At 53.3% G+C, this 106,146-nt stretch overlaps 6 protein-coding genes and 1 long non-coding RNA gene across 18 annotated transcripts; 5 read left to right on the forward strand and 2 right to left on the reverse strand.

Annotated features, from left to right (window-relative positions):
- Positions 1–95: 95 nt before the first annotated feature.
- On the forward strand, positions 96–5,015 carry LOC102092047 (neuritin-like). Its single transcript, XM_005502708.3, has 3 exons — positions 96–269; positions 649–796; positions 3,986–5,015. Exons 1-3 carry the CDS (start codon positions 227–229, stop codon positions 4,209–4,211), a joined length of 417 nt encoding a protein of 138 aa, XP_005502765.1. The 5' UTR covers positions 96–226; the 3' UTR covers positions 4,212–5,015.
- A 3,258-nt stretch (positions 5,016–8,273) lies between these two features.
- On the reverse strand, positions 8,274–10,655 carry SYS1 (SYS1 golgi trafficking protein). The gene is made up of 3 exons (XM_065031940.1): positions 10,432–10,655; positions 9,692–9,759; positions 8,274–9,134 (listed from the first exon to the last, which is right to left on the reverse strand). The coding sequence occupies exons 1-3, from the start codon at positions 10,591–10,593 to the stop codon at positions 8,894–8,896; spliced, it is 471 nt and encodes a 156-aa protein (XP_064888012.1). The 5' UTR covers positions 10,594–10,655; the 3' UTR covers positions 8,274–8,893.
- A 6,517-nt stretch (positions 10,656–17,172) lies between these two features.
- Positions 17,173–34,095, forward strand: SDC4 (syndecan 4; the record flags this gene model as incomplete). The annotated part of the gene is given in 5 exon segments (NM_001282832.1): positions 17,173–17,208; positions 30,940–31,081; positions 32,019–32,071; positions 32,311–32,494; positions 33,741–34,095. Coding segments are annotated over 5 exon segments (567 nt in total), but the record flags the coding sequence as incomplete, so codon positions are not given.
- A 7,305-nt stretch (positions 34,096–41,400) lies between these two features.
- On the forward strand, positions 41,401–44,156 carry LOC135575567 (uncharacterized). 2 transcript variants are annotated; one of them, XR_010466551.1, is made up of 3 exons: positions 41,401–41,535; positions 43,427–43,525; positions 44,021–44,156. It is a non-coding gene; the product is annotated as an uncharacterized LOC135575567 (long non-coding RNA). The 2 variants fall into 2 exon arrangements; XR_010466552.1 differs by lacking the exon at positions 41,401–41,535 and adding an exon at positions 43,191–43,319.
- Positions 44,157–46,308: 2,152 nt separating this feature from the next.
- On the reverse strand, positions 46,309–65,327 carry RBPJL (recombination signal binding protein for immunoglobulin kappa J region like). Of its 2 annotated transcripts, none has more exons than XM_065031939.1 (12): positions 65,123–65,327; positions 57,694–57,742; positions 52,712–52,837; positions 51,035–51,105; positions 50,661–50,776; positions 49,643–49,817; positions 48,936–49,073; positions 48,216–48,325; positions 47,976–48,116; positions 47,443–47,598; positions 47,101–47,204; positions 46,309–46,783 (listed from the first exon to the last, which is right to left on the reverse strand). In XM_065031939.1, the coding sequence occupies exons 1-12, from the start codon at positions 65,184–65,186 to the stop codon at positions 46,510–46,512; spliced, it is 1,524 nt and encodes a 507-aa protein (XP_064888011.1). In that variant the 5' UTR covers positions 65,187–65,327; the 3' UTR covers positions 46,309–46,509. The 2 variants fall into 2 exon arrangements, with proteins under 2 accessions (XP_064888011.1, XP_064888010.1); XM_065031938.1 differs by having other exon boundaries at positions 49,643–49,820.
- On the forward strand, positions 57,569–75,594 carry MATN4 (matrilin 4). Its single transcript, XM_065031936.1, has 11 exons — positions 57,569–57,709; positions 67,770–67,886; positions 69,260–69,829; positions 71,327–71,449; positions 71,887–72,009; positions 72,111–72,233; positions 72,340–72,462; positions 72,902–73,315; positions 73,669–73,821; positions 74,505–74,609; positions 74,785–75,594. The coding sequence occupies exons 2-11, from the start codon at positions 67,811–67,813 to the stop codon at positions 74,841–74,843; spliced, it is 1,869 nt and encodes a 622-aa protein (XP_064888008.1). The 5' UTR covers positions 57,569–57,709; positions 67,770–67,810; the 3' UTR covers positions 74,844–75,594.
- A 15,482-nt stretch (positions 75,595–91,076) lies between these two features.
- KCNS1 (potassium voltage-gated channel modifier subfamily S member 1) lies at positions 91,077–104,714 on the forward strand. 10 transcript variants are annotated; one of them, XM_065031945.1, is made up of 5 exons: positions 91,077–92,010; positions 93,070–93,211; positions 93,331–93,434; positions 97,227–98,219; positions 102,152–104,714. In XM_065031945.1, exons 3-5 carry the CDS (start codon positions 93,360–93,362, stop codon positions 102,605–102,607), a joined length of 1,524 nt encoding a protein of 507 aa, XP_064888017.1. In that variant the 5' UTR covers positions 91,077–92,010; positions 93,070–93,211; positions 93,331–93,359; the 3' UTR covers positions 102,608–104,714. The 10 variants fall into 10 exon arrangements, with proteins under 10 accessions (XP_064888017.1, XP_064888018.1, XP_064888020.1 ...); XM_065031946.1 differs by having other exon boundaries at positions 91,078–91,280; positions 91,503–92,010; positions 93,070–93,434; XM_065031955.1 differs by lacking the exon at positions 91,077–92,010 and having other exon boundaries at positions 93,013–93,211.
- The last annotated feature ends 1,432 nt before the right edge of the window (positions 104,715–106,146 follow it).

The following is a 106,146-nucleotide window of genomic DNA, read 5'->3' on the forward strand; positions in this document are numbered from 1 at the left end:
TGCAGGATCCAGGAGCCGCAGGGCGCGATGGGGCCGGGTTGGGGGGACGTGGCGGCTGCGGGCGCTCGTTAGCGCGGCCCCGCCCCCTTCCTAATTAGCCCCGGTCAGAGCCGCTCATTAGCGGTTGCGGGGTCGGGTGTCCTCCCTGCGAGGGCAGGCGGGGAGCGCGGCCGGACATGGGGGTACGGGCAGCGGCAGCAGCAGGTGTGGCGGAGCCGGCGGCGGGATGGGGCAGCGCTGGTACCCGGCCGTGTTGCTCCTCACTCTGGGTAAGGCTGCCGGAGTGGGACTGAGGTGCTCGGCATGGGGCTTGGGGTGCCCGTGGTGGGGAGGGGCCGCTTCCCCGGTGGCCCCTTGGGTGGGTGTCCGGGCGGGGGGTGATGCGGGATCTCCTCCCTCCTCTCTGGATCGGTGCCCCGTGTCTCCCTGGTGTGTCCCGGCTGGAGGTACTCAGCTGGCCGTATCCCCCGCCTGTCCCTGCCGCCTGCCGGGCGACGACCACAACTCGTGAGCGGAAGAGGGAGCTCACCGTGCCCCGGTGGCACCGGCGCTGTGACAGCGCAGGGTACTCGGGTCACCCCGCGAATGAGGTGGGCTCTGTCCACCAAAGGTCGGGGTGCTCATACCGACCCCCTCGGTGGCTGGCAGGGCACCTGGCTGGGCTGCTGGCATCGGGCATCGCCTGTCACAACGTTTACCAAGACTTATCAGAATGCATCCTCAAGCTGGGGGAAAACATGGCCACGTACGAGGAGGCAGATGGCATTGAGCTACAGGGCTTGCACCGTGTCTGCGGGTGAGTACAGCCCCGTGCCAGGACCCCCTGCATGTCCCAGCCAGTGGGGCTGCTCCCTGAATTAGGGAGGGTTTGGGGCTTATCTGTTCTGCATGGCCAGTGTGTTTTTTGATGTTTCCCCTGTGCCGGGTGCTGCTCTCTGAACTCTTCTTCTGTTCTTTTGGATCCCACCAGTCTTGCTTCAATTTCAGACAGACATGGCGAGCTCCCTCCATCCATCTGCTGCTCGGCTCCAGCTAGAGTTTGCACCCCCAACCCTTAGCAACAGCTCTAGACCCCAGGACTCATCCCATAACCCCCTGGCTGCCCACAGTCGGGAGAAGGGGGGCTGATGGGTCCTGATCCCTTTTGTCCCCCAGGAGAGGCTGAGGGAGCAGCTTGCACCCGACCCGGAGTTGGATCCTGCTGACCAAACTGGACTTTTACCCTCCCTGCTGAGACCTTTCCTCTTTCTGGCTTGAATTTGCCCCACCGCTGTTTTTTGTGAGTTTGTAGTGAGTGCCCCAAGATGATGGTGTGGGAGGGACGCTAACTTTGTCGTAACTTTAGTAATAATAGTAGAAGAGTTGGGTAATGAGGGGTGCTGTTGGACAGCTTTGAGGAAAGCAAACGAGCAGAAGCGGCAAGGTATTGGGGGGCAAGTGAAGGGTGGAAATAAAATGTTTGCAGAGATAAATGGAGGCAGCTCTGTGTCCTCAGCAGTGAGTTGTGGGGAGTTAAAAAGAGTTATAAGGAAATGCAGACAGCAATTAAGGGAAAACCTGGGTGCCTTGGAGGAGTGGAAAGCTGCCAGGGAAGGCAAAGGGCCGAGTGCCCTGTGGGTCAGGTTTTCTGAGCTGCTGAAAACCACCCCATGGGCTGGGAGGGGAAGGCATTGCCCTTGGTGGTGTGGGGGAGGCTCTCAGACCTGCTTTTGGTGCCAGCACAGCTGGCTGACATCTGGTAGTCAGTGGAGGCAGGTTGGGCTCTGGTGAGCCAGGACAAGGAGCTGGTACCACTGCCAAGACAGGCGGAGGGTCCTCTGGCCTGCCGCAGCGCAAATAGGTAACTTTGGTTGTTGTCAGAAGCGGAAAACACTTCAACAAAACTACTTTGCTCAAAGAGAATGGAAAACTAACTACCCGCCATTAAAAAAAATATATGTATATATATATATTTTGTCCATGCATTCCCCTGCCAGCAGACATGCTGGCGAGAGGTTGGCTGTGACCTGCTCTTTCTCTTCTACTTTTTCCATAGGACAGCCTAGCTCAGCATGCAAATCCTCTCTGGGGTGTGGTGAAGGCTGGGTTGGAATGGGAATGGCTCTGCTTTAGGCTGTAATATTAATACATACTTTTTTTGAACATGCGGCTGCTTGGTGTTGGAAAACAACTGAGCACGCAGCCCAGCACGTGCTGTGGTTGACTGCCGGAGGACAGGCTCTGCTGCTGAAATTCACATCAAACCTGCGAGAGATTTTTTTTTCCCAGGCTCTGGGGCACAAACCATCACAGAACAGGTCCTGGGATCTTCCCTGCTGGACCCTGCAGGCACTGCTGGACCTCTAGCTGGGCTTGCTGTGGCTCAGAAAAAGTTGATTTCCTAGCTTCCTGCCAGGAAATACTTCTGGATTATTTGCATGTAATCCTCAGCCTTCTCTGCTGCTGTCCGCTTTCCTGGTGCGTTGGTCCGCTCTCCAGGAGAGCGGGTGAGGGATGGATGCAGAGCTGGGGCTGGTGGCATCGTGGCTCTGCGTGCGTGGTGCTGCTCTGGGGCTTGGTGCAGCCCGCCTGGCTGAGCAGATGGAGGCTGTGAAGGATGAAACACTGTGAATTGCCATCCAGGCTGAAAGCAGAACCAGGCAGGAGCTGTCATCCCCCTCTCATTTCCCCCAGCCTTACTTTGCCCAAAGACACAGGCCCGGTTTAACTCTCACCTAGCAGATCTGCCTCCTGCTGCTGCTGCAGCTTGGGAGTGAGCACAGGAGGTTACCTGGGTTGGCACCAGCTTTTCTCATTATCTTGGGACATTTATTCTGCCACAGTGATTCAGTTTAATGAACTCCCTCACAGCTGGTGTTCTGATATAAGCCCTGGTAGGAAAACCAAGTAAGTAGAGCACTCAGGTCCATGTGTCTGCACAAGGTGGTGTCTCCAGCATAGGGCACTTGGGAAAAACCGAGCAGCCCTTTTCCCATGTGCAGGGTCCCAGCTCAGCCGGGCTGCATCTTCTTCATGTCCTCTAGGCACTTCCCAGCTTGCTGGTGCGTGATGGCCTGGAGGTGGTGCCCAGCCCCAGCTGACATGGGGCAGCAAAGCTGAGCTGGAGGGGAGGGCAGGAGGGTGCTCGGGGTGCAGGTTGCTGGGTGCTGTGAGCTGGCAGAGGCTGGTCCCTGCCTTGCCCCAGTGCTGGGTGCCAGGACATTAATTGCTCCAAAGAAGCTGCAATATGGAATGCTTGTGTGAAGTTCTTTTCAGGTAAAGGAATTTTCTTTGAAAGAAGTCATGGGGGGGAAGGTTAGCAGCAAGCATGGTGGAGAGTCCTATCTGTCCCTTGGGGAAGGTTTTGTTTTGGAGAGAAGCCATTTTCAGAGGAGAGGATGGCCCACGGCATTTGCTGAGACTTTTGGGCTTCTGGTGTTTCATTTTGTGGGTTTGTGCCTACAAAATGGAGACCTCACCTGTGAATTCAGCTGCATCAGGATTTATGGACACACTAGTGTGCATGCAACAACCTGCTGGGCTGCGGGTGCCCTCCCCATTGCGGCAGCTACAGCAGCCTTGGGGGAGTCTAATGCCTCGCTGTCCTCAGATACTCAACAGCCAAAGAAAACTCAGGCAGGGATGCCCATTCTGTCCTCCAAGGTGGAGGGACACAGCCCAGCCTGGTACCTGCTGTTTGGTCCCCAGGCAGCTGGAGTCTCCTCTCCCTGCTCAGCTTGGCACCTGTGGGCAGAGCCACTTTAGTTCTTCACCAGAGGTAAGAAAGCAGCTTGAGGAGGGGGATGAAGCCTTGGCAGGCTGGATACCACTCTGGCTAAATGCAGTGTGGGGTCATTCCATCTGGCACTGGCCACAGTGTGCATTTGGAGTTTTAGCCGAGATGCTCTGGGAGATGAGGGAGGGGATGATAAAATACCATGGGTAGGCTCAGGGCAGCAAGGGACGGATGGGGGGACTGATGGGGTGGTGTCTCTCCTGACTGCAGGTACTGGGATGAGTTCCACACGTGTGCCCTGACAGCGCTCAGGGAGTGCCAGAAGGAAGCAGCGGCCGTCTGGGAGATGCTGAGAAGGGAATCTCGAAAACTCAAATTTCAAGGCAGCTTGTTTGACCTCTGCAGCCCCAGCATGGCCCAAAGCTTTGCCTGCACCCACGTTCCCAATGTTTCCATCCTCGGCATCCCCCTCATCATTACTTGGCTGAACTTATAAACTGCAGCTCTGTAAGTATCACAGCTAAGGTGGTGGCAGCATGTGTCGTGGCATCTTTCCGATTATTTTTACAAACCTTTGGGGGAATGCACTTTGTGGTGCTCAGCAAACACTTGGCTCCATCCTGCACCTATGAGATGTCGAAGAGCTTGGCACAGCTCCTGGGTTTTGCTGTTTCCCTGTAATTTGGGATGACACCTGTCCCCTCCTCCTTCAAGGCACTGACATGGATCTGGCTGACTGCAGAATTTGGGAACTTGTAGATATGGGGCAGAGGATATGGGGAAAAATGATAAATTGGTTGTGAACACTGAATACTTTTGCTTTCTTCTACGGGAAGGAAACCTGTTTACTTTGCTGACACTTTCCACCAGATCAACTCTCCAGATTTTTGATTTGGGTACTGAAAAGAAGATGGACATTTTTACCACAGATCTGTGAGGTGCAGGGGCTGGTGTATGTCCTGTCAAAGGCAGAAAGGAGTCCTTATCACCCTATCCTGGTCTTTTTCCTTTGAGGACATGGTGAAACCCCTGCTGAAGAATAATCACAAGTGCATGACTTCTCTTGTACACATCTGGATTCTTACGTAACCCCTGTGTAATGTGTAAAACCCTTTTCTAATGAAATAGAGGGCAAAAATATTTGGGGGGAGAGGGACTGTCAAGCTAGCAGGACAAAAGGATTTATAGCAACTCTTTGGCTTTAAAGCTCTCTCCAAATGTACCTGTAAGCAGCTCTGTGGCTGGCAGAGTGTAACTCCAGAGTATTAAAGTTTGTTGTAGAGTCTACAACATGGTAGAAGCTATTTGTCCTGCCTCCTGTTTGATAATAGTCTCATCTCCTTTGTGGCTCAAAGTGTTGTTCGTTTTGGAGCTTCAGTACAAACATGAAAGTATGTGCAATGGAGAGGTGCTTGCCCATGATTTCTGGCTGTGTTAGAGAGACACAGCAATTTTATCAAGCAGTACAGGGCAGTTCAGTGTTTTAAGAATGCTGATGAAGCCCTGTGCCCTGCCTGGCTGCACGGGGCCACGGGAGCTATAACCAGCTGGGTATTTTGCCAAACCTGAAAATGTGCTTTCCAGTGCTAGCAGGGGCTGTGGGGCTCTGCAAGCTCCAGAGATCCTACTGGATGCACTGGAGATGTGTGGGCAAGCTTCTCCTGCAGCAAAGGATCTTTTTACTGACGGTGGTGTTGGGCTTTTTAATGATGGGTTGTGTTGCTCTGCTTTGGCTTTCACATGTTCTTTCTTCTACTGTCCCTATCACTTGACACTCTGCTCCTGCAGCAGCAGGAGGGGACGAGTAAATTGAGGCAAATTCCACAAAATAAGTCAGAGGAGCAGCTGGTGTTCAGATGGCACACCAGTGCGAGGCACCTGGGCTTTGTACAGACACCAGAGCCGTCACTTCTGTACTTGGCATTGCAGACACAAAGCCTTGTGGCGAGTAAAGTGTGAACCTGGAGGGAACCGCTCCGCTGCTTTGGTTTTTCTTCTTCCGCTCCAACAGCAGCATTTGCTGTTTGATCCAGTTCCCCCCTCCCTGTTACCTCTTTTCCTGCCTGTGGTGCATAAATGGGGAAAGCTGAAGCAGGTGGGTCCTGTGTACAACCACGGCTGGAGTCTTTCTGCCTCCAAATCCTGTACCTGCTCTTTGTTTAGAACAGGTGTTTAATGCCTTTGGGAAAACAAATAAGCACAGCCCCCTCAACTTGACAACCCTTAGTTTCTCTCTGGATTTGGCAACTTCCTCTCTGTTAAAATTTTCTACTTTTAAAAGCTTTGGGGAAGGGGAATGTAAGTCTCAGCGGAGATCTCCAGGAAGTCTTCTTTTTGTGGAGATATGAATACAAATGGTTAGCTGATGCTGCCCGGTCTCTGAGAAGAGCAGGTGTTGGGGCATATCTTCCCTGGAAGCAAATCACCCAACTATTGCACACAAGAAACCAAAGATTCATTAAGAAATTAAGACCATCTGCCACTATTCTGGTATGGAACAGCGGATTTTATTTTTTAAGCCAAAGGTGCTCCTAAATCTGACTGGAAGCACGTAAGTGAAAATTAGGTCTCACAGCATGGGAGTGATGAGCTTCAGAGGCTCCCTCCTCAATCAGTGTTTCATTTTTAGCAGAACTTCCCCTATGACTAGGACAATTACAGCTGATTTAATTAAAAAATATACAGATTCAGTTCTCAAAGTCAGCAGACTTTCAGAAAGCATTTCTAATCCTTCAGCACAGTTCATGCTGATGCACTGCAGCTTGTTGGATGTCCCACAGATTGTGTTAAATCCACATTTGTCAAGGGTTCTTTCTGTTGCCTTGTTCTGAGGGTCTCCAGACACAGAACTGCACCCAGACTTTACCACCCCAAAGGAAGGCTGCTGAAGTGGTTACAGGTATCTCAGGTATTCAGAGCATAAGGAGGTAAGTGTTCCTCGATCCTAAGTTTTCATCCCTTTTCTTACAGGGGAACATAGGTAGCACCTTTTTAATATGGTCTCACTGCAGCTCTGGGATCAGCTGTCCACTCTCCTTTAAGAAATGGGACAATGTGGCTTTGTTTCTGCTCTCTCGTAGTCAGCTTAGTCTTCCAGCTCACACTTAAGACCACCCCTGAAGAACATGGGAGTTCACACTGTGCTTTGGTGTGGTATTAAGCCTTGAATTAAACCTGCAAATTTTCCCTGTGGGATGTTTTTTCTCAATAATAGCAACAAAAAGCAGAAGAGGACAAAATAACCCTGGAGGAGTCTTAAAATAGGAGTGACACCAAGCCAGGGTTTGTCAGCCCCAAGGCAGTGTATGCTGACCCCAGATCACAATCACAGCATGCCTGCTGCTCTCTTCTGAAGGAGATGCTGGCACCTACTGGATCATTAATTTATATCTAGGCTGAAGTAACTTCCTTATACACGAGGAACAAGCAGATTTTGAGGGATGAACCATCCTGCTGACTGCAGGGCAGAGTTGCAGGGGCAGCCCTAGGAAGCGACCTCAGGGTTGCCCTCCAGCAACCACTGGTTCCTGCCCAGAAAAAACTGGAGTGAACTCTTCCCTCTGAAAGAGCGCTGCTGTTCAAAACTGTGCTTAAAGGGGTTTGGGTCAGGAAGAGGTCCTGGCAAAACCTCAGAATATAAAAAGGTCTGTCTGAACAAACGTAACCGCCAATCCTCCTGTGGCAGAGCTGCCAAGTATGTAAAACATCAGGATGTTATCCTGCCTCGATGCATTGTACCTGAATATGAGAGCAGGAATTGAAATACAACTTCCCTGATAACAAAAGTAAAAAGAGCAGCTTTGAATTGTTTATCAACTTCTGCATCTCAAATCATCCCACAACTTTTTGACAAACTGAATTTACAAATAATTTTTTAAAATTAACACAAATATTAACATACAAGGGAAAGTTATTGCAGCAAGATGGTGCACAGGAGAAAAATCTGCCTTTAGAACTGGCTTTGCCCTTGTTTGGGATGGCACAAACGGGCTGTCCCTCAGCAGAAACCAGGCAGGACACAGGTTGCTTGCTTGGGCTGAGGGATCTGGAAGAACCACCTGCTTTTATCCTCTCAGCAGTCTGGTGGTGTCCCTGCCTGCCCACGGCCGATGTTTACTTGAAGTGCTTCTAAATAAAGGCACATCCTGTTGTTCCGAGACTCTACTTGTTGCTCAGAATAAACACCTCCTCTCCCAGACCAGATCTGGTTCTAGACTTCAGAAGGCCCAGACAAGCGTGCAGAGCAGTGTGGCTCCAGGACATCTTTGCAGGCTTCCCCGAAACAGCTCCAGCTTTGAGCTGAACACACAGAGAGCCTGGTTTGCTGAGACTCCTGAAGCAAGGATGACACTCGCTGTCTTCCCAAGTATTCACTGATGCCTTAATTTCACAGCAGAGGTATGAAATATTTATTGTAGGAAATTTTATGTGCCCCAGACAGCGGGCATCTTACAGCCCCGTGTTTTTCCCTGGCTGAATCCTTCTGTTGCCATAACACAGGCACTTGTGGTATTTCCTGAAGTGCTCAGCTTCCCTGGAGAACAATAACACGCTCAGAGCAACAGAATAGTTTTATTATTACAAAAGATTTCTTCAGCAAACTGCTGTCTGACATCTCAATGTATTAAACATGGAAAGAGCAAACAAACCCACCTAATGTTACAGGTTATTTAGTGTCTCAGCTGGTGATTCAGGTACGTACAACTATTTTCTTCCCATCCATTTACTCTCTTGACTTCCAACCAAAGCCCAAAACAAGTTACAGATGGGAAGCAGCAGCTCCCAGCCCCACTGCTCATTGTGCCAGCTCCCACCAGAGGATCTGACCACTGCATTACCCACACAGGGCACTCCCACCTTTCTTAAATTCCAGATGCTCCTCATGCATCGAGTTTTGCTACTTGGCTTTTAACAGTCTCAAGAGCGAAGAGTTTTTAAGAGCACACTCGCCGTACAGTCACATTAAATGCTTTGTGTTAACAAAATAAACATCTGCTCATCCCCCGTTGTTGGCTGATGCCAGAGGAGATGCTCACACTCATGCAGTCACCAAGGTCCAAAAACCAAACAAAAAGTCTGGACAGACCTGCTGTGCTTCTTCAATGATGATTCTCGGGCATTAGATGCGCTTGTGCTGAGAACAATGACGTAACGCAGCATGTTGTTGCCAGAGCGAGTCTATACATTGGATTTGGGGGCAGAATTGAGGGGGATTTCTCTGAGTTCTATCCTCATGCAGAGGTACTCCCCGATCGCAGCCATCAGGGCGGTGCACACGATGTGCACCAGCCACCACGTCAGGGTGGAGGGAAAGTGCGAGTTATAAATCCAGCAGCCCAGGAGGTGGAAGAAGTGAACGGTCACTGTGAAGTCCAGGCACTGCTTTCCCCGGCGGATGAAGTACAGCAAGCCCAGCGCACTGCAAAACACAGATTAATAAACAAACTCTGCTGTGACCACGGAAAAGGGGATTTAGCAAAAGCTACTAGTTGTTGCTGCTAATTATTTATCTGTTTTAAAACTTGTATATGTTTTAAAGATAGGTTGTTTCTGACCTTGCTCCCAACCACTGCAGCAAGGATTAAGCGCTTACAGCTTTTTCATCATCTGATGGCAGGGAAATGAGCTTTTAGTTTAAAAATTCCTGCCTGGATCTCTGCACAATCTCCCCCAGTAATCTTTGCCCAGTGGCAGGGTCAAAATACACTCTTGTTTATAGAGCAGTGTTTGCTGAGATCCGTTAATTCTAACTTCCAGTAAAATCTCTCAAAAAGCAAATCTCTTTCCTGGCTGAGAAACTGAGGCAGCGACAGGACACGACTGAACCAGGATTTAGCAGTTCCCTCAGCAAACACGCTCAACCAGGCACAAGGCTTTCAGATGTTTTGAGAGAGGCAGCAGGTCACGCTGAATTCTTTTAAAGTTTAATATTAAGACAGAATAAGATGCGGGTGTTCCAGCTAGTTGCTGACTTACCAGGTGAGCGCGTTGAGGACGAAAGCCATCATGGAGAGCCTCCCCGGTGGGGTTGAGAAGCCTAAAATCTACACAGGACTATTAGTAGCAAACCACGGCACAAATCACAGCCCACAGCACGTAGCCTGCTCCCGTGGCCCAGCCACATAGCCCTGCGCTGAGACCTGTGAGAGGAGCCTGGGCAGCTATGGCAGTCCTGCTAAGAGGCCTGTCCCTCTGCCTGGGGGTACCTATTGAAGGGGGACAGGTCTGTTTCTATACTGTAAACAGGGTGGGGGGCTGTCTCCATTCTGGGGCTATGGGGGGAGTTGTCTTTATACAGGGTGTACCTACACAGGGTGTCTGTTTCTACTCTAGGGGGGTGACGCCTATACAGCGAGGTGCTGCCTCAATACCGGGGGCACCCCCCATTCAAAGGGAGGGGTCTGCCTCCATACTGGAGCTCTGTATATCGGGGGGCAGCCCCCAGACTAGGGGAGATCTGCCTCTATACCGGTGTGCTATACGGGTGGGGGCTGTCCCTGACCCCCAGGAATACCTGCACAAGGAGTGGGCGCTGTCCCTGACCCCCAGGAATGCCTGCACAAGGAGTGGGGGCTGTCCCTGACCCCCAGGAATGCCTGCACAAGGAGTGGGGGCTGTCCCTGACGCCCAGGAATACCTGCACAAGGAGCAGGGCCTGTCCCCACAAGGGGACCCCCGAGCGAGGCCCCCCCGCCCCAGGGCCCTGTGCCCCTCACCTCGTCGCTGAACACCTGGTGGAGGGAGGGCCCGGTCGTGCCCAGCGTACCGAGGAGAGCGAGCCAGAGCCCGAGCGAGCTGTAGTACCCGGCCTGCAGCAGCACCATCTGCGCCACGATCAGCGCCGGGTCCCACACGTAGCTGCGGAACTGCGCCGCCATCGCCCGCCCGCCGCAGCGCGCCGGAAGCGGCCGGCGGGCCGCCGGCGCCACAGCGCCCCCTAGCGCGGCGGAGGGCGAGTCGCTGCCTCAGCGGGACCAAGCGGGGCTGACCCCTGACCTCCGGCATGGCGGCGGCACCGGGTCACCGGGCAGGGGTGCTGCTGCCTTCCCCGCTGCCGGGAGGTGAGGGCTCGGACCCGGGGAGCGGAGCCCGCCGGTTAATGCGGCCCGGCTCGGGGCAGAGCGGCCGTGGGGCCCGGCGGGTCTCGCCGGGAGCGCAGAGCGGGAGGAAAGCGGCCTCAGCACGATTTTGGTTTGTTATATGGGGGAAATTTATTGTTAAGGAATTACTGGAGAGGGTCCGGTGGAGAGACACAAAGATGACGAGGGATCTGGAGCTTGTTTCTCATGAGGAAAAGCTGGGAGAGCTGGGTCTGGAGAAGAGAAGCTGAGGGGGGGTCTGTTTATGCTGCTAAATATCTCCAGGGTGGGTGTCAGAGGATGGGCCAGACTCTTCAGTGGTGCCCAACGACAGGACGAGGGGCAGCGGGCACAGACTGACACACAGGAGTTTCCATCTGAACATGAGGAGAAACTTCTTTCCTGTGAGGTGCCAGAGCCTGGCCCAGGCTGCCCAGAGGGGCTGTGGAGTCTCCTCCTCTGGAGACATTCAGACCCGCCTGGACACGACCCCGTGTGATCTGCTCTGGTGACCCTGCTCTAGCAGGTGGGGTGATCTCCAGAGGTCCCTTCCAACCCCAGCCCTCCTGTGATTGTGTTGGCAGGTTTCAGCCTGGCACTGCCAGCCTGGGCATCCGCACCCAGCTCCTGCTCGTGCCGCCGTGCTTCGGGCTCTCCCCCTCTCCTGCACGGTGCCCGTCTGGGTTTGTGTCAAGGGATTCGATAATCTGGCTGAGCAGCCCTTGCTAAAATGACACAGATACTGAACATACAAGAAGTATTTGTCCTGGGATATTTCCTTTCATCTCTAGGCCAATTCCCATGGGCGCTTAGACTGTTGGTACCTGCTGACCAGCTGTGCTCATTTTAGCTAAAGGCCGTGGGGCATCAGGATGTTGTTTTGAGTCCTGGGATGCCCTGGCAGCTCCTTTCTGTTACAAGGCTGACCGTGTGTGCAGCTTGGCTTCTTTGGGGAGGTTTCTTCTGGTTCATGGGGGTTTCTTCTTTTTATGCCCCATGAGATGGGCAGGTGCCAGAGCCCCTCGTGCTCTGCTGTACCTGCTCTGTGATCTGCTCTCAACCGCCAGAGCTTGTTTCAGTGGCCTCAATGAGCTGTCCTGCTTGCTCGGCTTCAGATATGAGAGTGTCTGCTATCTGAATACTAAAATCCCCAAGGCTGTGTGGGACGATGGGGCATTTTGGAGATAAGCTTCCCAGGGCACGGACAGGGGAATTGCCACAGAGCTCTTGTCACCTGGAAAAAGAGATGAGGAGGGCAAAAGGGAAACCCACCTTTTATGGGAGGTGGTCGACTCACATCACTCGTGGGTGTGCAATATTTCTGGCAATGGGAACTCAGATTATGATCTCTGACATTCTCTCATGACGTTTTTTCCATGTCCCCATATGGGAAGTTCCCTGTGCAGCTTGGCTGCGTGATTTCCCTCCCTCGTTCTGTGGATGTCACTGTGCCGAGGCAGGTTTGACACATTTTCCTCCCTGTTCCTGGACTTGTCGCTCCTAGAAAGGATTGTGCAAGGCAGAGGCGGTGGCCGTGGGCCACCACTGCTGAGTTATGACTTGGGCTTTCAGAGAATTTCTCATTGCAGAAGCTTACCAGCCTCAGCCAGCGCAGGAACAAACACGGGAAAATCCCGCCTGTATCAGGGCTGCCCGCTGCCAGCACATTGCTGAGCATAAGCTGCAAAATTCAGTACTTCCTCTGTTAACTCTTGGTAGAAATTGGTTTCCTTTCTTGAAATCTGCTGCGCTTGGCGCTCTGAGACATGCAAGCCACCTCTTAGATAATTTTTACTCCCTCTTTCCTTTACAAGCTTTATAGGACTGACTTTCATTTGCCAGAAAAATTGTAGTCATAGCCGACTAAAGCTCCAGGCTAGTGTAAGGCAGGACCGTTGGTATAATTGCTGGGTGTCTTTCTACAGCCAAAGTCATCAGCAACAATATTTCTGGTTTATGCAGTAGTTCCTGGGATCACAAGTTAGGAGCTGGTGATTTGGGAGGCACCGACTCGAGTTCATTCCAGATTGGAGGCTCCTTCCTGCCCGGTCATTGCTGAAGGTGGGAGCTGGGGCTCCCTCCCACCTTGGGCTGCTCCCTCCCCAGATGGACACAGAGAAGTGCTGTGGCACAAAGACATTTGTGTTGCAAGTCAGCTGCCATGAATTCATTTCCTGGCTGACTTTGTGGTGGTGTGTTACACGGGCACGTCTGTTCGTCTGTGGTCCAAAATCCAGCTCTCCCTCCTCTCCAGGCTGCTCCAGCTTAGGGGACCATGTTCTTCTCCTGGAAGAGGGGGTGTTCTCGCCATGGGGAGCCTGGCCCCGCACCTCTGCTTTGTGGGAAAGAGTTAAAGTGGAGCTGGAAGGCAAATATTTTTGGGGAAATAAGCAACATTTTCAAGTTTCCTTTTCTTCCTCTTTAGTTCAAACAAAACGCAGCTGTGGCGGAAAGATACATTAAAGGGAAAAGGATGTTGAAACACAGAGATCACGCTTTCTAGGGAGCCATACTAGGTGCTGTTCACCTGGCTTCTGGTTAGACTGTCCTTTTTTAACCAGCTGACTGTTTTGTGTGTGACACCGCCGTGTCATGGAGATCACAGGTGGAAGAACTGGCGATTTGCCCAGGATAGAGCAGACGCCCTGAGAGTGTACCTGGATGACATGCAGCTGTCATGGTCACTTCTTTACCAGCAGTATGGGGTAAGAACGCCCTATTTAGCCAGGGATTCTTTCCATGGGAAATGGCTGTATAGGCTGGTATTGTTTTTCCTCCCTGGGAATCATTGCCTCAACCAGGAAGCTGTTTATTTAGGTGATCCATATTTTACCAGCTGGTGTACAAAGGGCAGTGCTATCTGAACTGACCCTTGCTGGGGTTCGTTTCCCTCTTGCAGGTAGGATTTGTGCCACACTGACCTTTGCTGAAGGGACAGTCAGGCTGAGGTTACACACTTCCAGAATAACTTGGCCTTAAGTAGCTCAAAATGTGAGAAGAGCGTTTTCATTTGCTCCCGTTCCTCTCCCCACACCGTGTGCAGGTGTGTTTTTCCAAAGAGCTCAGCGTACTGAGTGGACATGGGGAGTTTTTTAAAATTCTATTTAAGGTTTCTTTGTGCTTGAGAATCCTACTCTAGGCTTGTTTTAAAATCTACCTGTAGGGACTGTGCTGAGTGTGGCTGAAAAACTCTCTTCTTGGCCAGTGCGGTAGCATTTATAATCTAGAATTGTCTAAAGGGCTCTGCCTGTGGCCTTCTCAGGATTAACTCGACATTCCTTTACGTGTCATGTAAAAATGTGGTTTTTCCCTTACTCTCCCAATGAATTGTGTTTGGACGCTTCATTCCACTTCCAGCATGTTTGTGTTGTGTATTGGGAACTAGCAGGAGTTTATTTTCAACACAAGGGTTAGCTAAATGCTTACTGTTGAACACTGCGTTAGGAACAATGGTGGCCAGGCTGCCTTATTTCCCTGCCAACTGTAATTTTTAGATGGAGAAGGGAACTGGCACACCTTGAATGTTAAAATTCATCACCCAGAACAAATGTGTGGCTCAACGTGTGTTCTATTCTTCTGCCGCTTCTCTTATTTGTAGTGAGGTTTCAGGAAAGTACATTCCAGTTGTCCATTTTTTCTCACTGGGCCCATTTGTCCTGTCGCTCTCGGTGAGTGTCATATACCCACGATTTTTCTGCATTATTTCAGAGACAGGAGAATGCCAATGTTCTGAGAGGGGGCATTTGAAGGGCAAAGTGAAGCAGGCTATTTTATGTCATGGATTTACAGAACCATACTATGATTTTTGTGGCTGCATTTCCTCTCATGTGAATGCTTCTGAGATACAGTCGCAGAATGTGTGTGTGTCATGGAGGTGGATCTACACAATGCACTTTGAAAATGTCATTGGTAAAGTTACATTCGTTTGTTCTCAAGGCTGGAAAATACATTAAGATTGAGTTGAATTTCCTCTTGTGTTTCCAGAAGGCCAAGATTTCTACCAGTTTACGTGAAGGACTGTGCGTGCAGGTGTGACTTTGATGGACGATGTGCGTGGTCCCTGAGCCAGGTAGGCAAACTGGCTCCTCTCTGTTCTGTCGAGGCAGGACTTCTCTGGGAGGGAAAACAGTGTCCTGTGTCGTGCAGGGGACTTTTTGGCAGAGGGAGTGTGTGCTGGGGGTACGACAACCAGGAGGAGCACGGTGTATTGTGCTTGTTCAAAGAGGAAGTTCACAGAAGGTTCGCAGTGTTTATAGCCACAATACAGGCAGCTGGTTTTGAAAGCGTCTTTGTGTGGCTGCTTTACCTGGAAGGAGGTGTAGAGGGGTCATGGCCACACGCACACAAATACAGGTGCCGTTTAGAGGGTTGGGGAGGTGTGGAGTGCTGGCCACCTCCTGCTGTCCCCTGCCTGCCAGATTTTCTCATGGTATGGGCCAGTTTTTGCACATTTGACTCAGCCCATGTGCTCTTGTTCCTCTCCACCTTCTGCTGCCAGCTCTGCTGGGTGCCTGGAGCTGGAGACTCACTGGAGCTGGGCTCTCTGGCCACACCAGGAGCAGCTTTCATCAGCTCCATGATGAAGTGAGGGTAATGAGGAAGGGCAGCGACCCAGCCCACACTGCTGATCCCTCCCTCGTGTCCTTGGTGGCCTTGGATGCTGAGGTGAGCTGGGGGGTTGGTGATACATCCCTGTCCTGAGCACAGCGGGTCAGGTGCCACAGGAAACCCCATCACAGCCTCCTTCAGGCTGGTTCCTACCCTCACGTGGATATATGCTGTCTTTAAATCTTATTTTATTTTTTAAAACTCTGAGCAGTGCTCCTTGTCACTTCACATTATGCCAACTGGCTCCACAGCCAGTTCAGCACAGTGGTGCCAGGAGATTCTCCTGCCAGCGCTCATGTGTGCAGGCATGGTCCTACCAAACGTTGAGGAGACCTCATGGGCTCAGCTCACACCATCTGTACCTACTTATTCCCAAAGGAACAGGCAGTTGGGATGGCTGCTTCACCTTAGGGATGTTTTTGGTTTGAGGGTTAGCATGTGAAGGTAGGACAGGGGGAAAGCTACAAGTTCACTTGGGATGGCTTTGTAGTATTGGAGCGGGCTGAGAAACAGATCTCACAGAGTTTGCATCTGTACCTGGCGGGTGGGATCGTGGCACACATGCTTTGTAGCCTCTGCATAGCTTCCCCGTTAAGAAAATACTTTATTCTCTACAAACTAGATCCCAAGTGCAAACTAATACGAAGCAGGGACTGACACAGAGGGTGTACCAGTCTGGCAGTTCAGGTGCACCTCGGCTTGTTATGGGGCTGAAATGGATGCTTTCAGGCAAGCTCTCGTGGTCAGGCAAAGTTATTAGTGAGACAAGAAACAGTGAAATAGTTAAACTATGCTGTTGGGTTTTTTCCCTTCTTTATCTGTGTGGGTTTTTTGCACTTGCTGCTTACAGAGAAAAAAAGACGGAGCAGTTTCATTTTCCATCTCCAACAAGAACCCTGTGATGTAACACCCCACCGGATAACTGCAGCGATGACACGCTGCGAGTTGATCTCGGTTTTCTGTAAACGTAAGACTGTCACTTGTGGAATGCTGTGAAAATGGATACTGTGGGTCTGCTTTCCTATTTCCCTTCGCCCCCTTTCCCTTTTTCCCTTCCCCCTTTTCACCTTCCTTTTCCATTTATCCCCCCTTTCATTTTTCCTTCGTCCCCCTTTCCCTTTATCCCCCTTTCCGTTTATCTCCCCCTTTTCCTTTGTCTCTCCCTTTCCCCCCCTTCCCTTTCCATTTCTCTCCTTTCCCTTTCTATTTCTCCCTCCCCTTTCTACCTTCCTTTTCCTTTCAATTTCTCTCCTTTCCATTCCCCCCCCTTTCCCTTTCCATTTCTCCCTCTACTTTCCCTTTCTCCCCTCCCCCTTTCCTTTTCCCTTTCCCCCTCCCTTTCCCTCCTTTCCAACCCCTCAGGTCAGTGCCCGTGGCCCTGCAGAGCGGGTCCCGCACCGCACAGCCCGACCCGGCTGCCCCGGGTGTCACCGCGGGGCTGAAGTGCTTCGACCAGCCCACCCGTGTCCCCAGCCCCTGTGTCGGCCGCCCGGGGATGCGGCTGCCGGTGCGGGGCAGCTCGCAGCCCCCCGGGCATCCCGGAGCGGGCGGGGCCGCGGGCATTCCCGGGGGCGGGCGGCAACCACGCTCCGCCCCGCGGGGCTGCGCCGCTGCTATAAGCGCCGCGGCGGCGGCGGGGCCGGGCACATTTGCCTGCGCCAGCCGTGAGTTGCCCGGTCGGAGCCTCTTCGCCCAGCCCAGCACAGCCCAGCCCAGCCCGGTCCGGCCATGTCGCTGTCCCGCGTCCCGCCCGTGCTCCGCGCCGCCCTGCTGCTCGGCCTCCTCCTGCCCGCCGCCGCCGAGTCGGTGAGTCCCGGGGATGGGAGAGGGTCCCCTGCCTGCGTGCCCCGGTAGCAGGGAAGGGTGCTCCCGGGGCTGGGTGACCCGGCTGCTGCCCACTGTGCTGGACGTGCAGTTGTGGTGTGTCCCGCTTGCTAGTTACCTGAGAGCTAAAGCCACTGCTGCCTTCCCCGGGATCTGTCCCCCACTGTTTGTCCTTCTCCAGGGAAGGAGGGGACAAAATGGGTTAATGGGAATATGTCCATTCCTGTTCTTTCCTGCGGTTCCCCTGCCTGGCTTGTAGGCTGCTTCCTCTGTTTGATGGCAAAGCAGTGTTGTCCTGGCCCAGTGTGCCCCATGTGGACCGCTCACCCTGTCACTACCTGCCCCAGTGCTTGTGCCACCCCTCACATGTCCCCTTCCCACTAAGCATTTGTGAACTTGGTCTTTCTCTTTTGTAATCAGGAATTAGAGCCGTACAGGGTACAACGGTACATGATAGAAATGAACTGCTCTCCATTACAGCTTTGATCTTCAGCTGCTGGTCATAGACTTAATTTCTTGAATCCCTCATTTATATGAATGTGTGGTGGGTCAGGTGTGTGCAGTGCATTACAGTGCTTTCCAGCCTTACCTGGGTTTGGCTGTGCTGGTACCTGTTGTCTTTATGTGTATCAAACCTTCCTCACTTCCACATAGGACTGAAAACCGATGCACTACCACAGAGGGTTTAAGAGTCTCTTAAACATATAAGGAGGTGAAATAGTTTGGATGCATCAAGCTGGACATGTGTGGGATCTTGTGGCGAAGCAGAAATTTCAGGATTTTGCCTTCCCTGCTGTTTGTTTGTGTGTGTGTGTCCATCTTGCTGATAGCGCAGTCAGGGCAGATTCCTCTGCTAGTCTGAAAGAGCTGCTGAGATTAAGATAACTGCAGGAGATCAGGAGTTCTCAAAAGTAGGTTTAATCATCCACATTGCTTCCTTCTGGACTGAAGGCTGGGTGGGCAGATCAGAACTGATAAGGCTCTGCTGCTTGGTTGCTCTCAAATGGGGACACAGGCTTGGGGGTTGCTGCTTGTAGAGTAGGAAACTCCCACAGAGAGCATCTGTAGTAATTGTCAGCTACTCTCTGCTAAGATCGACCAGCCCAAATCCACTTTACTCTAATCTGGTGTCTTTATCCCTGCTATTAAGCATGTGAATCGCTCATTTGAGAACTGGCCCAAACTAGTAGGGCAAACCTTTGGGGCAGACAGCATCTGGTAGTTGCATTGACCATGTTTGGTATGAAATGCAACTTGGTGTCCCAGGGGAATTGAGTGGTCTGCAAGCATCGGATTTCTGCAAAGACAACAAATTTTGCACAGATGTATTCTGTAAATCCTTATGTAGAACTTGGACGAAGTATTTGTCCATATATTTTAAGCTACCTAAGATAGAGTGTATGCTTGAGAAGTAACACTGCCCTACTATAAAGCCTTATCCAAACAAATTGTTTGGGTTACAGGCTGCTGGGGAGGAGAGGAGGATGACACACTGTTTGGGAGAGTTCTGCTGGCGCTCCTCCCATATTATTTTTTTTTTAAATAGCACTGCCAAAACGTGCAGGGCTGCACAGCATGCGGCTCTTAGTTTTTTCTGTGCGGGCAGGGTGAAGACAGGTAGCTGTTTCTTAACAAGACAAGGATTGTATTTCTTGTGCTTATGTAAGAGCGTGGCTTTTGAGAGCGATTCGGTGCTTGAATATTTCCCCAAGCCTGTACAAACAGAAATGCCTTGGCTCCTTTCCCCTTGCGTGGCTTTCTGGTGTAGATGGGATTTCTCCACATGAAGCAATCTTGGATGTGTAAGAGGGTGGGGAATATTACCGAAGTGCCGAAGCGTGACGTCGGTGCTGAGGCTGTGGGTGGGTTGTGTTACGGCAGCTTGCTGTGAGAACATCACGTATTTCCCGTGGGGAGGTTGGAGCTGAAGCCTGACGTCTCCCGGTGCTCCTCAGCCCTCTCTGGTTGAGAGCTTCAGAAAGCAAAGGCTGTGCGGTCAGGGCGCTCCCCTTTGCTCGTGCCATGTGAGGATGTGGGTCTCGCAGAAGGTGCTTCAGGGGCCAGCAGCTGGGGATGGGCGGAAAGCCACCAGTGCCACCCAGACATGGGATCAGTGGAGCTAATGGAGGACATGAGGTCTGCCTTGCTTGGGCAGAGTAGCATCGTTGAGCAATCCCTGTACTTTTGTCATCTAAAAGTGCCCCTGGCAGCACGAGAGGGAAGCAAGGGACGTGCCCTGCAGCCCCGGTGTCTGCCTGCTGCAGGCTGGGGCTGCTCCCATGTCTGAGCCGCGGGAGGGCTCCGAGTGCCCTGAGCCCTGCAGGCCTGTCCCAGTGCTGATGGGCTCCAAGCTTGTTGCAGCTGCCCTACTTTCCTGCCTTGAAGTAGGCAGAAAAAGTCTCTGTACAGCACCATGTCGTGTGTGTGTGTGTCCAGCAGTGTGGACAAGCAGAAGTCCAACCCAAGACGCTGCTGGCAGGATTGATTACTCAAGGAGAGGGGGGGAGGCTTCATGCTGTTTGTGGGCTCTGTTTGCTGGTTTAAAGCAATCACGCTTGGAGGCCTCCTGATTGGCAAAGCTGCTGTCTTGTTGATGATAGCTGTGTTTGGAAAGTAGTACAGCATTATTAATGTTAAAACCGGTTTGGCTTGTCCTGCTGCCATTGATCCCCGAGGCCTGTTCTTTCTGCTCTTTGCCCAGTTTCTCATCTGTCCCTCCCAATCAAATCAAGACATTGCTATCTGCACATTTTACTTTTCTACCTTCCGACTTGGAAAACTCACGGGGCAGCTGAATGTGTAGAGTAAATCCTGGCTTTGCTTTGGCTTCCCTAAAACACAGAGCAGCAAAATGATGAAGTCTTAAGGTGATGTCCCTTAGTCCTCAAGGGAAGGAGCTCATGACTTCTGGTAGCTGAGCCTAGAGCTGGCTGTTGGGGTGAAACGCCTGTAATGTATAGAAAGAAATAGCTTCTCTAGAACCTTGTACCTTGTGGAACTGCATGCATAGCTCCGGGGGTGGGAGTTCAGGGGTCTTTCTGAAGCCCTGCACCTTGTCTGTACGAGAGGTGGAAATACCCTGGGGGTGGGAGCAGTCGCCCTCCTGTGCTTGGGGCACAGTCCTGGCAGCTCTCATGCTGGAGAGCACTTTCTCGTGGTTCAGAATTTTCCAAGCAGCTTACACAAGAGGCCAATTGGGACCTGAAATTGGGACTTTTAAGAGTCATGGTACAGAGACTCATTCACTCTAGGAAGTCAAGGCCAACACAATTGCTTCTTGCTGCCCCTGCTGTTGTTGTCTCCCAAATCCTTGGCACTTGAGGTCCCGCAAAGGCCTGTACGCAGTCCAACAACAGTGAAAATGTTTTTTCCTCTGTCTTCCCCTCTCCCCTCCAAGCTTCTGTTAATGGCTTTACTGTTGCCTTGAGTTGTCAGAATGGTTGGGGTGAGGCCATTTGCTGCTGTCAGATGCCTGAAGTGGAGCCTAGTGTGACCTTTCCCTGGTTTTCCTGTGGTGGGTTACTGCCTTCTTGGTATGCTCCTGTCCCACTTCCACCACAAGCTGGAAGCAGCGAACTTGACTTTCAGAGTGCTGCTGGAGGAGGGAGCCTGGCTGGCTGCTGGGCATACAGACCAGCACAGCTCCCGCAGCTGCTTTCCTCTTCCCTCCAGCTCCTGGTGCTGGTAAACGCGCCATTGAAAATGTGCTGGATGCTTGAATCCTCTTGGCTGGCTCTAAGTTAACACTAGGTTGTGTTCCACTTAGTGTGTGTTAAGTCGTTCACACTTAGATGATGGATTGATGGGCTTTGTCTTTAAAAGCTTTTTTTTTTCTTAATTTGGTGATAGTGGCCATACCAACAAGAGAAGCATGGTAATGTGGTTCTGCTGTCTGCAATGTAAGTGACTTAAATTGACTCCTAAGATAACTTGATTAAGTTATTGTGGCTTGCAGTCCCACAGAACTCCCCAGCTATCACTTTGGCTAGACAAAGAGGAGCATCCGTCCTTCAGAACACTTGCTTTTAACATTTGTCCTCTCCAGGCTGCTTTTAGATCTTTGCACCTTCATTCTCGCCCTCCCCTTCATACAGCTTGTTCCCTTATACCCTGTAACAGCAGCAGGGTTGTGCTGCTTTTGCAGCCTCAAACCAGCAGATAATGTCATTGAAGCAGTACAAAACCAGTGGGGACAAACCCTGTGCAGACCGGAGGATGTGTGGCTGTTTGAGTATCAGTGGAATGCAAACACTTCAGATTGAGGATTCAGATGATTTGCACTAGAATGAGACTCTTGTGATGAGACTGGACTTGGTGTTTCTGAATAGACAGGGCAGCGTAGCTAAAGAGTTTAACTTGTAATAAGCTTCTGCTCTGGGGGCTATAAAAGATCCTATGTTAATGAGCTGTTAGGGCTGCACTTCTAGATTTGGTCAGGCTATTTTTTGGTCTTTGAGCGTGCTCCTGAATGGTTGTCCAGGGGCTGCTGCTGCCTCTGCCCAGCTCTGCGTGTGTCACCGTCAGCCCCGGCCCACAGCAGTCACGCTCTGACTCAGGGTTTCTGGCACTTTCCTGGCCTCGCAGCTCCCAGGGATTCTGCTGTCACCCTCTGAGTAACGTCCCTGGCCCCTTACCCAAAGCGATGACTCAGACGTCCGACGTGCTGCAGCATAGAGGTGGTTCTCATGGGGTTAGAAAAGGGGTGGCAAGCAAAGCTAATGCTATTTGGCAGACGATCTGTGGTGCCCTGGACACTGGCTGCCTTCGCTGCTGCCTCTCATCTAATCTGCCTCAGGTTGTGGCTACGGTGGGCAAAAAGCTATAATCGGACTCTGACATATCATTGCAGCCTGTGGCTGAGCTGGCGTTGGCAAAGGCGTATCAGAAAACAGTCTTGTCTTGAGCAGCCACCAACTTGCTCTGGTAGCTCTGTGGTGATTGTGTTTTCAGGTAGATACAGCTGGAAATGAAAGCTGCACAGGGGAGAGAGGAAAGCGGCATTGTTATCTGCAATGAGTGAAAGCGTTCAAAGCGAGCTGAAGGAGCGGAAAGTCTCAAAAGATGGGGTTAAATACTTAATCCTGAGCCTGGAGAAAATGTCAGCGTAGGAGGGGAAAACACGCAAGATGTAGCTGCGTCCCTCTCAGTTTCTGAAGGCTGGCTGACATGAAAAATATACTTGTAAAATTTGCTGGAAATATACACTCTTGTCAGTTTTATCCTTAAATCCTTTGAGGCTGAGATGACTCTTATAAAATGCCAAGTGGCTCTTGTTAGACAAATTATTGGGATACTTAAAAATCAAAGTAGTTAATTAAAATCTCAAGAGAGACACTCCTTGAGGTGGGAAGGAGACTGGGAGACCCGTAGCACTGTTACCCAAGCGGACAGCATCACGGTAAGCAAAAACAAGGTTTCTTTTTGCTTAAGCAAATTGCATTTTGTCAGGGAAAGCAAAGCCCGCCATGGGAAGGCTTTTTCTCTTCTGATGCTGCTCTGCCTTAGCTGCTGAAGGGGAAAAGGTGTCTCCACCACAGTACAGCTGAAACTCTGCTGCTGTCTGCTGTAAAACTGGAATAGAGGGTGGTGGCCTTGCCCTGTTTACGGTGCTGCCTCCTGCCCTTCAGCTGCCTTTACAGTCCAACTATAGCAATAAAAATAAGTGCTAACATGCATTAGTGGCTGGGAAAGTGCCTGCCTGGACTCGCACCCAGATGGTATGGCCCAGTAGCCACAAGTCCAGGTGGCTGGAAGGAGGGTGCCTGGTGTGATGGGGTGCTGCTGTGCCCCCATGGGTGGGGGGATGGATCCTGGCTAGAGTGGTGCCAGGAGTGTGGCAGAAACTTCTTGTGTGGGCTGATGTCCCCCTTTAAAAACAGAGAAGCGGTCTCTCCCCCAGATGGAAATATAGTCCTTGCTGATGTCAGGAGCCTTTCCTTTGGAAGACTCTGTTCCTCCGTGAGATAAATATTTATTACAACTCCACAGTGTGCAGTGGAGCAGACTCTGGAGCCAGGATCTTGCAGGAGACTGTTTATGTGCGGGCTGTTCTTGGCGCTAATTTGAAATTTCCTGAGGCTGAGCGTAAGGAGCTGGTCCTGCACATTGGTTACTGAACAACTTGCTAGTCCAGCTGAGCGCAGGCTTTGCAAAGCCAGGGAAGGAGTGACCAAAACAAGAGCCTGGTCCCTCTGCTCCTGGCTGTGACAGTGAGGGTGCCGAGATGTTGTCAGGGAGGGCTGGGAAACTGCTGCCAGTGGCTCATCCCCGCCTTGCAGAGGGGAGGAAGCCTGGCTGGGACTCCAGAGCTCTCCAAGAGAGGAGAATGCTCCCAGGAGCGACAGGTTTCCCAAAGTACAGCTGCATTATTCCTAATAGCACACAGGCTGTGGCTGTTGCTCTCTGGGCCCAAGCCAAGGCAACCTCTGCGTAAGTCGGGAATGTCTCTATTAAAAAACAAAACACCCCTCCGCACCAAAACCCCAGTCTCTGCTGCTGGAGCTAACTAGGAAATTCCCTGCTGTTGAAATGTTTGTTTGTCTAAATGCTTACATGGATATCGCCTGATAGTGGAGTGGCATGGATACTCCCTCTCAAGTGCTTTCATGCTGATAACTTCCTCTGCTACAATTTTTTGCTGGTAGCTTTGCCAAATGAGCAAAACTCTAAATAGCATAACTGTGCTGGCAGAGCTCAGCTGCCTGGGCTAAGCCTAAATCTTTGGGCTACTACTTCTGATTAGATTAAAATGGATTGTGGGAGGGGAAGCGTTTGTAGGGTGCAGCATTGGGAATCCTGACTGTACAAACAAGCTGAGATTAGCTGCATGGTGAGGAAAGGCACCCTTTGAAGCTGGGTGTCTGGCTGGCTTGATTTTGCGAACACTCAGGCATGAGGTAGCAGAAAGATCCCAAAAATGCATGTCACGCGTTTCTTGCCAAGGGCAAATTCCGCTTTTGTGCGTGTCCAGGGAAATATTGGGGTGTAGCTGTATTCTAGGAAAGGGCAGTGAGGACAGGCCTCTCCCTGGTGTGTGGGGAAATGTGATAGATGAAATATCCCAACTATCAGCATGAGAAATCATCCTTGACGGAAAAGCTGCTTGCTGGGGCCTTTATATCCTCTTTTGTTTTCTTCCACAGACAAGGATGCAGTAGGAGCCTCCTGGTATAGAACAGGGTAACTCAGGGTGAGCTGTGAGCCAGAAAAACTTAATTCCTTTTTAACCCTGAATACATTTCTCCAACTTCTGAACTGAGCTCTGGGCAGTGAAGTGTGTGAAATACCTATGATCAGGTTTGTAAATACTATAAAAAGATATATAATCTCTTTGTGAACTAGGTGTGTATCACTGCCTGTGATCACGAGAGTCTTTCAGGGGCACGAAATGGCTCTGCTGTAATTGTTTTTCTCCTGAGTCACCTGAGAGCTCCTGCTTTCCCCTCCTGAATCTTATCTTTATTTGCTTCAGGGCAAGTGATTGACACACAGCCATCTGCAACTGCCTGCTGAGCGTTGTCTGCGGAGCTGGAGGGGGATGCAGTCATCTCCTTTCCCTCTTGGTCTCCGTAGGTCTCAGGAGCTGGGCACTGAGTGTTTAGGGCAACTATTTTGCCACCGTTGCAGTAAACAGATCCCAGCATGTGCCTGTTTGGCAAAGGGCTCGATCTTTATGGCTTTGCTCTTGGTTGATAATCAGGCAAGTGTAGTTAAACAAGAATTCATTCCTTTGTAATCTCTCCGACCTCCTGCTCGCTTCTATGGCGTGGCCTGGAAGGCACACACGTGCAGTGTGGTCTGGAGAGAGCAGGCTGTGTGTAAGCAAATGCACGTGAGTTAAAAGGTAGATGAGGTTTGACTTTGTAAGAGCAGGAAAGCCTATTTTCAGCAAGCAGAGCCCAGGAGGATTCATCCCTGCTGCAGAGAAGGCACTCGTGACAGCGAGTTGCTCTCCAGAGCTCGGGATTACGGTGTCATTGTCACGGGGATTATGCCTCTGCTGCCGCATGAGCCCCCAGGAGAGCTGCTTGGGACGGCACAGCTTAAAGAATCGCACGGGGTGAGCGGGGCTGACCCGGGCTGGGGCGGCGCTGGATGCGCGTTCCTGCGCCTGCCCCGTCTGAGCGCGCAGGCCCGGTTCTGTGGCCGCGAGGAGATGGGTACCTGGTTGGACAGGCACTGGGGGTGCTGTTCCTAAGTCACCTTGAATGAGTGACACTTTTACCAGCTGAGCAGTTCATCAGCCTGCAGGTTGCTCTTGCTCTGTCTTATTAAGCAAGACCCTGCTCCTTGCATGTGTTACCGAGCACAATTACAAAAAATAAATGTGTTTGTTTTTTTTTCCCTCTTTGAAAAGAGGTGTGAAGAGATAGCATGCCATAACTGGTCCTGGGGTACTGGAGATGTGGTGCTCTCTCCTGCTGCCAGCCAGGAGCCGCCTGCAAGCCCTGGTTTGTGCTTCTGTCTCCGATTCCCTCTTAGTCCTCAGAGGTGTTACCAGTGTACCTTTGCAGCTCACGGTGATGGGAAAGTCACCTGTACAGTGGCTGTCAGAGAGGAGACAGGCAAGACTGACCTTGTTCAAAGCCACTGTGCCTGTGGCCCTGCTCTGGGACTGCTTGGAAGGTGTTGAGCAAAGGTACAGTGGTGTTTAACCATGTCTGAAAGCCTCAGGGTGAGCCTGTTGTGCAACTTAACACACACATGTGGCTGGATGAAAGCTGATTAACTGCTGTCCCTTGGCACAGAGGCCAATGCGGACGGGTGTGCTGGGAATTATGTGGGACAGACTGACCAGGAACGGGAGTTAAGATGTTGCCCTCTGGGCATGGGCATGAGGAGTTAGCGCAAGTGGATGTGTTACCATGGCTGATGTGTTGAAGGGGTTAGGTGTAACCTAGATTGAAATATTGATATTTGCTTTACTGTCAGGACAAAAGTGAGTTTTGTATTTTGCATTTTTTTTCCCCCTTCCACGGAGCTGGAGCTTGGTGGGAGTAAGGGGTGATTTGGGGGAAGCATAGACCCTTGCCTTCCTAGCCTGGCAGGAACTGCCTCTGCCGGAAGCTCATGTCACTTCTAATAACTTTCTTATAAGGGTTATTAAGAAGGGAAGACAGAGCTGTCTGTGCCTGTTACCTCGCTGTGTGCCTCTTCCCTTGGAGATCAGCTCTGTTTGCCGGGCTCACCCCGTTCCCAACACTGCTGGCTCCTCCGCTCTCCTGGTTTTGGGGGGCTGACGTTTTCAAGGGGGTGAGCTCAGCTCCTAATCCCTGCTCCTTTGCACACTTTGCGTGAGCTTTAGAACCTTCCTGGCTTGTGTGCTCCTGCAAGAGCTCAGTGGAAGTGAACTGTCTGGAAATCCGCTCTCTGGGGCTTGGTTTACAGAGCTTTGCATCCTTGCACTGGAAAGACCCCGTTGGATTCAGTGCTCTCCGGCCTGTGATGCAGGGCAGCGCAAGGGCTGGGCTGGTGGCTTTGCAAGAATGATCTCTCTATAACCAGGCTCTGAGGCTGGGCCATGCAGACAGCTGCTCCTGTTGTCTGGGAGCCTTTTCTTGTTAAATTGGTCTGGATGTGCATTGTGGTGGCATAAGGTGACATCTGCCCATGACAGCACAGGTCTGGGAAAGATGTTTTGTGTAACGCTGCTCACAAGTTGATCCATATAACTGTCCCCTAGTGCAGAGTCCCTGACAAAACCACTGGGAGCCACTTGGGTCTCTCTGGCCCCACAGGCTACAAAGAGTTAACAGGTCTGCACCTCTGCCCCCTCTTGTGCCACCTCCCAGGCTGGCCCAGCTCCATGTTCCTTTGTCTAGGAAAGGTTGACTTTCACCTTGCTCCTGTTTACTCCTAGACTTGTGTACACAGTGCTGGGGAGGGAGCCGCAGGAGCCAGCGCTGGGTCTCTGCGCCAAAGTTATAAACTTGATAAAGAGCTCCCTGCGCTTTGGATGCCCCAGTCTCTGCAGGTCTGAGTCTCTTTGCAGCTTGCTGGCTCTGACCCTTCAAAGAAGCTTTAATGAACTCCAGTGCGTTTGATCAGAGACAAGGACCAGCCATAAAAGCCAGTTCGACGTCTGGAAAACTTTGTCTCTGCCTCAAAACATCATTTGGGGTTTTTTTTTAAAGGGTTTGCAAAGGTTGTGGTGAGGACGTGTGGGCTGGGGCAGGCAAGCTGCCTGGGTTTGTTATTTCCCAGAACTAGCCAGCGGCTGGGGAAATTCACACGTTTGACATAAACTTTGATTGCTGCCTCAATAGATAGATGTTCTTGCTCTGAGAGAAGCTAGTTGTAGGCTGGGGCTGTAAGTGAAGGTCCTGGGAGCATAAAATGGAGCAGGGTGTGCTAGGGATGGAGCACAGCAAGGCTGCAAGCCCAGCCTGGGGTGCCAAGGCTGTAATTCCTGTGCCTGAGCTGAGCAAACAGTGTCTGGCTTCAGCCAGTAGTGCAGCCTGTCTCGGGCTCAAACATGAGACCTCTGTGCCCAGCTTTTCCAGGAATGACGCTCATAGTTCACGTGCCTGACGTGCTGGTTGTCTGACAGGGAATAAACTCTTTTTTGGCACTGGCAGGCAGCAAAAGCTGCTGCTCCCCGGCAGGCTGGTTAATCCCCCTTGGTGCTTACTGGGGATAAAGCTGCTTAACATGAGGAAGAAATGCTGGAACTAGACCCCCACAGAAGAGGTTGATTTCTGTACAGACCCCTCCTGGAGAGGAGCATATTAATAGTAAGGCTCGACTTCAGCTGCTGGGGCGAGGTGGGGCCGTGCAGCCGCTCAGTCCGACGCTCCCAGCGAGTCCCTGGCCCAGCTCCAGTGCTGGAAACAGGTGGTGGAAAGCAGCTCCCAGCAGCGCCGGTGCAGAAGGTGTTAAGCTGAATGTGGCCAGAGACGACTTGGCAAGGTCTGGCCCTGTCCTGTGGCAGGCTCCCGGCTTTTTCCTCTTGGCTGCAGCCTGCCAATGAGAGGAAGCACGGGCACCTTCTTCATCCTTCTGGAAAGGGATGTACTTTTTCAGCATTTATCCGGGAATATATTTGTGTAGCGCTTGGGAAGCCCACAGCCCTTGCCTTTAAATGTGTGCAAGTGCCTGTGTGCCCTCTCGCAGGTGTGTATGTGAGGAATGTGCCTGCTCCAGACCTGCTCTGTGAGCACAGCTCTCCCGTGTTAACTCTTCACAGGCTGCCTGTGCTCTGGCTCCCAGAAGAGCCTGACCTCTAGGAGAGCATGTCTTGAAAGCTGGAGGTGCCCAGCAGCCCTCTGACTTCCCTGGCAGATCAGTCTGTAAAATGAGGCTTGCTGCCCACAAGAAGAGTTTCCTGCACCATTTGAGAAGTTCTTGTGGCTTCCAGGAACTTCCCTGTCCTTGCTTCAGAGGATGATGAAAAGTGACTTCAGGGAACGCTCCCATATAATCTTATTTACGCTTGTGAGTCAGTGATTTCCGTGTTAGGTCCTCTGGGTTGTAAACACTGTCTGTCCTGATTTAAATAGAGTTTTCTGATAGCCAAACCTGGTGCGTTCCACAGCACGTACTAATCACGGTGGCTGTCTGCCACCACTTTGCTCACGGCTGGGCTGATCTGATAAGGCCAGCCTGCTGTCCAGCCACTCGGTGGCCTAAACGCGGGTTTTCTTGAGCTGGCCTCGTTAGGACATTAGCTGGCCGTGATTCATAACAAGGTAGGACGTGAGCTGGCAGAGGGGTGCGGCACAGCGCCCTGGCCAACATGATCTGCCCTGGCACAGCAGCTGGTTTTGCAGATCTGCAGCGAACGTGCTCCCCAGCCCGGGACGATGGGAATTGGGTTCTTCCTGCCCTGGACAAAACGGCCAGGAGCTCTCATGGGAACAGTACTGCCTGCTGGCAGCGGCTTCCATTGCAGGTCTGACTTTGGCTGGGTTTCACATACCTTGAAATGAATTTGCCTTGCAGTGAGTGATCCGTAACATTAGGAATGCCCGGTTCCAGGCCAGGAGGGGGATTTCTTCCCAGCTGGCCTTCCTCCCCAGCCCCATCCTCATCACCTCGTGCCAGGCTGGGCAGAGTGGAGACAGGGGGTCTGGAGGAGAGCTGGCCGCAGCCCTTCGTGCCCTCCAGGCTGTTCACTTGGTTATTCTCCAGCAGAGTCGCTGGGGAAACCAAAGATGCCTCAATAAGCTGATGAAAAGCACATCTAGTAGCCACTGCTCCTTATGCAAAATGAGAAACATCTTGTCCTGACCACAAGGCCTCGTTTCTGGCAAAACCAGCAGGCTAATGGGCAGGGAGGTCTGGGCTGGGAGCGGGGCTGTGGGCAGAGGAAGCTGACACATGGCTTGTGGCTCATTGTTGGCCTTGGCTTGTGCGATTGATAGCGGATGTCATTTGTCAGGTGTTTTGCTGGCTGTGGGATGGGCCAGGTGTGGCCAGGTGAGGAGGAAAGTGATCCCAGCTGTTCAGGATCTCCCACTGCCCTGAGGAAGCAGCAAGTGCTGGGGTGGTGCCACCCAGCTCTGACTGTCCCTACTGGTCTCTGCTCTTCTCCCCCTGTGAGGCTGTGGCTCGTGGTAAATCTGTACATTCAGAAGAGTCCTTGAATGTGTAGGATTGTGAAGTAAAGGGATGTTTTACAAGTGCTCTCTGGGGTAGATAAACCTTCAGAAAGGCCTTCCAGTCTTTTTGTGTGGACAGCATGAAAAAACATTGGCAGCTTAGCCCCTGGCTGTGGGACCCACCCATCTGCATTGTGCTGTAGGGGAAGGGGTCGAGTCCCCCCCACCATGGCAATGACTTCATGGCTGTGGAAGCATCTGGAGCTGCTGGGATCTGTGGGCTGGTGTTGAGCAACCCGAGAGCTCATACCTGTGGTACTGGGGCTGGCCCCAGGGCTCTGGCGAGGAGAAATAGTTCTGGGGAAATTGCAGAACCTCAGTGAGGGCAGGAGGTTTGCGCTTGTGGCTTCTTGAAGGTCCAAGTGCAAATGAGCTCTGGTCTGTGAATTGCCATTGTGGCCAAACAGCTGGTTCTCTGGAAGGTTCTCCTGCTCTTCCCAATGTGTCTGTAGCTGCAGTCATCGGGCTTCAGAATCCGGGACTTCGTTTTACAGACTTGTTTGTTTACTCACATTTTAAAAGGTGAGGCAGGGGAAGCTCTTCCTTCAGGCAAGTCATTACTGATAGCGAGTGCTCTTGAACGTGGAACTATATTGCACTGCTATTCAGCTGAACTGACAGACCAGGTTTTAACCCTTGGGTGATGAAATAGGTTCCCAATACAAGAAGCAATGAATTGTCTTGGTGTGAGGCTGCAGTGCTATGCAAAAAACTGACCTAAAGGTGCCAGGCTTTTTCCTCTGGGAATAGCAAGTCCTTCCAAATCCTTCCTTATAAAAAACTGAAGGTATTGTTTTTCCAAATGGTTTTGCTACAAACTCCTGACCAAGATCCTGTTGTTTTCACCCTGTGGGTTAAAGTGAACCTCCTGAATCTATAGCCCTCAGGAAATTCCCCTCCCAGGCTGGCTCTCACTTCTGTTCTGAGAAATTCTAGGGGAATTCAGCTATTTCCAGCGTGATGAAGATAATGCTTTTGGTGGAGAGGAAGTTCAGCATTTAATGTTCTTGTGATGGAAGTGATGTGCTCAGCACAGGCTCTGAACTCCTGACCTTTTGTGAAATGCTTCTGAAGAGTTGCCTGATACTTAACACTTCTCCACCCCTCTTCTCAGGTGAGAGAAACTGAGACCATGGACGCCCGATGGCTTGACTATCCTGCCTCCGGAGACTTGCCAGACGATGAAGACATTGGCGGATTCAGGCCTCACTTAACTTCTGATGGGTCAGAAATAGATGATGCATCGGGGTCTGGAGGTAAGCGGGGAAAGAGGGCAATGCATCTCCATCAATCGATGCTGTGAAATTTTTTCCAGCACCAGCAGTCACGAGTGATGGTTTAAGTGCACATTCAGAGCTCCAGAGGGAACTGCAGTGTCAGGTGGAGATGAGAAAGCCCTATGAATCGTAGGCACCCACAGATGAGAACAGTGAAAGTGGTTGTACTGTGATGTTGAATCACTTGGGGAGGACAGATGGAGCCCAGCCAAGCTTGTCTTACTGTAAGTGAAAAGGCATGGCACCGGCTGGATCTCCTTCCTGTTGAATTCCAAAGAACTTCTGAAAAAAATAAAAATAAAAATAAAAAAATAATCTATTGTTGAGGCAGTGTTACAAGGCTAAAAGTGTCTCAGCTGAAGCCAAACAAGGTAAAGGACTAACTGGTGTTCACGTGAATTCTGTGACATGCAAAGCTCCCTGCCCAAACCAGTTTCTGTAGCTCAGTGTCCCCTTTATGTGAACGTTCATTCTCTAAAAGGGAAGAACAAGTGCTGGAATTGGTGCTTGACATGTTTGGGCAGATCTGGTAACGAGAGGGTTGGTGAACCATCCTCTAGGGATGGGTGTTGAGCATTGCCCTCCATTGGCATTACCTTCACAAGCTATAGCAGACCTGCTCTGCTGGGCAACACCCGATCAGCTGCAGCAGGGCCCGATGGATCCAGCTGCAGATCCCTCCCGTGGGAGAGGTGTCGGTGTGAAGATTACATCTCATGGTCTTGTGCAATCAAAGCCATTAAGTGGTGAAAGTACTAGTCAATTGTAGTCAGCAGAGAACAAGAGTCCTAGTTAGTCTGCAGTTGCTGCTGTTGCAGGAAGTGTCTGAATTCTGGAAAAATGGCATATAATGAGAGGAAAAATTAGTGTCCTGTCCTGTTTTTAAACGTTATTTATTTGCTCTCCCTCTCTGCAGACTTCTCAGATTCTGAAGATGCCGTGTATCTGACTACCATGGATACTCCTCTGGTAGGTATTGGCTCTGCATGTTTTAAGCAGCACGTAGCTACTCTGGTCTGTCTGTGACACTTTCTGAATACCCTTTCCCCTCAAGACGTGGCGTCAAGATGAGTCTGCCTTCATGAGCAGGAACAGCACACTCGTAATGCACTAAGCAAACTTTCTTTTCCCTGCACACCCTCTTATTTTCAATTGTTGGTAGTCTGGGTGCTGCTTACTGATGGGTGTGGTGTGTCTATATTCTGTAGATATCTGACAACTATATCCCTGGAGATACTGAGAGAAAGATTGAAGGTGAGAAGAAAAACACACTGGTGGACAATGAAATAATTCCAGACAAAGCTGCACCTGTTGAAGAGGACGTGTCCAACAAGATCTCCATGGCAAGCACAGCCAACAGCAGCATCTTTGAAAGAACAGAAGTCCTTACAGGTAATATTCCACCTTGTCCTGAGAAATCATTAATACTGTAAATCCAAAAGGCTTCTCTTGTTCCCTGTTTCTCTGGGGAGCAGTTTCTGCTGACAAGGGGAGCGACCTGTGTTACCTCTGTGACTACCTGTAGCACGGTCGCTTCTGCCTTCTAGTCCTTGACCAGAAGAGGAGGCTACTGCTGTGTGTTTGGGGTAAAGAGCTTGTTTTTGAGCCTGCCAGCTGACTGTGGCGTAAGTGCCACATGACTCATGTGGCAGCTGCTCTGCACCCAGATACTACCTTAGTGAGAGGCATATCTAGCCATACATCAATGACATCATAGACTTTCATATCAAATTAAGGCATTTTTCTTCTAACCTCTGCCCAAGTCCTGCCTTTCCTGAGCCTTGCCAGGAGCCAGACAGTTCCTCTGAGGGATTTGAACACCTGCTCAACTGGTGTGAATCTAAGCACCTCTGTCTAGAGCAGAACCCAGCGAGTGGCTTCCCCCCAGCACACGGAACAGGTCTGTCTCAGGGCACACTTCATCACGCCCTTGACCTGATGCTGCGAGTACAAACCTCAGCACATCTTGCTGCTCCACAGCTGTCTGTCCAGCTGGAGGAGTGAATAGAAGAGTGGATTGCAAAGCCACCTCACAAAGAAACTGATCTAGCGCAATGAGCAGGTGTTACAGCAAACTTCACTGAGGGCTTGTGGCCATCCTTGGTGTGAGAAGAGAGAAAATCTTGGTGGGTTTTTTTGTGGGTTTTTTTTTTGATTGTTAGGGTGTTTTTTGGAGGGAGGTGGTGGTGGTAGTAGGATGTTGCTGTCTAACTGAAATACAGTCCCCAGAGTGTGCTCACGCAGGCAGTTAACAAAGCATTCAAATCAGAGCTGGACCATTTTCCTGGTGTTCACACTGTTTGTGTATTGTGGTGGGGTGGTTTTGGTTTTTTCTTTGTTTTGTTGTGCTTTGTCTCTGTCTTTATCAAAACTTTTCTTCCTCTAAGCTGGAATACTAACACAGTCTGGTTAATGTGGAACATGTGATTATTCTATGGTTGGATGAAAAGCAATTTCTGGCCTTTTCCAATAACATCTGTTGCTGAAAGTGCCAGCACATCCAGTGACAGGCACAAGGACAGCGCTGGCTCTGGGGGCACTTCTGGGGCTGATACCCTTGAAGCAGGTTTTGAGATGTAGCTGATGGTTTGGAGTTGTCCAGGAGTTTAAACTTAATCCATTTTCTTTCCCCCACCAGCTCTCATTGCCGGAGGGGCAGTGGGCCTCTTGTTTGCTGTCTTCCTGATCCTCCTCCTAGTCTATCGCATGAAGAAAAAGGACGAAGGCAGTTACGACCTTGGGAAGAAACCCATCTACAAGAAAGCCCCTACAAATGAGTTCTATGCTTAAAGCTCAGCAGCACCTTGTGCCCATCAAGGGGCAAACAGACTGTCTGGAAACACTGTGCCCTCGGATGAGATGTGCTGAACAAATGCTCTTTTTGGATTGAATTTCAAAGCGACTTTTGAGAGAAAACAAACTTCCTACGTGACCCTTCCCATCTTGCACACTAACAAGGGCCCAATGAAATACAAAGAGTCTGAAAAAAAAAACCCAAACCAAACCCAAACCTCAGTGTATTTTTCTTCTAAAGCTAGTGTAAAAATAATAAAGATGCCAAATTTTCTGCTTGGTTTTATAGAGGGTATGTAAACACAAAACAGACTGTATGGAGGCAAACACCATGTGTTTGCATCCCGTGTGCTGTGCTCAGATTGGCTGCTTCTATAGAAGATGGCTTTTTTTATAAACCTCGCTAATAGATGTCTTGCAGCGGGCTGGTGATGTGAAGCATTTTTGTGGAGAACTATTTATGAATCGCTTACACTACAGATGATAATGTTGCCTTATCAGGGAGTAAAAGGGCCCATAGGGGCTCGAAATCCCTGAATGCCATAAAGGGCCTATGGGAATGGCTTCCCCAGGAGATTTCTGTCTCTTCCTGTCGGCCCCAGGCAAGGGTCATTAATCCATGAAATCAGGACAGCCAGTTTTGTTTGGCTATGACAACACCCTTTCCTTGCCTTCAGTCTCTTACCTTTTTTTTAAAGATTGCTTGTAGGATTTTTTTAATAACAAAATTATAAAGAAAATAGCCTGATGTTTATATAAAGTTTGTAGAAATTGTTTTGAAATAATAAAAAAAAATTACTTTTTTAATTTCCTCAGATTTATTTTTTCAATCCCTTTGTGTTTCCTTTGGCTGGGCATTTCTCTAGAGATGTTGTTTTGTATGATTCATGTTCTGAACCAAAGCAGAGTTAGCCACAGTGTGTTACAGGTTTCTTTTAGTTCTATAGCAGCTACTGTAGAGGATAAAGATATTTATGGTTTTCCCATAACTTTTTTAGTGTTTGATTTTTTTTTTAAAATAGAATTATTTATAGTTTCAGAAATGGCTGTTCTCATTTGGTAACTTTATATCCTTTTTTATGTAAAACACTAATATAATGAGTCTCTGTGAAAACTAAGCTTTATTCTGTGAATTCTAATTATAAATTCAAGGCAATAACTTCTAGGATTAATCTGTATGCAAAATTGGATTTATAATATAATTGCGGTAGGGAAAAGACGAGAGTATTTCTAGCCTGTAATATATTATAATCAGTCCTATAGAGCTATATATTATATATTTTACTGAGAAATATACAGTTAAGAGTGAAAAGGCTGGAGTTAATTCTTTGGCAGCCTTGTTGTGTGTGAGAGGCTTGATCTCGTGTTCGCTGCTGTTTGTCCGACATCTCGTCTGGAGCACAGGCGGTTGGTGCAGAGCCTGGGGCTCCGTCGCCGAGTCCCGGCCGTGCCTGGAAGCAGGTCTGGGTGCAGGATGGACCAGGTTTGGTCCTCTGGGGTGGAGCAGAGCTCCCCATCGCTGTTCTGGGGTGGGTTTTTGAGGCAGGCGTTGGGTGTTTGCAGTATGGAGAAGGTACCACTCTGTTTTGGGGGCTGGCTGTGCTGTGGGGTCAGGACCAGCCCTGGCAGAGGCTGGCTGGGGGCTGCAAGTGCCGCAAACTGGGAGCGCTGGGCTTCCACAGACTGCTAGTGTGGAACCTGCGGTGCGTCTTTCTTCATATATCATGTACGTAGCTCCTACCCCTACTGAGAGCCAGACCAGTTCCCCCAGTGCTCCCGGAGCGGAGGGTGACGCGTGTCCGATGCCTCTGTTCCAGGGTGATGGTACAGAACTGCTTCCTACAAGTCGTGTCCTTCTGCAGCTCTCTGCATCTGGTCGGGTTTAACACAAAATCTGAGTGTGGGTCCCTAAGCTGTGTGAGCGGGTAGGCAGCACAAACCCAAACTGTTCCAAAGGCTGTTTGGAAATCCCATCGGCTCCCGAAGCCTCCTTACCGAGCCTTTGTTGTAGGCTTGAGGCCAAATTTGTAGAGGTGCTAGAACAAAGAAATTCAGCTTCAGCTGGTGGCAGCTGCTTTTCGGAGCTACGCAGGCGAAGTGGAGATGGCAGGGGAGCTGTGAATTGAGACATTGGTGCGGGAGGACTTCTCCTGAGGGTCTTCCTCCAGGTTGACTCACTCGCTTGGTCCTCGTACAAGTGTGTTCGGGGAAACTGGGAGCTCTGGGAGGCTCTAAAATCTGCACAGAGGTCACTGTTGACTGGGAAGGAGAGGGAGGATTGTACTGCCCGTGGACAGCCCTACCAGGAGGGCAGGAGCGGTGTCTGCTGCTTGGGATATTTAGATTCTCTTGTGTAATTGCTCCTGGGGATTTTCCACTGTTACTGATATTTTATTTTTTTTTCTTTCAAATAAACTGGTACTTTCTAAAATTGGCTTTTTGGACTGTTTCTGCTCTGAAATTACTTTTGGGAGCTGGATAACAGGGAGCTCGTGTTTGTGTAACTTTTTGGTTTACTGAAACGGGAGGCACGCTGGGATCTGGCTTGGTGGTGACCCGCAGCTCAAAGGGGCTTTGTCAGCTGCTCCCAAGCTGTCCTCAGCATCTGACCCACCAGTGGCTCCAGCAGGACCAGTGTCACCGGGGTTCTGGAGCCACCAAAGCTCCTCCAGGCAAGTAAAGCCGATGGAGCATGGCGCAGTGAGGTGAGTCAGTTTCTTATCTGGCATTCGGTTTTGTGAGGGCTGTCCCCTTGCAGCCAGAAGGGACAGTGGGATGTATAGATGGGCTTGTGCACGTCCCCTGACGACAGCAGCACATTCCTGTGCCCTCAAAGAGGGGAGCAATGTGCAGAGAGTCCTGCTTGACCAAGTTTCAAGCCAACCCTGTTTAACTCATGGGCCATCAAAGCGGTGGAAGAGCTGTTGCAGCTTCCCTGGGATCAGCTGCTCCAGGAGCAAGTCCCCAGGTGGTTTCATGCCACTGGGGACTAAAGCAGCTCTTAAGCGAGACCTGGAGGAAGCTGCTGCTTCTCCAAGCCCCTCAGCTCCGGCAGCTTGGTGCTCCTGAGGGATGGGGCCCAGCTCTGCTTGCCAGGGACATGGGACAAGGAGGGCTGTGCAGAGAGCGGGGCTCCTGCCTGGGAAAAGCGCTGAGTCTCCTTACTAAGTAGTGCCGTATTTAAATGGATTATCCTCCTTGAGAAAATCTAATTCCCTTCTCCCTGGTGGGAACTCCTGCTCTGGGTGGTTAGGATTAGCAGGGATGGAGGAAACAAATCGGGACTGGTACACAGGCTCCCTTGGGGGTGAGTGAGTAGCAAACCCCAGCTCTGCTCCTTGTTGCCTGGTCTGTCACCGGTGCGCTTGAGGGTCCCCTGAGAATCTGCCACTGGTACCAAGCAGCCACATGCTTGCTGGGCTGATCTTTGCTCCATGGGAGCTGCTGTTTACCAGTAAATCGGTGACGTACGCCTGTGATCTTCATGTTCTCGTGCCTCGTGTGGCTGTGACAGGTTCTTGGATGTGCTCCTTGGAATAATGTGTTTGTCTTTTTTTTCCCTCTCCTGGGTTTCATCTCTGTTGCAAGAAGCCCGTGCACTTTCCAAAACCGCCCTCAGCGTAAAAGTGCCTTGTTTTTACAAAGCAATCTGGATGGGTACCATGCAGCTCCCTGGAGCACAAGCCTGGCTGCCTGCCCGTGCTTGCATGGCTGCAGGTCCTGGGGTGGATTTGTCACCGTTGCCTCCGACCGCGTTTCTGCCCTCCCCGGCCAGCCTGCCTGGGTCTGGTGTTAGCTGAGGGGCGACTCACGCTAAGGCCTTGGGAATTTCTGGTCTTCAGCTCTGACCCTTGAGATACCGCTTAGTTGTTTTTCCTCCTAGTGCTGCTCTGGTCTTAGAACCAAACCCCTGAGGACCTGCTTTGCTTGGCTTGAAAATATCGGGCACCCTCCTGGGTACTGATGCGACTGAGCAGCCGTGGGCAGCTCTGCCCTTCCCAAAACCCTCCCTGGCAGGAGGGGCTCGGGGGAACGAGGGCACCCTTGCTGATCCCCTCTGCTCTGCGGCTTCCAGGGGGCGTTGAGGTGGAGTTCACAGGTGTTCGGGCCCCTTGTTTCCCTGCGGCGCTGGGGCCGGTGTCCCCGGGCGCTTCGCTGCCGCTCGCCTTGTGTCTGCTGCCACCTCCTGGGAAACCCTGGTCAGCCCTGCCCGCCCCTGCCCGCCTCCCGCCTGCTGCCATCGCTTCCACACGGCCCCCCATCGGGGAGAGGATGTTTTCGGGGAGCTGCTCTGCTAATTACAGGCTGCCCCGCCGTGGCACCGCACCACGGCTGGGAATTCCTCGGCAAGAGCTGCTCTCAGGTGCGAGACTGCAAATCACAGCGGTGGTAATGCTGGTCAGAAATGCTGGCTGCTGAGGGGTTTGCCTTTTTAAAAATAGCTTTTTCTTCTTTTTTCCAAATTTTTTTCTATGTGTTTTTATATTTTTTCTCTATATATTTATTATTATTATATGGTTATTATTATTATTACTCTATTTTTGCAGTGCGTGGCTTCACTGCAGCTAATGGCCCTGAGCCCTTGGCAGGAACGGGGAGAAGAGACCAAAACAGCTTCTCACCTGGAGATGCCACCAACTCCTGAATTCTCAGTGGGGCGTAAGTGCTTCCCAAGGTGCTCCCCAGCCCAGGTTTGTGCTCCCTACAGGGAGGATGCAGAGGAAACGTTGTCAAGGCATTAGCTATGTCACTTTTTGTCACAACTATTGCAGCTGAAGCTCGTGGGCAGTTTTATAGAGGTGGGGTCATTACATTTTGTGTCTGGAGACAATCAGACTGTGCTGTGCCCCAAGCTCATCCCATGTGGAGACAGTCCCCCCCATGACCCCCATGTGTCCCACCACCACAGGGGTGGGCCCATTCCCTCTCCCTTTCCCCAGCAGATGAGATGGTCCCCATGTGGAAACCAGGAGTGGGGATTTCTCCTGCCATCCATTGGTGCCTTGGGAAAAGTGTGGGTGGGAAAAGCTGTAATGATGCCTTTGTTCTGGGAATAGATTAAACTTCATAATGCAGGGTCACTGTGGTGAAGGCGCATCTGATTGATGCTGTGAGATGAGGCAGAACTCGATGGTGGGGAATGGACCTTGGGGGAGCAGCTCCTGTGTGACCTCATGATGCTGGGAGCTCACCTGAGAAAATCCCCCCGCAGCTGTGCCGAGTGTGGGGTTTGGGGGTGCCAGCCAGCCTACCTCAGGGGGGAACCCCCACCCCCCAGCATGGGGGTCCCACTGGGTGCTGGCAGCCCCAGCGGCTCCCCAGGCATGTCCTGGCCTGGGACCAGCATGTTGCAACGAGCTGCCACGTTCACAGCTCTGGGAGCTGTGCCCTCAGAGCCACTGGCAAGCCTGGACCTGCGAGGGCTGTGCCGAGCATCACGGAGGGTGTGGTGGAGCCAGGCTGGCTTCCAGCAGCACCCCCAGCCCCGGGGACAGGGGCTGGTTTGGTGTGGAGCCCGAGCTCCTGGCTCAGCTCAGCCGCCCCATTGTGTGCTTTGCCATGGGATGGAAACCACGTGGGGCCATCCTGAGCCCTGTGAGTGCATCTCCACTCGGTTGCAGGATGGGATGCTCTCCTGGCACTGGTGGTCCCTTGTTCCAGGTGCTTGTCTGTGTGCCCAAGACAGCCAGATGTGCAAGGTGCTAAACATCTGCCTGCAGCCAATCCCTGCCTGTCCTTATCCCAGGTGCTGCTTCTGTAGGATCTGGTCACCAAGGCTACCGAAGCTGCTGTGCTCATTGCAGGTGTGTTTTGCGAGTCTGTCCTTGGCAAAAGTGATCCAAAACCCTGGGCCTTGGTTGAGCCTTTCCTGGGGATACCAGGAAGATGATGGTTCGTGCATGTCTCCTTGCAGCAGGCTCAGGATGAAGCACAGTCTGAAAGCAAACCCAGACCTTGAAGGCAACCTGCTGGGACCAGCATGAAGAGTAGGCTCACGTGCTGTCCCCTGCTGCTGCCCCAGTGAGCAGTCATACCACCAACAACCAGTTCATTGCTGGAAACCAGTTTGTTGCAGCCGCAAGTCCATTTCTGTTCTGCATGCCAAGGGCGGGAGTGTTTCAGCATGGGGCAGGTATCAGACCTCTGTGTGGTTTGGTATGGACAAGGATAGACACGAGTGCTGATATCCCCATGGCTCTGCCCATCTGGGCTGTTGTGAGGTCCTGGGGTGCTCGGGGTGCTCCCAGTGCCGAAAGGCACCTTTTCTTCCATGGGTGCTGCCCTTGCTGCCGCAGTGTCACCCTGCCAGCCCTGGCGTTTTGCCAGGCATTTTGCCCAGTGTTGACATTGTGGAGAGAAAAGACCCGGTTTTTAATCACGGGCTGGTTATTTTGGGGAAGCGGGGGGTGCAGGAGGTGGGCCGGCAGCCCCAGGCATGCAGGAAGGAACAATGGGGCCACTGTGCAGCCAAACACTCCAGCTCCTGTCAGCAAGGTCCAGAGAGGGGTTTTCAGCACGTTTCTATTCCCCTGTTTGGGTATAATTACATGGGGGAACAAAGAGCCCTTCAGACCTGCCCGCTCCCCCCAGCCCAGCCTGGGAGGGTGTGTGTGCACCCACATGTGTCAGCTCTCGGCTGGGTTTGAGGAGACAGTGACACTGGGCAGTGGTGTGGGCACAAACCCTGTGTATGTCCCCAGGTCTCCTGGGAGCCATGGCTGGGGTGGGGGGTTTCTGTCTTGGAGCTCCTGGTTGTGCACCCCAGGGCAGAGAGCAAAGAGCGAATCCCCCCCTGCCTCTAAGCACTAATCCTGGTCTGGTTAATTTAGCCATATGCTGGAGCAGGTTGAATAAAGCACCTTTTCTTCTGCCCCGTGGAGCCCCATCCTGTACATGGCAGTCACTGCAAGCTCCCTGGCTGGGGGCTGGTTTGGGGCTTGGAGGGGGGCAGCGGTGGAAGCTGCTCCCTTCGCTCCCCTGCAGGCAGGGGGCTCCTGGCAGCCCCTTGGTGCGGGGGTGGGATGAAGAACCCCCCAGTTGCTGTGCCAGTGGTCTGGCATCAGCCCCACATGGGTCTGGCAGGTGAGGACCAGGCTGAGCATCCCTGTGCAGTGGGTGTGCAAAGGGCTAAAGCCCCCGGCACCGTGTCCCCTGGCCCTGGCAGGGCTCAGCCTCTCTCGCAGGGACGGGCTCAGGCGGGGACAGACGGGCAGCAGTACAGGCAGGGTCTGGCTGGGACAGGACGCTCCGCTCACTCACAGTCCCGCTCCCCAGGAGGTTCCCAGGGCCAGGCTCTCTGGGAGTGGCTTTGTGCTGGACCGAGTGGTGCTCACACATCAAAGCTGTAGCAATTCATTCCCCCTGGTGGTTTGGTGGTTGGTTGGTTGTTTTCACTCCCAGATAGTGTCTGCTGCTCAGCCCACACCCTGAAATCCTGGTGCTACCTGTGGCTGCGACCAGAGCCAGGCCACGGTTGTGGTTACAGGGAGCAAGGACACATCCTTCTGGGGTCTCAGCCCCTCAGGCGCTGCTTGTCCTTCCAGCCGCTGTCCTGGCAGAGCCTGGTGCCCATCCCGACATCCCGGTTCCTTTGCAGAAACCAGTTGGAGTGGAATGTCCTGGCCAGGCCTGATGCAGAGGTGAGGAGCACCAATGGGGGAACTTGAGGCTGTGTCCCCAAGATGTCCCAAGGCTGGAGGCCAGATTTAATGTGCCAGGGGGCACGGGGGTTCTTGCAGCCAGCACACTCCGTGCACGGTGCTGCATGATGCTGCCTGCTCCACGAGGTGCTCTGAGCAAAGCTGGGCTAGCGCCGAGCCCGACAGCCCTGGGGCCGTGGATGAGCACCCAGGGGTGCTGCTCAACTCTGCCAGCGACTCCACAGACACCAAGTCTTCACTGGGCTCACAGGGAGGGAGCTGCACCCGCTCGGTGCCACTATACCTGTCTGCCTGCTTTGCATGCCTAATTACAGCAACGGTTCGTGGAAATCAGGCCTGTGTTTTTCAAACTCAGTTGTTTATTTAAGCCGTTTAAAAAAACCTACTTTCCCTTCCCAGTGAACCCTGAGAAAACTCTGTGTGTCATTTTTGAGAGTGGGATGAAAGCAGATTGCCAGATCTTCCCGTTGCGCCCCCCAGAACCCCCAGCAGCGCTGCAGCGTGGGGCAGCCATGGGGAGCGGTGCCCAGCGCCGACCCTGCTCCCCTAATCCAGCCCCAAGCCCTGGGTGCAGCCCTGGAGCGGTGGTCCAGCCCTGCGTCCCCGTGGGATGCTGCTGGCCCCCGCGCTCAGTCCTTCCCTGGGCTGCGGGGAGCCTGCAGCTTGCCAGGAGTGAGCTTGTTTTCAACTTGTTTCTCTTGTTTTAAGGAAAAAAAAAAAAGGAAACTGAATTTTCCACAGGCTTTTCGGCCGCATGGGCGAGGTTAAGCGCCTGGAGCTGTGGGTACAGAAGCATGGCAGTCTATGCCCTGAACAGCCCATTTTGGGACAGGGGCTAATAATATCTGCTCCTGCCATCACTGGTGACACAGACACCCACGAGTGTTTCTGGCTTGCTCTGTCCTTGATGCTATTTATTTATTTATTCATTTAGAGTCTGGCCAGCGGGGCTGCAGCCCTGGGCAGTTCCCCATGCACTTAAGAGTCTCTTGAACAGGTAACTGTAATTTGTCAAAGACCCAACTCAACTTATTTTGGCCCTGGTATAGTTTTACATTCCAGCTGGGTTATTTATAGCTCTGTCAGAGAAAGGATAAAGTCAGCACAGGGTTTCTGGATACTGCCCAAACCTACAGACCTGTGAGCAGGGCTGGGGCCAGGGGATGCTCGGGGTAGTGGGACCCCACTGGGGTCTGTGGGTAGGGCTGGGACCAGTGCGAGGGATTGGTAGGGAAGAGGAGTTTCTGGCTCATGATGTGGTAACCGGCCCCTTGGTTCCATCTTGTTGGCTGAGCCCCATTTGTGCACTGCACTAGCCCTGGGCATCAGCCTCAGGGCCACCACATTTCCAAGAAGGGGTTTTTCTCTCTGCAGCTTTACCCCAGCTGGTGGGCAGAGCAGCATCCCTGCACCCCCTGCTCTCCTGGGATGGTGATACAGGTATTTACACCAGCCAGAGGCTCTGCCTGGGGCTGTGGGGCAGGGACAGACCCAGGTGAAGGGTTTAGGGCTGGCAGGGCCAGGCTGCTCTGGCTGGGGTGGCCCCGCTTGTTCTGTGTCTCCAGTACTGGCTGCAGCAGCTCGTCCTGACGTGGGGACCCCGGTGATGCCCACCCGCAGCCCTGTGCTCCTCCACAGGGGACGGGCAGGGACGTGGGAGCGCTGCCACCACCCTGGCCACGCTTGTGTGGGGAGGTGACGAAGCCACGATGCAGCAGAGGGACCTGCCCTGGGCTGCCCTTGCCAAGGCAAACACCTCGCTGGTACAGAACAACCCAGTTTCTCAGAGACCCTAGGCCAGCTCCCCACCCCACGTGCTCAGGGGGTGCAAAAATTCCTTTTAACCCGAGTTTTTCTGGCTTTTCTGCAGGTGTGGTTGCCTGCCAATCACCTTACAAGCAAGCCAGCCTGCTGGCCGGCTTGGTGCCAAGAACGGTGTCACCAGGCTGGATTTGGGCTGGGTGAGCAGGTAAGGGACATTCCCTGCACACTCTGTGTGCCACAGCTGCCCCCCACTCTCCAAAAAACACTCAAACAACACATCAGGAAACCTGCTGTATGGTTTGGGGCAAAACGCAATGCAATGGCTGTGTAAAAAAAAACCAAAAAACAGCCAAACCCTCTGAACTGGGCAGAAAATGTCCCCCTAGATTGGCCAGAGATGCCCAGGTGATCCCCAGCATCCAGCATGGCTCCCGGGCTGGCCTGAGCCGCTGGGCACAGGCGCTGTGATGAGTGCGGTGGTGCTCAGCAGGCAGGGTGATGGGTGCAGTGGTGCTCAGCAGGCGGGGTGCTGGTGCCTGGGCTCACTAGATGGCAGCAACTCTTCTCCCAAACGGCCGGGACAGTGCTGCACAGCCCTGGCAAAAAGGGAGACAGACCAAGACCAGACTTCGTGTTCCTCTGGGGTGTTGTTTCGTGCAGGAAAAGCCAGGATTTTATTTTCTTCTTGATGTTTTTGAAGGTACACTCAGCTCCAGGATCTGAAATGTCTCCTTGATGTGATGGGGCTCTGGGACCCCTGTTGCTTTGAGTCTCATCATCCTCTGGGGTTGCTCATGCAACACTGGCTGCACACAGCGTAAGTTATCCGGAGCATCCCTAATGAATTTGATGCTTCTCCTAAAACCCCAGCTCTTGGAGTCACGTGAAGGTTTTTTCATGCTTCCTTTTATACCCATTTCTGGCTGCCTTGTCGTTGGGGAAAAGCTCCACATAGAGTTCAGGAGCACAGAAAGAGCTGCCAGATGGGCCTGCAGGGCAGCCCAGCTCTCTAAAGCTGGTGGGTGTTTCCCTGACACGCGCTGGGTTATTGTAGGATCCAGCAGAGACGGGTGCTGCCGGCCCGCGAGCGAGTGAGAACATACAACTGGATGGCTGGCGCCTGTCCGAGACATTTGTGTTAATCACTGATTATGCAAATAAACAGCTCTGCCAATGCTACCAGCAACTCCGCCGTGACGTGGAGCATATGTTCCCCGTGGCAGGGAAGTGCTTCCTCCAGGAGCCGCAAAGCTCCTCATTTTCATGTGCGGGACCTGCTGTGAAAATCAGATTAAATGCAGCCTGTGGCTGGTTGGGGAAGGCAGGAGCCCCTCAAGGCCCCCCCAGCCCGCCCACCACCTCTCTCCTTTCCCCATGTGGCTTTAATTATTGTGGCTGTTTGCTTAATCCATCAGCCTTCAAGAATGAGCCACTCGGTGCTTTCTTGGCCTCTCCAGCAAAGTGCTGCACGGTAAACATAACAAGGCAGGCTTGTTCCAAGCCCTTGAAGTCAACAGCAAATGCTCCTCCTGCCCTTCAGGCTCAGGCTGCTGCTAAATATAGCCCAGGGCGCTTTCCATTCATAAAATGTGAATTATACCCCGGCCTCCAAGGCAGGGGAGTGGGCTGAGGAGCCTGCGGGCTCCAGATACTCCTGTGTGGGATGCAGGCAGGAACGGAAATGCTTGGCCCCATCTTTCCACTGCCCTCCAGGAGATGGGGGAGAAAATGCTTTTAGGGGAGATATGAGGGCTCCTCCACTCAGATGGGTTAAAGGATTTTCTTGCATCTCATCCTCTGTTGCATTAGGGCTGGGGTGGATTTGCTGGGGAGGGGAGCTCGGGGGATGGATGAGCATGGTGAGCATGGATTGATGGGGTGCCCCAAGCAGGTGTCACACAGCGCAAGACCCTGCTTCCTTTTGGAACACCCTGCGGATCTTCCCATGGTTCCCCTTCCTCTGTCCACCAGCCCTCTCCTCCACCAGCCCTCAGCTCTTTGCATGTGCTGTAATATTTCCCCTAAGTTCCTCCTCTGGCAGCTGCAGCTCCGGACGTGCATGGAAGTGTCTGCTGACAGCTTTTCACCCTCTGTTTTTGGGAAGAAGGAACCCCGTCTTCTGGTGGGGTTTAGGGAGGTGCTGCCCCCAGAGAAGCCCTCAAGACTGAAAACTCAAGCACCTGTGCTGCTTTGGGTGCTGGGGTCGCGAACAAGCTGCAAAGGAGGTCAGGACACCATGCATCACTGTGCAGCGCTGTGCTGAATTCAGCATCCTGAGCTGCAGCGTGGCACAAAACACACAGGTAAGCTGGGTGATGAGCCAGGGATGCTCCTGGGGTGCTGCAGGACATGGAGCACCGTGTCCTCTGCCTCCCTGCCTGCTGTGTTCAGGGTGGGGTAAACACCTCCATGGGTTTGGCAGGTAGGTTGTTCCAAAACCCAACTCAGGAGTGCCAGACCAGCAGGTTTCCAGGTACACCATGGCCCTTTTGATGCCACGGAGAACTGAAGACTAAATAAAGCTGGAAGACCCACTCCAAGAAACCTGGCTTCTTTTTATGGCATCTTCAGATCAGCAGTTTCCTGCTGATGCCAGCACTGCAATTTCTGTGTGTGTTTAAGTGTAAAACAACAGAGCTCAGCAGAGCCACGCCAGCTAGAAAGGGGCCGGGTTTCACACTGAAGCGTTTTTCTCTTTTTCCCTTTTCCTTCTGAAATAACCCCATTTGGGCCTCCAATAAAAAAAAAACAAGACATCTGGTGCTGGGTACTTGGCTGCTGGAAATCAGCTCCTCATTACTGAAAAGCACAGAAGTGATGCAGTGATTCCTGGTATAGATCAATAACACTAAAGGTCACATTCATTCATCATCCCTGTGCCTCCTGGTCTTTGAATACATGGGCTGAGGACATCAAGGGAGCTGTGATGCTCTGCGTGAGCACGGGAGGTAAATTGTGAGGATTAGTAAAGAAGCAACTGAATCAGTAAAGAATCCTTGAAGCCTGATTTATTGATGCTCTCATGTGAGATCTCAGCAGCATGATGATGCCACAAAGAAGCGACAAGTCAGCAAATCCCAGTAATGCGGTGAGCGTTTGTGTGGGGAGGACCCTTTGGCAGGGCCACCCCAAGTGTCGGATGGGGAACCCCAACAGGGCTCAGGGCTGAGTCTCTGCCCGCCCAGCTCGCTAGCTCTGCATGAAGAGGTGGAAGTTGGTCCTGGTGAACTCCTGATGGATGCTGTCAAGTAATTTGTCCGAGTCCTGGGGGACATCTGAGAGAACTGGCTGTCTCAGGATGAAGCTCTGCTCTGGGGTGTAGGTGAAGGTGAATGAGCTGGAGTAGATGAGGCCATCGTCTCTGATCAGCAGGAGCGGGACTGTGATGGGGTATCGCAGCCACCTCCAGTCGCGGCTGAAGGCTGAGACGTCGGGGACGACGCACACAAGGGACTTGGGGCTCCTGGGAACAATGCAGGAGAGGAGAATGTGAGCCAGCATGTCTTCTCCAGCCTGGAGCTCAGCGTGAAGCTGCTTGCTCATTTGCAGCCCCCCGATGTCCCTGTGTCCCCTACCCACTGCCATCCCCAGGCTGCAGCCAGGGCAGAGAGCAGGCACACCCAGACCCGTCCCTGCCTCTCCTGGCCATGCTCGTGGTTGGTCCTGCAGAACAGGCAGTGCGAGAGCTCCCGTCCCCGAGATTGGCAGCCACCTCCCCCCGAGTTGCCTGAACCCACCTACCATTCCCTACCTGCTCCTTGGCCCCCCCGGCTGTGTTACCTGTACATTGTCTCTGCTTCCACGTCTCCGAACCAGACCTTGAGGTGTGTGTGGAAATACTCCCCCTGCACCTCCAGCATGGCCACGTCCCCGCCACCTGTGAGCTGTGCCAGGCAGAGCACATGGCAACATGTTACAGGGTGGAATGAGCCAGACTGTTTCGCCCGCAGGATGCTCTGTCTGTGTGTCCCAGGTCTGCCACAGCGGTCCAGACCCAGGCATTCCCACAGCATCCCAAAACCAGGAGATACTGAGCACGGGTGGAAGGGCTCAGCAGCAAGAGCTGTGATGGAGGTAGGTGATGGAGAGGCAGGGGTGGCCTGTGGCTGGCATGGTGCGTACCTGCAGCGCAGCGATGAGCGGCACTGGGCTGACGGGCTGGCGGATGCAGGCCAGGCTCTCGCTGAAGGTGTACTCCACCGTCTCAGTGCCGATGATGGTCCAGCACGAGCCGTCATTCAGCAGCTCCCGGTTGGCTTCCTTTGGGCAGGGAGATGCCTGTGGAGAGTGTCACAGCTCCAAACACAGCGCAGGGGACCGGGGCCAGGACACCTGGCTTCTGCCCCCACCCAGTGACTCAGTGCCTCTGCTTTTCCTTGCTGGGAAATGAGGATCACGCTGCCTGTGCAAAGACCTCAGTGATGATGTCCCCACTGAAGCAGGCAAGCTGGAAGCAGGTAGCTTTGCAGTGATTCAGACCTTAATTTGGATGAAACCCTCTTCGCTGGAAGACCCCTCCTGATATGATGTGATGTGATGTGATGTGATGTGATATCCTGATGTGATATGTTCCCCAGCCAGTGGCAACATGAAGGAGCTCACAGAGATAATGTGGAGCACCCTGGGGTCCTCACCCCCTCCTCATGCTGCCGTACCTGGAACTGGATCACTTTCTCCATGGAGAGACACAGGTACATGCGGTCACTGCCCTGGAACTGGAAGGCGCATTTGTGGAGCTGGGAGATGGGCTCATCCACGTCCAGCATGGCGTACTGCTTCGCCACCTTCCGGATGATCTGCGGGGCGGAGGCGTCATCCTGAGGATGGCACCCATGGCTCGGAGGCACAGAGCAGCCAGGTCTGTGTGCCTGACACCCGCAGGGATGGGGGCTTACCAGGGGGGGCAGGGTGATGCCGGTGGCCGTGCAGACCAGCTGGACCACGGATCCGTAGCGGATGTACCCTTCCCGCAGGGGGAACTCGCTGTGGGTGCTGGGCTCGTCAGCTTGCAGGGCAGGAGAGAGGCAGAGTCAGCACGCTGAGCAGGTTACCCTGAGCTGCCTCACTCTGCACAGGTCTGGCCATGCTCTCAGCATTTTCCTACTGCTTTTTCTGCTCTGCAGGTGCTCACTGCTTGGAGAGACCACTGCTCCCTAGGACCCCAGCATGGGAGAGTGGGACTGGGATGCACTACCTCACAGGGACACTGCTGGAGGCAGTGCGTACAGGGATGCTCTAGGGACTGGGATGTGGTACCTTGCAGGGACACTGCCAGAGGCAGCGTGCACAGGGATGCTCTGGAGACTGGGATGTGCTATCTCTCAGGGACAGCACTGGAGGCAGTGTGCACACGGATGGCCTGGGCTCTGGCCTCTTCCAGGCAAGTCACTTGCTTGGATTTGTGAACCTCCATTCTGGTACCACTCTTGCTGTCCCAGTCACAGCCTGTGCGCTCTCAGGGCCTGATGTTAACCCTCAAATCCAGTGGGAAATAGCTGTCTGCCCCAGAGTAATTCCCACCCCTTTTACCTCAAGAAGTGGCTTTGCAGGAGGGGACAGCCCGTGCTGCAGGCATGGCTGATGTCAGCTGTCAGCAGCCCCATGAGGCTCCTTACCCAGGTGGAGGGTGAAGGCTGCCCACTGCCTGGCGCTGGCGATGAAGGCTCCCCCCTCCACGGACAGGTAGCGGGTGCTGACGGTCTGGGAGCGCAGGCGGTTGAAGAGCGAGACTTTGGAGCCTGAGGAGATGCAGACTGCAGGGAGAGGTGGCTGGGTTAGCATTTGCTGGCTCTTTGCGTGGCTTGAACTATGGCTTTTGCCAAGCCAAGGGAGGACAAGTCCTGGTTACTCGTGTAACCAGCCTGGCAGGGGCCACCACCCCCCTCGCTGCTGTTTTCTGTATGTGAGGACCAGCTCAGCTGGGCTGTTCAAAGGTGGGCAGCACATTAGCATCACGCCTCATGGTGGGTGAAGCCTTCAGAAAAGAGACATCAGAATCACAGAATGGTTTGGGTTGGAAGGCACCTCAGCGATCATGCAGTTCCACCCCCTGCCATGGGCAGGGACACCATCCACTAAACCAGGCTGCTCAAAGCCCCATCCAGCCTGGCCTTGAACACTTCCAGGGATGGGGCCTCCACAACTTCCCCGGGTAGCCTGGTCCAGTGCCTCACCAGCCTTATGGTGAAGAATTTGCCCACATACATCCTCTTTTGAGTGTGTCCATGGGCGCTGGGTCCAGCCTGGATTACTCCAGAGCCCTCAGGGAGAATCCCTGGGCTTGCACCCGCTTTCCTCCCCATAGACCCATCCCCGTACACACGGTCTGTGTTCTTCAGCGACTGCTTCTTCTGTGAGGGCTTGGAGATGACCTTGATCAGCTTGCTGTGGAAGGTGCCGATCTCCTGCCCGTTGCTGAAGAAGAGCTTCAGGACCAGACGGAAATGCTTGCGCTTGTCGGCGTCTGAGATGTACAGCGCCTTGGCACAGCCGAAGCCCTGCTGAGGGCAGAGAGGGGCTGTGGGCAGCTCCAGCCCAGCCCCGCCAGCCTTCCTCACCCTCCTTATCCTCCTCACCGCCCTGCAAGGACATAATAGCGCCCTTTCAAAGAGCCTCGGGTTCATTTAAAAGGGGAAATGACCAGAGATGTTATTACAGGTGGAATGAAGAGCTGGGGATCAGCAAAGGCTTTATTTACACCGGGGGCAGAGAATTCCTCATGGAAATGACTGTTCACGTGTGATTTATCCCACATAACATGAGAAATCGCCCTGGGTTTACGGTTTCCCCACCATCCTGGCCGATACGCTGTGCCTTAGCAGCAACTCAAGCACTGCAAACAAAGGCTCTTTTTGTAAGGTTTCTGGCCCTGCTCAGACCCTGCACTCTTCGGGAACCCTAGATAATGCTTATTATTATTTTTTTAATTTATTTTTTTTCCCCCTTATCAAAAGTTGCCACATCTTTACTGAAGCTCTTGAACTTTGGGATTGACTTTTTTCAGTTTATCTGCAAATGGAAGATAGGACTTTCATTTTGAAATAAGCAATAGTGTTGCTCATTGGGAGAATGTACTAGGGCTGAGGTGAGCTGCCAAAAATTGCACAGCTCCCTGCCATGGGGCTGTGGACCTGAAAAGATGGTGCTGAAGAAAGACGGAGCTCTTAGCAAGGTGGGTCGAGTGGGGAGTGATGGCTGGGAAAGAAGGACCATGGCGTCTGGAGGAAGGGGATGATGTGACATCCCAGGGTGTGGGGTGACACCAGGGACAGCCCAGCCCCTGTATGAGCAGGTTCCCCGCAGGGTGTCACTGCACAGCCCCAGGGAGCATCAGGCTTTACCTTTGCGTCCGGCTGCTCCTCAAAGCTCAGCTTCTGGGTCTCCATCAGGCTGCTGCCCATGCTGTCCAGCCCCATGTACCCGCACACCCGAAAACTCGCCTCTCCCAGGTCCCCGGCTGGAAGGAACAAGGAGAAACACCCTCCAGCCCCTGCACAGGTACAGCTGTGGGCTCGGCTTCTCCTGGTGCGATGGGGTGGCCAAGGCTCCAGTCCCCACTGGGTCTGGATCACAGAGGTCTCAGCCTCATGAGGGAGGAGGATTTTGAGGGCAAAGATAAAATAAGTGGGGTCACTGTCTCTTTTGTGGAGGTGAAGGGCAGCTCTCCGTGGCATGGGGAGGAAGAAAAGGTGCAGGGTTGCCACCCAGTGCTTACCTTTTATCTGCTCCTGCTTTAGCTTCCATCCCGGCCCACTCAGGTAAACACAAGGTGGAGGGCAGAAAAACCTACAGAGACAAGAGGACATGTTCTTACCGCACTCCAGCACCCCGAAAAGATGCTCCGGCATGGCTGCACTGAGAGCAGAGACCTTCGCCTGGGGATCACCAGCGCCAGAAGCAACCCAGTGTCCTGGGAGGTATGTGGGGCTGGGGACACCCTGGCTGGGGGGGACAGGCAGGGCTGGCTGGGAGGGCTGTCTCAGCCTCTCTGCCCTGTGCTGGTGCTTCCAGCTGCAGCATCTGGGCAGCTGCCACATCTGGTGGTGCTGCTGGTGGCCACGAGCCCACAGGACAGCCCCAGGAGAGGAGGACAGGGTGCTTTGCTCCCCCCTGACCTGAGCTGAGGAGGGATCGGGCCCCCCACCTCTGTCTGCCCGCCATGTGGGAGTTATAGCAGGTTGGGAACAGAGTTTGCATTCACAGCCAGGTTCAGAGCCCAATGCAAATAAATCTATAGCCAGAGTTTTGGAAACCTATTTTCCTGTGTTTTATTTGGTTTTCCACTGTCTTTGCATTTGTGTGAATAGTGCAAATTCATCCTTTATTGCTACTGGGTAAAGCATTAGCAGAGAAAACACCAGTGCAGGGGGTTGGATATTTCAGAGCCCTAAAATCTTGCATACACATTTATTTAAACAAGTCATCCACGGTACGGTCCCCTGACTCCCACCATGAAAGAAAACAGCGCCAGCACCTTTGAGCTTTAACCTGCGAGCTCTGTGCTGGTTTTCTCTCCCTCTCCACACCCGGCATCTGAATTTCACACTCATTCCTTGCACAGGGTCGGGATCAGGGGGAGGAGAGGGCTGTCCCAAAGGCTCAGCCATGGGGGGGCTTCCCTCCTGGTTGGGAGACCCAGTACCAAAATAAAACCTTGACCTGTGGAGCAGCAGCCCCTGGGTGTGATGAGGACTTTGTGTGCACAGCCAGCCCAGCCTGGAGCTGTCTCCTGGGGTCGCTGGGCTCTGGGGGAGGTTATGCCTTAGGGGCAGAGCTTGTCTCCTCAGAGCTACTCGGTAATAACGGAGCATTATTTATATCACAAGGATTAATGGGGGAATAATTACATTACAGTGCTACAGTCTGACGTCACTCCCCACGAGTAGCTATTCTGGAGATTCAAGCCAGAACCTCAAGGTGTTTTTGCAGTGCGGAAAGGATTTTCAAAAATAGTAGGTGTTTGGAGACCGTGGGTACTGAGGGAAACGCCCCAGTCCCTGCTGTGGCTGTTCAGATTTTAAGACAAGATTTCCAGAGCACTCAAAATTCTAACCCTCCCTTTTCTTCATCTTTGTAATTTCATTCTTGGGAGGTAAGATTTTTATAATTTATTTCCTTATTTTACTTCATCTTCCTGATCTCTAGGACTTCACAGGCGGAATCTAACCACTAGGCATGTCTCTAACTGGGATGGGTTAATATCCTTCTTGCGTTAGTTCATGAAGTCTAAATGATAGTTTTGGATGCAAAGAGGTCACGAGTGGATGGAGAGGGGATGTGTCAAATCATTTGCTTCACCAGCTTGGATTAGAGAAATGTAGCAAGGCTGAAATCGAGCTTTAGGTAGCTGGATTTGGAAGTAGCTGTCAGAGAAGCTGGAGTGATCTCCTACCTTTTTTCATTGCCATATGACTTCTGTGCAACCTTGGCGTGCAGTATCAGCACCGTCTGGTCTGCCGGCAGCTGCAGGTACCTCCGCACGCTGTCTCGGAGCGGGTTGGTTTGGTACAGGTTGGATCTGCAAGACAGAGGTTCCTTAGTCCTGGAACACCAGAACTGGGAGCTCCCTCTGTGTCCAGGCTGATGGGGTGCAGAGGTTGGACAGGGGTTCCCATCAGAACACACTAGAGCCCAAAAAGCATCTCAGCTGCTGCAAGACCAGGGTTGGCACTGAAAAATGTGAAGTTTGGATAACTGAATAGTTGCTTCGTGGGTTTTCAATCAAATACACACACAATCAAACACTAAGACCCGAGGGAATGGCAGGAAGATGTGCTGGGGAGGTTCAGGTTGGACATAAGGAAAAGGTTCTTCACCCAGAGGGTGCTGGACACTGAACAGGCTCCCCAGGGAGGTGTCACAGCGCCAAGCCTGACAGTGTTGAAGAAGAGACTGGACAATGTCCTCAGACACACGGTGTGACCTGTGGGGTGTCCTGTGCAAGGACAGGGGTTGGACTCGATGATCCTTGTGGGTCCCTTCCAGATCAGGGCATTCTATGATCCTATGACTATGGGTATAGCTCTTAAATGCACATTTCTAAGATTTCTAGTCCCATGTGATGGTGGCAGTGCTCTAATTGATTATTAATTTGTTTTTCCACCTGATGGGCTTCTTGCTGGATGGTTTTTGGGTGATTAGGGAAAGGATGCTGCTGAGACGTGAGCGCAGCTGGGGAGGAGCTGCTTGTTGGCTTCTGCAGGGGCTGTTGGGTGAAAATAGCAGCATTTTTCTCTGATACCTAAGAAGTAGGTGTTTTCACTGATTGTTTCTGCTCTATTAACTAGAAGGAGTTCCCATGCACCCGGCATTTAACTCTGTTAACTTAGTAAGTTGGGCGTTAACCAGCTACAGAGAGATGAGGTGGATCTGAGCCTGAGATGCCCTGATTAAAAGCTTCACTCCAGCCTCTCTATCTACTGAATGGTTTCTATCTTTGCACAGCTAAAGAGATCCTGTAAGAAAGTTATTTGATCTTTTTTCATCACGGCAATCTGCATCTGCCTTGCTCTTGTACTGCCAGGCAATAGCGTGATTTCAGCTTTGATCCACCTTTGCAGATCATCTAAAACCACCGATTGGGAAACTCTCTGCTGAAGTTTTTGTTTGCTCGTTTTTACGGAAGTACTGGTTGTGATCAGGATAAATGTGGAAACAGATTGAGGAAAAGGCTGCCCATTGGCCTGACCTTGGCTTCTTTTATGCTACTACAACACGGTGAAAAATGAGCACTAAACCTTGCTGGCTCCATTCAGTAGTATTTTGCCCTCATTTTATCAGAGACAGCGGCCACAGAGAGGGGAGAACCAGGCTAGGTGTGTGATTTTTTCCTGGTGAGTCTCATTGTTCAGTATTCAGTGCAAAACGAGGAGCACAGCTTTGGGTCCTTGCTTGTGTCCCCGCGGTGGGAACACACGCTCCATCCCTGTCAGCGTCACCCACCAGCACGGGTGTGCTTGCCAGTGCCCATCCGCATAGCTCATGGTCTGTCTGGGAAGCACCGATCCCCGCAGAGCTGCTGGAGGAACCCATTAACCCAGCACAGATCGAGCAGCAGCGAGTGTTCAGGAGCAAATTGCCAAAACCTGGGGATTAAGACGTGTGCTGACAGCGTGGCACCGGCTCAGGGCAGGGCCAGGCTTGTGCAGGTACCGCTGCTCCCTGCCATCCGTACGTAATACCAGAGGCACGTGGGTTACAGCCCCGAGCTGATTAAAGGGCCTTCTGGAATAATCATCCACATGCTATTTACTGCTTAAAGTGGGAATGTTCATGCCAAAGGCAGGTAAACAGACTGTAGTTCTTCAGATTTGATGTCTAGCTGGAGGATCAACTACCTAGAAACTTGTTTGTCCATCTTCTGCAGCCATTGCCTTCCAAATTTTGAGGCTAAATTGTTTCAGTTGACGCACTTCTGAACAGTGCTCGCCATTCTGCCCATAGAGGCGACCACCCAGCATCCATCATCTGGTTCAAATTTACCTTCAGAGAGTCAAAGGGCTATTGCTAAGCAGCTCAATGTACCCGCTTGGCTCCTTCTGGCACCTACAGCCTCCTCAGGATTACAGGGAATTATTCACTCCTTCTGACATTTATTATATTAAATTATTAAAATGCTTTGATTGTAGTGCAGTGTTAGTTCAGTGTCATGTTAGCAGCATGGCACGGGCCGGGCTCTTAGAGCTCAGGTTAAAAGCCTCCTTTTCAGAGCCTGAGGTCTCAGCTGGGACTCGCCTGCTCTCACACACAGTTGGGCATTATGTGGGAGCAAGGGGGGAGCCACCACCTTTCTCCTACACTGATTTTTGGAAGCCTTTCCCTCTCCCTGCTCAGCAACGCTTACTGCCAAGGCTTTTTCCTCGCTTTAGGTCAGGATGTGCCTCGGGAGAGGCTGTGACACCCTTTGAGATGCATCTCCGGGTGGCTGTGCCCTGATGTGGGAGAGACCCAGGGCACCTGTGGGTGTTTGCCAGCCGTGGCCGTGTCACTGTGCCCTCTTCCATGGTAAAGGAAGCAGAAAAGGAGGGGAGCCCTGTGTGGGCATGCAGGGAACCCAGGCAGGCGTCGAGAGGCTTTGGTGGGGTCAGGCCCTGCAGTCACATTGCTGATTTTAGGAGCGCTGATGTTTAACATCATAGCTGAAAATTAGCCCTCGCCTTGCTAGCAGCAAGCGTGGGGGTCTCAATCAGCGCTTTGTTCTGCCTCCAGCCGGGAAACACATTTTGTCCTTCCTGGGTCCCGGTGGGTCGGGCAGGGCTGTGCATTCCTGGCCGCAGAGCCCTGCAGCTCAGGTGTCCTGCCTTTCCCTGGAGCTGCTGCCCTTGGTGACCACTCTGCCACAGACATGGCTCCCACTGGTGTCACAGACACGGGAGAACCCAGCCAAGGGGCCTTTTCAGCTCAGCCTGCCCCTGCCACTGGGTTTCATGTCCTCACTGAGACAGCCACAGCGTGGGATGTACCCTGGTCCCTACATCACCACCTGCTTGGCCAGGGCAGATCGGGCCGGGAAGTCCCACAACACCCTATGTGAGCACCCTTGGGTGAGTTCAGGAGCAGAAAAGGCACTTTATGGACACCAGGAGAAGGGAACTGCCTTTGTGCTGCTGCTTTCCAGTTCACCAACATTCACTGGCTCAGCCTGCAGAACAAGGGATACAGTTTTTTGGTCCCCTGGGAATGAAAGTACCTGACTCAGGAGACCAAAATACGATCCCGGCAGCTATTGTTTAGGAACTGGGACTTCGAATCAGCTCTTTATACAAGAACTTTAACTCATGGTAACACTGTCCTTGAGTGCAGGTAACACTGAATTCAAGTGCAGAGATGTAATTTGCTGCTTTTCCCCCACAAAGGAGCTGCCATTTGCCTCACTCAGGAGTTGGCTGCCCCACAGCTTGCTGGGGACTTGCTGCCACAGAGGATAATTGTTCTTTGTTGGGCTTGGGGAAACCAAACGTCCTAACAAAAAACATCCATTTTAGAGGTCTGGGCTATATTTTGTACAGAGCAGGGGAGAAAATGCCTGCAGTGCTCTTGGGTATGGAGTCAATGCAATGTTTATGCAACAGGAAAAGCCATTAGAAATCACAGAAATGAGAAGCCTGCAGTTTCTGGCTTCCCTCATTTTTCAATACCTCCTTTAATCCAGACCAACCCAACCCACAAGCCCTTGTATACGCATGGGTATTTATAAATCCTATATTTTCCTTGCTGCACACACAAGTGAAATTCAGCCTTTTCTGGGATTGGGGGATTTATCGACCACACCAACGGCAAACACGAGCCGAGGGCAGGAAGCACAACACCCCTGTGGCCCTGAGCTCTGGGGGACACTGGGGGCCAGCCGGGGTGGTCACCTCGGGCATGTTCCAGGCTGCCCTGCCCCAGCAGCACCAACACCCTCAAAATCCCCAAGTTTGGTAATGCAGTATTGGCTTGCCTGTTAGAAAATTCAGATAAAGTGGTGATTTACTGTGGTGTCCTTTCTTTGTTCCTCATGTAGCTGTTGATGTCAGTGCAAAGAGGAAGGAAAGCACTGTTAAAGCACTAAAACACAGTCCTATAAAGCGCTAAAGGTGGTTCCTGCCACCACTAGACTGACATAAACGCAGAGAAGAGATGGAGGGTTGGGAAGGCCTGTTCCAAGGTGTCTAAGAAGCCTCTACTGATAATCTCCATTGCTATGTGCAGGCAGATCAGTTGGCTCTCTTGCTTGAAGCTCAGCCTGAGGCTCTACAGCCCTCAGAGCTCTGTTTTGCAGCTCCCTGGTTCAACCCCCACCTCCCGACACTGCAGCCACGACCTGCAGAGCTTCCTAGACTCCCAGGGCACCACCGTAGCTCAAATGGACATTAAGCTTGGAGTCTCCTTTTCCCAGGACCTGCTGAGTTTATGGGGCTTCCCAAGTGCATTGCCACAGCGGGAGAAGATGAAAGAAAGGAAAAAGAAAAAAAAAAAAAAAAAAAAGAAAAAAAAGGAAAGAGAAGAAGAAAAAGAAGATTAAAAAGAAAAAGAAGAAAAAAAAAAAGAAAGAACAGAAGCGCCTCTGCCTGGCGGATGCTCTCCGGGCAGACGGGCTGTGGCGGCCCCGGGCCGGGCAGCGCTCGCTGCCGCCGGACACCGCCGGCGAGCGCCACTTCCACCTGCGCGCAGCTCCCGCTCGCCCGTGGGCACCTGCACGGACACGGCCCGCGGGGGGGGGCAGGTGGGACCCCGCGGACACCCCCACGTCCCCTCAGCCCCCCCAGCGCTGCCCCGGGGCCGGGCCCGCCCCACCGCCCCCCCTCGCTCCCCCCGCCCCGTTAAATACCGCGCGGGCCCCGCCGCCTCCCAGCGCTGCCGCCGCTCCGCGCAGCTCCGCGCCCGCCCTACCTGAGCAGCTCCGCGGGTGAGTGCGGGGGCTCCGGGGGCTCCGCCGGCCCTGCGGGAAGGGAAGGGAGAGGAGGAGGAGGGTGAGGGTGAGCCCGGCCCCGCGGGGCTGAGTTGCGCTGCTGCCGCGGGGACCGGCAGCCTCCGGGGGGCTTTTCGTTGGAGCAGCGATCCTGGGCGTGAGGAGCAGAAAGCAAAGCCGGGGCGTGGAGGGGGGAGGAAGAGCAGAGCCTTTGACATGGGTTTTATTCTGGAGGCCTCCCGAAGCCTCCCCGTCTGTGTGCTCTTGTGCCCCTGCAGCGGGGCCAGCGGTTGCCCTCCCGAGTGGCCGGGCTGGGCGGTGTGTTTGGGTGGACACGGTACCCCCCCTCGATCTCTCAGTGGCTCTGTGGAGGATCTAAACTGTTCTCCACGGTCGGGATGGCTCAGTTTGCAGCCTCCGTGCTCTGCTCACCTTTTGCCTAGCTTTTGGGCAGGTTCCTGTTTATACAATAGAAGATCTCTTTTAGCAGAGAATAATAAGGTCGGGTACACTTGGGCAAGGCGCGCTGAGCAATAGGAGATCAAGATCCTGCAAAAAGATAAGCTTAAAAGTGTGCCCTAAGTTAGTTACACACTGTTTCTGCACGACTGGAAAATTTGGTCTATGCATACCCATAAATATGTTTGCACAAGCAATCACACACCTTTGACTTAGAATTCCTACAATTTCCCAGAAAAATTAGCTTTGGGCACTTTTGTTCCAAGCAATTATGTGGGAAAACTTGTTTGGAAAATCGGATTATTCTGCACTCATCGTATTTGTGCTGACATGCAGCCGTCCGAGATAAGTGGAGCTGAGCAGACATGCGATGTGTTGGTATGTGCTCTGCTGAGGCTTCTTCGTTCGGCGAGGACAGCCTTTGGTATGGTGCAGAGAGCTGCTGAATCTGTCCGGGAGTCAGGGCTCTGGAGCGGGAACGGGTGTTGGTGATGAGGCCAGCACAAGAATGGGACTGTCCTGCTCCCAAGGAAGCCACCACGTGTGTGTAGTGGGACCGGGATGGGACAAGGGCTCTGAGAGAAGAACCTGTTCAGAGCCCTGGCTTGGAAACAAGGCACACAATGTTACCTCTTTTGCCTAAACCCTGATTTTTTCTTCAGTCAAGACCAGTTTATTTATAAAGTTACTATGAAGTCATCCCTGTGGGACTCTCTGCAGTGTCTCTTGATAGTAAATAATAGGATTTTTCTTTCTCAAAGAACAATTACTCACAGGCAGTGAGTGCGCAGGTTCTCGGGAATGAGTAGAAACTGCATTTCACAAGCAGATTCTTGTGATCTCTTCAGGGATTCATTAGACTGGCATTTGGTATCTGCAAAAAGTGTGTGTGGGGAAGTCTGCTCTCAGATCTCAGCCCTAATGTTTGCTACCAGGATGTGGATAAATTTGGCCTCATCCAGAATACAAATTCCCATCTGGAAGGCATGCAAGAAGTCTTGGTGTTTGTAGTAAAACAACAATTTCTGTCGAAGCAGGCGGGTATTGCTGCATCTAACTGGAAAAAAGCTGTTGTTAATTTCTTTGGAAGTTGTAGCTGTGTTTTTTTTCCTGAGGAATTAAAGAAATTTGACATTATTAGTACAAGATGGGCTCGGGAGCTGCCCTTGTTCTCGATGGTAGAGAACAGAAAAGACGAAGCCAATAAGGCAGCCTGCTGTAGGCAATATGTGTCACAGAAGATGTTTGTGCTCTGATTGCCCATAAGGTAGCATTTCCCTTGAGGTTGGCATCAGGGGTTAAAGGTTTTCAAGAGAAGCCTTTGTTTAAACATCTTTAAAATTTCCAATAGGGGCCCCTTTGTTCACTTTCTGAGCCGTGTGCCTGCCTTATTAAAAACTCAGTGCTCATAAAATGCCATTTACAAATGCTTGATGAATAGGGCTTAAACCTGGAGGAGGAGAGAAGTAGTTTGTATCTACACGCACATGTGAATTGCGGACAAGCCCTACTGCGAATTAATAAATGAGACTTAGAAAAAACACACACACACAAAAAAAAAAGAGTGGTGCCTGTAAAGAAACGTATAAAAATCATCCGCTCCCGCAGAACCAGTCAGTGCCCCTTGTGCCAGATGTCACACGTGTTTGCTCCAGCTGTGCCAGGAGTCAGTCTGAGCAGCTCCTGCCACTTGTCATTACCTCTCAGTAGTCGTGTTTTCTCCACTTTGGGCCCAAACAGTAGCAAATTGATCCCTTGGGCTCTGTTGGCATACCTTCAGGTATCGAGTAGTGTTGGTAGCACTTAGAAGGCTTTGTTCCCTCTCTCGTCTTGGCTGAATGTAAAGGGTTTAAAACCAGCGCTGTTAAAGCAGGGGAGGGTGTGGGTGTGTGCTCAGGAGACTCAGAGACTGGGGCTCAGTGTTTCCACGTGGGATGCCCCTGGGCTGCTGTGATCCTGGGTCTGAAGCTTTTCTAGTTGTCGGGCAGCGTGTCCTTCCCAGAATTTTTCTTTGGAGGTCAGATCCTTCTTCCCCAGCAGGTTTCTGCCTTTGCCCGTGTTTGTTTTTCTGCAAACTTCCGGTGGTTTGCAAGGCAAGCCCTTGGTTGCACACATGGATCCACATGGCTCCTCTGGTGCCCATCAGGGAAGTCCACTGGGATCAGCTGCAGTCCCTTGCAGAGAGGCGGCAGTAATTTGATCTCTCTTCAAACTTCAGCCTTCCCATCTCTGGGCTGTGTCATGGTGCCAGTGTGTTAAGTTTTGGAGTCTTTCAGTTGTAGTCTGCAGACCCATAGGAGTCCATGGTCTACAGCAAGAGTCAGTAGGAACAGATCTATTGACAGCAGAATTAGCCCACTGTACAAGAGTCTGTGTCTTGGCTGGAAAATTAGCAGGGTCCACGAGCTGAAAAGGATGGAAAACCCCTGCCTGTGGGTATTCACAGCTCCTAAGCTTGCAGCTGGACTTGGATGGCTTCCCCAAAGTGTCATGTTGGACCCTTCATTCTTTTTCTCTTTTCACAGCATCTTGCTTTGGCTTTAGCAGTACCACTCAGGATGAGAGTGACACAAAACATTTCAGTCTGTGCTCAAATGCCAGGCAGCAATCTCCCTAACACTCCTCCATTTCACTCTCCCAGTCATCTGCTGAACCTCTCGTGTCAAGCTATTGAGGCAGATTGTGGACCAAGAGCAGCTGCCCGCTGCCCAGGTTCCCTAAAGCACATCTGGACGTTCCCTTGTCTGTCTGAAGTGCCCTTGTTTGACCCCGCTGGGTCTGTGCCCTCATCCCAGGATGCAGGTGGGAGAGCCAGCCTGGCTCTTGGCACTGCCACAAGCTTCCCACAGCCACGAGCAAGTGGCTTTGACTCTCCTGGTCTCTGTTTCCTCATGCCATGCTGTAGGACTCACCTTGGAGAGCTTCGTGAGACACAAAAGACTCAGTGAAGCAACCTCAGACTGTTCCCTGATCTCTCCTGGAAGCACAGACCTTGTAGGCACCTTTGGCAAGGACTCAGTAAATGCAACAGAATTAGGTGATTGCAACTAGTTGCTCACAGGTTGACTAGAAAGGGCTAATCCCATACAGGGCTGAGGCTGAGGCCAAGTGGTCCTCAGCCATGGCCTCAGGTGGGTCTCACAGGAGGTTTCTGTGCAGCATCTGGGTGTGCTGACACAGCATGATGCTGAGAAACAAGGGTCCCCAAGGCCCCTGCTCTTCAGTGTGGGCAGAAGTGAGGCCACAGGGCACTGCAGTGCTGGTAGATGTTCTTCTCTAGTGCATCTCCTATGGGCTGATGTCGTCCTGGTCCTGGGACAGCAGTTCTGCCATCATTCTGTCAGAGGGACGTGAAGTCAGCTGTGAAGTTAGGTGGGAGTAGTTTCCTTTGCTACTTTTAAGGTTCTCCCCGTGAAAAGTATCTAGGCAAAGAATTCAACCAATTTGCTTTTTTGTCTTGAGGAGGGACGAAAAGTTACTGTGTGCTTTTCTGCAGCCACCAAACGCTCCTCGCTTTCTGTTATTTCAATTAAACACATAGCAGAATGGGTAGGATAAAGGGGAGAGGCGCAAGAATATTCTCCTGGTGTTATTTCCTTATGCCAATACACTGAGTCACGTCTCCAGGGTGAGAAATATGATATAAAGATTTAGAGAAGGAGGTCAGGCAATGAATGTATGATTGCGGGGCTGGGATAGCAGGCGCTCTCTGTGGTTGTCTGTGCCGTGTCAGCTTGCTGGAGGTCAGCTGGGGATATTGGTCCCAGCAGATTTGGGAGACAGACTAGTAACTATCAGTCTCATGGCTTAGAGATACCAGCCCTGCTGCATCAGGAGCTCAGCTGACAAATTCTGCACAAGCCCAGGAGCAGCTCTGGGCCATTTCTCTTTCCTTTGTGGTTGAACATGCATATTTCTGGGAAAAACAAAAAAACGCTCTCTAACACCTTCCTCCCAGAACAAGAACTTGGGCAATGGATTGCTGCCTCAGCTTCTGGATGGCCCAGACCTCCTTTCCTCCAAAGTCTGAAGTCTCTTGGCACAGTTCAGCTGTCCTCCAGGGACCTGTTTGTAGAAGAGCATTTGCTTTTTAAAAAGAGTCAGTAAGGTGGGTCTTTCTCCTCTTGATCACTCTTCATCAAAATCTTAAAGTATTCCAAGATCCCTCCAGTTTTGCTTAGAATACCTGTTAGGAGCAGGGCTGAGTTTGCCTGTCACACAGCTCAGGGGACAATTGCAGCCTCAGGTCTTGAGTGGGACAGAGAGGAAGAGAGAAATGCCACCAGTAGTCCTGAACTAGGAGCCATCTCTTGACATAATTAATTGTGCAAGAAGAACTGGCTGACCATCTGACGTTTTCCTCTAGGCTAGATCTTTAACAAGCGCTTTGAGAGGCCGTGTTTAATTTGCAAATGAATATGGCATTTATTCTTGCCAGCTGTTGCCGTGGCAGCCCCGGTACTGTGTGTCTCAGTGCAGAGGCTGGCTGGACATGAGGCTTTCCTCCCAGCTGAGCTGCACTGCCAGGTCTTGTAGGAATAGATGGGTGACAGACAAAGAACCCACAAGCTGTCGTGGAGAACATCTAAAAGGGGGTGCTTTGTTTGTTGCTATATCTGGCATTTCCCTCCCAAAATATCATCTCATAGTATGTTAGGGAATAGTATAAGCCTGTTGGGACTTGTACAGTGTTAAGTCCATAAGCTGTGAGACAAAGGCATCTGTCACTCAGCCTGCACATGGACCTGGACAAGAAACCCATCTTCCTCCTGCCCTCCCTGTGAATGTGCTAATCCTAGTGAGCGCAGGAGTGGGCCCCATAAAATGAGGAATTCACTCTTTGGGGGAGCAAGAAGAGAGAAAGGGAAGTCCCTTTCACATCCAGCAAGGATCCTGTCACAGCACTCCTGCCGCTTCGCTCCTGTTGGGTTTGGCACCCTGATGTGCTGTTTGAGAAATGCAGCCTTGTTTTTCAAACAACGTGTCCTTCCAGGTGGCACTTGGCCCATTCAAGCTGCCGTAGCATTGTAACTGGAGAGCACTGCGATGTCCTGGAAAGAGCCTGCTCTTGTTCTCCCACACGTGTGTTTGGGAAGAACCAAGGACACACCAGTCCTTCAAAAGAGGGGAAAAAACCATTTTGGACTAGAAATTCATGCTGTTTTCCTGGTCTTGATGTGCTTGTGCTCCTTCACACTTCCTTGTTCTGAAAACTGCTTTGCTGTCCTCTCTTGTGGGCTATGCAACTTGTCACCAAGCCACTGTGGAGGATGAATGTTGGGATGCTGGAACTGTGGTGGGATGCACGGTCAGTGCTGCCTGTTAAATGGTCCTGAGGGTGGGTTTGGCGCTCGTGGGCAGCAGAGGCACTGCTGCGAACTGTGCACCTGCAGGCAGGGAGCACCTTGAGATTGTGGATTGTGTTGAGAGAAACCAGCCTTTGGGGAACCCCCCAGGAGAGGGTGGATCCAGCTCCAAGGCTGTCCCAGGCCTCATCTGTTCACACAGCTTGAGGGTCTTGCAAATACAAAGACAACGTGCCAGTGGTCCATCTGGTGTTCCACAGCAAAATCTGACACAAAGAGGTGCTTTCAGCTTGATATAAGTTGTCTGCACCTCTCCAGGTAGCTCTTCTTGCTTCATTGTCCTCTGTGCCTGGGGCAAGACATACTGCAGTCATCTTCTCTTGGTCCCATGTGTACTTTTTGGACAGTCTTTCTCTCGGGCATAGACCCAAAGGACTTGCTGTCCTGCCGAGGACATTAAAATTTGTCTCCCCATCCTCCAGGCTAAAGCCAGCTCTTGCAGCCTTTCTGCTCTTGTCCTGGCAGGACTCTGGTGTCCTAAGCACAAGGAGTCTGTGTCCAGGCTCCTGAGCCTGTTTTGGGGCTTTTTTTGGCCCTTTCATCAAATAACACTCGTGTGGGAGTTGAATTATGGCCTGACAAAACTGTCTGGTTGGGTCTCCACAAAGAAAAGCTCTACAGAACAAACCAGCGTGCGTGGAGAGGCAGACGAGGCGGGTGAGTCTTAGGAGCATCATGTCTAGGGCTGCTCTAGCATCAGCCGAGGTTTCCAAGCACAAAAATACATGCTATTAGCTGGTAGCACACACAGCATCAGTGTGGTGCAGCCCTGCTGTGCATGCCCAGGCACGCTGTGCATGTCTCCTCCCGTGCATGGGCATGCTGCACAGGACAGCCCTCTGGCTTTGCTCATGCTGGGTGACCCTGCTCAGTAAGGGGCCCCCGGCCGTGCCCCACTCCTGACAATCCACAGCGACCCCTTGTCCTGGCTTCTCGTGGGGTCTGGAGCCAGGACAGAGCTGCTGCAGCTCCCACAACATGCCAAAGATCTTCCAAGCCCAGGCAGGTGGCTGGAGTCGTGTGGTTTTTTTTGCTGTAAACAGAAATCTCAGCTAAAGGCTGGTGTGCCCAGCTGTATGATATCTTGCACATGGTTGTACCTGAGACCTGGCTCATGGCTCTGTAGCCATCGTCCACTTTTCTCCTTGTGACACTACAGTGAGGACTTTTCCTGGGCTGTGAATACACTGCCACCTCCTGAGCCTTTCACCCCTTCTTCCTCTGTCTGCTTCATCCCCTCTACAATTCTACATGTAAAGCCATGACCCCTGTAACAGCGAGGAGGTGCAGGGCTGGCTGCATCCCTCACCCTGCCATGCCGTATCCTTTGGGCTTGCCCAAGGGAGGATGCACCCAGGTCCCACCTGTGGGGATGAACCAGAAGGGGAATATTCAGGGTATTTCTGTCAACCTGTAGCCAGGAGAGAGCTGCCAAGCAGGCCACGCTGAAACCTGAAGCGGCTGTTTTTCCTGAGACTCAGCGCTTGGCAGGGAGAGCAGACAGACAAGTGGCGGAGCTGAGAGGGATGCGAGTGCCCTGAGGTGCTGCCCAGGGAAGGTGCTTGGGGAAGGTGTGTTGGCTTACCTGTTTGGGGATTCATCTCCACGTTCTCCTTGTCCGAGGGGAGCTGAGAGAAGGCTGGGGTCATTGCTGACCCTTCTGTCTTTATGTGTGACTCTTCGCTTGGTCACCCTCCTTGCACCGTGTACTGAGCATCTCCTTCAGCAGAGACAAACAACAGGCTGGCTTACCCCTTGCGTTACTCTAAACAGTCAGGAGATGGTCCGAGTGTCCCTCATGGTTTGGCCACCGCAGCTTTTGGCTGAGCCAGCCTGGCCAGCAGTGCTGGCCCTGCCTGGACCTTTTTTCCTTTATAGCTCAGCGTTATCTCAAGGTCTCTGGTGCTGCAGCCGGTGCTGTGTTTGCCTTGACTTGCAGCACCTGCCTGCCAGCCGGTCACTTCCCACCCATCTCCCTCCCACTCCTGGCTGGTGGCTTGGGACTCCGGGGGGTGCAGGAGTCCTTGGGGTGGGGGGAACTGCAAATCAGTCCCAGTGCTGCCAGCCCCAGGGGTGTGAGGAGAGCAGGTAACAGGGGAAGTTGTCCAGCATGGGATGGTGGGAGAGATACCCAGGGGCATCTGTCCCATCACCTTTGCTTCCTCATCCCCATTGCCTTGCTGCTAGGGCAGGGCTGGGTGTCACACTGAATTAGGGACCAGGGCACTGTCCCAGCCGGGGTCCGTGCTGCCAGGACCGGTGCTGGATACAAGGCTGAGCCCTGCCCTACCCTGCGCATGCAGCATCAGCCACTTCAGCTGCGGGGCATGCCAAGACTTCATCCGAAGCTCAGATGCTGTTAAAAATAGATCAGTCGTGAACCGGTTTCCTCCTCCTTGGTTCCTGGCCCGAGAGCTCATTCCTCTCTCTGGGCTGGCTTTGAAGCTCTCTGGATGCTGCGAGACGCAGGCTGCATGCCAGCCTGCCATTGCAAGGGAGGCTTGGAGAGCCGAGAGCCGCATAAACATTATAGGTGGCATAGCTGTCCCCAAAATATTTAGTGATTAGTGAGTGCTTTCTCCCCAAAAAAGGCATCACTGGAAAAATAATTTGCTAAAGAAATGGAGAGACAAAGCTTGGATAGGAGGGACTGTTTGCTCCTTGATGGTGTTCCTGGGAGGGGGCACAGGCACCAGAGTGGTCCCGGCCACAAACCAAAGCTCGCCTCAGCCCCACGGCTTCCTAGAAAGTGGCTGTAGGGCTTCAGCCTCCTTGCAGCCTGGTACCATCCCGCCAGCCCCGCCGCCGGCTCCATAGCAGCTCCTGACACCCGCTGCGGAGCTGCGTGTCCCGGGTGCCTGGGCTGCTCATGCACCCCATGCAAAGGCCGTGTCTCTCACTTTGAAGCTGGTATTCTGGATCCCAGTTTCCTCTTGTAGCCCTTTTCTGTCCTTCTGCTTCTTCAATATAATTTTTCAGGTGCAAACACTGAGTCTGGAGACAATCTTAAGATGCAGCTGTGAAACCTATTATCAGCATCGCTGCTATCAAATACATGAGGTTCAGGGCTGCACGTAACCACTGAGTAATTAAGTGGCAGCCCTAGTGATGAATTACAGCTGAGACCTCCTGGGGCTAAATAAATATCGGCTGATAACTGCTGATAAAATGAATTTCCGTGTGCTTTTTTTAAAAGCACCCTTCTAGTATCTGTGCCCGATTGCAGCACTGCACGTCTCCTGGGGGAAGCCACATTAACTGTGGAATTTCCCACCCTGAGCACCTTGGGTTTCCAACCAGAGCTGGAATAAAAATAAACCAAATAAATCCATGTCCCTGCAGAAGTCATGCAGGGAAAGGCAATGCAATGCAGAGGTGGGTGGGGAGGGAGACAGGTGACAATCTGAGGTTTTGGGTAACAAGTCTAAATATCTTTTCCTCCAACTATCCTGCCTCAAACGCATGAAAAAACTGTGGAGGGGGGTGCAGAACATCTCTTGGAAAAGCCAGCAAGAATGGGAGAGCTGCGAGGCACTGGTGACAGAGTGGTGGGGTCCCCCAGGGTGACATGAAGGACAGCAGCGGGCTGGTGCTGCTTCACCCAGCACCTGCCCAGAGGAATGGGTGTAATCCCATCTGTGCGGGTACTGCGGAACCCTGTGCCTGCAGAGGCTTCAGCTCTCCAAAGGCACTTTGGAAAAAGGCAGAAAATAGATTTATGGAGCTTCTTGGGAAAATGATCTTTGCCAGGGACTTTGAGAGACTTGTGAGCCACACTTGTCTGTGCTGGCGTTTCATCTGGAGGCTTCTCTTCCCGTAGGGAGGGAGCGTCAGGAGGGCCGGTGCTCCATGGCCCCGGGTGCAGCTTTCCCACTCTTGGGCTGGCTGTGGAGAGCAGCCGCACCGCCAGAGAAAAAGCATTTGGCTGAACATCCCATCCGCCTGGTTTGCAAGTGAAAATAAGGCTTGTCCCATGGCCAGCTCCACCCAGAGCAGAAAATCAGATCCTTTGGCAGATTATTGCTACTGTAATGAAATTTAGCTGTGCTGAGACTGCCAGTCCTCAAATGGGAAAAGTCCCACGTGGGTTCAGAGAATTTTGGGAATGGATCTGTCAAAACTGCTGCTGCTGCTGGAGGTTTTTGGTGCTGCCTGGGGGCAGCCACTGCAGGTGAATGTCATGCTATAGCTCAGCTCACTCTCAGCACTGATTGCACATCATCTCCCTGCAGCAATTCCCCCCAGCCCTGGAATCGTGTGGTCTTGCAGAATCATGATGAAGCTCCTGCCTGTTGCCCCTCTCCTCCTGCTTCTCCTCATGACGCTGGAAGCCAGACCAAAACCTGCAGGTGAGCCCCAGCCAGTGGGAATTGCCACAGGAGAGAGAAGCAAAAGCATTGGGGTGATGAAGCCCTCAGGGGACAGCTTTCTGCTTAGAGGTGGGGAGACCTGATGTTTCTTCTTTGGAGGCATCCCCAGGAGGATGGAGGATCCCCCCAGGAGTGGGACCCAAACTCCCCGGTGCTGCCCAGGGGAGCAGGAGCCCAAGCCTGGCTCCAGAATGGTGGCTCTGGTGCCACTTACTCTGGGCACGTCCTCAGCCTTGACACAGCCCAGCTCAGGGGTTGTCACCCTCCTGCCCATGGGTTTCAATCTCGGCAGGAGGCACAGGTGTGAGGGGAACCCCCTCCCTGTGCATCTCTGCTGATGGGGGGACAAAGCAAACCCAGGGGCACCAGCCTCGCTCCTCCCAGGGCAGAGTTTAAAAACAGTGAAGGTGCCAAATGGAGAAAGGAGCCAACTATGTCTCGGAAACGTTTGCAGCAGTTGAGATGACAGTTCAGGTCTGGGCATCATCCCAGGGGACTCAAAAGTGTTTGCTTATCCTTAGGGCCAAATTCTCCCAGGCTTGGTTCTGCAGAAGCCAAGCAAAATATATTCATTGGCATTTAACTTGCTAAACATTCTCCTGGTTTGCACTGGAAGTAGCACCCATATGTCCAAGAGAGGCTTCTTGGCTTGATCCCCGCCGTGTGCATGCCCTTAGCTGTGCATTTCACTGTCTCGTGTTATTTCCTTAAAAAAACCCAAACAACAAACCCAAACAAACAAACAAACCCAAACAACAAAGGAAGTCCTGGTTTTAGGCAGAAACTGGCAAAATGCAGTAAAAACCAGGGGAGGCTGGAGCTGCAAGGGGAACAGAAAAATTGCCCTGAGCAGCATTTTCCTGCGTGGCAGCACAGCCCACGTGTGGAGCAGGAGCTGCGGCTTGCAGAGGACAGCGTGGAGCACAGGGCTGTTTTGCACTTTGGTGCTCTCATTTGCTGCAGAGATAAAGACACTGCTGCCTAAACCCGTGCCTAAGCCTTGCCAGAGAAGATGCTGACAGCCAGAGAGGTGTTTCTGCAGTCCCTGGGGCTGTTGGCTGTGAAAATACAGGGAGCAGGAGCTGGGTCTGGCTGCAGGGACAGTGCTGGGAAGGAGGGGACATTGCCATTCCCCACAGCCCCACAGCCAAGGCACATCTCCCTTACTCTGCCAGCACCCTCCATGTGTTTGTATGGCAGTGGGAAGGTGCTGGTCTGTGGGGGCTGCCCAGACCTGTCCTCTGCATCCCCCACTGAGCACCACTCAAGACACACAGCAGGGATGTCTCTGCTCCCAGCTCTGTTTATCACACGTGGCCACGAGACTGAGCCATCTCTTTGTGCCCTTCCAGCCCTGAAGTGCCGGACGGGTCCCATGGACATCGTGTTTGTGATCGACAGCTCCCGCAGTGTGCGGCCCTTCGAGTTCGAGACCATGCGGCAGTTCATGATGGACATCATCGGCAGCCTGGACGTGGGCCCCAATGCCACACGAGTGGGGGTGATCCAGTACTCCAGCCAGGTGCAAAACATCTTCTCCCTCAAGACCTTCTTCACACGAGCAGACATGGAGAAGGCCATCAACAGCATCGTCCCGCTGGCCCAGGGCACCATGACAGGGCTGGCCATCCAATACGCCATGAACGTGGCCTTCACCACGCAGGAGGGCGCACGCCCTCTGCACAAGAAGATCCCTCGCATTGCCATCATCGTGACAGATGGACGACCCCAGGACCGTGTCACCGAGGTGGCCACCCAAGCCCGGAATGCTGGCATCGAGATCTACGCTGTGGGCATCCAGCGGGCAGACATGAACTCTCTGCGGGCCATGGCCTCGCCGCCGCTGGAGGAGCACGTCTTCCTGGTGGAGTCCTTTGAGCTCATCCAGCAGTTTGGGAAGCAGTTCCAGGACAAGCTTTGCGGTGGGTGAGAGCTGTGGCTGTGGGGTGTGAGGGTGGCCCTGGTGCCAGCTTCTCACCTGGGTTAGAAGATGACCTTCAGAGGGGTGTTTGGGGTGGCTGCCCTCTCTAGGAGCAGCATGGACAGGCAAAAAGCCTCCCCAATGAGGTGCTGGGACAGGTGGCCTTTCCTCTTGCTCACCTTTCCTGGGGTGAGATAAGGAATGTTTTGAAAGCTTCGCAAGCCAGCACTTTTCTCCTCCTGTGGTAGCTCTGCCCCAAGCCAGGGCATTGTGGCAGCAGTGATGGGCATATTGGAGAGTAGGAAATGTGGAGCTCGTTTCCCTGGGTGTGACAGGGATGGGTGACACGTCCCAGAGCCCTGTGTACATTTTGATGTGGCTCTAGCAGGTTCTCCCTCCTATGCAGACACGTGCATGGCATCTGCTGCATGCACATTTGTGTTTAATAAACCCCTGGCCATGTGGTTTTGCTCTGGAGCTTCTGGCCGGTGTTGGCTGGGAGCCGGTGGCTGGCTCGCACTGTGGCCGTACTGGTGTGGGTCAGGAGCTCGCAGGCTGGGACCTGTCTGTCCCCTGCCATGCTGGCAGGCTTTGCCGGTGACCTGGCACCGCAGCAGGCTGGCACAACCCTGCTGACATGCTTCAGCATCTGTTGAAGGGCAGAAGGCAGCTGCCAGCATCTGTCAGGCAGCGTTTCCCAGCCAGGGGCGCATGGGTGCCCCTGTGTCAGTGCGATGGGGAGTCCCTCCTTGCTGGGTGTCTGGGGCTGACCAGATGTTGTCCCCCAGGACCCTGATATTTTCCTGCACTTGATGCCTTTGCTTACAATGTCCTGCCCGTCACCTGCCTACCCTTGTGCCTGCTTCCTAACAGGGGCCATTGTGATAGGACGAGGGATGATGGTTTTAAACTAAAGGAGAGAATCAGGCTAAACATGAAGAAGAAATTTTTTACACTGAGGGTGACAAAACCCTGGCCCAGGTTGCCCAGAGAGGTGGTGGATGAACCATCCCTGGAGACATCCCAGGCCAGGCTGGACGGGGCTCTGAGCAACCTGAGCTGGTGAAGATGTCCCTGCTCATGGCAGGAGTTGGACTGGATGGGCTTAGAAGGTCCTTACAACCCAAACTATTCTGTGATTCCCAGCCAGCTCTGCAGGCTCCTGGCTGCATGGACACGCAGACCTGGCTCCTTCAGCACATTCTGGCTGATCTCAAGCTTTTGCTTACTCAGCTCAAGCTATCGACAGTGTCAGTTAATATTGTGCTGATTTAGTGCTTGGGTAGATCTGAAAGCCGAGGTGGTTCAGGAACCTGCCCCACACGGTGTTCATGTCTGTGTGCTGGAAATCAGCAGGTGAGCGCTGGGGCTGGAGGAACCGGGGCTGTGCAGGTCACCCCAGTGGCTTCAGCTGCAGGGACAGGGTGTGTGCCGGAGCTGGGATCCTCCTGTATCTGGCCTGTCCTTGAGCCTCTCTGATGACCTTTCTGTCTTGCAGGGGTGGACATGTGCGTGGAGCGGGAGCACGGCTGCCAGCACAGCTGCATCAGCACCCCTGGCTCCTTCTACTGCGAATGCAACCCAGGCTACAGGCTCAACATGGATGGAAGAACCTGTTCCCGTAAAAAACTGTTTTGTTATCCTAACTCTTGTAGAGGACTTGTAGTGACAGGTCTCATGAAAGGCAGCTGAAAAGCAGCAGAGGATGCTGCAAGGCCAGCAGCAGCCTGGGTGCTCTGTGCCTGCAGCCTCGGCCTGTAATGGCTGCGGGTGGTGCTCAGCATTGCTAAATCTTGGTCACCTCTGTGCGATGGGACACTTGTGGCTCATGTGAACACAGTGGGCTGCCTGTCACCTGGTAGTGGGTACAGGACGATGCATATCCCAGCCACCAAAACGCACAGTGTTTTGGCTCTGTATTTTGAATACAAAGCTGTTATTAATTTGTTCTGCCTGCTGCCCCGGAACTTTTCTTTCTTGTCTCAGGGTGCTGGGAGGTCCCTCACAGCCCCGGGGAGATGGGGACAGGAGGGTGATGGGTGTCCTGTTCCCCTGCAGCCATTGATGCCTGTGCAGACGGGAGACACGGCTGTCAGCACCACTGCATCAGCGCTCGGGGGTCATACTCCTGCCGCTGCCGCGCGGGTTACTACCTCAACCAGGACAAGAGGAGCTGCACGAGTAAGTGTCCCTCTCCTTTCCTGTCCATTCATTTGCTTCTCACTCCCTCCCTCCTCCTCCTGTCTCTCCCTTTCTGCCCACCCCTCTCCTTCTCTCACCAGTGATCGATTACTGCAGCTTTGGGAACCACAGCTGCCAGCACGAGTGTGTGAGCATCCCCAGCGGGCACTACTGCCGCTGCCGCAGCGGCTTCACGCTGCAACCCGACGGCAGGTCCTGCAGGGGTACGTCCTGGCACGGCGTCGTGGCCAATTTCTCTATGCCCTGCTTGGTCCCCAGGGGAAGGGCTGTGGGGTGGGGATAACACTGTGCCCTTGGCTTGTCTTCCAGCCACTGACCTCTGCAATGGGGTGGATCACGGCTGCGAGTTCAAGTGTGTGAGCACGGACGGTTCTTACCACTGCGTGTGCCCTGATGGCCAGCAGCTCCAGGCTGACGGCAAGGCGTGCAGCAGTGAGTACCGGGACACGGCTCTCGGCATCCTCCTCGTCTGGGCTCTGGGCTTACCTGAAACTAGGCTGGGAGTCTAAGTGTGGCTTTGAGCTGGGTTGGAGGGCAGAGACCCAGATGGGCTTGGGGGAGCACCCTGGCTGCTGCGAGGATGGGTGCCAGTGTGTGTACTCAGAAGAAGCAACAGGAGCTTTGAGGAAAGGTTCAGGAATAGGAGGACCTAGGGGGGATTTTCAGGGGATGCTGGGGTAGCAGTGGATGTTTTTGGGCTGAGATTTCTGGGCAAGCTTTGCTCCGCTTCCCAGCCTCACCCTGGCTGCAGGTCCAGGAGGTCCATGTGGTGTCCTGAAGCCCAGCAACCATGCTCCAGCCCTGGCAATCTTCACCCCAAGGCTGACCCCAGCCAGGCTGGTCCCTTCTCACCTTTCCTTTGTGCCCACAGAGTGTGGGTCTGGACACGTTGACCTGGTGATGGTGATCGATGGTTCCAAGAGCGTCCGACCCCAAAACTTTGAGCTGGTGAAGCAGTTTGTGAACCGCATTGTGGACCTGCTGGAGGTGTCCCCCCATGGCACGCGCGTGGGGCTGGTGCAGTACTCCAGCCGCGTCCGCACTGAGTTCCCCCTCAACAAGTACCACAGCGCGGACGAGATCAAGAAGGCAGTGATGGAGGTGGAGTACATGGAGAAAGGCACCATGACTGGCCTTGCTCTCAAGCACATGGTGGAGCACAGCTTCTCTGAGCTGGAAGGTGCCAGGCCTCTCTCCCATAATGTCCCCAGAATTGGGCTTGTCTTCACGGATGGGCGCTCCCAAGATGACATCTCCGAATGGGCCAGGAGAGCAAAGGAGTCAGGTAGGGGGGCTGGGGAACCCAAATTACAGTGCTTTGGGCATCCCAGGATGGTTCCTCAGGGTGACTGGCTCTGGGGCAGGCTGCAGCATCCAGCCTTGGGGTGCTCCGTCACCCAGGTCCACAGGACAGATGTGCTTCTGCTGTGGTTACAGGGTGCTGGGAGCAGCATCCTTTGTGCAGCAGCCTGCACCATTGCAGTGCTGCTGTGCTCCTGCCTGTCCTTCCCAAATTGCTGCTGTGTGTTTGGGAAGCCCAGGGGGAATCCTGCATCCTCAGCTTTGCTTCTTCTGATCTTGGGGCTGCTTGATGCGGGGTAGCCAATGCAGTGCTCAGGATCCATCTTTGCCACACAGGGATTGTCATGTTTGCCGTGGGTGTTGGTAAGGCCGTGGAAGAGGAGCTGAGAGCAATTGCCTCTGAACCGGTGGAGCAGCACTTCTCCTACTCGGCGGACTTCACCACCATGACCCACCTCGTGGAGAACTTCAAGCTGAACATCTGTCCAGGTGGGTGCCCCTGGCCACAGCGGGGGGCTCAGATTTGAGCCAGGGGAACCCTTCTCTCCCTGCAGAGCTGGGGAGGTGGTTTGTATGTCTGTCACCCTGTGTCACATAGCCCAGGATTGAGCTGGCCTGCTGTCAGCCTAGGCTGTCTCTGGATCTCACCGGGCTTGTTGTGGGTATAGAGGTGGTTCTCAGGGAGGGATTTGGAAGAAGAGAAGGTAGAGTTTGGGGGTTTAATGCAAAAGATCTGTGCTTCTGTTGCTGGGTGCAGGAGGACCACACTGGGTTACTGGGAGGGTCTCCCTGCTCCGCGACACAGGCTGGGGCTCCCCAGAGCTCTTGAAAACCCCAAGGGCTCCCATGGGGCTGCACATATGAGGTCAGCATCTCCCCTGCCACCCCAGCTCGAAGGAGAACCAAAGCTCCACGCTGGCTGTCCTCAGCATGCTGTGACCACGTGTGCAGCAGCTCTGCGGGATGCCTGGTGGGATGCTGGGCAGCCAGCCTGCTGGGCTAGCAGGGATGCAGCCTGGCAAAAAGGAGCGAGGCTGCAAGAAGAGAGGAAAATGGGGTGAAAGCCCCAGTGGATGACATTAGTGACAAGGGAATCGTGCTATGCGGGAGGAGGGGAAGAACCAGGCACCACGGGTCTGTGCTTCTGACAGTCCCCAAACCCCCGGTTGCAGAGGAGAGCAAAGGCGAGACGGAGATCCGCAGCCCGTGTGAGTGTGAGGCGCTGGTGCAGTTCCAGACGAACACCGTGGCCATCCTGCAGAGCCTGACCGAGAAAAATATCCTTTACGTGATACCTGGGCTTGCCAGGGTGCAGGGCAGCCTGGGGACAGACCGCACACAGGGAAGGGAGGGATGGGTAAATGGGAATGGGGAAAATTTTAGGCTCCTTCAAGGGTGAAAAACCCTTTGCCCACCAGACTGTCTGGCTCACAGTTTCCTTAGCATGTTTACTTGCTCAGATGACAGCCAGACTCGAAGATTTGGAGAAACAGATTGCCAAAAAGAAGTGATCCTTGCAGAGGGCTGCTGCGCTCAGATGGGACAAGGGGTCGTACAGTAGCTGCGTGGCATTGTTATTGCTAGGTTATTGTAAAGCATCAGTGTTTGTTCTTGTATCGCCAAAATCCCAAGGGGGATGTGGAGTGTATTTAAAAAAAAATCCTAAAAAAATACCCAAAAAGAACTTGAGCAAAAACCCCTGCTGCGGAGCCAAGGGGTTCAGCCGTCACTGTTGCCTCATTCCTCTGAACTGGCTGGTCTGGGTGAGATGGACACCTGTGTGGGCAAGCTGGGCTTTGGACGAGGAAATGTGACACCCGGCCTTTTCCCAAAGCGGCTGGATTGTAACCGGCCCCTGTGCAGCCCCCCCAGTGCCCAGCAAGCTGCTTTGCAAGAGAAAACATCATCCTGAGAGCTTCTGCCATCTCAGTATCTGCTGCCAAGCAGCGGGGCAGGGAGAGCTGGTGCCATGGGCAGAGCACAGGGATGTCTGTCCCGGGCATGGTGCCCGGGCGTGCAGGAAGTGGATGTCAGGAATGGGCAGATCTCCTTGCCCTTGTTTTGGCAGAATTGTTTCAAAATTGGTCATTATCTTGTTTGGTCTTTTATCACATAGCAAAATGGTACTAATTAATTCTATAAATATCTATGTGTGTGTGTATATATATATATATATTTTGAGAGCAGGGTAGTGCTGTTTTTAAACACTTCTTTTATATATAGAAAATTCTATCCTGACAATAAACACCCTGAAGATTTGTATGATGCATCTCTCTGCTTTTGCCTGGGCTGTTGGGGCATCTCTGCATCAGAAGAGGGGCCTCTGGCTTTTGCAAAGGCCCCTGTCCTCAGGCTTCAGGAATCCTTTGGGAAAACCCTTGCTCTGTGGGCACCCCAGGATGCCACAGACCAGTCATAGCTGGAGGAAGCCAGCATGACACGGGCACTTTGTCACCGTCTCCAATGTTTGCTGTGCAGTTTGTGCTTATCGGAGCACCGGGAGCTCAGTGCCTGCTTTATGGGGGTGTAAATGTGCCAAGTCAGGGGTGCAGGGCCACTTACACCCATGGGGGATGTGGCCCTGGTGCGGCGACATGTCTGCCAGGGGCGGGAGAGCCACCGAGCTGCTTGGCTGGCTGCACAGGGAGGGATGCTGAGGCAGTCAGGGACCCATCTCCTACGGGTGCACGGTGCAGAGGTAGCTTTTGAATCAGAGGACCCCACCTTGACGCAGCCCCACACTTCAGGGGGAGGACATCTCCACGTAGTCCTGCCTCCTGTGCACAGGCAGAGGCTGCTGGACAGGGACAATGACAGGTTTTTGGAGGGGTCTTTTATGTACCTACTTGGCTTGCTGGTCCCTTACCCAGGAGGTGAGAGCAAGGTGGGCCTGAGAGGAGCTGTTGCTTCTGAACTGGCAAGTGGTGCAGGAGGGATTTGTGTGCCCTGGGGAGGCTCCCGGGGCTCCAAGGAGGAGGAGGAGGAGGAGGGTGACAGCCCTGGGCTCACACCACATCAACACAACTCCTTTTCCCCCAGGGCGCTGTTAGTGCCTCCAGCTCCCACCTTGGCCAATTTGCTTTGCAAATTGTAATTTGTGGGGCTTGCTGGGGCTGCTTTAGGGAGAGGAACTGGAAACTGCTCAGGTATTCAATTTATGAGGCAAGGAGTAGCTTTTTCCACATGCAATCAAAAGCAGCGGTTCCCCAGCTCAGCATGTGGGTTTGATGGCTCGTGAACAGGGCTCTTGTCCTGGCTGTCATGGACTGGGACATTTGTAGCCTCACTATATCTGTTTACTGGGCTGGCAAATGAAGCAGTGCTGGTTAGCTCTGTGCATATCCCACCCATCAGCCCCATATCCCACCCATCAGCCCCATATCTTATCCGTGCACCCCCCCCCGAATCCCTCTGTCCCTCTCATCTACCCCACAGCCCAGCAGACCTGAGGAGATTTAGGAAGGTGCTGGTGGTCACAAGCCACATCCAAGCCAGATCCTATTGCTACAGAGCACAGGGACCAACAACTCACAGCAGTGTTCTGCAACCCCAAAACTGGCGTCTGGGACTTCCCTGCTTTGTATGCAGCTCCCTAAAAATGCACAGAACCTGCAGGGGAAAAAAAAATCATTAAAATGATAATAATTTTAAAAAAAGGAAAAAAGGAAGTGGTTAGCTGAGTTTGGGATTTAATTACAGGTTTGATTAGAGCAGATAACAGCACACCCTGAGGGCATGATAAGCCTCAGTTGGCCCAGTGTAATTTTTGCAAATATTAAGGGAAGTTGTAGACAAAGTGGAGCTGGGCTAGTGGTGAGATGGAGAGGCTCGATGAGGGCTGGCAGCACAGTGGGCCTGAGGGGTGGCAAAGCATCGGTGGGGAGGTGTGAGAGGGGAAGAGGGGGACACAGGGAAGGGCTGCAGGAGCTGGGCATCCAGATTTTTGGGGGAGCATCCCCAGGACAGGCTGTGGGATTGCATCTGGGAGCAGGGCCATGTCTGCGTGGTCCTGCAGAGCCTCATTAATGACGTTTCACTAGATGGCACCAGATACCAGCGCTAATGAGGGTGTGCTGGGGACACCCTGTTCTCCCAGGCATCTGGAAGGGTGAGTGACAAATCCTCATCCATGAGCTGGGGGTGGGTGGATGGATGGATGGAGTTCAGCATCAGGCTGAAAGCATTGCATCACCTGCTAGGGGACAGGGGTTGCTTGGTGGGGCATGAGGTGTCCCTTGGGTGCTTTGTGCATTCTGCTGAGGCTGGGGCTTGGCCATGGTCAAGCTCTGAGCTCGGGGACTGGGGGCTGCTGGTCTCACTTCCTGCCATCATGGGGTAAAACAAACCAGAGAGCCCTGGCCTGGCTGGGAAAATGCAGCATCAGCCGGCAGCATCCTTGGTGTTGCACAGCTCAGGCCTGGCTGCCTGGGGAGGAGACTCACAAAGTGCTTTTCAGGGAGAAGAGAGCGAGCAGTGTGGGATGGGGACGGCTCTGCAGGACCCTGGGGCACTGGGTGCTGCACACACAGGGACTGCAGGCAGTCCTGTGCACAGAAATGCCATGATTTGGGTTATTCCATGGGAATTTGCAATAAAAGCAGATTTTAGACTTCTCCTGTATGGACAAATCGCTATCAAAAGTTCTTCAGATGGATTTCTTTCCCCCTAGCTTCTCTGCAGCTGAATCAAGCCTTGCTCCTTGGTGTTTTCTCCTCTCTTAGAAGTGCTGCCCAAGCACCAGCTCAGCTGGATCCTGGCACCTGCTGGGAGCCCAGCACTGTCCTCTCTGGCCCCAGCAGCAGCTGGATGCCGAAGGATTGCTTAAAAATTAATCCAATGCTTGTATTTCTCATTAAAAGTGCTAAATTGTTGGTGCACGGCCCAGAAGGTCTATTTGGATTGGCTGAAAGCTCTCCTGGTTATTAAATAAACTACTACACAAAGAGCTAAATGCAGCCTCAGAATAATTAGGGAAACTGGGCAACAATTAACAAATATCCAGTCAGTTAAGGTCCAGTTAATATGGCTCATTGAAACATGAGCAGGGAACTCTAGTCAGGAAAGGGCACAGTGAGATGCCCACCATGCCCTGGAAGGAAAGTGGGGGCTCCGGGGGCTGGGGCAGAGTGATGGTGGGGGGCTCAGGGTCTGCATGGACCATGTAGGGGTGATGTCCAGGCTTTTTCTGCTCCTTGTCCTGCCTGTTGCAAAATCAGGGTCTGCCCCAGCCTGCCCTTCGCAGGAGCAGGGGGTGTTTGGCCACAGGGTCCTTTCCCCTCCCAGGTAATTCCCAGCACTTGTTTCCAGCACAGCTCTGGTTTCTGTCAGACTCAGAAATCCCAAGGAAAAGCTCCGAAAATGTGTTACACAAGGTGATGGGCACATTGACCCATTGGTGAGAAATGGAGTAATTTCCCATTGCCCAAGAGCACTTAAAGAAAACCAGCTTTGCCCAGATGGGGGGTACAATCTCCTTGGGAGGAGAGGAGCAGATGGAGTCAGTCTGAAGGCTGCTGAGATTTTTGCCATCTGAACAATGACCACAGCCCCTGATCCCTACAGCCATCAAGAGCTGGGGCTCAGTCACACTGTCCTTGTGCTGCACAGGGAATTTTGGCTGGTGACAGGGCTGTATGGAGTGAATGATCCTACCCTGGTGAGGCCAAACACTTTCTTCCAGTGCTGACCTGCTTCCAGCAGCCACCCAGAGAAGATGCTGGGGCTTGGGTGATCCTCACAGAGCTTGGGAAACACTCACCCTTGGCTAAGCCAAAGCTGCTTTCCCCACACTAGCTTATACTATTGGTTTGACAGGAGCCAGGAGGGTTTGGGGCAAGTTTCCTCTGAGAAAACCTCTGAGCACCATCCCTGGGAAGGCACAGGCAGCCCATGCTCTGGACCATTGCTGATGGGGATCATGCTGTAGGGTTTGGTTTGTGGGTCCACATGGAAGCAGGGTACTGAGGGAAACCCACATAACAGACCCCCAGAAGGCAACATGGTGTGGTCACCACAACAGTATTTCCTGGAAAAGCGTTCCGGCCCAGGAGAGGAGAGATCAGCCCCACCATTCCCAGCCTGCTTGGGCAATGACGCCCTCGACTATCTCCCTTTGGCTTGTCTCTCAGCCCCAGGTGTGGTTGCAAGGGACAGTTGTGCAATGGAATAACTGCTTTCTGAGCAACTGAACAATACCATTTATATCTTGTGCAAAAAGCTTCCTGAAAACACCACGTAACGGCAGAGGAAAAATGTAAAAACGTGGGCAAGCACCCAGCCCAACTTCCCACCCCTTCCCCTGAGAAGGGTTTAAATGCCAGTGTCCCCCAGCTCTCCACGCTCTCACCTCTTGGGTCAGGGCACCATGAAGACTGTGGCCGCCCTCCTCCTGGTGGGGATGCTCATCATCTGGACAGAGCCGCCGACAGGTACGAGATGTCCTTGGGTAAGGCACAGGCCAGCTGTGTTTGCAGGGATGCTCTGGAATGGGAGGGGAGAGGGGCAATCACTGGGGAGCATCTCTCCTGTGTCCCTCAGCTGCCAGCAGCCTGGAGCAAACCTCTCCCTTCTCTCGCAGGCAGCGCCTGGTCCTGCCCACCCGTCCGCGTCACCTGTGCCCGGCCCAACCCACCCAACCAGTGCTACAGCAGCCGTCAGTGCCCCCCGAACCACAAGTGCTGCCAGTCCTCCTGTGGGACAAGATGCATCTCACGCCCATTTTTCCCCAGCCTCTCCCATGGTAGAGTCTTGGGATCCCACCTCCCTTCACCCACCTCCCTGGGTAGCAAAGGGGGGATATGGTGACAGTGGCTCTGGTCAGGCTGGTGGGTTGTTTGATGGCCAAACAGGTGGGCTGAGGTTCCTCCAGGTACCAGACTCAACCTGTTGTTTTGTCTCCCTTTCCCCAGTGTGAGCTCCTGCTCCTAGGACAGACCAAGAGCCATCTCAGCATGCCCATGACCCCCAGCATCAACCAGCTGCCCACACCTCTGCTAAGGCTTGTCCTGCCCAATGCTGGCTGTCAGGAGGGTGGGGACAGCCACCAGGCCACGTTCAGAGACCCCCTTTGCTCCAGGAGCACCCTGCTGACAGCTGCCGCACGGTGCCACAAGCTGCCTGCTCACCCACCGCTGTTTTCACAAATAAAAAAGACCTTGTCCCAGGGATGTTTGTGATGTGCGATTCCTTTCCCCACCTCCTCCCACCTCTCTTCAGGCTCACCCTGGCACATGCACCCGTAAATGTCTGCCTGGGTAAGAGGGTGAAAACAGTCCAGCTGCACACCTCGAGTGTGCGGAGGGGCTGGTTTGGGGCAGCAAATCCATCCAGAGGTGTGCAAACCCCAGGAGGAGATGGCAATGGGAAGGGGCTAGAGCAAAATGTGTAGGATGCTTTAGGGGATGCTTCTGGTGGGCTGCAAGGGGCTCTGGAGAAGGCATGTCCCCCCAGGCACACCCCGAGACAGGCAGGGCTTGGGAAAGGGGACGGACCCTGCCTGCCTGGGGGGATGCAGAGAAGAGTGTTACATGGTGGTGCTGAGCCCCTTACCGAACCTAAGCTGCTGAGTAAAAATCTGCTGAAGAGAATTGCCCAGGAAAGCCTTAAGCCAGGGCACAAAAAACACAACTCTTACTGATTCTTGTAACTTTTGTACAGCTGAATGCCAGGGCTAAAAATCCAGGAAACGCTAAGAAACATCAGCAGGAGAAAGGGTGTGCAGGCTGAGGGACCTGCCCAGGGCAATAGCAGAGCCAGTTGTTGCCACCAGGCACGGCAGGGGCAGAGCATCACCCAGCAAACAGTGCCCACCAGACCTTCCCAGCCTTGTCACCTGGAGCCATGGCTGATGCCAGGCTTGCATGTCCCATCATCATATTCTCAACAAGCAGACCCAGCCCAGATTGGGGGAGAACCCTGTTCTATCTGCACACACTAGAGAGAGCAAAGAGGAAAATCAGTGAGTGCTGGATGACAGGGAAAGGAGTATTTGGGTGTCTGGCTGGGAGGAGGCACTTTGCCTCCATTGCCTCCCAGCCCGGCAGCCCCCACAGCCCCCCAGCTCCTGACCCCCCGCATCCCCCACCCAGGAGCAACACTGCAGGCACTGCCCGAAAGGTGTCTGGTGCTGGAGCTGCTGCTGCACAAGGGCTGGGCTGATGATCCCCACCACTGGGCACAAGTGAGGGCATCTGGAGAGCAGCATGACCTGGCCAGATACCCTGTTTTCCCGAAAATAAGACCTACCCCAAAAATAAGCTCTAGCATGGTTCTTCAGGATTTTTGAGGATGCTTTAAATATATCTGTACTCCAAAAATAAGTTCTAGTTACAGTTCATTTAAAAAATCAATTTAAATAGTGTCCAGGCAGCTGTACATGTTAAAAAAAAAAAAGGAAAAAAAAAAAAAAAAAGGGCATCTTTTGGAACAAAAATTAATATAAGACCCTGTCTTATTTTTGGGGAAACAGGGTATTGAAACCATCCACAAATAGAGCAGGACAAAACCTCTGGTTATGGGATCCACATCTCCCATGGCCCAAGGCAGACACTAGAAGCTCCCTGGCCAAGGCTGGGAATAGCATCTGCTGGAGTGAGTCCTTCCAGGGGCACCCCCATGGTGGAACTGGAGGGAGGCAAAGATTCAGAAATGATTCAGTAACTGAGAAGGAAAACGTCCTGCGGTGAAGGACCACCTCTCTGCTTAGCTCAGCCAACACAGAGCAGAGATAACTGGAGAGCTCATGCAGTGCCAGGGGATGCTAGAAACACCAGGTGATCCATCAGGGGCAGCCAGAACAAGGGCTGGGAGCTCATCAGCAGAATTCAGTGTAAAAATCAGACATTGCTTCTTACCAGTGCAGTATCCTGCTGGGGGAAAAAATACCTCTGTCATCCTTACAGCAAAGCAACCCCTTGGAGAGGGAAGCCCTGTGCCACAGCAGCCGTGGGGTGACAGGGACAGAGCCCCAGCACTCCCCTGGCCACCCCTGCACTGAGGCAGCCCGGGCTGGCACTGTGGCCCAGGGCAGAGACGCCTGATGACACCTCCCGCCAGTCATTAGTCACAGCTCACAACCCTCCCTCCTCCATCTGGACCAGCTATTAGCAGCTATTAAGCAGGCATTTCCATGCAGCTGCCTAATTTGATAATGCCGCAATTATCTTGGTTTGTTAACAAGATTAAATTGCTAATTGGTTTGATTAAGCACAGAGCTCCAGGCACAGGGTGCCCATGGCCCCACACAGCCCGATGGTTGCTGTGCCCAGTGCAGCAGCTCCTCTGCAGAGACAAGGGCAAGGCAGCAGCCCGGGAGAGCTTCATCCTCCTAAAAACTGATGCCTGGGTCTCCAGATCTCCATGTGAAGGCCTGGAGAGGTCTCTCCTCCTGCCCTGAGACACAGCCAGCTTTGCTCTTGTCACCAGTGTCACTCAGCTGCTGGGCAGGGCAGGCGGAGGAGATGGGGCAGAGGATGCTATGGGGACATCTGGTCTGCCTCAATTCTGCTGCTTTCTGTTTGGGAGCATTGCAAGTGAGAAAACCCAGAGGAAGTGCACCAACTGTCTGCATCCACCTGCAGCTGAGTAAAACAATCCTCTGCCCTTCTCTCCCTGCACACAGGTCCCCACCAACATGCACAGCAGCACCCAGCTCACCACTGCGGCTCTGCTGGGGAGCTCCCATCACCATGGATTAGACCCACCCGTAGCCCCCTTGCAGCCAGCAGCCCCTTGCGGGGAGCTGGGCAATGCACCAGAACATGCACACGGAGGGATCACTGACTGTGTCAAGCTCCTGGCAACATGCTTTGAGTGAAAATCCTTTGGATCCAGGTCCCTGGGGAGGAAGGGAATTCCCCTCTGCATCCTCTGTACGTGCCAGCAAGACAGCAGGAAAAGCAATGAGACCTGTGCCAAAGACGCAATATTTCCATGCTGGTTCTTCCCATGTCACCTGCTTCCCCAGGGCTAAAGCAGCCTGGAGATGGAGGGGTTCGTTTTCTCTGGCACAGCTCAGGACTCACTTCTGTGGGACCTTCTCCTGGAGCGGGCCCACTGGGTCTGATGCTGGGAACATGGGCAAAGGCTGAGGTCAAGGACCCCGTTTTGCATTAGAAATGTCCATTGTGGCGTGTCACAGCAGCAGCACCATTGCAGGGCAGGCAGCCATTCAGCGCTGCATCTGGCAGGTCTGGCTTATTCCATCTTCCCTCAAAATGGGTTTTGGGACCAGTCACTCTTGGACTGATCCCAAAGGAAATATCCACCACTACCTGACTTCTCCCCAGGGATGGGATCCAGAGTGGCTTCCTGGGAGCCATCAGCATTATGGGGACAGCCTTGCTCCATGCAGAAATTCACTTTGGTCTGCTATGAGACAGAGACAGGGCAGAAGTAAGGTCTCACCTACAGCACACCTCTTGCACACCTAAATGTCTTTTTAGTATTTTCTTGGCACCTTCTCAAGGATACTGAGTGATCAGGGTTTGAATACAGAACAGTTTGGTGCTCAGGAGTCATGCAAGACCTTTTCAAGGGATGATTCAAACTAGTCTAATAAGAATTATCACAGCTTTGAAAACCCTAGAATAGGGAGGGTTGTTTCACTAGCCTGGCCCAGAAGTGGGAAGCTGTAATCCCAGCAGGATGCAGCAATTGCATCAAATCCAGAGGAGAAAATACCCCTGGCTGAGCAGATCCACCTGCAGGAGCTCTGCCCATGGACAGGTGCTGCTCACAGTCCTTATACCCTCTGCAGAGAAGCAGCAGTATTTCAGGCAGGAAAAAGAGTCAATACCATTCTGGTTCCCACCATAAAATAAATACATACACATGTCTACAGAAAAATAAACCATCCTCACACTGCTGAAGGTCAACAGATGCATGAATACACTCTGTACTTTCTTCTGTGGCATGATTTATATAAACTCAGCTCACCTGGACCAAGGCACCCATCAGCTGCAGGGAGGGGTTGCTCAGGGCCAGAGCTGTCTTGCAGCAGCTGATGCCCTCCAGTATTTTCTTCCTGAAGACACAGGGATGCATTTTTCCCTCTCTGGAGTCTCACCATGAACACACCTTGGCTTGCATGGCCAGGATGCACCAGGAGCAATTCTGGGTGCCCTCCCACACTTCCCAAACAGGGATCGTGTGGCACCAGGTCCTGCTGTGCTGAGAGGGCATATGGGGAGCTGGTCCTGGGCTGGCATGGTGGAGGGAGCTGCAGCTGCCACCAGGAAGCCTTTGGAACAGCTGGGGTGGAAACTGTTCCTTCTGTCTGGCTGCAGCACATCACCTTGGTTGTGCACCACACCAGCTCCCTGCGTAGTAGGGATAGCAGGGGATGGGACTGTGGAAGAGGAATGCCAGAGCAGCCCTCTGCAATTTCTCTCCTTCCTGAAGTGCTGCCAAGCCTCGCAAGCTGCTTGTGGTGAAGCCCTTCGATCTGGCGCAGAAACAGCTCTGTGTGCCCCTGACAGCCAAGAGGCAGCAGAGCTGTGCGGAGCCGCTCGGCTCCATCCTCCCCCTCATCCCACCGGGAATCCTCACCAGGCTGCTCTCAGCTGCAGCCGCACAAGGTTGCGCACCCAGGAAGCCTGTCAGACGCTGGCAGGGCTTCCCTGGGCTGGGGAACCTAAAGAAAAGGAAGGCAAAAAAAAGGCACTGGCAGCACCTTGTAGCTGGGGAATATCCCTGCGTGCCAACAGTCCCTCATCCCCCTGCAGAAAGAGAGCAGAGGAGGCAGGAACCTCATTCCTCTGCAGTAAAACACACTGCATGAAGGCATGCGAGAGCTGGGCAGTGGTGCAGGCAGCAGTGCCGGAGCCCTTCTCTAACACCCCAAGGTCTCAGCCCCAGCCCCACAGCCAGGCTGGTGTCTGCATTCAGCCAGGCAGCTGGGACGTTACCCAAATAACAGCTCTGGCAAAGCACTTGAAGCCTCACACAAAGTGGTTTGTAGAGGGGAAAGCCCTGACAGGGAGCAAAACACCTCCCAGAGGCACCTGCCCTGCAACAGCCCCCGCTCGCACACTGAAATGCAGCACAGACCCCATCTCACAGCCCACGCACCTGCTCCGGGCAAGCTCAGGGTCACGAACTCATCGTCATCCCCAAATCCACCAGCACAGGCACCAGGGTACCTGCACACCACCTCCCAAATGGGTCTGCTCACTTGCAGAGAGACCCTCACAGCTAACCCCAGTGCCTCCCCATAGCACAGCACTGGGGAAGAACAGAGTGGGCAATTTATGCTGTAGGACGGCCAAAAAAACAATCTCCTGCCCCAGCTCCAGCTGCAGGGGGGAAGCCAGTTTCCCAGCTCCTTCGGGTCCCAACAGGGGAATTCCTGCCTCTTCAGCCCTGTCTGTGCCAAGGCACACGCAGATGCTCCTTTCCCCGACAACTATGTAGGTTAATAACATGCAATGTGATTGCAAGACACAGGGAACCGCAAAGCTATGTCAATATTTAGCTTTTACACATTTGGCTAATTAGAGAGCAACCTGTGATTCCTTCTGAAGGAGGCAGGGCTGCTTCGCCCCTCTCCCTCCCCTTCCGTATCTTCCCGGTTCAGATGGGATAAACGTCAGCTCATTATTTCTGGAATTCGCTGGTCGCAAACGGTCTGTCCCAAAATGCTGTTCCCAGGCACTGGATGTCAGAAATCATTACACTAAATAAAGCTCCATGAATGATTCATGAAGCTGAGTTTCACATTAATCAGGGAGAGATAGGCAAAAGCAGCCCAGCATCGCAGACCGCTGTGTCGTGTTCTTGCACAGACAGGCAAATGGAGAGGTTTGGACCTTCAAGGCAGAAATCAGAGGTGTGGTGCAAATCAGAGAAACACCCTGGTCCCAACATGATCAGAGCCTGACCAAGCAGACACCAAAAGCAGGCAATGGGCTGTCGTCCAAATACTTTTCTGCTTCAGGAGCTTCTGCGCCTCAATCATGTTAATGAGCCCAGGGCAGGCGGCTGCTGCTCCAAGCATCCTCCGAGATGCACGACTGCTTTTCACATTAGCCCTGGTCTCCAGCACGGGGCTGGGCCAGCACAGGACTCACGTACTGACTCCCTGGCTCCATGCACTATGACCATTAAAAATAGAACAATGTTTTTCTGAAATGCCATTGGGAGGCTCCATCCAGGGCCCAGGCAAATGGGGCTTCTGTGTCCCAGCACAGACTGTCCACCAATGGGTATTTTCTTGGGGTGCAAATGCTTCTTCCACTGCTCCAAGACTTTGGAAAGAAGGTAGATGTGTTCCTTCTTAGTACCTGAAGCTACTTAAAAAGGCAAGCCTTGGACCCTGTGAATCCAAGAGTGAGGGATGCCGTCAACATGGCAGTGCTGGTGGAAGGAGGCAGTGAAGCGTGGGATCCTGTGCGCATTTTGCAGGAGCGAGCGCCTGTGCCTCTCCCAACCAGCCAGCCAGTGAGCTCTCATCCTCGGGTCTGCCTCTGCATCCCTGGCTGCTCCTCTGCGGCTTGTTCTAAGATTGCTGGTAAAAAACCCTAAAACTGCAAAAATACGGCAATGAGCAGCTAAGCCAGCTGTACAGCAGGAAAATTCCATAGCTGGTGTTGTAAAATCTGGGCTCTGACATGAAGACAGCCGCAATTCTCCATGCAGCAGCACAGGAATAACTATCAGGAGGCCAATGGGCCATCAGACACCCCTGCTCCCCACACTGCGGCTCTGCAGCCTTCCTGAGGGCATCAGTCACCAACCCCGAACCACAGCAGGGCTGATCCACCACCGAGAGCATCCACCTGGGGGAAGTGAGCGGGTCCCATGCCAGTCTGGTCCTCCAGATCCACCCCCTCCCCAAGGCTCCAGCATCTCACGGGACAGGTTGCCAATGATGCAGCTCCATCAGCCCCAAGTCCTCCTCCTTGGTCTGAGGTGTCCTGCCCATGCAGGGATGATGTCTGCAGGAGGGAAAGGCAAAGATGGGATGAAGGAAGCCAGAAAGTCCTCCAGCATTCTCCAGAGCCCTGAGACCCAAAGACCCTCTGCCACCAGAGTCCCTATAACCACCCCCACATTGCCAATACCTCCCGCAAGGACCCCAAAAGAGTGCATCCTTCTACAGAAGGGTGAGCCTCTCCCTCATAACCCATGCCCCATTAATCTCCATCTGTAATTTCTTCTGCTCTCACCCCCTTGACAGCACAAGGGTAGCTGGAGGCAAGCCAGCAATGGGACCCAGGTGTTTGCTGAAAGCCTCAAACCACCCGGGCACTTCCTCCTGCGAAATAACAAGAATAGTGACAATTCATCACCAATTTATACTTTTGCCTTGAAATTTCTGACTCTGTCATCACAGCTGGGCAGGGACTGAAGAGGCACAAACCCATCTCCCTTTATCCCGACCCTCTTATTTAATGGAGAGACTGATTTTCAATTTGTCTCCTTGTGTCACCACTAAATACTCATTTATAAGGCAGTGCCATGTCCAGGGCAGCACAGGGGCAGGGGACAGATGTCCCTGCTCTATTCTACCTGCTCATGGCCATTGGGAGCCACCATGTGCTCCCTATGTGGCCATGGTCATGGCCATGGCTGTGCACAGAGATCAAAAGCAAAGTGGAAGGCAAGCATCTGCACTGCCCGAGCCTGTGGAGAGCCAAAGACTCAGCTGTGCTCTTGCTTACTTGAATGGTTTGGCCTGCAGTATTGTAAGAGTTAATTACAATGAAATGTGTGCTTCCATCTTCACCCATCTCTCTGCCTGTGGAGAAAGCAAGCGGTGAGCCTGCACTGCCTCCGCGAGCTCGGGTATGATGATCAGTCGTTGTGGCTTTGTCTGTACTAGTAAATGAAATGTGCCTGGGCTGACTCTGGCATCAAATCCAGGTGGCAGAGAACAGACCAAGTCCTTGCTATGAACCCCTCCTCTAACACCACGCTACCTGCCCTTCTGGCAGCATCCCTGCCCTGCTGGCAGAATCCCTGCCCACCGGTGGCTCCCAGCCCTGCTGGTCTGGTCTGGGGGGTGCTGCCTGATCCATGGGAAGCCCTGGCCTGAGGTGCTCCAACAGATTAACAATGATCTTGGGAACAGCTCTTGGCTTTACTGAATTTGATTTTGGGAATGTGTTCCAGGTGCTGTAGAGCATGGAAACTACCTGGGGCAGAGACAGAGCGGACGGAGGGGATGCAGCACAGGGGAGGTTGCAAGTTGCTATAAGATGGAGGCAATGTATGTCCTCAGGGTGTGTGGAAGCCATCCAAACAGTAAATCGTTGCTCTGAAGTGCCTGACCTTACACTGCAACCGCCCCTCTCCAGAGGCTCACCATCTATATAAAAAATAGTACCTGCTGCGTTAAGACTATCCAAATTTTCTCATGTTTCTGGTTACAGCTTCTGAGCCCAACTGCAAGCCAAGGTCTCCAGCAAGTTCAGTGAATGTTCATTAATCTTTCCTTGCCTGGGCACCCCGTGGGCTCAGTAAAACTCCAAGCCAAACAAGTTTCAGGCTGTCAGAGCCATGGGCTGTAGACAGGAAATACACCAAGAGCCTGTCCCCTGCCAACCACAGGCAGATGGCAACACAGTCACCTTACTGTGGGGGACTGGATGCTGTGGGTGCATCCAAGGGCTTGAGAGTCTGAAGGAGGTTGGTTAAAGAATTTCCATCACGGAGCAGGCTGAGATCCCCCTGTCAGCAATGTCTACAGACACCCTGTGGCTCTGGGAGGAAGATGGGGTTGTGGGGATGGGACCCCGGAGCTGGTGGTCCCCACTCCCCTCCTCCTGCTCAAAGGATGCTTCTCTGGCAGCTCGGCTTTCCATCCCTGACAACCCCTGGGCTGCATGGGGACAGCTGATGGCACAGGAATGGGGACAGCTGATGGCATGGGAAGGAGAAGCCCAAACCCCCCCAGCCAGGGCAATTCCCTGTGGGAAGCCAGGGGTGATAAACACACCAGCAAGCACAGAAACCACTAGCAGAAAGGAGCATTAAGGAAAGGCCAAACATCTTCGCCAATGGGAAACACAAGTGCAGGGTTTTGCATCTGCCCTAATTTAGCTCTTTCCCTCTGGAAAGGACTATTTGTTAAATGCTTTGTGTTCATGTCCTCAGCATTAATCAGCCCCCATTGGCTCCATGGACCCCTCTGTTCTCACAGGTGCCCCATCCCACCCTCCCACATGGCAGATATACTCAGCGGCTCTGGCCTTACACAACAGATGTCCAAGGGGCTGAAAAGTGCTTGAAGATTTTTCTTTTAATTAAAGGAGCTCTGCAGACATGCTATATTCATATATATTTCCTCCTATTTTTTAATTTATTGCTACATCAGCTATTAAAAAAAAAAAAAAAGGCAGAAAGAAGAAACTAAGGGAGCTGCCACAAGCTGAGCGCCTTTTGGGATGAGTCACTGCAGTACTGAAATGGCTGCTGGCTTCAGACTCACCCTGCCTCTGCGATTTGCTTCCAGACTGCAGAAGAGACCACTGCAAGAGGTGTCACCCCCCATCCCCGTGCAGAGGATTTGCCATGTGGTTATTGACATAGTCCCCCCCAGGGCTTCTGTGGGAGGAGACCGTTCTTCCCCATGAGAGGAAGATGGGGGGAGACATGAAAGGAAGAGATGGTGAGGCATTTCCAGCTGACCTGATTTTCTGCCTGTTCATGTCTCCACTTCACTGCCAGTTAGTTCAGGAGTGGAGGTGGCGGCGCAGGGCTGGCCCATGCTCTGGGAAGCTGCACCCTCCCACCATGGCTGCAAACGCAGCTGCACCAAGTAAGTGTCCTTGTACCTCAATTTGCTGGGAAGGAACCTTAAAACAGGAATGTCCCTTTTCTGCCACTGCTTGCCAGTGTCAGTGCGAAGTCAAGCCAACAGTCTCTGGTGTGCTAATGGGAGAGTCAGGCCTTTTGCATCTGAGTTTGTGCAGCAAAGGGAAAATTCACCTCGGGTACCATTGATGCTGCAGCCAAGTCCCCTCTGAAGGATGTTGTGATGCCAGCACAAGCATAAATGGGGCATCTGCAGCTTGGGAGGTGAACTTTGCTCTCCTGCAGCTGCTTCCAGCCAGGTCTTTGAGCTGCAGCAGGAGCTGTGGAGGTGTCTCCCCTCCCTGTGTCCCCAGCCCCTTCCCAGAGTGACCCCCCCAGCCTGTGGACATTAGGGGCAGAGCCCCAGCAGCTCCCTGAATCACTTCCCACTCATGCTTCAGCTCCTCCACACAGCCCAGGGAACACTCAGCAAACCTCCTAGTGCTGGGAGAGGTGGTTTGTGGGGGGGACAAGGCTCAGGTCTCCCCTGCGACGCATAAATGAGGCTCTGGTGCAGAGATGAAGTGCTGGACGGAGTGGGTGCCTTTGCAGTGTGATGTGCGGCACCTTCCTGGAAAAATGGCTGGCTGAGAAATATTTTCAGACGTGAAAAGAAAATTCACCCTGATCACCGTATGTCAGTGACAGGCAGAGAAGACCCCACTCAGGAGCCAGCCCTCCTCCCACCCCGTGGGCTGCACCCCGCTGGGGCTCAGCACCTGCTGTGAGCTGGGCTTGCAAGCGCCTGGAGCAGACAAAGCTGGGCATGTTTATCTTGCAGCTTCCTGGGATGCTCGGCCATCCCTAATTGCCATAAAAATAAATGCTTTTCACTTCATATCACAGAACAGAGGAATTTCCCTCAGGTTTTTTTTTTTCCTCCTCTTTTTTTTCCTTTTCTGAGGCCTCCCTCAAAGTCATCCCTTCCCCCTCCCTGCGCTGCCTCCTTCCCATCTAAACAAGCACACGGCACACACAGTCTGACACACCACACACATGGAAACACACTGATGGCCCCGCAGCGGCGAGCACTGCCTGGCACAGGGATGGGGTTGGCAGCACAGGCGGCCACGGGAGGCAGGCGTGTGGGCAGGGGGAAGGATGCTCGCCACCAAAAAGAGCTCTCAGCCAGCCACATGCAAACCTGGAGGACGGTGAGCACCTGCAGGCTCCAGCCCCTTGGGCTGGAATCAGCAAGCTGAGGGATCCGGTGCAGAGGGTGGTGTGAAGTCTCGCCCTGTGTGAGCTGCCTGTCTGGCACAGCCGCTCTGTGCTGGCTGCTTGAGCAATGAGGCATTGCTGTGCAGACATACAGCCCTTGCCGTCACCTCAGGAAGGTCTCCCATCCTTTTTCTCCTGTTTCTTTGCTCTGGCAGTTGACTTCTGGGGAAACTGGCGCACTTGCAGCGCTCCCAAGGCCACATGGGGATGGCCCTGGGTGGCAGTGACAGCTTGCTGACCTGAAACACCGCGTGTGTCGTGCCCGGGACTCTCCGCCTTTGCCCACCAACCGACAAGCTTTTAAAGAGACAGTGGGAAGCTCAACAAGCCAGGGCAGCTCTTCTCTGGGGGACTGTCCTGGTGCCCTGCGCAGCCCTGGTCCCAAGGAGGAAGATGGAGCTGTATCACATGGAGGGAGACTGCAAGGGCAGAGCTGCATCATCTGCCCGGTGCAGGGCAGCACGGCTGCTGGGGCCCTGAACACCCACAGCACGCTGCACCCCACACAGGTCTGGGGGCTCAGCCTCCCAAGGGCAGCACTCGCTGCTTGGGCAGCTTTGCAAAGACCTGGGGTAGGCAAGGGCTGGACGAAGCCCGTACCCCACTGCAGCACCCACCAGCCGTCCTGCAGGCTCGCCCAGCTGCTAAAGGCACTTCCAACAGGTAAGGTGGGCAGGGTAGGGGCACCTATACCTGTCTTAGGGTTCCTGTCCCGCTGCTATCCCGGCTCGTCCCCCAAAGAAACCACCTGCCTTGCACCGGAGCTGCACCGACCCGCCAGCCGGTTTTATTAAAATCTGGTCCCCCGTGTTGTGATCCCGGTGGGCTGCCCCGGGGGACGCGGTGGGCTCTCCCCGGCATCCCCAGCCCTCTCCCCTGCACAAAGCTCGGGGAACGCCCCAGGGTACCGGGCGGAGGGACGGACGCATCGCTCCGCTCTGCTCCGGCCCCATCGCAGCCGCCGGGAACCGGCCTCGCCTCCCCGCTCCCACCGCGCGGCTGCGGGCAGACCGGAGGGCGGCACCCGGGAGGGGCGGCGGGCGGGACCCCCCTCTGGCCCCGCGGGGCTTCTGCCGCCGCCGCCGGCCCCGCAGGGCTCCGCGGCTCCGCGCCGGGCGCGCACGCTGCGGCGGGGGCGGCGCCGAGGCAGGTGAGCGGCGGGGCCGGGCTCTGGCACCCGGGGTGCGGCGGGGACCCCGGGCACCGGCACCCGGAGCGCTGCGGGCACCGGCATCGAGGGGCGGGGACTCGGGCAGCGGCATCTCGGGGTGCTGCAGGCACCGGCATCCCGGGGACCCGGGGCACTGGCATCACGGGGCGCGGCGAGGACCGTGGGATTGGCAAAGCAGAGAACAGCAGGGAACGGGGCGCCGGCATCCCGGGAAGCCGAGGTACCGGCATCCCCGGGCATTGCAGGGATCAGCACCCTGGGGCGCGGCAGGCACCGGGGCACCGGCATCCCCGGGTGAGAGGTCAACCGGAGCAGCGGCATGCGGGGGTGAGCAGGGATGCGGGTAGCGGCACATCGGGATGAGCGGGGAAGCGAGGTACCGACATCCCGGGGTGAGCAGGGAGCCACCGTGCCAGCAGCCACATCCCGGGATGCTGCTGGGACCCGGGGCACAGGGATACTCCTCCTGGTCCCTCAGGAGAGGGGTGTAGGAAAATCCCTCTCCCCGAAGCCTTCCTCCCGCGAGGGCTGCATCTCCTCCTCTTCCCCAGGGTGCAGAGCAGGGCGCGGGGGTTCCCTCCAGAGAGCTTCGCAGCCACAGCGTGGGACCCGGGAGCAGAGGCTGGCACAGGGCAAGTCATCATCTGCAGCAGGCGCTGGGCTGCCTGCTCGTAGTAGAGACCCGAGCTATCGGTAATCACCCCCTCCTGCACCCCGAAGAGAGCAGGGAGTCCCCCTGTCATCTGCATCCCCAACCCCGGGCATTTCGGTGGGCTCTCAGCACACAGCAGCAGCTGATGCTCTGCCTGCAGGGAGCAGTCAGCAGTGGAATTCCTCCTCTATGCTCCCCCCGGCCCGCCTGGTGAACACCCCCCACCGCCAAGGGAAGGCTTTGGTCCTGAGCATCATCAGGCCGGTAGGTGCAGGGACGCTTGCAATGATGGGGACAGGGCTCTGCAGGGACGCTTCTGGGTGACCAGAAAGCAGGTGTCTCCCCAGTCCTGCTCCAGCACATCACTGATGGGGACACCATTCTGCAGGAGCTGGAAGGTCACCCAGCCACATTCCCCCTGCCAGGTCCCCGTTGGGGACCCCCAGCCCTACCCCATCCCCACAGGCAAACCACACAGCATTTCCTCAGCTGTTTGCAGCCACCACCCCCGTGCACCTGGGACGTGCAGGGTCACAAGCCCAGGGTGACAGAGCGTTTAGGGCTGGGCTACAGGCAAAGGATAAAGGGTTTCCTCCTTCTCTGTGTGTTTCTAATGGTTCCTTTGAGACAAGCCACACGACTCCCTGCTGGGAAGCCTCGCTGAGCTGTAAGTACAGGGCTTTTTATTTGGACTGTTAATCTAAATCCATTGTACCTGGTTGGAAAAGCCCCTGTGTGCAATACTCCCTGCACTTGCTGCATCCTCACTTGAATGTCTATTAGCAGCTTCCTTCCCACTCCCCTGGGTCCCCTCCACCAGTTTGAATAAACATACATAACTTCCATTTGAAAGCCTTTAAGCAAAAAATATGTTGTCAAGGGAAACTCTTCTAACATTTCTTACAGATATGCTTGATCTGGTTTTATATTTTTTACTGTCATAAATTCATATGTCAGAGATTTTTTTCACCACAAGATACATATTCATTTGAACGCCCAACACCCAGCTCACACTGGGCTTGTGTAATTCTGATGATTGTCTCATTAAAATAGCTTACAACGTATTTCAAAATCTATCAAAAAGAGACTGGCTTTATCTGTTCTATTTTTCCAACCATTTATGGAAATTTTGGGTTAACTAAAGGGAAAATTTTGCAAATTCATCTTATTCCAGACAGAGACATTTGTATTCTCTGTCAATTCCACTTCAAAACAAAAAGACACCCCACCCTCCCCAGGTAAGCTTCTGTTTCCCAGCAGATACCCCAGCAAATGTGAGACAGGCTCACACTTTGATGAGCCAACAGGGGAGATCAGGCCAGGTCTTAGTTCAAACCTCACCTTTGTTCTAAGGCTGAGCTTAGCTAGTCATGAAACGAGTAGGGAAAACAGTTATAAAACTATTAATTGCTGCTTCAGATTTCTAGATGAAAGCTGTATGCGGGCAGAAGTAATTGGCTCTATTCAGAAGCAAACGGCAGAAAGGAGCATCTCAGACAGTTCACGACCCTTCTCCTCCCTCTGCTTCCTGCACAGGAGGGATTCCCAGGAGTACAAAGGCTTGCAGTGTCCCCACACCCACTTTTTTTTGGGGGGGTGCTGAGAGGGTGGTGGGAGCTCCCTCCCCACTCTCAGGGTTTGGCACATTTTACCCAGAGCCACAGCCACATGCTGGGGATGGTCCTGCTGAGCTGCAGCATCCCTTTGGGCTTGTCCCACTGTCCAGTAGCCTGCGCTGCCCTGTGCCCCCCCAAACCACCTTACCTTTGATGTTGGTGACACTTGGCCTGGCCTCCCAGAGCAGATGCTCCACAGGGAGGGTGCAGAGAGAGGCTGAGGATGGGGGTGGGGTGAGCTGGATCCCACAGACCCACCCCCATGGCCCCTGTGTGTGTGTTTGTAGCCTGAAAGCACGAGCATCATTCTGGAAAGAACCTGGATTAGTCATCCCCACCCCACAGATGGGCTGTGTGATGTCTTCCCTAGAAAAGCTAATCTGTCACAGAAATTCCAATTTATCTCAGAAAAGGAGTGTTTACACTCCCTTTTCTCTCTTGCTTTTATCTTAAGCATTAAAAAAATGATACTTTTTTTTTTTTCCTCCCCTTTGGAAGGCAAGACAGTGAGTCCATTAAGCTCTGAGGCTCATCACAAGCCAGTTTTCTCCTCCAGACGTGGTGTAATGGGAAGCGCTGGCTCTGTGGTGCAAAGCCTATGTCTTTAAGGAGCCCTGGCTGGGAGATGCAGTGGAGTTAGCAGATGCCTTTGCCAGGCTACTTCACACAAATCTGGCATTTGCTGCACCCACGGCCTTGCTCAGCTTTAAAACATCCCTCTGGGGTTTATTTCTAACCACCACTCTGGTACCAGTCCCTCTCTAGCTCTGCTCTGACCTCCAGATTTAGATGCAAAAATGTTCCCAAGGTCCCTCCTGGTCCGATAAACCTTTTAACACTGCATTTCTCAGACAAGGGAAAACACATGGAGCTCTAGCGTTTGTCCCATAAACCCCAAGAAATGTCAGTGAGCAACACAGGGCTGGGCTGCAAAGGTGTCTGCAGGGGAACCGGGATTCCCCAGGACAAAGGGGACCTGCCCCGTGTCACTGACCTGCCCTTGGCCCTCGGTGGCTGCTGTGGGACCGGACTGTCCTGTGCGGGGTCTGGTGGCACCTGCATCCTTTTCCCTCAGCTCCTGCTGCCTGTCTGCGGCCCCTGTCCCTGGGTTACCTGAAAGTTTGAAAACTTCAGTGGGTGACACAAGACACAGAAGGTGAGAGATTTTTCTAATAGCAGCTGGCTGGTGAAAACCAGGGAGGGAAGGCTCTGAGGTGGGAGACAGCCCAGCCTGGAGGTCACAGGTTCCTCAGCGAGCGTTGCAGCAAAAGCATCAGCGGCTGCAGAAGTTGTGTCAGTACCAGCAATGACCCTGGAAGTGTGGACAGAGCTCAGGAGCAAGTCACACCTCATAGTGGGATTTTTCCTAAGTAGCTGATGTATGGGGAAAAATATAATTCCTCAACCAAGAGGACAAATCCAGTGTCCTTTCTGAGGACACCCAACACCCCGTGCCGGGAGTGGGGGGACTGTGTGGCTACTTGATGCACCCCCAGGTGTTTTGATGAATAAGGTACATGGACATGCCTGATTTCCAGGTGACACAGAAAGATCACAAACCTTTCTATTTGCCTTTTTATTCTAAGCTTCTGCTCAAGATGGGTTGAAGGTGTGGGAATGCTTCTATTTGTTAGACGCTTTAACTGCTGCTCATTAGAAAATGGAATTTCTGCTGGGTGGAAAAGCTCAGCTCCCTGAAACACAATGGAAATCAAAACTTTGTTTTTTATTTCCCTACCAACACAGAGGTTTTAAACTCAGAGTCATCAATCATTCTGAATAATGGTTTTGTTATGTTTCGATATATAAAAATAATATTAATATTTTACATGACAGAGCACACAAGAGGAAACAAAGCAGGCAGATTGTTTTGACACTTCTTCGACTGAAATTCTCCCTAAAACCTTTGTGAAAACACTTGGATTTTGTCAAAACTGCCTTTGCTATTGGGCAGATTGCACCATCTAAGCACTTTTCAACCAGGTCTAATTAGCAACATAGATAGCTGCACTACAAAGCTCTTGGGCAGAATCACTGCATCTGTTTTATCCATGAGGGAGGCTCTTTGGGGTGTAAATCCTCTCTTCAGTGACTAATTACCTGTCAGAACAAGGAAAGCCCCAAGGATGAGCTGCTGGAGGGGCAGTAAGCTGCCTTCCTCAGGTCTTTCATGATCTGAAAAGGGAGAAACTTTAAGAGGTTAAAAAAAAGATAAGGAAAAGTTTAACCTGGAAAAATCATGAGTTTTTTTGTTTTCCTTCCACCCTGGCAAAGCCAAAAGCTGCTTCTTTCCCCTCCTCTCTCCTTGGTTCTCACTTTTCAAAATGCAAACATCCCCGCTCCCTCCCCAGGGTGCTTCTGCCCCCACCACCTCACCCAGGAGCACCCGGATCAGGGGGAGCCCCGTGTCCCCTCCAGCCCCCCTGTGTCTCGCCCGCAGGTGGAACCAGCTCCTGCTCTGCTGATCATGGTCAACAAGACCTTTAATTACTGGGGCCCAGGTTTTGAGGAGGACGTTATCAACATCAACGTGGGGGGTCTGAGAAGGCGGCTCAGCTCCAGCGCCCTCTCCAAGTTCCCCGACACCCGGCTGGGACGCCTGCTCTTCTGCGACTCGGAGGAGTCCATCCTCCAGCTCTGCGATGACTACGACGTGAGCGCCAGGGAGTTCTACTTTGACCGAAACCCCGGCTTCTTCCTCTACGTGCTCCACTTCTACCAGACGGGGAAGCTGCACGTAATGGAGGAGCTGTGCGTCTTCTCCTTCTGCCAGGAGATCGAGTATTGGGGCATCAATGAGTTCTTCCTGGACTCCTGCTGCAGCTACCGCTACCACGAGCGCAAACTGGAGAGCCGGCACCACAACTGGGATGAGGAGAGCGAGGTCAGCAGCGTGGACACATCCCCTGATGAGATCTCCGACATCAACCACGACCTGCTGCACTACAGCACGCTGCGCTGCGGCAACGTGCGCAAACGCCTCTGGCTCACCATGGAGAACCCCGGCTACTCCATCCCCAGCAAACTCTTCAGCTTTGTGTCCATCAGCGTGGTGCTGGTTTCCATAGCCACCATGTGCATCCACAGCATGCCCGAGTACCAAGAGGTAGATGAGAATGGCAACGTGCTCGACGAACCTGTCCTGCACAAGCTGGAGTATTTCTGCATCTCCTGGTTCACCTTTGAAGTGTCTTCCCGCCTGCTGCTCTCTCCCAACCCCAGGAAGTTCTTCAAGCACCCGCTGAACCTGATTGACATTGTCTCGGTGTTGCCCTTCTACTTCACCCTCTTGGTGGACGTGACCATGGGCAGTGACTCTGAGCTGGGCAACCTGGGCAAGGTCGTGCAGGTGTTTCGGCTCATGAGGATATTCCGGGTGCTGAAGCTGGCTCGGCACTCCACTGGACTGAGGTCGCTGGGGGCCACCTTGAAGGTAAACTGGTTCTCTATCTCCATATCTACTCCTGTAGTCTCTGGGTGAGAAGGAGACCTCTGGTACAGCCGGGGGATGCAGAAATTCCCATTCCCAGTGAGCTACAAGCTCTGGGTGGTGCGTGGAGAGTGTCCTTGGGGTGGTGAGCTGGGCTGTTGGTTTGTGTGCCTGCTAAAACAACCAAGTGTGAGGAGCACTGCACAAGTCCTCTCTGTAAGGCAAACAGCAGTTCATCCTATTGCTTGCAGACTTTGCTTCATGCAGAACTGGTGCATCCAGGGACTCAGCCAACCCTTCCCCACCATGGTGTGCAAGCCCCATTGCACAGTATTGGAACGGACTCAGCCGTGCACAGGTGGATGGTGATGTCCCACCAGAAGTGGTCAGTGCCCAGCAGGGCTGTGAGTGACCTGCTGAGCAGGGACCAGGCCAGCCAGCAGCAGCTGGGTATGGCAGCTTGGAGCTGCTCCTGTCCCCAGTCGGGGAGAAGCAGGAGCCTCCTCCTAAGGACATGCTGGCAGCTGGCCAGAGGTGACTCCGACCCTTGGTGTCTGCCCATCTAGGCAGACATAGAGATCCTGGTCCAGCTGAGCTGACACTTCCATCCGCCATGACGTGATGAGTTTGGGACTGACACATGGTTAACCACAGGTGGCACAAAGCAGTAGTAGAAAAACAAAGGGTTAACTGCAGGAACTGGCACAACCAGCCCAAGGCAGGGTTCCTGTCCCCGGCAGAGCCTGGGCTACCAGCAGCCACCCCTCAGGGTGCTGGAAAATCTCAGGGCAAGCAAGGTGTGCAGGGCTGAGGGAAGCTGGCCCCAGGACCTCATGGTCCTCCAGGGGATGAGGATACTGCAGAGCCAGCCAATGACCAGGGCTCAGGCATGCCAAGAGGTGGCATCCCTGCGGATTTGGTGAGAGGATGTCCTCATCCTCCATGGTGTGCCCCAAGGCTGTGTCTCTCCTCCCCATCCCCAGCCTCCTTAGACAGACCAAGAACAGCTGTGACAAAAGCCAAAGCATGAAGCCATCAGGAAATCCTCACCAGCCCGGTGCTGTGGTCCAGAGCTCCATCAATGCAGCGTGGCTGCGCAGCATGGACCAGCCATGGTCCCCCGCACAGCTCAGCTCTCCCCCACCGTCCCTCCCTCCTCCATCCCCCTGGTGCTGAGGGCCATGTGTGCAAATCTAGGGAGGGTGAAACTGTCCCCTCACCTCCCGCGCTTACACAGAAAATCCAGCCTGACGCATAAGCAAATTAAACTCAGCCTTTAATGGTCTCTGATTCTTGGCGACCACATCAAGAGAAATCCTAAAGCAGATCCTCGAGCCTGCCAAGATGCAGAGTGACACACACTCCTCATGTCCCACCAGGCACAGGGCTTGTGCTGAGCACAGGGAGGGGATCACCAGGACAAACACCTCCTCTCCTCGTGGGACAACCTCTGGTCCCCACATTTAAACCAGAAGATTGTTTTTCAAGCGCTGCTCATGAAATATCTTTGTATTTTTTTCCTCCTTCAGACAAAGGCTATGCCAAATGGCCAAAGAAAGCAATCTTAATAACAGAGTTTGAAAATCAACCAAAGGGATGCTTTCCTCCCACACAGTGCCTGGCAGGGGCCACAGCCGCAGCTCCTGGTGCTGCTCCCTCTGAAGGGCCATCGCAAGGATGGAGCAGGCACAGCTGCGGCTGGGGACACCCTGTTTGCCACTGCTGCAGCTGTGGCGAGGCCAGCAAGAGGTGTCCTGGCATTGGCAGGACTCAACTGCCAGGTTGGAGCCATCGCCATGGGTAAGTCCTGGAGAAAAGCAACCCCGAGTGTGGCTGGGGATGAGCAGCAGGAAAGGTCTTCTGCCAGCTTCTGCTGTGAAGCAGGACCAGCCCAGCACTAGTTCCGCAAAGCCCACAGAGCATCAGAATATGCAGAGGGGGAAAATTCCCGGCATCCTCAAAGCCTGCTGAAAGCAGAGTCCAGGGAGGATTGTTTGAAATGAAGACACCTGAAGTGTTACCTGCACCATACTTACTGCTGCACACTCACCTTGGAGGAGCAATTAGCAAGTGACAGACCCATGTAGCACTGCTTGCAAAATTTAAATAAAGTTGTACACATGGGAAGGGCTCTCTGATCCCTTTCTGTGCTCCGTTTCATCGTGAACAACACGTTGCAGCAAAGCAGGGACTGACGGGCTCATCTCCATGTTATTAAGCAGCAGACAAGACCCGGGGAGCCGGCAGCATCCCGGCTCCAGCCTCTGCCGAGCCGCTGATTCACCGAGTGACACTCTGGAAAGTGCCGCTTCCCGGGGACTCCGGAGCCAGCTGTAAATGGGGATGAGCGAAGACACAAATCTGACGCAACCACTTGGCATTGTGATTTACCGGGCACATAAATTACAACGTCTTGTTAATCATAATTTACTTCCTATTGCAAGAGCATAAAGCAGCAGCAGAGGAGTAAAGGCTGTTAACAGCCAGGAAGTGGGAGCGATGGCTCTGGCAAGCCAAGTAATTGTTCCCCTGCCACAAAAGTGCTAGCAGAGGGATTTCTGCCTTCTGCGCATCATAAACCCTTAACGGTCTTCAGATTACTTGGGGCCTGATCCAGGGTCTTTTTAGCTTGAGGAGAGGCTTCCCACACATCCCTGCCCTTCCTCCCTGCCATGCACAACATCCGTTACCGTTATTGCAGCTCCCCGGGTGCAGGTTTGGTGTCTGTCCCCCACTGGCAGCCAATGGTGTTAGGCACTGAGTAATTTAGGCATCTGCAGGGATCTACAGGAGCGGCTGTCTGTCTCTTGAGGGGCCTAAATACACAAATAGATTGGAAGAGCTGGAGTGCACATTCCCAGACTGCAGATGCATCACCCTGCTGTGGTTACTGCAGGCCATCTCCGTGCTCCATCCTGATGCTGGTATCTCCAGCCAGGCTCAAACTGGGCTCTTCCATTTCATTTGTCTTCTGCTGTACTGCAGGAAATACGTGCATTCAGCAGGGGAATGAGCCCATGGCTGTCCCAAGGACAGACAGACCTCCAGCCAAGGCAGCAACCCAAAGAGAGGTGAGCAAACCACACCTTTTGAGGATAGAAGGCTGCAAATAGGTGGCAGCTGGTGCCTGAGAATCAGCTGGGAGATTCCTGGAGCCTCCCTTGTGCCACAAGCCCTGACCCTGCTTGTAAATTTAAGCAGTAGGAGCTACTGAGCTGCCTGACTTTCCCCTCACCCTCCAACGCATCCCAGGGCCATAACTGATACTCTTTAAAAATGCATAAGGTTATTCATCTCTGCTGCTCCCCAGCTGGGATGTACAGATGTGCTGCTGAGCTCCAGCCAGGAGTGAACCTTTCATGGCCAAGTGATGAAACATCCTTGAAACGTGGTGGCTCTGAGCTGTTTGTCCTTCCCAAGGAGCTCCTTCGAGCTGCTATAGGGCATTTGCAGTCTGGGGCGACAGTGGAGGAGGACATTATTTGCACTCAGTATTACTGGCACTAGCTGAGCAGCTTTTGCCAGCAGACTAAGCAAAAGTCTTCTCGCTCCCTGCCGTGAATCCACCTCCTTTATGTCTCATCTTGACCGTGGAAGCTCTTTTCCCACGTCTTTTGCTGTTTGCTTTGCTCAAATGTTGTTTCGTTTAGTCATTATGTGGTTTCCAGTTAAGCATTCTCTGGCTATTAGGAGATGGAAAAATAACCCCCGGGATCAGAGCTCTGCCTTCCTTTCCCCAAAAGACAAAGAACAAGGTGGCAGAGCAGTGGGCAGAAACATTCAAGAAATTTGCTTGTGACAATCCAAAAGCGAGTAGACCAGCCGTGTTGACAGGAGAGCAGTGGCTTTGGCGGGTGCTTACTCTGGCCCTGCCAGAAAATGGGGGCTCTGTGACCCCCCCTGACCCCTGACCACTGCTCTGCTTTGCTTTCCAGCACAGCTACCGCGAGGTGGGGATCCTGCTGCTCTACCTGGCTGTGGGGGTCTCTGTCTTCTCTGGCGTGGCCTACACCGCTGAGAAGGAGGAAGACGTCGGCTTCGACACCATCCCGGCATGCTGGTGGTGGGGCACAGTCAGCATGACCACCGTGGGCTATGGTGATGTGGTGCCCGTCACCGTGGCGGGCAAGCTGGCCGCCTCGGGCTGCATCCTGGGAGGCATCCTGGTGGTGGCGCTGCCCATCACCATCATCTTCAATAAATTCTCCCACTTCTACCGCAAGCAGAAGGCGCTGGAGGCGGCCGTGAGGAACAGCGGGAAGAAGGACCCTGAGGACGTGGAAAGCATCTCCAGCCGTGGCGGAGACTCGGAGGCTCTGAGTGAGACCTCTCTGGGCAGGGGCAGCCCCGACCGCCGCGGTCTGACCCCCAGCTCCCACCCCACACCCTGAACCCCCGCGCCGCAGCTCCGGGGCACGCACGGGACCCACTTGCTCACCACAAGCACGGCACGGCTGTTGCACCGGGACACGGCGGAGCAGCCAGGCTCTCCCCATCTCGCACTGTGCCTGGCATCCCCCCTGCCCTGCGGAGGACAGGAGGGCTTGGAGGAGGTGCCCAGTGGGTATCGGCTGCTTCCAGCTACGGGATACAGCAGCTGGGTCCACCTGGACGTGTCTCAACCCTCACTCAGTGACAGCCCCGCACCCCGAGGCTGTGGCGCTCATCATACCCCTGTCAAAAAGAAATACAGGTGACCCCTGATCAGGCACTGCCCTGTGAAAGGGGGTTTTTCTCTGCCAGAGGTTTAGTGCTGTTGAGGGTGAGGCAGGCTGGCTGTCCCTGTGGGTCCTGTGCCAGATCGGCATCAACTCCTGCCCCAGCCTTGTCCTGCCCCCAGCTGGAAACAGCCTCAAAAGGCTCAGCAGCCCTGCTGGCCATGGGGGGAAGGGGGTTTGAAATGAGTCTGTATGGGAGGAGAGGTGGTGTCCAGCTCAAGGTGAGCCCCACTGCCCCCAGCCCCTGAGGAGGCATTGACTGCACCTCACCTTCCTTCCATCACAACTGGGGTTCACCTGCTCCCTTGCGCTGCCATCGCTGGGAGCCCCAAGGGCTGGGGCTGTGCTGGGAGCGTGACATGGCCAGGAGCACTGTCTAGGGACACCCGCCAGGGATGAGCAGGCAAAAGGGACACTGTGCTCTGAGCCAGGAGCAGCCTGAGGAGATCGAGCTTGGGGAACCGAAGGCCACCCCCGGTGGGGTCTCCCCCACAAGCCCATCACTCCCTGGGGCTCCCATGCTGTGGGACATTTGTTTCAGAGGAGTGGCTGCTCTCTGTGGGTGCTGGCACCCAAACCCCAGGGCAGAGGGGAGGCAGAGACCCTGCCAAGAGCTGCCAGGGAGCAGATGTGGGGGGACACTCCTGGGCACAGAGAAGCTGCCTCTGCCATTGCCATATGCTCATGATTTCCACTGTGGAAGAGCTGACAGGGAGCCCAGGGGCTGCAGCAGCCTGTGATGGGGTGGAGGTGACCAAAGACAGCCGGGTTCGGCACGTGCCCGGACCCCTTGCCACAGCCCCCAGCCTGGCTTCACTCTGCTGCCTCATCCCACCCTGCCATGGGGCCTGGCAGGGGCAGGAGGGGACACAGCGCCCTGGCGTCACCTGTGTCCCCACAGGGAGCCCAGCTCCCTGGGTGCCGTTGCACCCACCTTCCCTCTGCAGTGGGGAGCACCCCTATGGCCCGGGACAGCTGGGACACGGGGGACCTTGCACAGCTCCTCGTCACCACCACGTCTGAGCACCTCACAGCCGGGCAGGGGGGTCTGACCAAGAGCTGGGATCCCTTCCCATCCGGACCCCCCACCTGGCTGAGCACATTCGGGGCTGCTCCCAGCACAGCATTAATTCCCTATGGAGTTTTTTCCTTGACCCCCAGTTCTCTGTTTGGAAACGGTGCAGCTCCTTTTTGCACAGAGGAAAACACCCAGCAATGCCTGTGCACCCTGCAGTTACCTAATCGGCTCAAAAATGTGTTGATAGCTGCAGGAGTGCTCCAGACACCTGGGTCGGGGTGTTTGCCACCCGTTGCCCTGGCTGCCTTTGGGCACAGCAGCGGCTGCCGGTGCTGGCTCTGCCCGGACCCATCTGCTGATCGCGGGGAAGAAAAGAGAAACCAACGCCAGCGCAGGTCCAGCCTTTCAGAACCCAGGGAACAGCGGTGTGGGATGGGAGAGTGCTCACACTCCTGGCGTCACCAAGTCTTCCAGTATCGACGGTTTGTGGTCTCTGCGCTCATCCTTGCTGCGAGCTGGGACTGCTGGGCTGCCCCGGCTGCCCCACCAGCTCCCGCTGCGCTGTTACTTGAATAATGGAAGGAGTTTCCCCTTCTCTCCATAAATATTCCAGTAGCAAAATGTATTAAAATGTGAAGACTAAATTACATATATTAATTAAAAAGCATTATGCAAATAATTATTAAAAGAGCATGTAAATTAATTTTCTATCTATGCATGGGATGCATACTGTATATTTTATTAAAGACCTAAGTGACCCGCTTTGGATGCTGGTTTTCTGTTCAGCGGGGTTGTGCTCCTGCAGCCACCGCCTGAGCCGGGCTGGGTCGGGGGCTGGGTGTGAGCAGCCCCCAGTTAGCAGCTATTACCCCTGGCACTACTCTTGTTTTAAGAAACAAACTTCAGCTCCAGGCTCATGGGTCATGTTTCAGACTAAAAGTAGAAAAGGCTCCATTTTAAATGAAAATATAGCAGGTGTTTGTTGTTTAACTTGGTTAAACAGTATTTTAAGCTCACCTTTGCCAGCAGAAGGCTGGAAGAATGTGTGCATGCTCCCTGTTGGCTTCCCAGACGTTTTGCTGATGGCTGTTAGCAAGGGCAGGGGAGCAGTGCCTGGGGTGGAGAGGGGACACTGCCCATTGCAGCTCTGGAGACCCCAGAGGAGCTGGTCCCTAACACCAACAGCTGTGTTCATCCCATTCATCCCTGCTACTTCCATTAGCTCCAAGTATTAAAGCCAGGGGGCTTGAAGCCCACCCTGACAAATTCAGACTAGCTTGTGCAGGCCAGTAGCTGCTTAAGCTGTGCTTAAATCCCATCTCCTGGCATGGAGAACGTCCCCTGGGCTTTAGCGGCCCTAATCACATCCAGCTGCCTTCCTCACTGCAAAGGCAAAACTCAAGACCAGCTTCCAGCACCCAGGCTGCGAACTGCCCGTGATAGGGACTGTGCTCATTAGCAGATGAGAGCTAGCACTAATTAAGCTACACCACCGCAGGCTGCCTCTGGCCAGCACTGCTTGTAGCCTTCGGAAAGTTCGGTAGCTTGTTGGGAGGTCTAGAAGAGCCCTGAGGGGCTGCCTAAGGAAACACCTCTGCACCTGCGGGGGGGTTTAAGCCCCTGAGCAGGGGCTGAGCACACAAGGAGCCACATCCCGAGCCAACCTCGGTGAGCATGGCACCAGTTTTCTGTCCAGAGAGGAGGTGTCCCCCCCCAGCACATCCAGCTTGAAGCAGGTGGTTATCTTTGCGAGCTGGCTCTCCTGTGTTTCAGAGCGTGTAGTTTGTGCTCTGATGCTGCCTGGGATTTATCCTCCTATAACCTGAAGGCAGCACAAGAGGCTGAGCTCATTCTGATGCTGTAAGTGGCCTCTCTGATGCTCTGAGATGACCAGGGTGTCTCTAGGCAGCTCACTGCAGGGGGCTGGGTGGTGAGGGCAGGACGAACTGCTGCTCTCCCTGCACTGAGTGCATTCCTCTGCTAGATCTGACAGGAGGGGAGGAATAAAAATAGAGTTTACTCTTTATTCTTTCGAGAGTTTTCCATTAAAAAAACCCCAAATGCTGCTAATCTTTCTGAGGCAAAAGCTCCCCTAACGTGGGGTTAAAAGCAAGGCAGGACCCCCGTGAGCCCCTCTGCAAACAGCAGCTGCCCTCGGAGCGGGGCTGGCGTGCACAAGCTCCAGGCTGGGCTT

The sequence above is a fragment of the Columba livia genome, chromosome 16, assembly GCF_036013475.1.
Source record: "Columba livia isolate bColLiv1 breed racing homer chromosome 16, bColLiv1.pat.W.v2, whole genome shotgun sequence".
In the NCBI taxonomy this organism is placed as follows: Eukaryota; Metazoa; Chordata; class Aves; order Columbiformes; family Columbidae; genus Columba; species Columba livia.

Bases quoted from the DNA above. Each gene is read 5' to 3' on its own strand.
- RBPJL (XM_065031938.1), bottom strand. From the start codon at position 65,186: ATGACCCCAGCCTTCTCTCAGCTCCCCTCGGACAAGGAGAACGTGGAG. The intron at 57,743-65,122 runs GTAAGCCAACAC...CCCTTCCCGCAG, and splicing joins GGAGATGAATCCCCAAACAG to GGCCGGCGGAGCCCCCGGAG. The intron at 50,777-51,034 runs GTAAGCACTGGG...TGTTCCTTCCAG, and splicing joins AAAGCAGGAGCAGATAAAAG to CCGGGGACCTGGGAGAGGCG.
- MATN4 (XM_065031936.1), top strand. From the start codon at position 67,811: ATGATGAAGCTCCTGCCTGTTGCCCCTCTCCTCCTGCTTCTCCTCATG. The intron at 67,887-69,259 runs GTGAGCCCCAGC...GTGCCCTTCCAG, and splicing joins AGCCAGACCAAAACCTGCAG to CCCTGAAGTGCCGGACGGGT. The intron at 73,316-73,668 runs GTAGGGGGGCTG...TTTGCCACACAG, and splicing joins CAGGAGAGCAAAGGAGTCAG to GGATTGTCATGTTTGCCGTG.
- LOC102092047 (XM_005502708.3), top strand. From the start codon at position 227: ATGGGGCAGCGCTGGTACCCGGCCGTGTTGCTCCTCACTCTGG. The intron at 270-648 runs GTAAGGCTGCCG...GGTGGCTGGCAG, and splicing joins CGTGTTGCTCCTCACTCTGG to GGCACCTGGCTGGGCTGCTG. The intron at 797-3,985 runs GTGAGTACAGCC...TCCTGACTGCAG, and splicing joins GGCTTGCACCGTGTCTGCGG to GTACTGGGATGAGTTCCACA.
- SYS1 (XM_065031940.1), bottom strand. From the start codon at position 10,593: ATGGCGGCGCAGTTCCGCAGCTACGTGTGGGACCCGGCGCTGATCGTG. The intron at 9,760-10,431 runs GTGAGGGGCACA...AGTCCTGTGTAG, and splicing joins ACCAGGTGTTCAGCGACGAG to ATTTTAGGCTTCTCAACCCC. The intron at 9,135-9,691 runs GTAAGTCAGCAA...TGTGTTTTGCAG, and splicing joins GTCCTCAACGCGCTCACCTG to TGCGCTGGGCTTGCTGTACT.
- KCNS1 (XM_065031945.1), top strand. From the start codon at position 93,360: ATGCTCCCCCCGGCCCGCCTGGTGAACACCCCCCACCGCCAAGGGAAG. The intron at 93,435-97,226 runs GTAGGTGCAGGG...TCTCGCCCGCAG, and splicing joins TCCTGAGCATCATCAGGCCG to GTGGAACCAGCTCCTGCTCT. The intron at 98,220-102,151 runs GTAAACTGGTTC...TTTGCTTTCCAG, and splicing joins CGCTGGGGGCCACCTTGAAG to CACAGCTACCGCGAGGTGGG.